At 38.9% G+C, this 121896-nt stretch overlaps 1 protein-coding gene and 1 long non-coding RNA gene across 4 annotated transcripts; one reads left to right on the top strand and one right to left on the bottom strand.

Moving 5' to 3' along the window:
* Window positions 1-49524: 49524 nt before the first annotated feature.
* LOC134507511 (uncharacterized) lies at window positions 49525-50250 on the bottom strand. Its single transcript, XR_010068920.1, has 2 exons — window positions 49802-50250; window positions 49525-49706 (listed from the first exon to the last, which is right to left on the bottom strand). It is a non-coding gene; the product is annotated as an uncharacterized LOC134507511 (long non-coding RNA).
* Window positions 50251-50807: 557 nt separating this feature from the next.
* Window positions 50808-121553, top strand: TLK1 (tousled like kinase 1). 3 transcript variants are annotated; one of them, XM_063318200.1, is made up of 21 exons: window positions 50808-50988; window positions 84165-84283; window positions 85333-85404; window positions 88671-88746; window positions 91824-91870; window positions 96025-96111; window positions 98730-98819; window positions 100350-100442; window positions 100774-100884; window positions 101857-101993; window positions 102497-102685; window positions 104158-104224; window positions 108905-109002; window positions 110961-111042; window positions 111970-112061; window positions 112147-112236; window positions 112386-112555; window positions 113987-114122; window positions 115444-115555; window positions 115802-115909; window positions 119756-121553. In XM_063318200.1, exons 1-21 carry the CDS (start codon window positions 50808-50810, stop codon window positions 119930-119932), a joined length of 2334 nt encoding a protein of 777 aa, XP_063174270.1. In that variant the 3' UTR covers window positions 119933-121553. The 3 variants fall into 3 exon arrangements, with proteins under 3 accessions (XP_063174270.1, XP_063174272.1, XP_063174271.1); XM_063318201.1 differs by lacking the exons at window positions 50808-50988; window positions 84165-84283; window positions 85333-85404 and adding an exon at window positions 87306-87387; XM_063318202.1 differs by lacking the exons at window positions 50808-50988; window positions 84165-84283; window positions 88671-88746.
* The last annotated feature ends 343 nt before the right edge of the window (window positions 121554-121896 follow it).

Raw genomic sequence — 121896 nt, forward strand, 5'->3', positions numbered from 1 at the left:
TTTAATTGTCTGAAAATGTGAATGAAGCTGGATAGGTTAATTTTTGCTTTTGCTTTTACTTCCAGGTTGGTCTTGAAGTTGGAAATAACTGTTTGGAAAGCTGTCTGGTAAAGTCATCTCATTTTAATCCAGCCAGAGAAGAAGTAACGTCTTACAATATAGGTGTGAGAACACTGAATGCCAGTGTTGATGAGAATGTTCACTTCAGATGATGAAAATTAATTCATGGATTAACCATCTGATCTTATAGGGTTTATCCCATTATTGAGATGAAAGGTACTGTAATTCTTCTAGTTGAGTTAACTGCTCTGTGTTGTGTGCTTAAAGCACATCACTCCAGATATATCAGCACCAAAAGATCTTCTGACCTTGATCACATATATCCATCATGTTATGGCTCCTCAGTTGTTAACATTTGAAGTAATTCCATTTAAAAGTATTATGTTTCTTAGATGATATGAGTTGATATGACAAACTTAGATGATTTGAGTAAGTATAAAAAACAGTATGGTGTTTGATACATAATGGCTAATCCAACTAATCACTTGATGTTTCAGTCCCCAAGTAATGAATATGCCACAGTCAATTTTCAGTGAGAATATAAATAGTGAATACCTGTCATTTGTGACTTGTCTTTTGAATCAGGCCAAAGTCCTTGAGAAAAACTGGCAGGGCTGTGAATAAATTCATAAAAGCAAAATTTGTATTCTTTGAACTATCTCGTGTGCCTTTCTAGTTTAAGATACCTGACTTTTGCCATGCAAAGATATGTACAGTATGTATGTATATGAATGAGTGTCTGTCTCTCTGTGTGTGTGTGTGTGTGTGTAGCCTTTGAGTGAGTTTCTGACTCCTGGCCACTGCCTGGACTAGTCCCTGCAGTTTTCGTGGCACGGTTTTTTGGAAGTGGTTTGCCCTTGCCTCCTTCCTAGGGCTGAGAGAGAGTGACTGGCCCAAGGTCACCTAGCTGGATTTTTGCCTAAAGTGGGACTAGAACTCACAATCTCCCTGTTTCTAGCCTGATGCCTTCACCACTACACCAAACTGGCCTTCTGTATATTTTAGGGATGTACAGTGTACTGACTAATGAAACATACATATGTAGTTTTCCTGCTCTTACGTGTTCCCAGTGATTTGAATGGGAAACAACAGCTGACAGCAGTTCTTGATCCTTATTTGAAAGTGGTATGTAGAGGAACTTGTGTGCATGTTGTAAACTTACATACCTCTGAAAAATTGGGGGCCAAAAGCAAATTTAAATTGGACTCTTGTAGATTGGGGTAAAACTATTGAATTATTTCCTTTATTATCCCATAATTTATAGTCACAGCCTTCCCAGGTTTATTTTCTTTTCATCTTACGTTTATGTGACTACCGAGCCACGAAATGATTTAAAGCTCTAATCCTCCAATTGCTTAAGAGCCATTTCCCTGCAGATGCTTCGCACTTGATGGAGCATTCCTGACCTCAGTGTCAGAACACATCCTTTGCTTGCTTCAGGTTGCAGATTCAGTCTGGAGAGCTTTGATTTGCCAGTCAAAGCTAACATTGGCCCCAGTGGTGTGATTCATGTAACCACTTCATATGTTCAGAGAGGAAACTTGCTTTCCCATGCTTTTAGACACATCATTTCTCCCTGGATTTAGTTCTAAATACTAGCAACAAATCATCAAGCAGTGAGGAAAGATACACATCAGATGCATCTATGACTCACCTCGCTGTCCATTGTACTTGCATTTATTTCCAAATAATTACTCTGGATCAAAAGTTGACATTAATATCACTAATAATTCTTAGCACAGTGAATGGCAAACTAGGTCAAGCTATCTTTATTTCCTGCTAAATATGACTGCTTATTCTGGAAACTGGCTTTCCCCCCCCCCAAAGTAGTGTTAATCGTGAGCGGTGGAGAGCACTGCCTTCTGTGCCTCAAGTTGATGAGAAATGTGGAGGGAGAATGTGGAACTGCTTCTGCAGCAGATGTGGGATGAAGAAGAGGGGAAAGCCACCACCATGTCAAAGCCAGGCTGGACACACCTAGGATCAGCCTCAAAGTTCCCGGGCTGGTCTTAAGCTAGTTTCCATTCTCCATGCTGCTTTTGCACTTCAGTCTGCCTTTCGACTTCCTGTTTCCCACTTCTCCCAAGAACTGATCTACATAATGGGTTTTATGTACATATTTATTGTCACTGAGAATTGGCTTTCCAAAAGCAATTAGGGAACAGATATTATTTTGGGATTTTTTTTCCCTATCCAGCTACAATCCTAAAATCTTTATTGCTATGATTTTGTTTCAGGAGCAGTGGGGCTGATATAGACACTTTATGAACAGGAGAAGTTTTAGAGAGAATACAGTATTCCCTCACTTGGGTTGGTGGTTTTCAAAGCAGACATAAATTCCAAAGACAGTATCTGCATGGAATGGGTTTCTTGATCTTGAAACAAAATTGCTTTAAAAAAATAAGGAAGGGGCTATAAAATTATGTCATTGGGACTGGTGCATGCAGTCTCTGTGATTGGGATTGCTATATATAGATTTTAATGGCTTTCTAGATGTAGTATCAACCTAAGAAGTCCACTTGGCCTCATTGTTAAGCATCTTCTGTGGCCTGAGCAAAACTTTAGCTTCACCTTGTCTTTAAAAATATAAAACCAGAGGATGAGGAAGGAGCTAGTACTGCTATTGCTATGGCCTTTATCTGGTGATGGTACTTAGTGAAGAAGGTGCAGCATGGATTTCCTGTGATGGATGATGAAGTATTATTAGCAATATGGGGCACTGATATTTCTGCTCTGCCCCTGCTTTTACTGGAGGCTGGTTGGAAAAAATGACTATTGTTTTTTGTTATTGTTTTTAAAGAAAAAAATAACAGCCTGGTCCACAGAAATAAAACATTTATTTGTTTTATTTATTTATTTATTTATTTTCTACCCGGGCTTTCTGCTCAGAAGGCATTTCCAAGCTAAACCACTGGAGGGAGGCAACTTAATCATTTCTGTGTGATTGGAAGCCTTCCAATCAGTTCAGATCTCTGTTTCTTCTTGTTTTTTTAATGGGTGGCTCTGTAATAGATATGCTCGTTCTTCAATTCTGCATGGTGCTTGATTTTTTTTTTTTTATCGTATGGCATAGAAATTCAGTGTTCATGCTGCTTTTCTTGCTGGGAAATCCTCGTGAGGTCCAGCAGCCAGATGTGTAGACTATTTAGCCGTGACAAGTCACGTTGCCCGGGGTGCACCACGAGGAGTTTACTCTACATTGCACTGAGTTGGGCTGAGAGAGAGGGACTGGCCCAAGGTCACCCAGCCGGCTTTCAGGCCTCAGGCAGAACTAGAACTCACAGCCTCCTGGTTTCTAGCCCAGCACCTTAACCACTAGACCAAACTGGCTCTAGCCTTCACATTAAGACATCCCCTTAGCAGGGGAATTACCTCCATATAGTTTTGAGGATTAACACTCAAGGGAATCTGCTAATATCTGCCAATGATTAAGTGCTTGTGAGAAAACATCAACTTCTGGCTATTAACAAGCATTTCTTCCAGCCAAAACTATAAACATTTTGCACATATTCTCCTGGTTTCTAGCCCAGAACCTTAACTACTAGACCAAACTGGCTCTCATGGTGCTTGATGATGTGTTGCTTTACCCTTTCTCAAATGGGAGCCTGGACATTGCCATGGTATTTGTTCTCTTTTCTATACATCCTAGGAGGTAAAGGATGACGGAAATGATGGGAGATCAGGTAAATAGGTACAGTAGATGCACTCATGGATAACTTTGGTGTTCAAGACTTTCTGAGAGAGAGGTTGCATTGTTAAATGAGCTTAAGCTCTCTTGCATCCAGGTCATTTACAATCCGTATCTCCTTCTCTTCCTAACGTGAGCTGATCAAAATAGTGCTTCGTTAGTTAGCCACTTTTGTGGCAAGGTATGTTTATTAAAAACGGTTGGTTTTTCAAACCAGCAACAGCCAGAACTTGCAATCAAAGGTCCAGTTGTTCCCACCATCATGCTCTGAGGAAATTGCCTGCTTTGTTCTCCAAACAGCTGGGGTAAATTCTGATTTTCTTGTTCAAAAAGAATGGATTTCCCATGTAGCCTATATCTTCTTCCTGTTTGTTCAGGGAGAGGCTTGTCACTCATGTATGAAAGAATTCTGTGCCAAACCAGAATGAGGCGGGTGAGCAAAATAAATATCTGAATCTTCTGGCACATCATGAATATTCAAGATTTCAATGGATATTTACATCATTATAATTTAAGGAAAGAATTGGAGTCTGGTGCCTTTGTATTGTTACTGGACTCTCAGTTCTCTTCAGCCCCAATTCAGGCCACTGAACATGCAATTTGGGGCTAACGGGGGTGGGGAGTAATGACAACTTGAAGACCAAGTAATGGCAACTTTCTGCTTTTAGAGTTTGTCCCTTCATCCTACTACTGATTAGCTAATTAAACCATGGATGGCCATTTTGCAGAGCACATCTTACTTCTAACCCCTTTATTATAGCTTCTTGACTACTCGTATAAGGATCATATTGCTGAAATTGGCTGCAAAACACCAAAGTTCATTAGTATGTTATTTCAGGGTTATTTACCAAAATAATAAGCAAAACAGTATACTAGGCCCCTCCCACCAAATAAGCTGAAAAATTCAGGCTTTTTACTGTTGTATCATAGCATTATTGCCACACCCCCTCCTCCTTCTGGAGGCCAACTAACATAGACTAACACAGCTTTCCTCCTACAACACACACACACACACACAAAATGACCTGGCCACAAAAGGCTTCCTCTCTCAGTTTCATATGCTGATCTAGAGTAAATTCTTCTACTGAACTCCATACGATTTCTGAATATATATGAATGGTCTGTGAATGGCTGTGATGAACATCTAGTTTTTAAATACATAATATGGTAGTACCTTCCATTGTCCCAAATAAATATGCCAAGCTTTGGAGGTGGATCGGGAAGCCTATGGCCATTTAGATGTTAGAATAAAACACCCATCGCAATACAATTATTAGCTGTGATAATTGGAACTGATAGAGCCTGAGAACTCCTAGAGAATGGTAGTTCTACTCTAGATTTACATTTTATTTGTACTTTGAGATCATTTGTTCCTCTGCATTCTACAGATTACATTATGAAAAAAATCTATTTAGTCATGACATTTTTTGGAAATTGTGTATCTAAAATAAAATTTCCTGAATGAGCCAGTGTTATTGCTAAAATGTATTTTCAGTTTTGAAAACTTTTATTTTTCTATAGAAACCAGTAATTGATGGCTACCAAAATATCCAGTTATTTATGTGTTAGATTTATAGTCTGCCTTTCCTCCACAAGCTTCAGGCAACATGTATTTTTTTCCCCTACAACAATAACCCCATGAAAATAGGTTGGGCTGAGAGAAAAGACTGGGCCAAAATTCCGTAGCAACCTTGAATTCCTTTAGGTATACTTGAAGCTTAACAACTATATCAAACAACTGTATATATTTAGAGACAATATTTTTGCAACTTGCAAACTCTGAATGATCTTATAGAATAGTTACTTTATTTTACCATCAAATCTTATACAATAGATAATAATTGGAGTTTCTGTAATTAACAGATACATTCTGTGGTTGAAAAATAAATAACCTTCCCATCTGGATGAATCATTTGTGTAGATTTGAGGGCTCTCCAGTAATGCAACACTTTTAGATAATGATCTGAAATCTAATTAATAAAATAGTACTATATTTAGTACAGCAAGACACTAAAAGTAGATTGTTATACTATTTCAGAATCAATAATACTGCCATTAAAATCACTATATATATATACTTGTGGTTTCTAAAATGTGTACTGCAGCTAATTAGTAGACATCTGCTTGAGTTTTTGTTTCAGAATGATTTGCTATAATCTGGAATGTTGAAACTGAGGGAAAAACACTGGCAAGTTTGTTAATTTTATTTGTAGTGTTTGGAAGAATACTTTCAGGATATATTCAAAAATACATTATGTATCTGTTGAAAATTTATTGTTTTCCTCCATGCATCTATATACAAACATGAATTGCAGATGTACAGTATATCCATAGAAACCCAGAGGCATATACATACTCATACTCCCCTCCTTAGTTTGTACACACAGATCACACACATTAAGTGTGTAGATGCACCTGGGAATGAAGATTAAATGGTAGGAAAGGTAGGAAATAGTATTATCTCCATCCCATTAATATTCAGAAGTTCCTTAAATATTTTACACATACATGGCGAGGACACATTGATCTTCCTCAGACAAGGACATACAACCTTTGTCCCCATCACATGGTAAGAAGATTTTGTGCACACTGTAGATGTTTCCACTATACTCTGGGCAGCGGGGAAAAAAACAATAAAAATAATACAAAAATACATATCTGAGAATAAAGCACCCATCATAATGACTAAATTAACCACGAAACAGGTCCCAAGCCATGAAGGGCCTTAAAGGTGACAACCAGCACCTTGAATTGCACCCGGAAGCACACCGGCAACCAATGCAGCTCCCGAAGCAGAGGTGTTACATGTGCCGAATAACTGGCACCATTTACTACCCGTGCTGCCACATTCTGCACCAGTTGACGCTTCTGAATGCTCTTCAAGGGCAGCCCCATTGCAGTGGTCCAGACAGGAGGTCACAAGGGCATGAGTGATAGTGAGCAGGGCCTCCTGGTCCAGGAATGGGCACAACTGGCGCACAACCTGAAGGTGTGCAAAGGGTCTCTGAGCCATGGCTGCCACCTACTCTTTGAGCAGGAGTTATGGTCCAGGAGGACCCCCAGATTGTGCACTGGGTCTGTCTGAGGCAGTGCCACCTTATCCAAGACCAACGATGGAAAGTCCCCAGCACCAGAAAGTCCAAACACCCAAAGCCACTCTGGCTTGGGTTGAGCTGAAGCCTGTTGTGCCCATCCAGGCCCCCAAAGCCTCCAGGCACCAGGACAGAACATGCATGGCATCACTCAGGAAGCCTGGGATAGAGGTATAACCCCAAACTGTTGGATGACCTCACCCAGTAGTGTCATGTAGATGTTAAACTTCTTTTATCTAAGTGTATATGAAGTAGACTTGATCTGATGCTCTCTTCTCCCCTACCCCCATTTCTTTATAATAGATTTTTTAAGTCACAGTGTACTAGCCCAGCTATTACAGAAACAGCAGTCTAGGTCTACCTTCTCCAAGCTTGGTTCCCTTCATCCTTGATTGTCTTTATATTTTAATAGACTTAATATAGTTTAAAATAAGTGGTAGACTTTTTGTTTCTTGGAAGTGTGTTTTAGTGATCAGTGGTAGTTTCTATGCTTTTCTTCTTTTGTAAGTTGCTTTGAATGGCTCTTCTTTTTGAGTGGAAAAAGGATATACATTCCATGAATGAATGAAAGAACTCTTGCTTGCTGGCATCTGACACTTTCAAATAATAGATAAAGGTCACTTATTGAGCTCTTTCCTTTCTTGATTGCTTTACAGAAGCAAATATTTTGTACACTGGTACACCGGGACATTAGAGATGCCCAAATACAACTTAGTGATTTGCCTGTAGAAAACTCTATGTTCAATCACCCGGAAGTTTCTGGTAGGGCTAGAAAAACACCTTCCTACCATCTTGGAAAGCAGCTGTCTAATGTGGTTTCATGAGTTAGTATACAGTACTCTAGTTTTTAAAAAAATGTTAATGTGATTTGTTTTAGCTAAGCTGTTGTGTTGAGTAGAGGTTCACTTTGTGGAATGGCTACGACAGCATTAGTGGCTGTTACTCTCCTGCTGTAGATTCCACAACATTTTAAAAACAGCACATGAGATTAACTTTAGGATTTTCTGGTAACCACAGTTCAAAGATTAGCAACTTTTTCTGATCATCATGTGAATTCTTCTATGGCCACAAGTGCCAACTCCACCCCCAACTCTAAAATCCTGTGAATCTCACAAGCTTGCCAAGATTAACAAATACATATTGGGAGGCAGGAGTCCTGCTTGTGGAAGTGTTGGACACTCTGCTGCCTCCATTTGCCACGTAACCAGCTCCAGAGGTAAAATATCTGTTGAGTATTATGGATCACATCATTTCAGAATAAGGTAATGTGCCTCCTATGGCCAAAGTAGCTTCATCATCTTCTTGTACTTGTTACTGTTATATTTCTAGTAATCGTAGCACTGTGACTATTGTGACTGGCTCAGGGGCAGAGAATTTGCTGGTACAGAACGTGCTGGCATAGCCCCTTCTGTCCTAGTCCGACATGCTGTCCATTAAGCAATGGTGGCCTTTGGTTCCAGGACGCAGGTGTCTCAGAAGGACAGTGAGTTGGAGGACTGAGAATCACTCTTTATAAATGTCAGAAGGGTTCTGGTAGCACCTTGTTGGACTAACATATTTTACTAAAAGATGTAAGCTTTCTTACATTTAATAAAATGTGTTAGTCTGAAAAGGTGGTCCCATACTCCTTCTGATTTTGGGCTAACATGGCTCCCCTACAATCTCTTTAAATGTGTTAATTATAATGAAGACTCCAGAAAAACTCGTTTGAGGGAGTGAAAATATGGCAGGACCCTTGACTTGGGGAAGAGGGGGCTAATCCATCTTAAATGCTGTGATCTGAAATTTAGAGGTGTGAATGGGGTTTGTGGGAGGGAGGCCATCTTCACTGCTGCCCTTGTCATTGCTTTTGTTGAAAGAAAATGTCGTTTCAGTTGCTACAGTACCCTGAGTGCTTTAGCAAGGGGATGAATTGAGAGAGGAAGAAAGTGAAACGCATATGCAAACCCACATGCTTTTTATAGAGACATTTCAAGACTCCTTGTTTAGTTAAAATAGGTGAAGTAGTACAGCTGGGGAGGGCTTCTATATACAGTAGAGACCAAGAGCTCCCCCAGCTGAAGCAGATATTAATGAATCATAAAAACAGATGTAATATGAGTACAGATTTACAATCTCACGAACTGGCATTTTGCAATAATTTGGACCACTTCTCATAGGTGGGGTTTAAATACTGTGTCTGACCTTGATGAAGCTCTACACATTTCCATCCATTCCCAGGACAACCAAAGGAGTCATTCTCTCTCCATGTCATGCGCTGCCTACCACTGAGTGAAACACAGACACTGATTCGGGGAAGAGCAGGTTCAGGTTTATTTCAGCGTAGTGCTAGACGAGAAAAAAGCTGAGAGTGAAGGGAGCGCGCCGGTGCGGGGTTTAAATAGCCCGCGCCGGTCAGCGCCCCCCCACTTTGGGTTGCGTCATCCCCCCCCAGTCCTGCATGCTTCCTTGCCGGTAGGTGAAGGGTTGCAGGGCCCCTGCTGGTGCCCCGGGCTTCGCCCATAATCGGTTTCTTTCTCCGGCCGGTGATTGCTGTCAGCTGGGCGATCTCCGTTGCGCTTTGCTGACAGCTTCAGGTGAGCCTCGTGATCCGCCCTGTCTTTGTCTTTCCTTCTTCCTCTTTTGTGTCCTGATGGCTGGTTCATCCGGCCGGGGTCATTCCCTTCTCCTCGGGGTCTGTGTCTGTTGTTGTGCGTGCTTTGCTTATCTTAAATCCCTTCCTCTGCTTCCTAGGTATTGTCATGTGTGCCGTTGTGCTGATGCCTTCAGCTCAACGGTACTCATGACACTCCAACTCATTGGTGGCATTTTGCTTTTGCTGTTCTTGTTGAGGAAGAAGAAAGTGAAAAGTGAATGTGCCATGGTCCAAGTCCCATTAAAAGGAGGAAGTCCTGAACAGAAGTTCAGTATTGATCTCTTACGATTTTCATGCATTCATATTACAGCATCCATAAGTAGCTTCCAAAGTAAACTCATATTTATGTGTTAACTCTTGTGCGTAACTTTGTTTTTTTATTTCATATGTACAGGTAAAATATATAGTGTGCTCCCTTTGGCTGGCTTAATTGAAGTGCCAAACTTGCTTGCTTGACATCTGCAAGTAAACAGGAAGAAAAATTTGATGATGAATCAGATCTGGATATAAAGGAACTACGAAAAATGTAACAGCTGACAACTGGGAGCACACAGATACTCCTCTTAAATACCATTCTTAGTGCATTTTTCCTCTCCAGATGTCCTGTGTCAATGACTGAAAAGCCTGGAAGACTTTTAAATAAAAATCTTTTTTCTTATAATTTTATCAGATGTTGGTAAAATCTGGCCATAATCTTATCATCATCACTATCCACATCATCTGTGCCTACCAATTTAAACCCCTCAAAGGTTTTAACTCTTTTTTAAATACTTAATAAAAAACAGTTGTTGTGCCATACACAACATTCTGGGCAACAGTACTTTCAAAATCTGATGTAGCTAATAAGGATGCCCCAATCTTTTGTCAGAAGTACTTGGCAATACGTGGGAGGATGTTCAAAGCACCGCTGTTCCGATCAGTAAATTAGCCCCATCCTTTTCCCAGGCTCACATGAGTGCTTTGGAGGCTCTGTCATCTGTCTCCCTGAACATGTACATGAACATACTTAGTTTTGCTGGGAAAAAAGCAACGTGAACTGGAATTTGGGTACATACTTAAGAAACGCCTGGGGGCAGCTATAGGACTGACTGGTCACGTTATTGTGATGCTGTTCCTGTCCTACAAAACACACAGCCATTTCAATACCCAACTATTTTAATTTGTTGTAAATCAATTTTTAATTAGTTTTATTTATTGGGGTATTGGTTTCTGCTTTGCCCTGAAATCTTAAAAAAGATGAAGGGCAAAATAAACACATTTAAATTAAAAAAAACAAAAAAACTCGAAGGCACATTAGATAAAATATCCTGAAAGTAGTAAGAAACAGGGTGTTTGGCTTGTTTGTTGCCTTTGCAAATATATTTAAATTAAAACATGTTTTGGATTTCTGACATTTGTAGGTTATAAGATGTATGGGTGTCTACTGTATGGATGGCTATTGTACATTAATAAAGAATAATTTATTAAGTGATATAAATAGCATTGTGTTCATGTGTTTTCCTGTAGACTGATACAAGTAAAAACAATTATCCTGAGAAATGTATTATTTATTTATTTATTTAATTTTATTTTTATCCTGCCTTTATTATTTTTATAAATAACTCAAGGCAGCGAACATATCTAATACTCCTTCCTCCTCCTATTTTCCCCACAACAACAACAACCCTGTGAGGTGAGCTGGGCTGAGGGAGAGGGACTGGCCTAAGGTCACCCAGCCGGCTTTCATGCCTAAGGCGGGACTAGAACTCTCGGTCTCCTGGTTTCTAGCCCGTTGCCTTAACCACTAGACCAAAAGTATATTTAAAGTATAAATACAATATTTCATCTGAGTAGCTGCAGTAATATGGGATATTGCAGCCTTATAACAATCATGCGAACTGGTCTGCCAAAAGTTAACTTGAGGATAGCAACTCTGGTTGCCCCAGCTATGTAGGGCCACCTTCAATCATTTCCCATGGTCAGGGCCAAGGGACCACAGAAATTGTAATCTGAAGCTTGTTTCTGAACTACTTAGTGAGTTTTGGATTTTAGTTAGTTATGTGACTGATGTATACTAAAGAGGAACCATATGCCGTAGACAGATATTTTTAATTCTTCCTTTGACACCAAGTTGTTGAATCTAACTTTGCAATGGCTGGACCTGGTACCCTTGCATTGCCTTGCCTTCTCCAGTCTAATGCCTTTGAGGTGTGTTTGGTTTCAGCGACCCTGATTCTCAGTCAACATGACCATGCTGGCTGGGAATTAAGAGAATTGGATGCACCTTAATTGCACTAGGTTAAGACAGTTGCTTCATCTCTTTGCATAATAATGGAAATACATTTACCTACAGTGTGAACCTTCTGCTGTAGAGATGTTATGAAGTAACAAAGGGAAATACAGCAAAAACGAAAATGGGAACAACCCTGTGGCTTCTAATGCATGATCGTGCTTGATATTGTTCAGGAAATGTGGTAGGGCAGAGAGATGACACCGTATATCCTGTGGTGGTTAAGGTTATTGTATACACCTTCCTTCAAACTCCCCAGCAAGATTTATAAAGCTTTCTTTTCTCTGAACCATGGCACCTGTTGCTGGATTGTAAACACTTCAGTTCCATTGAAAAGTTACTGCAATGATAAAATAAAACATCGAGGTTGCTATCTTTAAAAATTGGAGGAGAGGAGAGGCCCTTCAGTTTTAACCCTGAATGCAAATCCTGTTGTTGTTGTTGTTGTTGTTGTTGTTGTTGTTCAGGGATGCGGTCCATTTCATAGCTCTCAAGCAAATGTTAGAATTGTTTTCCTAATAATTCTAGGACATCATCTACTAGGCCTATATATACCTTGTCCACAAGATTATTAATTGAATCTGAGACATTTCCTCATAAGTTACAGTGTGCTTACAAACTCCATTTAAAATCTGTGCATATTCATACTGCTATTTATTCATACCAGAAAGAATGAACCAGTATGTTTTTGTGTTAAATGTTATCTATTATCATATTGGAGAATGCTTTTCTAAAAATGGAGTCCTTGTCTTTAAAACCTAAACAAAGTAAAATCTGATATTTAAATATATCTTTAAAACGTTTAGCTAACTAGAAAGCCTAGATAAAAGGGAATGCTGATTCAGGTACAGCTTTCCTGGAATTTGAAGAAAAAATAGATGTAGGAAACTGTCCTTTAGTTAACTGCTGAGGATTCTACTCTGTAATCATTGAATTAGAATTTGAATTAGATGACCTTAATTCAAAGTCTCAGCACTGCAAAATTATTTTGGTTATATTATGTAGGTTGTATAGTCTTAAAGAGAGAACACAGCTTCCCTTTATCATTTAATTATTATTTTGTTCTGCACCATTCCTAACTTTGAATAAACAAAGGTGTTTTGGGTTAGCTGAAAATGAAACATTGAAGCCATGGCTGGTCATACTTGCTGGCAGAGTGCTAGAAAGCATTTGGCCCAGGAGAGATCAGAAAAGTCACACACCAGGCATTTCTATAAAAATAAATTTATTTACAGAAAGCACAAAAACATATTTACAGGCTTTTTGCTGAGAGGAGAGATCTCTCTCGGCTGCATTCTCACAGGCTCTCAAAGAGAGCTGCTTACTCTCTACATGCCTAAGAGAGAAGGAAAATTGAAACTAAAACAAGTCCAGGAAAGGTTCCTCCCCTTCAGTGCAACTATTAACATCTGAAAAGAGGACAACTACATTCAACCACAATATACCAATAATACTTACTAGCTGACTCTTCATAAAAATAATACATCAATTACCTTGTATGGCTGATAAACCAACCTTCTTATATACAACCAAAATTTTGTGGACTGACCAAACTACAGCTATCCTTGTGTAAAATAATGTTTATTTTTTAACCAGAACTCTCACATACACAGATAGGATAACAATTCACACTGGCAACCAAATATGCCCTTAATTTTATATGACTCCATTAGAAATCAGTAGATTTTTTTTCAGCAGGCACCTTTCTCAAACTTTGATTTTTCTACTTGAGTGAAACTAATTTTTCTATTTGAGAGCCAGACTGGTGTAATGGTGAAGCATCAGGCTAGAAACCGGGAGACTGTGAGTTCTAGTCCTGCCTTAGGGCCAAAGCCAGCTGGGTGACCTGGGTCTGGTTCCTCCCTCTCAGCCCTAGGAAGGAGGCCATGGCAAACCACTTCAGAAAAACCTGCCAAGAAAACTGCAGGGACTTGTCCAGGCAGTCTCCAAGAGTCGGACATGACTGAACGGGTTAAAAAAAAGTATTAAAAGGAAATGAAAGCAGCTATTTTTCAAGAACATAGAATACAGCCTTGCAAGATAATATTAAAATATCCATCTTTTCAAGCATTTAACTGATTAGCTTGTTTTCTTATAAAAAGAAAACAGCCACTGGTCATGCTACCTTAAGCATGGTGGGAGTTGTAAATTATCAGCTGGCCCCTTGATTGGGACGGCTGGTTTAGCCTGGGGTAGCCTATGGGAGACCCTCCAAATGTTCTTGGACTGTGATGCCCACCATTTCTTATTGCTCATTCTGGATAGGCTGAGGGAGATCTTCAGCCTCTGAGGATTAATACTTTGCTCATCTTTGCTTTAGTGCAACAAAACAATTTTGCTTTAAAAAAGTAAAAAAAAAAACTATGAAAGTTTTTAATGGAAAAAATAGTACAGTCACCCAAAGGCTTCAAAGCTCCTTTAGTCCACCGTCTTCCTCCCTTAATTTTTAACAGGTTGATACTGGAGGGGAAAAGAAAATGTTGTGTCCTGGCTTCAACAGAGGCAGGCAGCAGGCAGGCAAGATGCAGGCGATTGTAGGCGAGGCTTGCAGAGGTGTTAGAGGTGAAGCACCTGCTGGGGAGAGGGCTCAGTAGAAGATGCGGCAGCAGGGGAGCCAGGGAGAGGTGCAAGGAGGGTGCTGGTGCTGGTTGTGTACCCAGCTGGTAACTGTGTACTCAGCTCCTGCAAGGCTTGCAGAAACAGGAGTACAGGCATAGGCAGGCAGGAGGAGGTAAAAGCAGGAGCAGAGTCAGGAACGAAGGGAGAGCATGCATGTGCATGACAGCTTATTGGTGGCTGAAGAGGACACATGAAGCCAGGTCAGACACTCCATTATCCTAAGACATACAAAGTCTTGAAAGTGCTGAGGGAAAAGCCATAGACTTGGTCAACAACACGCTGAGGTCAAGAACGTAGCAGAAGTTAGGAGCAATGAAGCAATGGGAGACAGTCCCTGCGGGGTTTAAATCCTCAGCCGCTGAGCGTGCACAGCTGAAGCTTTCCTTGCTCAACGGTTATCGATGAGGTGCCAGGCTTGCTTGAAGCATCAGCGGCTGCCACTTACAAGGTGCTGACTGATAGGGCACAGGACTCCCAGGCCGTGGGGGTCTTCTCTGCTTCCTGGCACCCGTTTGGGCTAAAGGGGCTTCAATGCTGGCCCAGAAAGGACCTGCTGTTGCTGAATCTGTGGACACAACGCCTGGTGGGGCCTGATCCACCCACGTCTTGGAGCCTGGCCCTGGGGCCATGACAGAAAAATTGAACATTATTAAACCAATTAAAGTTTGCTATTATTTAACTTGGAAGATATACTAATTGTGAATTATAAATATTCCAAGTATGAGTTCTTGTTGGCATCTGGGAAAACAAAAAGGAAGGTTGCTGGGTTTGGAATGGTGTTGTTTATGTAGTAACAAATATTTTCCTTGAGGGTAAATTTATAGCCTGCATTTTTAGCATCCATGTCCTAAAAATATAAAGCCTTATGGATGGCAGTGATATAATAAGTCGCAACCAGTAGCTGGCAATAACATTTATATTAATAAAAAGTGATTAAAACAAACAAGTAAAAAAATCGTCCTAATTTTTTTTAAATGACATTAACACTTAAAAAAACCAGATAGAAAAAGCACTTGCCAGCCCTTGCAGCCAAATGGGAGAAATGATTTTGGCTTCTGGCAGCAAAAATTGCCCTGTCTCAGCAGTGCACCGGCTGGACTTGAACACCAACTAGATCAGTGCCTGCGGGGCCACCTTGGCTTGAGAGTAGCAGCAGCCTTTCTCGGCCTAGTACCTGTAACATTTTTCAATAATTTTCTAAATTATTCAGCCAGAATGGTTGGCAAAAGAGGAGTTGCCATTTCAACGTATCTTGAGGACCAAAGATTGGGAAAAAGCTATATTGGAGATAAGTAATGATTATGTCGTGCTTAGTAGTTTAGAGAAAGAAGAATGTCTTCATCAGATGTGAGCCAACATGAGCTACTAAATCTGCAAAACATAAATAGCCACTAGACAGCAAGAAAGTGTTCTGGGTCTCATCACTATCTTGTAACGGTGGTTCAGATTTTTGCGGTCCAGGCCTGGTAGCTCCCTTTTGGTCTGATCTTGTGCTCTTTCCACTCTCTGAGACTGGATGCTCTGTTTCCCCTGAAGGAGCTTCTGATAGACACTTCGTTCTGATCAGCTGTCACTGTTGGCAGGAATGATGTCATCACAGGGCTGGCCAGAACATCACGGCTATTTCTTAGGACGACCACAGTTTTCATGCTCCTGCTCCAGTGTTTCCCTTCCGTACGAATCACACTACACTGAGGCCAGTGTAGAAGGCCTTCCCAACATTTTGGTTGTATGATCTCAGAAACAAAGCAACAGTTTACAATAGCTGGACCCAGAGTGGCATTTAGGGGAATTCTGCTCATGTGGGAGATGGGACAGTCTTTGAGATTCGTTATTCCCCTCCAACACTCCTTTACAGTTCCCCAAGCCCCTGATAAAGCTGTATAGATGGCTGCAGGACCATCTGGAGTAAATATATATTATATGTAAATATAATATATGTAGTATATTATATGTAACTATATGTAGTAAGTATTTAATACATGTCAGATAGCAAAATGCCTTCATCTGATGCTGGGTTAGGCTTATGAGGTTGTGTCTTCACAGAAAAAGATGCATTGGGAGGAACGATTTGAAGGTGATCAGGAATACTATTTAATTATATACTGTATCTATGATGCATTTACTCCATACATACAACCTCTACAGAATCCTAAGGAAGATGACCAGTAAGCTCTTCTCTCCACTATTACTATGAACAGCAAAATCAAGATTCCATACAGTGCATCTGACATTCTAAACAGTGATCTGTTTGCAGAAAAATCAGTTTGAATCTAAGGGCTTGTAATATTATAACAAAAGATATCCATGCAACTGCCTGGGTCATATATTTTGTAGTTGTGCACACACTGCAATCTTGTAAATCTTGCCTTCAATTTGCCAAAATCTTGAAGAAATGACAGTTTATATATTAATAGAGAATCTTTTTAATAGGAATTTTATTAAGTTTCAAACAAAGATAAAAACTACAGAAAAAGAAAAAACTACAAAGAAAAAGAAAAAAAACTGAAGTGTGAAAACACAAGATAATTTTTTTTTTTAGAGTTACATAGAGAGGTGACTTCCGACTTTTAACAGCAAGGATATACAATAATTTTCCATAATCAATCCCTTACTCTATATTAAACCAAAATCACATTATTTTTATAAATCATTCCATTGGCACATTATAAAAATCACTAAATACAATTGCTCCTTCCACTTATTTTAAAAGAAAAAAAAAGATACACACACACACACACACACACCCCTCCTAATCAATACCAAATAATATTTTTATACCTTAATCCAAATCATTAAAGATAAATGAAATCAGCCAAACCCTAAAAGCAATCCAAATAGATATTCTTAAACCTTTATCCCATTTCAAAATAGACCAAAGCATTTACATGTCTCCACAATGTGCACAGAGCTTTTTTCTTACAGAAATCAAACAGCCCAACTGCCCCCCTCAAAAACTCCGACTTCTCTTCAGGAAACCTCCTATACATAATAACCCCTTCTTTTCCATGGCATTCCATCAGAGGATCAATTTCACTTATGGCTTGCAACTTGATCTCTCCCTTTAATTTCTTCAACTCGACTATCCAATCTTCTCCAGCATTTCAACAGAGATCGAAGAGACATTTCTGTTGCTGTTAAATTCTTTAATTCCATCCACGACATCCCCATCCAAGTGACACATTTTAAAGCTCATATTTTCCACAATGTCCTGAATGCCTTCCATAAAAACTTGGTATGAATCGGAAAGAATCTGTTTGATATCTCGATAGAAGTCAGAGAAAGTTTAAGATCCTCCATGCCTCAGGCAGTAGATTATGGTGCTCCCTAGGAGCTTAACCAGTGAAGGTCGATATGAAGGAGTTACAGAATATGTTTACACAAGTGAGAGTGATAAGCAGACAGTTCCCCAGGAAAGTAGAAACAGAAAACTGAAAGTTCAAAGCTGATTCAATGTGTAGGGAAATGCTAATATCTTCAAAAACAGTACAAAAATAATAACAGGGAGACAATTATTCACTTTCAGTCCTTCTTAATATTTTGATGGAAAACAAGCCAAAACTTAATTATTATTTTTTAAATAATCCCAAAAATAATGATAAGCACCAAGAGAACTGCTTCTCCTTGCTGTAGAAAGCCTCTCTTAGGGTACATATACTTAATATATATGTATGTATGTATGTATGTATGTATATAAATTGGGTGATTTAGAAATGGGGTGGCTGGTCTTAATTACCCTTTAAGGCTACAGCGTGGCTTGGAAAATGGTGACATCCCAGCCTCCCGGCTACTCTTACCAATCAAGTGCAAACTCCATTTGTGATCTTTTGGCTGCGAGCCACCATCCAGAGGACAAATGGGGTGATTCCAAGTGTTTTCCTTTCCTGGAAAAACACTCCTGGGCTTCAGGAAAAACCTGCCTGAGCCCAAAAAGAAATGCCGCGTTGTTAGTTCTGCCCACTAAACCCGCAGGCACAGCAGTTCAGTCTGCCATATCCCCACCAGAAGTCAATCTATTAATAGAGAATCTTATGTATGTATTTATTTCTCACATTTCTTCATCGCCCATCTCGCCAAGCAACTCTTAGTTCAACTTCCATCTTAGTTGAATACCCACATGAAATAGTGACACTGTGGATTTAGAAATGACTAACCATCTTTTGCTATGGCCAAAATGGCATTAGCTCAACCCTGATTACAAATGGGTTAGGTTTCTAAAATTTAGATCAGTATCACCATGGCTAAGTAAACCAACTCTGTACTAGTGCACGATGGAAAACAAGGTGAGCATATGTTTGCTTGTCTTTGATATTCTTGTGTTTAGAAAGTTCACAAGCCATGCACTGACAATTGCCTGATTGATACAATTAAAAGCCCCCCTCCCCTCCCCCTTCACAAGGGCAAACACCTGTAGTCTTCTGGACTTCATAAAATGCTATGCCTACCAAGAATGGCACTAAATATATGCTTTCTTCTCTTCTGTGATGAACAATTAAAAATTCAGGCATGCCTCTAAAATGGAGCATTATTGTATTACATAACTGTACTTGTCACCAGACAAATCAGTAATGACAGTTCAGCAATGTATGATGAATCGTAGGCTGAACATACAGTACATCACCTTCAAAACCAAAACAACCAATACTGACAGCATTGTATATATAGGTGTAGAAAGCAGCTACTGTATAAGGGAAAGGGTTTACCACACCAATCATAAGTGAATTAGCATTGCTTAATGGAATGTTCCTAGCATGATAAAATACTGTATTTTATGCTCTAAATAAATGAAAGACTATTTTCCTCTGTGGGTGCTGGTCTTAACTGAGAACTAATCTGTTTCACTGTTAACACAACCACCATTCATGAAGGATTGTTGGTTGCACCAGCGAAGAAAAATCATTTGAAAGAAGTACAGAGCCATCTCCAGTAATCTTTTGCGAAAATCCTTAAGAAATCTCACTCTATCTATCTATCTATCTATCTATCTATCTATCTATCTATCTATCTATCTATCAGAATGAATGTATACAGGATCTCAAGGATAGACTTCGCAAGTATCAAAGGATTTTTTATGCAGACTGCCTTGAACTGACATGTCAGCTGATTTCTCCAGCTGAATTCCAAACTTTTTACTGCTGCACTGGATCTATGCAGCTCAGTGGAGATATTAATGTCTTGTTTAATGAAGTTTTGTACATGGCATATTTTACCCAGTATGCTGTCTTGAAATATCTCTGTGCCCAAAGAGTAGGAAGCAATGCCATTGGACAAAGAAAAGCAAAACCAATGTGGCTGATTGCTTTCTACTTCTAGAAACAGTGTGTCTTCTGTTGCCTGCGTGGGAAGTCTGGTATTGCTAAATCTGAGATGTACAAGCATAGAAAAGGAGGAATGGACAGATCCTGGCAAATGGAAAGCCCTTCTAGCTAACCCACCACAATATTGATCTACAACTTTTCTATCCTGCTTTTTTACCACAAGACATCCCAAGTTTACAAAATTGAAAGGCAAATCAGAAACTTCAGTTAAACCAGAGCGGCATAAGCAACAGAAAAGCCACAGTCTTCACTTACATTTAAAAATCAGTAGCATCAGGGACAGTCAAGAAGTCTGCAATATGGAATGGAAAATGTTGTCAGTATTGAAGCTTTACTTCCAGGAAGTGGGATACAGGAGCTTGTGCAACCTATCTGTAAGCAAAAAAATAAATTGGCCAGCCTTGGGTGCTATGAAGTTTGATGGGGAAGTCAGAAGGAGGGTCTTCTGGTATCCCCTCTCTAACTGCAAGCATGTTGAGAAGAGGATTCCTTCCCAGCATTTCATCTTATTCATTTCATCAGCTGATATACTCCTTGCTCTATCAAAAACATCTGATAAAGTGTGGTTTGGGCTATTACAGGACTGAACAAAAAGAAAAAGAACCACTGGGTTGAATCTAGACTTTTCTGATCAAGAGAGATCTTTCCAACCATGAAAAGTACAAAGCACCAGTATAGGATCCCAACTGGAAGAAAGGGTCAGATGGGCAATCCTGGCTGATTCTCTACTGCACACCTCAGGAATGCCTTTCCTATTGCTCTAGAGCAGTCTTTCCTAACCTGGCACCTTCCGCATGCTTTAGATGATAACTTTTGAGTCCCCTTGGCTATGATAACTATAATTAATTTCAATACCAAGTAATATATTTTCCAAAGAATCCCATTCACTAATAATAGCGATCATCTGGAACTTGAGTTAAGTAATAAAACAACAAAAGTGAATTATTTCATCCTGACATATACCAACTGAGGGGTCAGACTGGGCCAGATCCTAAGGCCTGAGAGAAGAACCTACTAACTGTTAAGTCATAAGATGGCTTGTTTGACTTGGCTTAGTATGTTGTATAATCCCAGTCATTGGAGTTTATAAATAATGGTCTATATCTTCCACATGCACCAAGTCATTATGCTTTAGACAGTGAACTACAGTGCAATTTAAATATGTGGCTTAGGATGATGTGCAAATTCAGCCACTGTACAGGGTGAAATTACTGTTGGGACTCTTATATCACACCCAGTTATAGTTTGTGTAATTGCAGTTTGCTTAACCCACAACTGGCTGGGATCACACATCATGGTAAGCCATAAACCAAGTGTTATAAACCACAAAGGCTGGGACAACACAATATGCTAATCTAAAACCAAACAAAACATATTATGGTTTAATGTGATGTGTGAACCAGATCACTGTGGGTATGAGCATCCATTGAAAAGTATAATCTGATGATGCAGTAGTATTTTAAGCTGTCCTTCCTTTTGTTTTTTCCTTTGCCAAGGAACAATCTGTGAAAAAAGGCCCATCACAGCTTATACAACTGCAGCTGATAAAAGTCTGGAATAATATAGCAACAGCAGGATGATCTAACACCCTCCCCCCCAGCCCTAGAAAACACAAATTCTGCACTTTTTCCATATTCCCATTAATCAGAGAGAAAAGGAATTCTAGAACTAATTTTAAAAGAGCTCAAATAAAGCCTGAATAATTTGCATTTAGAAAGAGTGGTCCTTTTGGTTTAATTGGGTTTACCGAATTCATTTTAGATGTCAGCGATTGCTGCATGGATTGAACATCCGCAGTCCTTTCCCCAAATGAAAGAGTAACCCTTGGAAACTAGTTGGCATGTAATACATTTCAATGCAGCATAATAGGGTAGTCGTGCAGGACTTTGAACTGAATGCGACACATTTCCTTAGTCATTTGCTTGTAGCTGTAATGACCATCTACCTTGGCTGTGATTCCAGGCGGGTTCAACATTTGATACAATATATATTAATTTATTTCTTCTCTACATAAGAAGTGGTCTGAATTTGGTGCTTGAAAATACAGAATAGTTAATTTTTATATTCTGCAGCTAAATGAAGCTGGGGAAAGAATTTATTTTTTCTTCTTGCGTATATACAGAGATCTTGTTTAATTAGGACCCTTGTCAGCAACTGTCACAAAAGACTAGAAGGACCAACCAGCCAGAAGCTTTATTGTTCTTCAGCAACCACAAACAGACACAGGAAGTACTTGACACCCCACTCTCCTGTGACAACTGAGTTCAGTGCCACCTAGTAGTAACTAAACTGTGTGATGCTGGGTGCTTGCAAGAGGGCAATTGCTTGTACTATCATTGTGCAGCTAGTCTTCGTGAGTTCGCCCAGGATGCTCTGGCACCTGCGGCAAAGGTTAAGATGGTGCGCTGCTCCCTTCCCCTTCCAGAAGCAGATTGGAATCAGATCATGCTCCAGCCATGGCTGCGAGTGAGGACACTCCTTCCCAACCCTTAGGCAGCTTAAGAAAAGCCAGACAGGCTGTGTGGTCTAAGTACAGTGAGGCTGGACCTTCTGTGTTTTCCTCCCTGATGGATCTCAATGGGTAAAGTGAGTGCTAGGAAAATGTGAGAGGTTAGAAACAGAAGATGTTATTGGGACCCCATTACCCCACCTCTTCAAATTCCATGTTGGAGGCAATATTTTTTAAACAGTTTTAATTTTTAAGTGTTTCCAATTTTTGATTCTATGTTTTATTGAAAACCTTTGAGAGACCTCATTAGTTGACAGTGTAATAAATTAGATTTAATTAGAAAGGAAGAAAGACTATTTATTTATTATTGAATATAGAGGCCACCCAACTCCCAGTGTCTCTGGATGGCTTACATCTCAAAAGTAGGAAGCAATAAATGACAGAGAAAAGACATGTACTGTACATCTGGAACAGACAACCCAACACATCAAAAGAAAACTAACAGAGGCTCAACAGCCACTCCAAGCCTGGGAGCAAAACCAGGTTTTCAAAGATTTGCAGAACAGCTGCAAGGCAGAAATTGCATGACTCTCTGGGGGATGGTGTTCCACAGGGCAGGCACCATGACAGAGAAGATGCACTTCTTAAGTTCTTACAGATTATAGTATTTAACTGAAGGGACCTGGAGCACAATGTTACTGGGCAGGCGGAGACTATTGGAGAAAAACAGTCTTTCAAATACCCAGGCCCTATGCCATGAAGGCTTTATAGGTGATAATCAACACCTTGAATTGCACCTGTAACCAGTGCAGCTTACAAAGCCATGATACCACATATGCGTTTAACATGGTGTGCCTATCACTGCCTGCTGTAGTTTCTGAGTGGTCTCCAAGGGCAGCCCCACGTAGAGTGTGTTGCAGTAGCCCATTCATGAGGTCACCAGGGCATGAGTGACTGAAGGATCTCTCACTTTAGGAATAGGTGCAACTAGTGCACCAGATGGACCTGTGCAAAACCCTCCTGGCCACAGCTGCCACCTGCTCATTAAAAAGACCCATCATATGTCCCATTGCTTTCTTTCCTTCTGTGAATGCAATCACCTTCTATCCTGCCCACCCTAAGGCTAAGAAGGACTAGAGACCAGGATTCTTCAAGACCCTTGACTTATTTTACATAATGAAAGATGTATACAGTACATGGTGACTTGATCACTTTCAACCAGAGATGGGGAATGACTGGCCCACAGGACATCAAGTGAGGCCCTCGCTCTCCCTCAAATGGACCCACATTTTCCCTTTTTCCCTTGAGGGAGAAAGCTGGGGCCTGGGTGAGGAAAACATAGCGCGGCTGCCAATTTCTTTCCTATACATCTGGGGGAAAGGCACATGCCAGACAGCCTGTTTTTCTACATCCAGAGGACACAGAGAGCAACGGTTCATTGTTTCCTCCAGCAAGGCAAAAGGAGTAGTGCTGGAGATGGGCTTAATAAATGCCACATGATGCTGTCCAATCTACTGGAGCTGCACTTATATCCCTAAGCCATTTAAAACCACTCTTCCAGGTATATCAATACTTCACTCTACAAGTCAAAGGTGAATTGCTATAATCCAGTTTCTTCCTATCTGTTTCTCTGCTCCTGCACAGGAATAGAATCTGCATGTTATACTAAGGGTTTCTGAAAATCTCAGATTCGGACAAACTAGCAATGAGGTCATCAGAATGAATTCAGCCAAACTCGTGAAATAGAGTGTTGCATTTACCACCCTTTCGGAAAGGAAATCACACGTGTACTTGTATTACAGAGAGAGGGACCAGATTTTGCTATTTTACTGTTCAGCTTGTAATCTCATGATAGTTACTGCAAGTAGTTGTTGGTGCAAGTGTTTTTCAAAAAAAAAAAAGAACTAACTTTGAAAGAGCAAAATCTCATGATATTGTCAAATCTTGAAAGATTTTTGGTGCTGTTGTCCAAGATCTTGCAAGTTTTTATAAAGGAAGAGCACACTTGGTGAGTTCCTTGTACCATGGTGCCCACAAGAGCTACACGGCCAACTCCTGCTTATTCGGTTGTTCTCTTTTAATGCTTTTAATGACAGTATACTGATCCACGTAGAAGAATAGGTTGGGAAGAGCTACTGTAGCTGACAGAACCAAGACAAAAGTGATTTCATCAAGATGTCTCAAATTACAGGTTGTTCTGTTAGCTTTTAAACTGGAAAGCTACAATTGTGATGAATGTGCAGGTCCCTTTATTTTCTTACTGCTTCATTCTTATTTCTACTATTATTTCCTTCCCCCCCAGCACTTTCACAACAAAAAGGAAAAAAAATATTCATGGGTTTCCACTAATAATATTTTAGACATGTCATGTGATTGGTATAAGCTATAGATATATTTTCCAAGGAGCTCTTTGCGCGCGCACGTGCACACACACACACACAGAGGATATAAATGGTTAAGTAGGCAACCGTTTGCAAGTAGATAACATTATACAGGTATAAGACTTAGGAGTCAGCTAAGGTGTACTGTGACCTTCCTTCATGTTTAGTGCTCATGCAGGAATATGTAACCTGATTATCTAACTTGTCACTTGTGTGATTTGTGAAAACACCCAGAATGTTTCTTAATTTTTACTCTGTTTCTGAAGTTTTTACAACCCTTTATGTACAAGATGTTTTCTCTTTCTTGGGCTTTGCATTTTATTATAAAACTGTTATTATATGTCAGGTGTTATTAACTCCTGACAAGGGTGTTTATGTGAACAAGGAGTAGAGTGCTTATTATCAATCCACTTATTATTATTCCCTTAAGACAGCATATTTGCTTCCTCGTGCACACAACAATAACTGGAGATTTAATTGCCACTCTGGGACGCAAAAAATAACTGGAAGCACCTACCTCATCAACAACGGAAAATGCCATCGGTATTTCTTTATCTACAGATTTTTTATTCAATTGAGGGCAGACATTGTACTGGAATATCAGTGTTTTAACAGAGTCCCAATCGTGTGAATGCTAATAGAAATCCTCCCTTTAAATTATGCCACTCAGCCTGACAATGATAAAGGCTGGTGTTTACATGCTCCCTTTGGGCTTGACACCCAAAATTCAATATCTCACTGAAGAATTCTAGATACGAAGGTGACCAACAGGACCCACATGGAAAGACGTCTGGAGGAAAAAGTTTTACATGAGTAAAAAATAGGAGTAAAAAAACTGGAATGAGCAGCCATGTTAGACTTTTAGGGGATAAAATAACCCCACTTTTCTTGCCAGCGATGCTGTGTTTTGGTGGTAAATATTGGATCAAAGTTTTACATGAGAAGAATGGCTGGTATGAGAAGTAGGCTGAAAACCAACAGTTTGCTGGTCAGAATTAGTAGTTATGTAAACACTCAACAACTGCTCAGCTTCAGAGCCACCAGGCTCCATGCAATGAATGAATCCATTAATTCAGGGGGAGCAGGGGAGTAAAAAAAGGCGAAATGGTGATGGCAATATTTACAAGCATGTTTTACAAGCATGCAGCACATGTACAAAAAGGGCAGGTCTTCTATCACAATGTCTCAATTGCCACCTTGCCCTTTTTATACACACCTCTGCAGACACCACCAAGGGGAAGACTGAAAAAATGCTTGTAGGTTTGAACCACTGTGGATGTAAGAGTCAGCTTACATAGGCAGTGGGCAATAAACTGTTTTGTTAGCTTCATTTTTGATTGTCATAAATTCTTACCTAGAATCTTATTACAGAAGCATATTTGTGGTATTTCTTCTGAATCCTAAACTAATAAACGAGTCCAGTTGTGTCACGTCAGAGCCATCTGCTGTTTCTATTCTCTTTCTTTTTAGTCTCCCCAGAGTGTCCAACCTCATGACTGTACAACACCTCAACAGGCCAAAACCAAAATAAATGATGTACCAAGAACACCACACAGAATTATGGAAGGTATATAAGTCTCTAACCAAGTTTTTAAACCATCATTAAAGCTACAATCCCATTATACACTAGCAATTATTAACAATTGTTTATGAGTTGGCAATCCAATATGTTACTAAATAAGTAATAATTAACATCAGAGTCAAATCTCCTTTCAGACAAGCTTTACTCCTGATGGCCGAATGGACACATCGCTGTTGGGTTTCTTGGCATCAATACAAAAGCCTCCAGCTTTGGGCTGCAAACATTTGGAGGCCCACTCAGTGGTAGTGAAGAGAGTTTTATGCCTCTTTGCTTCAGTCTAGTGTTTTGGGAGCCTTGTTTTGGTAGCGTAACAATATGGAAGTGGCTTGCCATTGCCTTTTTGCAGGATAGTTTTTGAATTATTTAGTTTAACCTACAGCCTTGGTTTTCCTTGGTGATTTCCCAATAAATAATGAAAAACAAATGTCCAGTGAAAGAATGCTAGCATAATTGTAGAGCAGAACCATTAACATAAAAACAAGTCAAGAGAAGGGCATACACACACACACACACACACACACACACACCCAGAGCTTTCTTATGTTCTTATGTTCATATTCCCTATAAAGATGAAACTTAACAGGCCCCAGTTGGCAACTAATTCCAGAGGGATGAGGCTATTGCAGGAAACGCCCTTAATGGAATATGAGATACTAGTCCCTTTCAATTATTTGACTGTATGGTCAAGTTGATACAGGTAAAGGATGCTAACCATTGAAGCCTCAAATACTTTAAAGGTTAAAAAAACACCTTTAGGTTGGCTAATTACATTGTTGCAAGATTTGCATTATAGATCTGAGAGGGTTCAATCCTACCATTTTATCTTCTTGACTTACTGAAATTGTTATGTATGAAAGGTTTGTAAAATTATTTTGTAGGGGAATATAAAACTATCAAAAGGATACTCCATGTCTGCACTGTGAAGCGGTTTAGCCAAGATGCAAATAAGTAGACCTTTATTTGTTTTGTTTGGTCTGAGTATACATAATCACTGCTCCCATTTGTATCTGGTTGCTTTTATAGAAACAGAATGCTGGTTTAGATACGCCTTTAATTTGATCCATCACAGTAAAGGTCTGTGTTCTTAGATACGACTCACAGTGCAATTCTTTATATGCTTACTAAGAGAAATCCGTCCAACTGATTCCAATTAAGCTTTTTCCTAGGTAAACAGAATCTCACTGAATTTTTTTCCCTATCAACACTGAAATATTATCCCATGGTCCAAATCCTAATCTGTTTACCTGAACAGAAAGGAGAAAAAAAAAAAGAATTCTCCAAATTTATTTATTTATTTTCTAAATCAAAGAATTATGGAAAAGTGAAGCTAGGATATTTCCCTCCCAAAGATGTTGAAAAAACCGTGGTCACAGCTTACTAGAAGATTTCAAATATTGTCTTATCTGGATCTAATCATGATCCTATTTAAGATTCTGCATTGTGTAGCTGGAATCCAAAAATGGGAAGTTACCAAGTTTGAATTGCTTCATCCACCTAATTTGTTTATGAAGCTTTCTTTTATGTATTATCCTACCTTTTCAAACATGATCTTAAATTTTTATTTGCTTTCCTATACAGAATTTTAAAAAGTAAATAGAACACAAAAAATAAAAATGTAAGGGAGAAAAGAAAACAAATGCATATTGTAATAGATACAGAAAGTTATTCAGTTATAAAACATATGCCCTTGTCTATCACAGGTTACTCTGACTGTGGTGGCCATATGTCCCATTTTACTGGAAATTGTCTTTTATTTGAATGACTATCAGAGAATAGTCTTCTGCTTGAAGGCATCCTATATTTGAAGGGCTGCCCAGGGCAAATGGGATTTTACAATAAAATACTGTCAGGAGGGAAATCTAGCTCCTTGGAATTTCTATCAAGCCATACAACCTAGGTAGCCAGTTAACCAAGCACACAGGTCACCCATCTTACCCAACATAGATGGATGACTTATTTCTTTTCTAACTGCTAACTGCACTAATTATTTCTAATTGTTTATCTAGGCGTATTGGTATAAACGAACATATACGAACACATTTAAGCCAGTCTACTCCCCATTCTTTTTTACTGATGCATTTCCTTTTCTTTGGCAGTGTATAAGTTGTTGTAGGAGGACAGCTGTGCTAGTCTGTGGTGGCAAGAAATCAAGAGTCTGGTAGTACTTTTTCTAACCAATTGTATTAAAAGACATTGATAAGGCACTTGTAATCTGTCTCACATGTCCCCTGCATCTGTAATAACCAACCTGTCTTCCCCTCCCTTTCCTCCCCCCATCTCCCCCCAATTTAAATCCTACATCAGTCTCTAGCCACTCTGTGCATCTGATGATGTCTGCCTTTAGTTGGAAAAAGTGCTACCAGATGTCTTCTGAATTCTTGCAATGCATAGAGGCTCACCCTATGCATCTCCTTATTCTCTTTTCAACTAATATCTTTCAATTTACATAGTAAATTTCCCTTTTGATAGAATTTTTTCCTCCTATCATATTTTGGCTATTAAATGAATACTTCAAAAAGATGTTGCTCTTTATTATGGAAACTTCCCTGAGTTTACCAAAGTAAGATAATATCTAACAGGTATTTACTGACAGACTATATCCTTGTACTTCCATAATGCATCCAAGACAGTGACATTGGTGCAGGGATCTGGCTTGACCTACTGGCATCCTGTGTTTGGTTTTTTTAAAATTTTGTATCTTATTCCAGTAAAGTACCTTAAATAATATATGGAATGAGGTATTTTCCAGTCTTTATATAAATGATTCCACAATTTAATTAAAATGAAAAGAATGCATCCGTATTTTTTTTTAGTTATTCTACACTGCCATGGACTCTTCTAGAACCTCATTTCTGGAAGGGAAATAAGAGCAAAATCACAGAATGAACCAAATTTAGTTCAAAGCTAGCATGAAGAAGCAAGAGACAAATTAATCCCAAAATAGATACTTCTTGCTTGAATTTGAGGATGTTTTTAGATTAGTCCTGCTGGCAGAGAGGAATCAGGTTGGGCTGAAGCCATTTGTAGAATTTAAGTGTGCCAATTTCCAAAGCTGACCAGAATTCTTATTCATATAAAGTTTCTATTACACAAATAATTAAAAGCAGATTTTTATTTCCCCTCTGGAAAAATGTACTTTTATGGCCACAGATCTTTTGTTTTGAGTTAGAATCTCTCTCTTTTACTGTCATCTTGACTATGAATCCAGTAAGTACAAAACCATGATAAATGCCTGGTGTACATATACATATGTGTATTTATGTGCATGCAGTTCTCAGTATGCATGCAAAATCGTACCCTTTTTATAGGCTTCCCATTTTCGGCAGCAAGCTGAATTAGAATTTAATTGTTAGTTGGAATACTTGGAAAGCATTTAGCAATATTTTACAGACAATAAAACACTTGACATTCCAAAGCACAGCTATTTGGGATTTATAAGAACAAATGTTATGAAATATTCATGGAATGGATTGCCTGGATAAAGAACAGTGCCAAATTAAGTTGATGAATTCATTCAACATTTGATATCTGGGGGAAGAAGGAAAAGGGTTGGGACCTAGACTGAACACTAAACCATCTCTGTGTTCATTTTTTTCTGTATATGGAAGAGTGAGCTTCAGACCACATTCTAGATCAAGATAATACAACACTCAAAGAAGGGATGTTTAGGGATCGAATGACCCTAATTCAGCTTGAACAAGCCTTTCCTGGTTCCCTTTCTGCAGATTCATTTCCAAACTCAGATAAGGCACGGCTCCATCTGTTTTATTTTATAGAATTCTATTATCCATCTTTTTATAATTGTTATATATTATCCTCCAGATAGAATTATTCTCCCAAAATAAAGGTTCCTGAAATTTAGAAGGTGGAGGGGGGTTTGTCTGCATCAGATTATACTAGTGTTTTATCTTATAGAATATAAAAGATTGTCTCTAGGCTCAGACTCTGCACTAAATAATTGTTTAAGAAACCACAGCTAGATGAGTTCATATATCATAGGTAAAGGTAAAGGTTTCCCTTGACATTAAGTCCAGTCATGTCCGACTCTAGGGGGCGGTGCTCATCTCCATTTCAAAGCCGAAGAGCCGGCGTTTGTCCATAGAGACTTCTGTGGTCATGTGGCCGGCATGACTAAATGGAACGCCGTTACCTGCCCACCGAAGCAGTGCCTATTAATCTACTCACATTTACATGTTTTCGAACTGCTAGGTAGGCAGGAGCTGGGACTAGCAGCGGGAGCTCACCCTGTCACACAGATTCGAACCGCCGACCTTCCAATCAGCAGGCTCAGCAGCTCAGTGGTTTAACCACCGCGTCCCTTCACATATCATACTAAGCCATAATCTCTGATAACAGCTGACAATAGAATTCACACTACATGTTAAAACCAAACAAACTATATTATGGCTTAATGTGATATGTGAAGAACCCTACTCATATGTCTAGCATTTATCCATATTCTATTCCTTTATATCCTTTTCTAGAATTCTCATCCAAGATGTATGCATTTAAGATGGCATACATGAAATTATACATGAAATTATCAACAGTCACGGACCAGATCTGACCCTACTTAGCTTCAGAAAGATTCCTATACTCTGTTTCCTTGAGAAGTGGAACTGCTTAATGGCTTAATCTTGTCTGCCCACCACAAGTCAGTCAAAAGAGCCACACCCATGGCCAAAGAGAACAAAACAAATGAGGTGGCTAATTGAAGGTGGTCCTTCCCCCATTTGCTCATATAGTATATATAATTCCATGGATGAAGATATCAGAACATAAAATAAACTTGTTTCTGCAAATCTGCGCTGTTAGATGAGAAAGTAAGACCAAATATGTAAAAGCAGCAGATTTTTTTTTCAGCAATTACAAATCCTTAACTGTGTTTAAAGTCTATTTAGGAATTAGATTGAGGAGTTTTATAATGACCATCACTTGTGATTTATTTCCTGGAAGGGGGGGGAGGGTAAGTTAATGTATCTTCTTTTTAATTTTTCCCCCTGTTCACTCACTATTGGCATAAAAGTGGCTATGTTTGTATAAAGAAATAAGCCCTAAAGCCCAGTTAACAAGCACATACACACTGCCATTTTAACTCTTTTTGTAATTCAGAGGGGTGTATGGGGTGCCCAGGGAGAGGTAGCTCCTCTGGTAGAGGGGCCTGCCGTGCCCTTTTTAGGGCTGCTTGTTCACCTTTGGTCCCCACCTGGTGCTCAGCTCTCACCGGTGGCTCCAAGTAGCTGTAACATGCACAGCGGCCACACTCCGGTAAACCGTCTAGACAGACGGGCCAAACCAGGTTAGGGTAGCCGATGGGTCTGCGACCCTGGATGAGATAGGGGATTTGTCTGTTCCAGCGGGTGAAGTCTGGCCCCGGCAGATTGAGCGGAGGAGACCAATCAATGGTCCAATGGTCAAGAAGGCAGGCCCTGCAGGTGTTGTGGAGCACTAAGAGAACAAGAAGACACTTAGACGTCCTGGTCATCTGCTGCAGCAGGTCTCCAGCCGTAACAGTTGTCTGTGCCACTGGATTAAGGTCCCTTATGCTGAAAGAGTGGGACTGTCCCTGGGCAATGGCTGCTCCACTTAAAATTCCATCACACACAGGTTTCTGTTATGTAATTCGTCTTCATCTACAACCTGTCATGAGTGCCGTTGAGCTAAAGTCATCAGCGCAATGGCACTCATGACAATGACAAGGAAATAGGTGAAGGGGTACAAGTTAAGTAGCCATCAACCTACAACGACTAACGGCCAACAAACAATAGCCAAATGAATCACGGAGCCACCCAAACCATCAGCGGCAATACAACGGGGATCGCCCAGCTGAAAGCAATCAGCAGAAGAATGGAAACCTGATGATGGGTGATCCCGGAAACCCTCACCCACCGGCAGGGCAACGCATGGGACAAAGGGGGGTGACGTGACCGTGAGCGAGGGGGCGCTGACCGGCGCGGGGTATTTAAACCCCGCACCGGCGCGCTCCTGTCACTCTCAGCTTTTTTCTACCAACGCTGTACCTGCCCTGCAATAAACCAGAGCCTGATTCGCAAACCAGTGTCTGATTGTTATTCAGGGGGAGGCAGCGCATGACATAAAGCTGAGAGTCATAAACTCAGCCTCGCCGAGCCCCACCGGACGACAACGAGCCGCGGGAGGAGTAGACGGCGAGAAGACCAGCAAGATGAGGCCGGAACGGCGCGGGCAAGGAGGGCGAGCCTCGCGGCAAGAGACAGAGGAGGACCGACCAAGGCCAGAGGCACCGCGGACTCCCGGAGCCATGGACGCCCACCCAACCCGACCCGAGCCTCAGCTCCAACCCCAAGGGGAGATGGCGACGGAGGCAACCCGACCGCGGGAGGGAGCAGCACGACTTCCGAAACCAGCGGAGGACCCCGCGCCCCACATCGCACCCCAGCAACGGGCGTGGAGCGACAGCCCCACGGCGCTCGACACGGAGGAGGACGACGGAGACACCCATCAGACGGCGGAGGAAGCGGACCCGCGGCAGAGGGACGATGAACCCCGCCGGCAACCCACCCCCGAGGACGCGCCAACGGAACCGGCCCCAGCGGCGGCGCGGGCTGTGGACGAGGAGGCACGAGCTGAACTCGCGGCCATGCGGGCTCAGCTGACGGAACTCCGGACCATGCTCCAGGCGCTTATGCCCCCCGCGCCACCCAACGACGTCCCCGCACAAGCCCACACCCCGAGCGAAGCATCGAACCCACACGGGCCAGCGGAGGGCCAGCAGACGGCACAGGCGGCCGACACCACACCCCGAGAAGCGAGAGGCGGGGCCGCACAAAACGCCCGGGCCCCAAAGGACTTCCCCATCTTCTTCGATGGGACCCCCACAAAACTCTCGTTTTTTGTGACCAACGCTAGGGAGTTCATGGGGAGGCACGGACACTCCTATGACTCCGAGGCCGACAAGATCGCCGCCGTGGCGATCAAACTCCAAGACAGGGCGGCGGACTGGTACGTCCAACTGTACGAGTCCAGCTCCCCCGCCCTCGCCACCTTCCCTGCTTTCATCAAAGAGATGAAAGACTACTTCGAAGACCCCCTAGCCAAAGTGCGGGCGAAAAGCGCACTCCAAAGACTTAAACAGGGCACCCGCACGGTCCCTGACTACGCCCTGGAGTTCAAAGCCCTCGCGGGGAAGGTCAGCGACTGGTCCGAGACCACCCTGCTGGAAATCTTCAAAAGGGGGCTCAACCGCGACGTTCTCCAATGGGCCCTCTACCGCGACGACCCAGAAACGTTACACGGGTGGATCCACCTCGCGGGGAAAGCCGAACACGCGCACCGCACCTTCCTCATGACAACCACGGAAGACACAAACGATGCCGGGGAAAAGGTACCCGCACCACACGGGGGGATGGCCGGCCCCATATACCCTAAAAAGAAGTTCAACCGGGAGCCCTGCGGGAGGTGTGGCAAATTAGGGCACAAGACGGCGGATTGCTTTGCCAACCGACCGCCGACCAGCGCGCCCAAGCCCACCCCGAAAATTAGCCCCAAACCACCCAACCCGGGGCCGCCGCCTCACCGCCGAATGACCGTGGCCACAGCGACACCGAAAGAGAGCTGGGACGCTTACTGGGGGGAAGAGGACAATACCGACCCCGACCAGCCGGCGGGAAATGCTCCCCGCCTGCTCTGAGACGCGTGGCGAGGCAGGCGGTGGGACAGCAACGCGGACCACCTCAACGAAACGACAAAAGCTCCGTAATATTGGCAGCAATTCAACTCTCCACCGGAAACGGAGCCACCACGGCCGCGGCACTAGTGGACTCGGGGTGCTCAAAAAACCTCATCCACCCCGACCTAGTCGCCAAACTCGACCTCCGCTGCTTCCCCCTCCCCACGCCGCTGGCATTCCACCAGCTGGACGGCTCTACAGCGGGAGGGAAACCAGCCACGCTACAAACCGAGCCGGTCACCCTGCAAATGGGCACTCACACTGAGCGCACATCGTTCGTAGTCACGCACATCGGACGGCCCATTGCAGTCCTGGGGATGCCATGGCTCGCGAAAAACAACCCGCGGATCAACTGGGCGACCCGCACCTTCACATTCGGCGACGGCGAGTATCGAGCACCAGTTCCAGCCGGCAAAAGCAACCCCACGGTAGGACGAGCGGAGGCGACCACACAAGACAACGCCGCTAACCCAGCAGACCTACCAGAACAATACGCCGACTTCTCCGAGGTCTTCGGAGAGGCAGAGGCTGACCAACTACCCCCCCACCGCAAGACGGATTGCCGGATCGACCTACTGCCCGACGTCCCCTTACCTCGACCAAAAATCTATTCGATGACCCCGAAGGAGATGGCAACCCTCCGGGAGTTCATCGATAAAAACCTAGACAGGGGATTCATAGAGCCAGCATGCTCACCGGTCGGAGCCCCCGTCTTATTCCGGGAGAAGAAAGACGGGACCCTACGGCTCTGTACCGACTACCGGGGCCTAAACGCGGCTTCCCTGTCCAACAAATATCCCTTACCCCTGGTGAAGGACATGCTCGCCCACCTGTCCACGGGCAAAGTCTTTTCCAAATTGGACCTTCGCGAGGCGTACTATCGCATCCGAATCAGGGAGGGGGACGAATGGAAGATGGCGTTTAACTGCCCCCTAGGCGCTTTCCAGTACAAGGTACTGCCCTTCGGACTCGCGGGGGCCCCTGGGGTGTTCATGCAGCTCATCAATGAGGTACTGCATGAACATCTGTTTAAAGGGGTCCTGGTCTACATCGACGACGTCCTTATTTACACAAAAACACACGAGGAACACGTAACCTTAGTCAGGCAAGTCCTCGACAAGCTCAGAAGGGCGCAGCTCTATGCGAAGCCTACAAAGTGCGAGTTTCACAAAGAGCGCCTAGACTATTTGGGGTATCGAATCTCCGGGGACGGCATCGAAATGGACCCCGCAAAAGTCGAAGCGGTGCTAAACTGGGAGCGGCCCCGCAACAGACGGCAACTACAGAGCTTCCTGGGATTCGCGAATTTCTACAGGTCATTCGCCCGGGGGTTCGCTGAGATAGCCCTCCCCTTAACGGACCTCCTCAAAACCAAAGGGGTGGGGGACACCCGACGCGCCAAGAACCCAGGCACAGTGCTGAATTGGACTCCCGCGTGCCAGACCGCATTCGACAAGCTGAAAGCGCTGTTCACTACGGAGCCAATCCTCGCGCACCCGGACCCAGAACGGCCGTTCGTGGTCCAAGCCGACGCCTCAGACTTCTCCCTGGGAGCCAGCCTACTACAGAAAGACTCCACGGGGCTCCTGAAACCATGCGCCTACCTGTCAAGGAAGTTCTCCGAGACAGAGAGGCGATGGCACGTCTGGGAGAAAGAAGCCTTCGCGGTGAAATCGGCACTAGAGACATGGCGACACCTACTCGAGGGAGCCACCCAACCATTCGAGGTCTGGACGGACCACCGGAACCTCGAGGCCCTACGAACGCCTAGACGCCTTAGCCCAAAACAGGTCCGATGGGCCCAATTCTTCAGCCGCTTTGATTTCCAGCTGAAGTTCATGCCGGGCAAGAAGAACTTCCTGGCCGACGCCCTCTCCCGACTGCCCCAAGACGAAGAGCCCGCCCCAGACACCATTGGGACGGTCCTATCCGCCTCGCAACTGGGGATGGCCGTGACCACCCGAAGCGGCGCACGGAGGCAGCTCGACGCTACGGCGCAGCCGACGGCGGGACAACCGGCGACGGAAAGAAGCCAACCGCAACTACCAGGGGGAATGCGCACGGACCTCGCCGCCGCCCTCAAAACCGACCCCTGGTTCCTGGCGAACCCCGACAAGGTAACGATGGCGCAAGACCTGGCATGGGGGGAAGGCAGAATCTACGTCCCGGACTCGCAACGCCAGGCGATCTTGCATAGGTCACACGACGCCAAGCAAGCGGGACACTTTGGGTTCCTCAAGACCCTACACCTAACACGGCGTCAATTCTGGTGGCCCGCGCTCAGGCGAGACGTGAAAGCATACGTAGCGTCCTGCCCAACGTGCGCTAGGGCCAAACGGGCACCAGGCAAACCCGCGGGGCTACTACAACGGGTGGCAGAACCCTCCCGCCCATGGGAGGAAATCTCTATGGATTTTATAGTGGACCTCCCACCCAGCCAGAAGAAAACGGCCATTTGGGTGGTGAAGGACTACTTCTCAAAGCAGGCCCACTTCATCCCCTGCACGTCGGTCCCATCCTCACAACAACTAGCCAAACTCTTCCTCATCCACGTGTACAGGCTACACAGATGTCCCGCACGTGTGGTGACCGACAGGGGCACACAGTTCACCTCCAAATTCTGGCGGGCCTTCCTGAAGCTGACGGGGACCCAACAGGCCCTATCTACGGCTTGGCATCCGCAGACGGACGGAGCCACTGAGGTTCTTAATGCCACCTTAGAGCAATTTATACGATCATATACGAACTACCACCAAGACGACTGGGCTGAACTGCTCCCGTTCGCCGAAGTCGCATACAACAACGCCGTCCACACGAGCACGGGGAAAACTCCGTTCGAAGTAGTCTCGGGGCGCGACTTCGTCCCCATACCGGAGCTACCTCAACCCCCGGAACCACAGGTGGACGCCAGCGACTGGGGACGGAAGATCGCGGAAGCATGGCCAGTAATCACGGTGGCGCTGAAGGAGGCACAGGCTGCTTACAAAGAGCAGGCCGACAAGCACCGGCGCCAACAACCGACGTTCCAGGCGGGGGATATGGCCTATCTATCCACCAAGTTCCTAAAGTCAACCCAACCCTCGAAAAAACTGGGGCCTAAGTACATCGGGCCGTTCCGAGTCACGCAAATAGTGAACCCGGTAGCAATACGCCTGGACCTGCCACACAACCTCCGGAGGCTCCACCCGGTGTTCCACACCAGCCTCCTAAAACCGGCAACCACCTCCCGATGGCACCCAAGCACGCCACAGCCCGCACCACTTATGATCGACGGGCAACACCACTTCGAGATAAGGGACATCCTCGACTCCCGCAAGCAACGAGGAACTCTACACTATCTGGTCAGGTGGAAACACTTCCCCCACCCGGAATGGGTGGCGGCGCACAACGTTAACGCGCCTGACCTGACCAGAGCATTTCACCGGGCATACCCCGACAAACCGCAACCAAGGTCAGCAAAACCAAACCCCCCCCCCCGCAGGCCTCCCCCCGCCTCCCGTGCCCCAAGGGAAAGGGCCCCCCCCAAGCCCGCGACTTGGGTGGACCTTCCCCCCCCCGGGACTCACTCCCCCCGCCCCGGGCCCACGGGGTGGTGACAAACGATCGCCAGCACCCTCCCCCCGCCCCCCGGCCGCGGGGGAGTGGCAAGCAAGTCAACAGGGCAACCTGGGGGCAACGCCCAGGAGACACAACAAAGGCGACGCACTCTAAATAAGAAAAGAAGGGCCCTACCTGGAGCTGAGAAGCACCCGACCAGCCACGCCTCTCGCCTCGCCGAACTGAGCCAAACAAACAGGGTGTGGTTGGAGCATGCGCACGCCAGGTCAGAACCCGAGCATGCGCACCATGGACACACCCTGGGAAGGCACGTGGTAGAGGGAGGAGCAAAGGGAGGGGCGACAACTACTCCGGCGGGAACTTTGAAAAAAAAAAAAAAAATGTGGCGTTTTGACAGCTCCACGGGGAAAACCCAGAAACCCGAGGGAGAACACTATTCGGAAAGGGGGCAGTATGTCATGAGTGCCGTTGAGCTAAAGTCATCAGCGCAATGGCACTCATGACAATGACAAGGAAATAGGTGAAGGGGTACAAGTTAAGTAGCCATCAACCTACAACGACTAACGGCCAACAAACAATAGCCAAATGAATCACGGAGCCACCCAAACCATCAGCGGCAATACAACGGGGATCGCCCAGCTGAAAGCAATCAGCAGAAGAATGGAAACCTGATGATGGGTGATCCCGGAAACCCTCACCCACCGGCAGGGCAACGCATGGGACAAAGGGGGGTGACGTGACCGTGAGCGAGGGGGCGCTGACCGGCGCGGGGTATTTAAACCCCGCACCGGCGCGCTCCTGTCACTCTCAGCTTTTTTCTACCAACGCTGTACCTGCCCTGCAATAAACCAGAGCCTGATTCGCAAACCAGTGTCTGATTGTTATTCAGGGGGAGGCAGCGCATGACACAACCCATCTGCAATTCATCTCAGTTTATTGCAACTTCTTCGAACCCAAAGGACTACCTATATATGTACAGTATTTCAGAGTTTTAGGACTATTACTTTAGCAAAATCAAGAGCAACTGCTATTTTGAGTTTTCAGAAAACCAGAATTTAAATCTTCTACAAGCCTTGATTCCAAATTCCACTTCCCAAAAAGCAAAAAATTGTAGTTACTCCAGATTTTAATAACATGGTAACTTTAGCCTTACCATGTTATCAAAAACTGAAGCAACTACAATTTACAATGAAATGGTAGTAAAATGGCAGTATACACACTGTTTAACTGAGCCTTTTGGCTTAGTGTGTGATGAAAACACAGCTAGTGTGAATGTATTAGACTCTAATTCCAACTCAGATTACAAACTCTAGAGAATTCAAGACATTATTATCTTCCTTCAAGGCTTGCAATTTAGGACTAACTGCTGCAGCAGTTAAAATACAACCAGCATTTCTAAAGTAACTGTTTCTCCTTTCATATTAAAAGTAATCTGGTGGTTAGAGTTTACCAATGACATAAGACATTATTTTGCAGATAAGTTATTCCATAAAGCCTTCTATACATCTTGGTAATAATGCTTATGATCATAAGCTTTTTTTGTTTGTTTCCTGAAAAATCTTTTCATTTGTAACCATTTTGAACCGTTGGGAGACAATGATTCATCTAGTATGAGGAAATTGCTCAAAAGTAACCTGGAATGACAAGAACAAGAACAACTCTATATCCAAATAAGGCTATATTCAGGCTTGAATGCCTACAGAAGATCCATTAATGTGATTTGGACTTATGAGTCAATCATATCACCGCCAAAGAGCATAAAGGGGGGGAGGGGTTGGTGCCTTCAAATCAGTCTTGACCCCTGGCGACTGCCTGGACATGTCCCTGCAGTATTCTTGGTAAGATTTTTGGAAGTGGTTTGCCACTGCCTCCTTCCTAGGGCTGAGAGAGAGGGACTGGCTCAAAGTCACCCAGCTGGCTTTGTGCCTAAGGCAGGACTAGAACTCCCCATCTCCCAATTTCTAACCTGGTACCTTAACACACCAAACGTGCTCTCATAAGGGTAGTACTTACACAGATTTTTTTAAAAATTACCCATGAATCGTGGAAGGTCCTCTTACACTTTTTGATAATAAAAGAATCTACTGAAACAAAGAATGGGAAGACATCATTGCTGAAAAACTTGGACGCTTTGAAAAACAGCTTAATTTGTTGCTTATGTAATTCTATGTTTTTGTCTGTGAAATCAGTTTGTGTAGGAAATAGTTGTCTAAAATTACATTATTAACAATTCAAATAGATCTTCAGCATGCAAAATGGTTGGTGTAGTATGATAACTTACTGTATACCTACACTAATGCACATGCCAAGATGCTACCAAGATGAGTTAAAAAAATCTTTCTTACAGGCTTGAGGAGGTAACTAACTGTTGAAGACTAACATCAGTTCCTGTAACTTATGCGAAAAAAAAAGTCAAAAGCTAAAAAATACATCTTACTTGCTTCCAATTTATATCTTATATATATCTTCTTGCATGATCATCCACATAAATTAAACACTAGATCAATAATCTACAAGGATTGAATGAAAAGTAATGCCTGTGATGTTATACATTGCCAACTGATGCACTGGATGCTTTGATGGGTTCCTTAGCATCTGTTCTTTACTTCAGTTGGCAGAAAGCTGCTATGAGAAAACATTGTGTTGCTATTGCTCATGAAATGGAAGCTTGCAGTGAGTGCTTGTCAGTGCACTTTAAGCAACATACTGCGATTAAATTGATAACCAAAGGAATCCCTCCAATTGAAATTCTCCACTGAATGCAAGTTATTTATGGGAGTGACTGTGATGTCATCAGTATTGTGTCTTCCTGGGCCCAAAAATGTAAAGATGGCAAACTGGGAAGGGCTGATTTGCATGATCAAGAACAAAGTAGATAACTTGTGACAGCAACCAACAAGTTTCACATGAAGAAGTTTGACGAATTAAGGACAGTTGGTGGCTCACTCAGAAGGAAAGTGCTGTGAAGTGTGGCATTTTACAGGAATTTGTGGATTATGTCACTGATGTTCTTTGATAGTGGAAGGTTTGTGTGAGATATAGGTTCCTTGAATGCAGATAGCAGAGGTAAAAGCTTCAAGAGTTGAAATTTGTCAGCAATTGTTTTCACACTACAAGAATAAAGTTGAGGAATTTCTTCACTGCATTTTGATAGCCAACAAAACATGGGCTTGTCATTATGACTCAGAAATAAAGTATCAGTCTATGGAATATCATCACTATGCTTAACCTGCAGGAGAAAAAAAAATCAAAATCCAGGCTTTGGCAGTTACTTTGTTTTGGGACACAGATGGTGTTATTCACATGGATTTCCTTGAACCTGGCACCACTATAAACTTGGAGAGCTACATTGCAACCCTCAAAACTCTGAATCAAAGATTAAACATTATTCAGAGGCACAAGAAGGAAATTTTGCTGCAATATGACAACCTAGGCCTCATACCTCATTAGCCACCCAAGAGGCAACTGCAAAATTGGATCTCGCCATCTTACCTCATCCACCATACCAGACTAGGCACCATGCAACTTCCACCCTTTCTCAAAATTGAAGGAATATCTTGACTCAGATAAAGAGGTGGAAAGGACTGTCAGGACCTGGTTGAAGAGACAAAGTGTGGAGTTCTTTTGTGATGGCTTTAAGTAGCTTGTCCATCGCTGGCACAAGTGTGTAGTGAATGAGGGTTTAGATGAGTACAGAGATGGTTTTGAAGAAAATTATGTGGCAATAATTTAGGTTAGGAAAGTTGTTAGGAAAACAGCCTGGAAAAATGGGAAGGGCTGAGAAAGAAACTTATGATAGCCCTGCCTTAGCTCTCTTTGACTTACAGGGAGAGAAGAGAAATACTGTCAGGTCTCCAAGATTCTTTTATTATAGCCTATATCAGTAAAGTAGAGTTCTAGTATTTCTTGTGGTATGTGTTTCCTGACCAGGTCTATGATGATTGTATGGAGAAGTAAATACAAGTAACAAAAAACTAATTTCAAGGATTGCTTTCCTGTTTCATTTATCACACTATCCCTATTTAGACTAAAATTATGGAGGTGGAGGCATTACTTTTCATCCAACCCTCATATAAAACAATAGTAATTCCTACCAGCTTTGTGGGTAAAGATAGTTCTGAATTAAATTGTGTGACAAAGTAGGGTATCTTTTGATTGAGCCATGCAAGGGGCTACATTTCAGGCTGGGTTTTCCTATTTACTCCAATAATAGGGAGGTTTCTATAAAGGCACCTACACTGCACTTGCAGACTTCTGCCTGACAATGACATAAAAAGGCAGTCTGCTTAGGGCTGCATAAATATCTATAATATCTACCTAAAAGGAAGGCAACTCTGAATTTTTTTAAAAAGTCACCTCTCAAAGGAAAAAAGATAGATATAAGCACAAACAAAACTCTATGCAAAATGCCCAGTCTCACCACCTCGTCAACCTAGAATTGCCAAATCCAGCTGAACTCACTCCTAGGGGTTTCTCTCTCCCCATAAATGTGTGTCTGAATAACTGTGTGTGTGAAGCTAGTTTAAAAAAGGGGAGAGTGAGAAAAAAAACTATTGATTAAAATGACTTGCCTATAAAAATCTGCATACATACAATTAATCTCCCCTCTGCATATACCAATCACTGTATTGCCTGCAAACTATTATCACACACAGAACACACAAATGTACATGTACATTTTCCTCTCCCTCCTTCTATCAATCTATTAACATATATAACACATCTCACATATTTCAGCAAGAGCTCTTTCCAACTCTTGATGGTAGCAATCCCAGAGCCAACCTTGTACACCAATACCTCACTACATCTGGGGTCAGAAGCTAAGTAGGCTCAGGCCTGGTTAACACTTGAATGGGAGGCTGTCAGAAAATGGCAAACCATAACCTAGAGTAGGAAGTCAAACATTTGGATGAAGGCAATGACAAATTATTCCTGTACTGTTTTCAAGAAAGCTACCTAGATAAGTCCATGAAGTCACCAGGAGTCAAGCCCAACAGTTAGGAGACTGTACATTTGCCTTTTCCTACTATCCAAGCTCTCCTCTATCCCAGGTAGGATGCATTTCTTCAACTCTCAGGAGACAACCAACTAAACTGCAGCCTCTCTGGTCTATGATTACTCACCTTACTTCCTTTCTTTCTGCATTTAAACCTTGAATGTGCAGCTTTAGCAGATGAAACAAGAAGGGTGTGAAGGCTAAAGCTGTCAAGACTGGAATGAAAAGCCTGAGAGCAGATAGGACCCTTTCAAAGCACAATGCAGGTGCCTTCGATATGAAGGTCAAGAAGGAAGTCCATTACTACATAAGGGCAGGAAAAAGAGTCCAGGATTAAAATCCTAGGACTGTTATACATACTGAGCTAGATTTGGCAGTAGCTGAATTGCTTTGTTATTAGGGCTTCTTGTCACTGTGGTAAAAACAAGTGTTTCATTTGAGCCTTGTCCTTGATGTTCCTGCTGCTACCTCAAGAAAAAAAAATGCCCACCTTTGTTGTAACAGAACTTAGTTTCTGAGAATATGTGCAAAATGTTTATAGTTTTGGCTGGAAAAAATGCTTGTTAATAGCCAGAAGCTGATGTTTTCTCACAAGCACTTAATCATTGGCAGATATTAGCAGGTTCCCTTGAGTGTTAATTCTCAAAACTATATGGAGATAATTCCCCTGCTAAGGGGATGTCTTAATGTGAAGGCCAGAGCCGGTTTGGTCTAGTGGTTAAGGTGCTGGGCTAGAAACCAGGAGGCTGTGAGTTCTAGTCCTGCCTTAGGCATGAAAGCTGACTGGGTGACCTTGGGCCAGTCCCTCTCTCTCAGCCCAACTCAGTGCAATGTAGAGTAGCCTCCTTGTGGTGCACCCCAGGCAACGTGACTTGTCACGGCTAAATAGTCTACACATCTGGCTGCTGGACCTCACGAGGATTTCCCAGCAAGAAAAGCAGCATGAACACTGAACTTCTATGCCATACGATAAAAAAAAATGTGAAGGCTTTTGTGAAGTTAAAAAAAAACACTATGGGGAAAATGAGAGAAAGAAACTGAGTTCATGCAAAAGCCATAATGTGGTTTATCTGGCATAAGCTTAGCAAAATGTGTGAACCCAGTCAGAGATAGTGATCCCTGGCAGCTGGCCAATTAGTCTCTGCTTAAACATCTCAAGTAAAGGAAAACTTTGCACTTTCTAGAGGCAGTCTGTTCCACTGTCAAACAGTGCTTAATATTAATATGCTTCTCCTAATGTTTAGTTAGTATCTGCTTCCTTGCCATCTTCACTGCAACTCTGGTATCTCTTTTGTATGGTGTATTGTTTTCCTAGAAATCAGAAGAAATCAGAAGACTTTAATTCTTGGGAGGAGAGCAATGACAAATCTTGATAAAATAGTCAAGAGCAGAGACATCACACTGACAGCAAAGGTCCACATAGTTAAAGCAATGGTGTTCCCCGTAGTAACATATGGCTGCGAGAGCTGGACCATAAGGAAGGCTGAGAGAAGGAAGATAGATGCTTTGGAACTGTGGTGTTGGAGGAAAATTCTGAGAGTGCCTTGGACTGCCAGAAGATCAAACCAGTCCATCCTCCAGGAAATAAAGCCAGACTGCTCACTTGAGGGAATGATATTAAAGGCAAAACTGAAATACTTTGGCCACACAATGAGAAGACAGGACACCCCGGAGAAGATGCTGATGCTAGGGAGAGTGGAAGGCAAAAGGAAGAGGGGCCGACCAAGGGTAAAATGGATGGATGATATTCTAGAGGTGACAGACTCGTCCCTGGGGGAGCTGGGGGTGTTGACGACTGACAGGAAGCTCTGGCGTGGGCTGGTCCATGAAGTCACGAAGAGTCGGAAGCGACTGAATGAATAAACAACAACAATTGTTTTCCTAAGAAGCAACAGCAATATGTATGGGTTTTGAAAAGCAACAACCTTATTTATTAAAAAGTTTACATTGCATTTACTGTGGTATGTTGAATTATCTCCCCAACACTATCTCACAAGAACAAACTGGCTAGATTCTAGTACCAGTCTCAAGCAATTCTCATTAATATACTCATGCACAAGTTTTAAAGGGACAGGTACTATTCTTTTATCTTCCCTTTAAAAGAAACAGACATTAATAGTACTCAGTAATTGGTATTCTGCTCTGCATATTGAGCTTGATCTCCGTGGAACCATCCAAAGGTCCTTTGTAACCACAGCAGTGTTAAACCTTTTCACCTTCTGTCTTTTTTAAAGTCTTTCTTCTCATACACTTTGTTGCTTCCTCTGGTCTCTCATTCCTCAAGAATAAGTTACAAATACTTTTTGTTGTATCAACAAGAGAATCCATTCTAAATTAGTACTTTGTAAGTTTAAGGAACAATCTTATTAAAAAACATATGCTTTCTGAATCCAAGAATTACCCCTGAAAATGTGAACATGACTGAGTTTTCAATGCCTGAAAATGCCTCAGAACTATTACCAAAGGATAATTTTTGTTTAACCTAATTTATTATCCTACGCCTGTATGGATAATTTTATCCATTATCCGTTTCTGTCCACCCTGTGACTGCTGTTTTTTTGTTAAACGACATTTCAACAGGTTTTGAACTATATACCATTGCAACTCTCTCTCTCTCTCTCTCAAGCTAAAGAAGGTTCTTCCTTCAAGGCAGTTGCTTTTTGCAGTATTTTTAAAAAGGATTTTGTCTCAATTTTTCATAAGCCCATTAGGCTACAGATAGCACTCAATGGTTCTTCCCCATGACACAATGATCCAGCCACTCCTTTCCCAATTACTGTAGCTGACTCACCTTTATAAACCAGCATCATAAGTACAGGTACCTAGGTTCTGAATGCTGGCTAGTTTTATAGTCCTCCTAGATAACATAAGGTATGCTAGGAGGCTGCTGCATTCTGGGTCACTTCCCTTTGATCTGATCTGATTGTACTTTCTTTTGCTAGAGGAACATAAAAACACTGTATCATAATTGTGGATTCTTTCTAATTCTACCCATTGCTGTCCATTTTCTACCCTCCCGCCAGAGGAGTTATAGGGAGATAGAAATTGCAATGGCAGTAGAGATTATGTTCCTATTGCCCATTTTTATGGGGCCTCTCTAGGACACTGCCTTGATTTCCAAAGCAGTAAGAACTAGTTAATTCCCTAAATACAAATCTATATGATAGCTATTCCATGGGGTGGGGAATTACTTTAACCTCAAACAAGCTGTGTCTATTTGGAGCCAAATCTAACTCCTGTGGGGTTAATTGGATGGGTCAATTAAACCCATTTTCTTGTTTGTACATGTTAACCTCCCAATTGAGTGGGTCATGTGAAGAGGAACATTGTGACATCCTGAATTTATAGAGTTTGTCTAGAGCAATTTTGTAAGGTATCCCAGGTTTGGAAAAAAATGCCTGAATATTTTCTATAACGTGTAATTAAAATCTCATTGTCCTGGATTAATAGGTGATCTTAAAAGTAGTAAGAAAAATAATCTAGAACAATATTTTCCTGCTAGAGTAAATATATCAATTCTTATTATATGAAATGGTTCTTATACTGTATCACCTACTAATAGTTTTTTCATTGTTCTAGGGTTGATATATCTGGCATGTTTTACCTTTATGAACATGTTCAGTTTCAGAAATCACGGTTGGCCAGTATAAGGCTTTCTGAGCCTGCCTTTTGTACTTTTCAAGGCCTAGATGCCCCTCATTAATCTTGTCATCTAGTTTTTCTTAGCAATTTGGGATGTATTATCCAGTAATGTTTTGAAACCCACCCACCCCACCTTCTGTTACTAAAGGTTCTACCAATAATGCATAAACCAGAACATAGAGACAATACACAGGCCAGCTATAGTGGTGGCTCTATTTTATTTTATTTTATTTTAATTAATGAATTTTAATATTTTTATTTATTTATTTTAATTTGAGCAACACAAATTGCCTAAACCAATTTAAACCTACTTCAAATATGACTGAGTAGTTTGGTCTTATCTCATGGATATTGTATGTAAGAGTCAATTAATTTGGTCAACTGCACTAGGCAAAGTTCCACAGTCATCAAGCTTTACCAGGCTTAGAGCTCAGCTCCTGAAACTGCAACTGAGAAGAACATTCTCTGAAATCTGAGATAGATTTTAGCTAGCCATTTTCTAACCATAGTCACCAAAGGCTTGCTGTGGCCATTTTCAAACCAGAATATATCAATAGTTGACTACACAAATGTAACACTTTTTCCATCCATAGGTTGAGCTTGAACACTTTTGTCCATATTTCCATATTTGTGACAGTTCTGGATGTGCATGTTACAGGCTTCCAATAATCACTGTATTTATGCATGAGTGTTCTGCCAAAACTATTTTTAAAGGACAATTTGGTCTATCCGTTGTTGCTATCAAAATGCCTAAGAATGATATGTTTCAAATAACTTTTTTAGCTTTGCATAAGCCTTGCCTGCATCCACTTTTTTGTTTGTTTCTTTAAATGAGAATTCTAAGGTTATTCATGTGCTTTGCCAGGATTTTCAATATATCTGCTTACATGGGTTCTATTCCTAAAATTCTTTGCATCCCTTTCCTTGTCTTGCTGGGGATGACATGTTCAAGATTACTCTTATTCTCACTAGATCAATTTGCATCCCATTTTCCAGATATTATTTCCCCCATGTAGGTGAGTCTTTTTCATTCTGAATGTACATTACTGCTTTTTAAATTTCAGACTGTCTGCCCAGGCCCTCTCTAGAGTTTGTTATAACATCTGATCACATTCTTCTTTTACTTTAGCTTCTACCAGAATATATTTATCCTCACAGCTGGAACCTCATCATATATTGTACTTTTCTATGAAATACTTCTGGAACAAATTTTAGAGCAAACAGAACCGTAAGAAAATAGTGTCTAACAAACGGTGTATTAAAGATCATGGCTTTGACCCATTTTGATATTCAGGAATCTACGCAAATCCTAAGGTTGTATCCAGAACTGAAAAAACACTTTCCATGAATATTTCCATAAAACCACCCTTGTGGGCAGTGAGAAATGCTATCTTTCTGCATATTAAATTCATTTAGTTCTAGACATAATATGAATGGTGTTCTTTTTACCTGTTATGACAAATGAATGTATTCTGTCAGTGAATTCTTCACCTTGTCAATACTTTTCCAAGTAACTATTTAGTTCCAGCTTTGCTTAATCTGCACATTTAATAAGAATCACCTCTATGCCCACATCTGTCATTTATGAAAATGACAGAAATCTATTCCACTTGAGATCTTTTGGCAGGTTGATCCAAAGCCACCTAAAACTAATTTTGTTTTGCCCACATTTTACCATGTTGTCAATAAGGATTTTATGGGAGAACTTGTTGAAGGCCTTATAGAAAGCTCTGAGTGTAGCAGACAGGACTGTATTGGAAATCAATAGGAGTTAGCAGTTTAGCAAGTTGTGGAAATCCTTAGAATGGATTCATTTAGTGGGTCATCCAAATACCTGGAAAAGTAGCTATTTCTACATCAACATGGGAGACTGGGCTATTTGTCTGGGAGTATGGGCACTCGTTCATGCTGGCTGTACAAAAAGAAAGGGCAAGTCTATCTGAAAGTGAACATATGTGGCAGTATCAAAAAGTAAATTGTGGACAACAAATCATAAACATGTCATAGAGTCTACAGGTTTACACTCAAAGTAATTTTACAGGTTGTGTGCCCTATAATTTGTTTTAACAGCTGTTATTATCAGGGTGATAATGGTGGCAAAACTTTGCTCTGGATACTCAAGTAGTATCAGTAGTTTGTAGAATCTGCTGTCATCTGGGCTTGTATATCAACTGGGTCTCCTCTTATTTTATTCATCTATACACTAGTAATATCCAAGCTAGTTTATTGCTATATTATTATTATTATTATTTTAAAACTGTTCAGAAACTGCAGTTGATCCAAAATGTGGCAGTAATACTAATGGGACTTGTTTGCATTAGAGCTTCTAGTCTGGGCTGCAAAAATCTGGATGACAGTTAGATGGTAGCAAAGAAAATAGTCATCCAGATTTTTGCAGCACAGATCAGGTAGCCCTAGTTTCACGGATTGTAAGTATACCAATACTTCAAATATCTTTGTTGCCGTCTACTCTGCTTTTAAACCCAAGTAAACTGTTTCTAACAGTATAATGGATTTCACTGGTAGAACAATTCTTTTTTTTTCTCCTCTTTCCTGAAGACACACATGTCTTCAGGGGACCCTTGGGAGCTTATTTGGAGTATATGTTGAGATTGCACAGGGAATGAGAGGAATTGTATTTCCAGATTTGTGAATTTAAGCCCAACATGTAATGTTGGATGGAATCTAATCTCCTATTTAAATATCTAAATGAGATACGATGATTTGTAGCCACTAGAATTTTTTGAGCTTGCCCTAGCCAGCATGTCCAGTGAAAAGGTATGATCAGGAATGCAGTTCAAGGACATTTTTGCACTAAATGGTTTGGGAACAGAAGGCACTTACCCACATTACATTACTTACATTACTTACCCTTCTTTGGATAGTTCTGCCATTTGAGGCTTGGCAGACTAGCAGAGCATTAGAGAAAGAGTATTTTGTATAGTGGTCCCAAATTATATATATGTAATGTTCACCAGGAATATTTGTTTCTTAAGTCACTCAGCAAAATCTTTCCTGTTATCATGAGCATTTAATGATTTTTATGATTCTGTCAAAGAATCCCTCTGAAATATAAGTGAATGTTCTCAACTGCTTTTGTTTCACTTTCTATTGTATTCAATGGTTTTAATAGGTGCAGGAAAAATCAGTTTTTGCACTTAAAAAAATCCTTCCATTTTATCATATGCATAGAAGTAAGTGAAAATTTGAATCATGCAAATGCAAAAGATGCCTGTTATTCTAAGTTAATTACTGCAGAATAATGTAATTTCAGATATGCAGCTGAGAATCACATCTTAGCAATGGGATTATTCATAGCCAATAGGCAGTGATTTCTAAAGTGTCAGATGAAGAATTGGTTGAGTAATGTCCATACATATAAATAACTATGAAGATCAGTAGTTTTTTAAAAAAACCTAGTGTGTGTCAAGATGAGCATTAAGTGTTGCCCAACTGCATAAGACCCAAAGTCTAATTTAGCATGTTGTTCCTAGCTGTTGTCATTCAGATCCCTAGGAGGTCAGAAATCAAAGAAACTGGCAACCTGCCTTTATTGATCATATCATTTGGCATTCAGAGGTATATTGCTCTTGAACATAGCTGCTCCTCTTATGATCGATCTTCTATTAATTTGTACAATCCATTTTAGTCTGCGGCCCTCCAGAGATTGCTGGACATCAACTCCCATCAAGCAGTCAGGCAATCCAACCTCAGTGGTTCACACTGAAGATGTTGTGTAGTCTGGCAATGAAACGTCTGCCAGAGAACAAGGTTCAGAGAGCACCAAGGACTCCACAATCTAACCTCTGGAAAGACAGATTCCCCATCCCTGCTTCTATGTTTATTTTTAAAGCAATTTCAAAAAATGATTTCTGTTCTCTTCCCTGGAACGTACTTTCTCGTCCATGTGGACAGCACGGCAACTTTGAACACTCTCGCGGGGGCGGCCGCATTTTATGGGAAGCGACTTGCCAAAGTTGCCCGCGGGTGAGCCGCGCGGGTAATACCGTGACCGACTCCTTCGGTGGGTCCAGCAGGAGGAGGCTTCAGCTCCGGGCGCGGAGCCTGTAACGGAGGGCGTGCAACGCGCGCCGGGAGCGAGGCGAGCCAGGCAGGCTCTGCGGGACCGTCTCAGCAGTCGAGCCGCCCTCTACCAGGCCAAAGAGGGCGCGTCGCAGGCGGCGCGACGGCCTGCTGTATGGAGGAGCAGGGGGAGGAGCAGGTGCCCCAGCCGACGGCATGCGCCGTCCTTCTCCCAGGCGAGCTGGGGGCGGGGGGGCCGCCGGCGCTACCGCCGAGATGCACAGCAGCAGCAGCAGCAGCAGCACCAGCGAGAGCGGCACGCCGGCGTCGCCGTTCCCTCACCATTTGCCAGCCCGCGATCGTGTCTGCGCATGACCCCTCCCCGCCGCCCGCTCCCTAGCAGGGGAGAAGGTTAGGCGGAGAGAGGATTTCCTCCGTCTTCCACATTGGCGGCTGCTCTGAGGCGACGCAGTGCAGAGGTGTGGGCAGGTTGCTCCGGCCTGAGCCGCCGCGGCGCCTCCTCGGTCGCCTGTCGGAGGGCGCGGGAGCCCCTGCCCGTTTTCCCGGACCCCGCGGCGGCGTCCCCCGCAGCCCGGCCGTCGTGTTCCCGCGTCCGGGGGTCCCCGCTCCCCGCTTCCTCCGTCCCACTCCCGGCCATGACCGCGGCGGCGGCGGCGACAGCGGCGGCCGGGTTGCTGGTCGTGTCTCCGCCGCCGCGCCGCCTCTTCCTCTCCCCCAAGTGCTGCTGCCCCCGGCGGCTGCCGCCGGGCTCCAAGAAAGTAGCTTGATGAGTGTCCAAAGTAGCAGTGGAAGTTTGGAGGGGCCGCCATCTTGGTCCCGGCTCTCCACGTCCCCACCGAGCCTGCAGGGCTGCTCCGCGGCGGCGGCGGCGGCAGCGGCGGCGGCAGCGGCCGTGGCGGCCTCAGCGGCGGCCTCCCTGCTCCATAACAACACGCCGCTCAAGGAAGGTAAATAGCGAGGGAGGGAGAAGCGCTCAGGCTCTGCTTCCGCGGCCGGGAAGGGGAGGTGAGGAGGAGGAAGATGACTGACTGACTGATGTGGGGAATGGGCCCTTAGGGAGGGAGGGGCACGGCGGTGTCAGTAGCATCAGCAGCCTCGGCAGCTGCCGCCGCCGCCTAAGGCCAGTCCCTGGCTTGCGGGGCCGAGTGCGCGATGAGGGCAGGCGAGAAATGTCTTCCTTCTGCATCCGACTGTGGAAGGTCTAGACTGTGCCCCCCTCCTCAAGGCAGGCACCTCAGAAAAACTCCAGCCCTAATCTAACCATTTATTCCAGACCCCCACCCCTCAGGGTCGACTTAATTCCTTCCACCCTCTCACTTTTCAGTGGTGTTGGAGAGGGTAGATTTTAATGCCTCTACAGTTCCTTGACAAATCCCCGGTATAAGGGTCGTAAATTAATACCTTTCTCCTCTTTGTTTTTAAACTGATTTTTTTTTTTACAAAAGGAAAATATTTTGCAGATTTCTCTTTTCCGGGTAGTTGATTATTTCTTGTTACAAATGAAAAAAAAGGGGGACTCTTTTTTTCCCTCCGTTGATGGTGATAATGGTGATGAACGTGGCTGTTGCTTAAATGAAAAAGGGTCGAATCGTTCTGGCATCATGGAGGTGCAGGATGGTGGAAAAGAGACAAAGATCGGCGCACTTATTGATACAAGGAAGACACTTTCTTCAGCCATAGGTTTCTCACAGAAGTGAGGGAGATGTGTTAAAAACCAGGACAGAATAACTGCAACTTTCTCCTTTTTCTCCATTGCATCTTATACGATTTTCCCCCCTTTCTTCCCTCCCTCTTTTCCTTCCCCCACCCCTCTGGTATCAGAACGACAGTGAGAGAGCAGGGTGTTGTGGGTGTTTGCAGGGAATATCTGTATGAAGGTTATGTGCAAACAAGTCTTTTTTATTGTTTGTCCATTCCCCCCCCTTCTTTCTTGCATTAAACTGTGTTGCCACAAGATGTAGCAATTATACTGCATATGAAATGATTAATTTTACTTAAAATGTTGGTTAGTAATGGATGGAAAGGAACTTTGATTCAACAACATATGGTATACTGGAAGAATGAATACTGCATATTCATGATTTTGGAATTTGATAGCTCTCTGACCATGGTGCTTACTCCAGTGAATTCAGTGGCTTTTGCCTTTTGTTTGTGTTGTATGTGTGTGTGTCTTAAATAAGCAGTTCCTGGGAAGTACATAAACTTTAAATCTGAGAAATATTGTATTGTTTTTGAGAAACTAGGTATTTCCAGTTCAAAGTACATTTACATAAAAGATTTGATCTGAACATTATTAGAATCCTGGTCATACAAGGTGGAAGTATGTGCTCTCTTTCTCCATTCCAGTGATCAGACTTGCATCACTCATGTCACTTTTGCACACGTTCCTAGATAAGAAACTGAAAATGGTAAGCCCTGTTTGAAATGAAGGAACTATAGAAAATACCTGAAATTGTTTGGTTTATGTCATGTATTAATACACTGAATGGTAGGCATTTGGTTCTTTGTGGTTTCTTTAGCTTTTCAAAGTTTAATTTCCCCAAAGTTGTTGGATGTATCAGTTTGAACTAGGTTTATTAAGCTGCTAACTCACAGTTGGCTAACTGGTTGTCATCAGTAGTATGTACTTTAATATCTTTAATATTGGGTCAATCTTTATTTTTAGACCAAATAAAATAAACCTGTCAAACTACTTGTTTACATTGTTTGAAATACATAAATAGACCGTATCCATTTTCTGGCTGCATTTCCTATTTGCAGTACTTGCTGTACCTAATATTTATCTACTGTGCTGAGATGTTGGTTTTCTCATTTTGTTAATTCAACTTGCAAGGCCATCATGGATAGTAATTGCTTCAGTAACTCTTTCAGAATACAATTTACTGGCATTAAAGTTTATCTTCTAGCATTGGGAGCTAGAAATATTACTTCAGTGATACAAAGATAATTTCCATGTCACATGAGAAGTTTAATCCACCCTCATGCAACCTTCAGTACTTGTTATAAACCTATGAGTTCCCCTTGCATCTTTCATTTAAATAATAAACCTTATGAAGAAAAAGTGACACTGTAGAGCATGGTGAACAATCAACAGAACTAAGGCCGTTTGTGGGTCTCAGATTAATTTAATGAAGGCCTTGTCCTAGAAGAAGGGAAAAAAAATATTTACTGTGGTCAATGACCAGTACATAATAAAACTCAGTAACATAAAACAGGTTACATGCATATGCATAAGTATAATTTATTGGCTTAAATTCAAAAGTTCTCTACAAGCAGTGATTCCATACTTTGGCAATAAAAAGAACAGCCTGTCCTAACTTGCAGATTGGGTAGGGGATGCAGAGAAAATCAGAAGAAAATATTGAAAAGAAAAAATGGGACATCAGAAACATAAAAAGCATTTAGAAAGAGCAAATAGATAACCCCAACTTTTGTCTCAGGCCCTGCCCACTGCTTGCTTAGGCCTCACCCACTGTTGACATGCTGTCCTCAATAGAGCACTTCCAGAGGAATGTGGTCATTGAACAAAAAGAATTGCCTGCCCTTACTGTGCCACTTTTAGAGTTGGGAGCATAATTTTAAACTGTAATTCTTTCTAGGTGCTCACTAGTCATGGACAATAAGTCTCCACACTCTGCATTCACTTTTCAAGCATTTAAAGGAATGCACTTAAAACATGTACAGGTAGTCCTCACTTAACGACCATAATTTAGACCAGCATTTTGGTTGCTAAGTGAAGCGGTCAGTAAGCGAATCCAACCCAATTTTACAACCTTTTTCATGGCAGTCGTTAAGTGAATTGCTGCGGGTGTTAAGTGAACCATGTAGTCATTAAGTGAATCATTCGGTTCCCCATTGATTTTGCTTGCCAGAACCTGGCTGGGAAGGTTGAAAATGGCAACCACGTGACCACAGGACACTGTGATGGTCATAAATGCGAACCTGTTGCCAAACGCCCAAATCGTGATCACTTGACTGCGGGGACACTGCGACTGTCATAAGTGTGACAACGGGTTGTAAGGTTTTTTTCCCAACACCATTGTAAGTCTGAACTGTCACTAAATGAATGGTTGTTAAGTGAGGACTATCTGTAACATACAGATGAACATACAGTAGTTTTATAAACCATAGCTTTTATTTAGGGATTTCGAAAAATATTTAAATACTTGTAATTTTCTGGAGTGCACATGATGTCTCTAGTTTGGAAGATGCAGCTCCCTAAGAAAAAATTTTTGTCTTAAATATGAAATGTTTCACAAACAGTAGAAGTAAAGATTTGCAGTACTATAAAATCTCAGATTTTGAGAAAGAGACAGTATTTTAGAAAGCGATATAATTGTTCACTAATTTAAACATACAATTTTATGAGCGCAGTCCATTTTCGACTAGGGCCTGCAACTCAGACCTCAATCAATTGTAAGGTCACAGTATGCCTTTCAGTGATATGGTAATATACTTCTTTGTTTTGGTCTGATTTTTGAGGGGGGGCTTCTTGTGGATGGTATTTAGAGGTGGGAATGGGAAGTGGGTGGTAAACTGCTTCTTTCCCCACCCTTAAAATCATGATGCGTTTTGGTTTGGATATGTTTTGCGGGCCAAGTTAATGGAAGACATATGAGTGGTTTGCCTTTCAGAGACCTTCATTCCCACACCAGTTTCTTGATTTGCAAAGAAAATGAAATCATGCTACCCAAAATGGACCATTTTGTCATTGAATATCAGAATTGGATAAGGGGCCATCCATGAGTTGCCCACCCTTATCATATACTAATTCCATGCATGATTACTCAAAAGTAAATGCCACTATTTTTAATGGGGTGTGATTTCTATTGATTAAGGCTATGTACTATGCGTGGCCAAGAATATCAGACGTATTTGTAACCTGTAAGTCATAGTAAAACTACTGTATCTTATATTGGCAATAACATTCCAAAATCATAGGATGCATGAGTTTAAAGAGTCTTCATGGCTCATCTAGTCCAGTGCAGGAATCGATTAAAACATCTCTACTGTTCATCCATCCCCTGTTGGAAAACCTCCTGCAAGGGGGAATTATTTTCTATGGGCATTTGTGTGGGGGAGGACAAATGGCAAAACTTAAGTGACAATTCAGACATCAGGATGTAAGTACATAAGATTGGCTTTACATGATGTCACCATGTGCGTGCCATTTTGGCATCATTACTGTGTGTGTAGATGCTGCTATTCATTGTTCTAGGTAGTGTGCGCCAGTGTTTAACATCTCTTACCATCAGAAAATTCCTTTTAATGCCCATTAGTGATAGTATTTCTTTTGTCATCTATCTGTATTTATATAAAATTAGATAAGGGTATTGTATTGTTATTATTGGGAATCTTCTGATTCAGTGATACCCATTGCACCATGAAGAGACTGAGACAGAATATTATGGGTGTCTGTATCTATCTATCTATCTATCTATCTATCTATCTATCTATCTATCTATCAAATTTTATCACCGCCCATCTACCCCCCAAAAGGAGGGACTCTGGGTGGTTTACAATAAAAGCATAATATAAAATTCAATATGATTATAAATACCATAAATATAAATAGACAATAAAAATATAAAATGTGCTAAAATCCAGATGGCTAAAGATTCTGTATCAATCCATGAGTGAAGGGCCATTCTAGGGGGCAAGCCACTCCCAGGAATAACTTTCCCTTCCTGCTCCAGGCATGCTGGCAAAAACAGGTTTTTAGTTGTCTTCGAAAGTCCAGGAGTGAAGGGGCTTCTCTCACCTCGGGGGGAAGGATGTTCCAAAGGGTGGGAGCTACTGCAGAGAAGGCCCGCTTCCTGGACCCCGCTAGATGGAATTCTTTTACAGATGGGGTCCGTAACATGCCCTCCCTGCATGACCGGGTGGGGCAGGTCAATGTTATAGGGATGAGACAGTCCCTCAGGTAACCTGGTCCCATGCCATGTAGGGCTTTAAAGGTAATAACCGACACCTTGAATTGGGCCCGGAAGCAAACTGCAACCCAGTGAAGCTCGTGTAGCGAAGGTGTTAATGTGCCAACCTTGGGGCACCTAGAATTGCCTGTGTGGCTGCATTCTGAACCAGCTGTAGTTTCTGGATACACTTCAAGGGTAGCCCCATGTAGAGCGCATTACAGTAGTCTATATGGGAGATGATCAGGGCATGAGTGACTGTTGGAAGGGCCTCTTGGTCCAGGAAAGGGCGTAACTGGCACAGGACATGAAGTTGAGCAAAGGCCCTCCTGGCCATGACTGCCACCTGCTCTTTGAGCAGGAGTCGTGAGTCCAGGAGGACCCCCAAATTATGCACCGGGGTTTGTCTGGGGCAGTGCAACCCCATCCAGGACCAAAGATGACAGTTTCCCAGATACTGAGGAGCCATTAATCCACAGCCGCTCCATCTTACCAGGGTTCAGCCAGAGCCTATAGTTCCCCATCCAGGCCTCCACAGCCTCCAGGCACCTGGAGAGGGTGGTCACAGCATCACTTACTTCACCCAGGATGGAGATGTATAATTGGGTATCATCAGCATACTGATGATACCTCACCCCATGGTGACAGATGATCTCGCCCAGCAGTTTCACGTAGATGTTAAAAAGGAGCGGAGAGAATACCGAGCCCTGCGGCACCCAACAAAGAAGGGCCGTGGGCTGGATCTCTCGTTCCCTATCAACACCGATTGGGACCGGTCCTGGAGGAAGGAAGTGAACCAGCTCAGCTGCCCACCCCCAACTCCCTGAGCCTCCCCAAAAGGATACCATGGTTGAGAGGTCAAGAAGAGCAAGGATGGATGCACTGCCCCCCATCCCGCTCCTGCCAAAGACAATCCATTAGTGTGACCAATGCTGTTTCCATCCCATAACTGGGCCTGAAACCTGACTGAAAGAGGGCTAGATAATCTGTTTCATCCAGAATCCTCTCGAGCTGCAATGCCACCACTTTCTCTACCACCTTCCCCAAAAAGGGGAGGTGGGAGACTGGATTAACATTGTCCAGTACAGTAGGGTTCAGCAATGGTTTCTTGAGGAGGGGGCGCACCAGCGCCTCCCTAAAGGCTGCCGGAAACACCCCCTCTCCCAAGGATGTATTTACCATCACTTGGACCCAACCACAGGTCACGTCCCGAGCTGCCTTCACCAGCCAGGAGGGACATGGATCTAATTGGCAAGTGGTGGCATTTACAGTCCAGAGGATCCTGTCCACTTCCTCAGGCCCAACAGGATCAAACTAACATATAAATATGTTAAATAAATAAATATTTACATTCTGCATGGAAGTCTGCTGGTTGTGTATTGGTAACTTCCTATCTAGATTATTGTATAATAGAGTTGTGTGATACTCCAAATTTAATTCAGAAAGATAGTTCAGACCTATCTGCAGCCTTTAAAACAGTCATATCATTTCCAGGTATTAGGCTGCTGCTTTCTGTAGCTGCCACATGATTCTAGGGGAAAAGGTGGCTGCTTTAAACCACTGTAGACTTGTGCTGTGTTTTTGTTCTATGTACTTTGAAGCACCTTTTTGGAATCATAGCTGAAACAGTATATAATCTTACTGTATATTATTGTATATAAGGGGTAGCTGCAGCTGAGGCAGACTATAACAGCTAGATTGCTTTTCAGAACATCCTTTAAAATATATGTAACACTGACTTTAAGGAAGTCATTCCTAATTTAGCTGCCCTTGATATGTGCAAACCAACTCCTGGAATCCTGGCCATTGCTGAGAATTCTGGCAGTTGAAATCTGCACATCATGAGGGAGTATCAGATTGGAGAATGGTATCAATTCCCTCAACAGATTGGAGAATGGTGGAAAGTGGGGTGCTCAATTCTGGGTAATCTACTTTTGATTATTTTCATTAATGAATTGAATGATGAGGTAGAAGGAACGCTTATCAGATTTGCAGATGACATAAAATTGGATAGGATAGCTAATACCCTAGGTAAAGGTAAAGGTAAAGGTTTCCCTTGACGTAAAGTCCAGTTGTGTCCGACTCTAGGGGGCGGTGCTCATCTCCGTTTCTAAGCCTTGGAGCCGGCGTTGTCCCTAAGGACCCGTCCGTGGTCATGTGGCCGGCATGACTCACGGAACGCCGTTACCTTCCCGCCAAAGCGGTACCAATTAATCTACTCACATTTGCATGTTTTCGAACTGCTTGGTGTGCAGGAGCTGGGACGAGCAACGGGAGCTCACCCCGCCGCGCGGTTTCAAACCGCCGACCTTCCGATCGGCAGCTCAGCAGTTTAACCCGCAGCGCCACCGCGTCCCTACAGCTAATACCCTAGAAGGCACTAAAATTCAAAATTGTGATAGGTTATAGAAATGACCAAAAATAACGGAATAAAATTAAAAAAAAGACACATGCATAGTTCTTCACTTAAGAAACAAAAATCAAATGCATAAGTATAAAATGGGAGATAATCTTGGTAATGATATGTGTGAAAAATACCTTGGAATAATAGTTGATTGCAAAGTAAGTGTAAGCCAGCAGTGTGAAGGGGCTGCAAAAAAGAGAAAATCAATTTAAGTTTGCATCAAAAGAAGAACTTCCAAATCATAAGAAGTAATTGTTCCTCTGTATTGTGTTTCAGTCAGATGTTTGTATCAGTTCTGTTTTGGGCATCACATTTTAAGGACTCAGATTGGAATAGATGCAGAGAAGGGCAGCAAGGATGATTACAGGGCTAAATTATACATCTTATGAAGAGAGATTGAATGAGCTGAGCATGTTTAAACTTGAGAAACAATGACTGAGCAGAACGTGATAGCACTCTTCAGACACCTGAAAGAGTGTCACATAGAAGACCTGCTTTCTCTTGTTCTGGAGTGCAGAATATGAAATAATTGATTTAAGTTACAGAAAGGGCAGTTCAGTAGTAGAACCAATTATCAAGAGAGATGGTAGATGCCCCTTCATTGGATGTGTTCAAGTGGAGACTAGACAGCATCTGTCTGGAATGCTTTATTTGGGTTCCAGCACTGAGCAGAGTTTGGACTAGATGACCTAGTGGCCTCTTTCAACACAATTTTATTTCAATTTTTTAATATTTTCAGGATATTTTTATGAAATGAGAATTGAAACTAGTTATGATCAGGATTAAGAATTAGTGTCTGCTTTTAAGTGTCTGCAGACAAAATACTGGAATTGCAAAGGATTAGTTGTGATGCTAAGAGGGATGCTATCATCTAGCTGAAAGTGATCATTTCTGTAGGGACATCTATTGCCTTTGATCTGTGAGCCATAAACTGTTGAGGTAGGTGAGTGATGCAAACATGTCTTTTCTTCAGTCATTGGCATTTTGGGATGATGATGATGATGATGATGATGATAGTTGATTCTCATTGCTAGGGAATGTCTAATTGTAAAATCTGTAAAAAATTATTGTTTGGCAGCTACTGATACTGAATATTTCTTTAAATAAAAGAGTATACTTCCAAATTTACAGAAATATGTTTTTCAGAAAGAAGGACATTTAAATATATGAAGGAAGCTTGGCTGTTTGAAAATTAGAAACTGAAATTAAAAAGATTCCAGAGTGTGGATAAAAATGCTGCACTAAAACCAAGTGGATCAATTTCATGACTTACACAAACTTTGACACATCAAATTCTGGAAGATAATTTATATGATTAATTCGTAATGTGATTTATTTGATTTTGGCTTAGTAGGCTGTATGTACCCAATCATTGGGTAGTTCACTAGATTCACTAGGTAGTTCAATAGATTTAGTTCACTAAAATGTAACCCTGTTAATGGTTTGGGAAAATAAAAAAGATGTGTGTTTTCCTGGTTGTGTGTGTGATATGTTAAGCCAAAAATCCAAGTTAATAATTATGCACCATCACCTTATACTCTGTTGTTGTATCCACAACACCATTTCAAGTTTACTGGAATGAGAATCTGAAAGCAAGGTTAGTCATAGTAACGAATTTTGATTTTGTTGTTGTTGATAACTATTCACAGAAAATAAAATGTTGGTGTGTGCCATTAGCTGGAGTTTTTGACCTCATATTTCTCAAAGGCTACTTCTTGCCCCGTATTTCCCATCTGGTTTGGAGGCTGGAAGCAAGCCACAGGTTGTAGTACTAGAACCACAGATTTGTTATTCACAGATACATTGCCAATGGTATAACCGCAGGGTCCTTTTGAATGACTAGGATGTGATATCTGAATTGTATCCTGTAACCAGAGGTCACATGATGAGCTAGGCCATGTTTTAGTTAGCCTCAACATGGCATATAAACTTAAACCACAGGTTAGATTGTGATTGACATGCTCTTTCTTAACCACAGCGTATAACCTTATTTTATGTTGATCATTCTGGTGCATCATCTGAATCTGGATTAATAGTAATTTGTGGTTAAACAATCACTAGTCCACTGGGAGATCCACATAAAATGCATGAGTATCTGTGAAATCTTTGCTGTTCCCACTTTATTTTCATTCCCCATAGACATGCAAGGGTTTTGTTTTGCAAACAAAGGAGCTCGAGGGAACAATAAGCCTTTCCTTACCCCAGTTGTCATGGTTGTGGCTTCAGTCCCAACCAGGCCATCACAGGTTATATTTGTTGTTGTTTTTTTTGCAAAAGAAGGATATTTGCACAGAGAAAGTGCAGGCAGTGCAAAGGTTTTTGGACTACTGATCAGAAAGGAGGGGGATTAATGAATTGTGGTAGGCTGTGGTTTGCTTTGGAATCTGGTATATGTTTACTGGGTGAATGACTTAACTATTGTTATTGCTAGACTATTACTTGTTGTTTATTTATTCAGTTGCTTCTGACTCTTTGTGACTCCATGGACCAGCCCACGCCAGAGCTTCCTGTCGGTCATTGCCACCCCCAGCTCCCCAAGGACGAGTCTGTCACCTCTAGAATATCATCCATCCATCTGGCCCTTGGTCGGCCCTTCTTCCTTTTGCCTTCCACTCTCCCTAGCATCAGCATCTTCTCCAGGGTGTCCTGTCTTCTCATTGTGTGGCCAAAGTATTTCAGTTTTGCCTTTAATATCATTCCCTCAAGTGAGCAGTCTGGCTTTATTTCCTGGAGGATGGACTGGTTTGATCTTCTTGCAGTCCAAAGGACTCTCAGAATTTTCCTCCAACACCACAGTTCCAAAGCATCTATCTTCCTTCGCTCACCCTTCCTTATGGTCCAGCTCTCGCAGCCATATGTTACTACGGGGAATACCATTGCTTTAACTATGCGGACCTTTGCTGTCAGTGTGATGTCTCTGCTCTTAACTATTTTATCGAAATTTGTCATTGCTCTCCTCCCAAGAATTAAAGTCTTCTGATTTCCTGGCTGCAGTCAGCGTCTGCAGTAATCTTTGTGCCTAGAAACACAAAGTCTTTCACTGCCTCTAAGTTTTCTCCCTCTATTTGCCAGTTATCAGTCAAGCTCGTTGCCATAATCTTGGTTTTTTTGAGGTTTAGCTGCAAGCCAGCTTTTGCACTTTCTTCTTTCACCTTCATTATAAGACTCCTCAGTTCCTCCTTGCTTTCAGCCATCCAAGTGGTATCATCTGCATATCTGAGATTGTTAATGTTTCTTCCAGCGATTTTAACCCCAGCCTTGGATTCTTCAAGCCCAGCATGTTGCATGATGTGTTCTGTATAGAAGTTGAATAGGTAGGGTGAGAGTATACAGCCCTGCCGTACTCCTTTCCCAATCTTAAACCAGTCTATTTCCCAATCTTAAACCAGTCTATAAACCAGACTATTACTATGACGTTCAAAAGTGTATAACAGAAAGCGATCAGTGTATCTTAGAAATTTGTAAGTATCTTTTTATCACGATTCAAACTTTGACATTTTTATTGTGTTGTTGTGATTACTAGACAAGCATCTTTCCTAAACTTTATATTGCAGTAGTCATCACACAGTTCATGTAGGGAGTCAGAGAAATTTAATTTAATTTCTTACCAGAAATTGGTAAAATCTGTTTAAACAAGATGTTGGCTGAATCACACAGTGCACTAAGCTGAAATGCAGCTTGGTTAGTTTTGGCTTAAGAGTCTTGGTGAACCTGACCATTGTGATTTGTAAATAATGTTTTAGAACTTTTTTATGTTGTGTGATCTCAGCCCTTTGTTATTCAGCTTGAAAACCAAGTTGTGCAGTACAATGTGTGAATCTATTTGCATAATCACTTAAGTGGAAAAACCTTGCTATATGTTGCAGTATATTGTATTATCTTTAAAATATTACTATTTCACTAAATCATATAAATTGTTATTGTGTTTGTGTTTGAGTTGTGTTTTGAGATGCTACTTGTATAGCATTCAAACTATATAGATTTCCTGTCAAATAAAGGTTATAGAATACATCAGGATGACTAGTCTGTTTGCCTGTTCTTAAATCTGAATCAAATCCACTGATGTGATGCTACATAATTTGAATTATGAACAATTATAATGAAATTGGAACTGAGAATGGGCTCTCAAAACTGTTTTGGCTAACTGTTGTGTACAGGGTTTGAATCTACAGCATAGTATACTACTATTTTAATATTTTTTTCTTAATGAAAAACAAAGATATAGCCATTCCCATTTAAAATGTATCCTGTGATAACTTCTTTTCATAGAAATATGCACATTGTTTTAGTCACTGTACTCTCCATTGCTACAATTCTTACATTTGATTTTAGCACTATGGTTAGCCTCCCCAGACCAGGTATTTGGCAGTAATTCATAGATCTCCAGATGTTACATGGCTGAACTAGGCTCCTGAATTAGGACTCAGCTGTAGTCTCTCAGACATAGCTTGGTTTATAAGTAGCTTTGTTGCAAACAAGCATAAAGTCAAAGCAGACAATTGAGTGCCCATTGCCTGTATGAATGTGCAGGTACCTCTTGTACTTCCAGTATGAACTGCTATGGTCTTACACAGTAGTTCAAACTGTAGCTTTTTCTTCCGATTCTTATCACAAATTAATGGACTTTTATGATGTACTTGGTGGTCATGATGCTGAGCAGTTGCTGAGTGTTAGATAGGTGCCAGCCTTGACCTGAGAATCACTGGCTCTCTGCTTACTTATCTACAATTGTGAACAAACCATAGGTTGTTTATATTCTTGATTATTGCCCTCCTAAACTTGATTCCAAGTGATGAAGGCTTGCTAGGTTTGTTGATGATCTTTGCCTAATTAAGAGAACACAATTGGGACTACTACATTTTTTGTTTCAGTGGTTGCCATGTATAGAGGGGAAATATACAGACCTTTTCAATCTTCATGGATAAAATATAATGTGCTGAACTTAAGCGTTTTTTGTCCTGGGAGAATTCAGTTCCTCAAAATGCTGTAGAATTAGTTTACAAGGATGATAATAGTCACTAGTATTATTACACATGAGGTCTAAAATGTTTCATCTGGTTGGGGATGTCATGGAAGAAATTGAAGAGCTTGTTTGACTTCATTCATCTTTAATGATTTGGATTAAGATTAATAAGGTATAATAATAAATGCTTGGTTTTAGGCTTAATATGATTAAGATTATTATAATTGTTGTATTATTAATTATAATGGCAGATAATCTATATACTTTTTAGTTTGATCTTTATTATAGTAGACAAATGTAAAGAATAGTAGCAGGAAGAAAATAATTAGATGTTATCTTTGGGGAAGTTGATTAGGAGGGGTGTGTGTGTGTGTGTGTGTGTATTAAAATAAGGGGAAGGAGCAATTTTATTTAGTGATTTTTATATTGTGTCAATGGAGTGATTTATAGAAATAATGTGATTTTGGTTTAATATAAAGTAAGGGATTGATTATGGAAGATATATTATATATATCCTTGCTGTTAAAAGTTGGAAGTTATCTCTTTATGTAACTTCTAAAAAAATATTTTTTCTCTTGTGTTTTCACACTTTTTTAGTTTTCTTTTTTACTTTTTCTAGTTTTTTGCTTTTCTATAGTTTTTATCTTTGTCTTAAATCTAATAAAATTCTTATAAAAATGTAATTAGGCCATATGTTTTCTTATATTCTTATTTTATGCCTTATAAAACTCAGATAGTCTCTTTTCAATTAATATGTTTAATTTAAATTAAATGTATTTTAATTTATAAGGATATAGTTTCCTATTATGGAAAAATATTAATTTTACCCAATAATTAGCATTTCTTGATTCTTGAAAATCTTAACAACTTAAGCTATATGTGTGTATGTGTGGGTGTTGAAATTTCATTTTATTCATGGGGGACTGTTTAGAAATAAACATGGATAAAACTAGTGTTAGATTTCAGATAGGAGATTTTGCTTAATGTTTTTGCATAACTTCATATTATTATAAGATACTAATATCTCTTAATATCTCTGCATGTGTACAACATTTATTTATGGTCCAAGACCAAACACAGTAAAAGATCAGTATACAATAAAATAACTATAAAAGGAAATTTTAAAATTGCAAGAAAACTAAAGCAATTAGCAGCTAACAGTTAATAGCATGAATGAGGATGCAGATGATTTCTAACAGCCATAGCTATTGATAAGAATTTTGCAATCTTCTTAGAGGCTTCTGAAGAGTGGTCACTCAGGAGAAGTGTAACAGCCTGCTGGTCACAATGGCGATTAGAGTTATTAACAATAGGAAGTATTACATTTGATCGCCATTGGGTGTGTACAATGGACATTTTAATACCACGTCTGAGACAGATTCTAGCTTCAAGCAGACTTGAAACAAGTTCAGCTTTCATTTGGGATGCTTATATACCTGCCAATTGTTGCCCTTATAGTTAGTGCTCCAATTAGGGCCAAAGTAAATAGTCTCCTATGTGGAACATATAAGATGTTACAGAAATACCTAGGGACAGACCATGAGGGAGGAGCTATTGTGCTCTAAAAGGGATGGGAGATTTTGGCTCTGTCATTTGGATATTTAGATCACGTGTACTTCAAGATAAACAAATATTTTTAAGCAGCTGTATTTTTTGCAGTACAGTAGATACTTGGGCTGCATGGCCACAGTTCTTGTGTTATAGGTACAAACCAATATGTTTGATTGTTGTAGAAACTAGTGCATTGTAAATACCAATATTTAAAACAATGTTTTTTTCCTTCCTAATTGTAATTGTCCTATTTGAGTCAATACATGTTTGCAGTTCATAAGATTTTATTATTTTCAGTATACCTGATCTATTGAATTCTGTTTTATTTGAAATGCTAATATGGCTCCATTTTCCAGCATGTCAGTGAGTTGAACCTTGCCAATCTTTGCCAAACTTTCTAGTCCATTATTTGCTTGCATTGCACATCCAGAATGTATAAGTTCCTGCTTGCTGAACATCACTACCGAGGAAGAACCAGTCTTTATTTGTTCCAGGATTGACTGATTGGTTCTACTTGTAGTCCATTGTACTCATAGTAATTATAATAATCTCAAGATTCATAATTTAAAGGTGTCTATCCTCTTTCTCTTGCTCTTTCTCAGTGTTCAGTTTTGACAATGGAAAGACCATTGCTGCTGCTGCTGCTTTTAATAGAATTATCTGTATCCTTCATGACAGATCTTGTGGCTGTCTTCCAGATATGTTAGATTATAGCTTTCATCATGATTTGGAGATGATGGGAGTTGTGACCCAAAACACTTGTAGGCTTCCAGATACTGATGTAGAGTAGCAGAGGACTCATAGACAAAAAAGAAAAAGCCATGTCAGATATAGGGAACAATTTGAGGACCTTTAAGTATTTACTAAATATTAGTTAAGGTGATTAGGAAACTTTCTCACCTGAAATATTTAGTCTTGATTCATAAGCCAAACAAGCTATATTTTGATTTAACATGTTGTAAGAAACTCAATTAATTGTGGGTTATACAGTAAATCGGGATTAAATATCTAATGTTTTAGCATCTTATTAGGCCTATGACTTTTGTATATCTGATAATGATCTTTTCTATTTTAACATATGTTTAATACACTGGAAAGAGATGCATCATGCAGTACAGATAATGGTGCTATCAGATTAAAACAAATTATGACATGACCAGCTACTGTTCTGTTCTGGAGGCAGGCACTAATGTGAAAAGTGTTGAATTGGAATTAATCATTATATCTGACTTTGTGGAATTTAGTCTTCAGATTCTGAATATAACTAGCACCCTGACTCAACAGAAAGTTATTGTACTCCTCTAAAGTTGCAGTTATATTACTGATCTTGCTCTGTCTGTTTATCATCAATGGCTCCTAATCAAAGAAAGATCATACTCTCAGATGGACATTTCACTCATCTAATGCAATTGTACTGTAGTCTAAAAATGTATGCCATAATAAGAGCTTTATTACTATTAGCTTTTTAGTTAATGATACAGTTTGTATGATTGTGTCCTGAATTGTTTAATAGACCTAGTTCTGACTACTGCAAATATTTGGTGTATCCTGAAAGAGCAAAAGGATATGAATGTCATAAAAGAACATTGTGATGTCAGCACATTAAACTCTGTTACCCAATGTAAATTTCAGTGAAGGGAATTTATCACCTTTATGGTAGTTGGCTACAGGCATGCTATTTTAATACACAATGTTAAGTTTTTCATGATTTGCATGATTTTTAGAACAATAGAACAATATGCATGGTGAATGCCATCAGACACTGAGGTTAGTGTACAGCATTTCTGAAGTTTTGTATGTTGCTTACTTATATTCTTAAAGTCAGTATTTTATCATGTATTCCTAGATCATTTGAAGTTATATTTTACAAGCTGATGGCTTCGATGCTGCTGTACTGTACAGTACCAGCATGTTTACAGAATCAGTAAAAATACAGGCTTGTCCTGAGGAACTTAAAATTTAAAATTCAACATTGGAAAGCAACAGGAAGAAGATAAAAACACAGGAATAAATGTAGTAGGATAAGGCTGTACAGCAGAACTATATATATGCAGAATGTTTACATTAAATTCTGCCTGTAGGAATAGAAATGTTACGATACCAGATTATGGTTTCTTCAGGATGCTTCCCTGGATTATGGGTTTCTTTCTTCCTTTTTTTGAGTTAAGATTAGGTTTAGTTTTTGCTGTCCATATTTAAAATGAGTATATGAAGTGTCATTTGAAAACTGAGAAGCTGTGGCTAGTACTAATCTTAATATTTCAGCAAATCATGATGAATGAAAACCAGAAGCTAAGAAAGGAGGGGATATACCTACTAGGACACTTTAGAGGACCATACCATGGATCTAAGTTGGGTCTCAGTTGAGCCATATTTAAGGTGCCAGAATTTGCTTTTTTGTAATGGCTTGCATAAACTTTATATTGCTGAACTGGAGATTTGACATCTTAGTGCTCTTTTTTTATTCTAAACATCATTTTAGAAACTTTGCTTCTTGTAAACAGTTGAAAAATTCAGAAAGAATACTGCTAGTGTAATTTTCACAGTTTTTTTTAATTTAATTCAATTCTGGGAAGTGGATGAGCAGGTCACGAGAACAGGAAGAAAATTGCAGTCAGGCATCCAAAATGTATATAACATGCATGATTTACCTCCTACTTGATTCTGTTTCTTTCCAGTTGGATCCCACTCAAAATGGTAATTGTGTTTCATATTTGTATAAAATGTGGTCAAATAATAAAATTCCAGGTAGAAAGACAGCAAAATTGACCTGGCATCTAAGAAAACTAACTGCTGAGTCTTTTGCATGAGATGTTGCCATGGACCTTTTTCCCCAATCAGAATGTAAAAGTAATTTTCTGAAATGTTAACTATGCTTCCAATTTCAGTTTAAAGCTGTCTTTCCATTAAGGAAACATTGGGAAACATTGAGGGTGGTAATAGGACTTTGAAGGAGTCATAGTATCTACTTTGAGGTAAACAAAATAATTGACTATATTTATTTTATTTTTATTTTTATTTATAAATTTATTCACCGCCCATCTCTCCCCAACAGGGGGACTCTGGGCGGCTTACAATAAAACAAAATTAAAATATAAAACCATTACAATTAAAAATACAATAAAAATATAAATATAATAACATCTGCATGGCGAAGAGATCTTAATCAGACCTTCAGTGTGGTAGGTCCTTCCGGATCACTTCATGGCGCTAGCCATTCCCAGGTGTAATTATTTGCCCTCCTATTCCAAGCCTGCCTACAAAACCAGCTCTTTAATCTTTTGCGGAAGTCCAGGAGCGAGGGGGCTTGTCTCACCTCTGGGGGAAGGATGTTCCAAAGGGCAGGAGCTACAGCAGAGAAGGCACGCTTCCAAGACCCCGCTAGATGGAATTCTTTTATAGATGGGGCCCATAACATGCCCTCCCTGCATGACAGGATGGGGTGGGTCGATGTAATAAGGATGAGACGGTCCCTCAGATATCCTGGTCCCATGCCATGTAGGGCTTTAAAGCTGATAACCAACACCTTGAATTGGACCCGAAGCGGTGCCCCACAAAGGATCCGTGGAGCCGATCTCTCCTCCCCTATCAACACCGACTGGGACCAGCCCTGGCGGAAGGAGGAGAACCAGCGCAAGACTACGCCACCCACCCCCAACTCCCTGAGCCGCCCCAAAAGGATACCATGGTCGATATAGCAGCCATGTTAACTTGGAACTTGTTATACTGAATTGACCAGTACTTAAATATCATAATTGGCTCTTAAAATTGTTTTTACTTACAATAAGTTTTGACCTATAAATCTCTGTTTTTACAAACTTGCCCAACAGCTGAGATGACCATGGATGACTTCCTTTAGGTACTCCAATATTTGGCATTAGTGGATTTTTCATTGGATAATAGGACCTTTTCAGTGGGTATACCCAGACATACATATCTTATGTTCATTAATGCAATTCAAATATACAGTTATGCATTTTTGGTTCTCTTACAAACGTAGATGAAGTTTACCTGTAATCATGAGCCCAGATGAAAATCAGGTGCTTGATAATCACCTGCATGAAGAAACAAATAGCATTTATCTGTTACTCATAATAAAATTATTAACTATAATGATCTCACTTCAGTTCGAAATTTGGATTAATGCAGAAATAGATAATACTCAAATATCAGCATATTCTCTATGAATTAACATTTAGGAGTGAAACTTACAAATCTTGATTTTATAAGAATACTTTAATATACTAATATTGTCCTAACAGTCAGGAATCACGCTGAGACGAGGAGTAGGTCTCTAGTGTTTATTACTGCTACATAAGACAGAAAATCCTAACAAACTGAAGAAGCGTGGGAAAAACCCAGACAGGTAAACCCCAAAAGTTAAGGCGGGTCTGATCTCTGTCTCTTTGAATGGCTGCTTAATTCCTCAGTGCTACGCATGCGTTTTCCCCCTTGGATAGATGCCCCCTCCTGCTCGCCATCAGTACTCATGACAAATATGTTGCTACTACTCCTTCATTCACAAATTCCCAAAATAGCCATTATGAAAATTTTCTAACAATTTAAAAAATTAATTATGAAAACAATCTTCCATATCAAGGGCAAAGTCATCTGTGTCTTCATCAATATGAAATACTTGATATATTTTATGCACATTAAACCAAAACAGTAGAACTTGTTCAGTACTGATATTAGTGATATCATTAGATCTGAGTGACCTTTAAAATGCAAAGAAATTTGGAGTAAAAGTTTATTGCAAATTTCAGATTGAAAGACTGTCAAGGAGACACAAACATAAATGAAATGAGAGAATTCTTAGCCAAAATCATGGTCAACTGTCAACACTAGGAATTCTGATTGAGAGAAAGGAACTTACATTAAAAACCAGTAGAACTATATTTGGACAGGTGGTTTATTTGATGGTGTGGTCATCATATGAAAACCTATTTTCATATTTTGTGATTCAGCAGAAGTGTTTAGAGGTCTTTGGTTATAAAGTAGCCAAAGCAAGACAATTGTTCATCAATATAGAATTTAGAAGCAATATATAGTAGATGTATTGATGTTCTACAATGTAAGAACATGTAGGAGCTTAAAAGGTATTAGCTAATTTTTTTTAATGTGGAATCCTCTAATCAAATAAATCTTTCTGTTTTGAAAGAGAAATAAAAAAAATACAGGGAAAAACTTCAGAGGGTAATCTCATTAGTTATATATGATAATTGCTGCAGTATTGAAGATGTCACTGAACTGTTATATCAGGAAGAAGCCAATATTAGATTGCTGCTCTTTGCCTGACACACAGCCAAGAAAAGTTATAAAGGAATTAGTAGTAACTTTGAGGGTATGTAACAGTCTTAACCATTGTTATCCTGTGTTTCAATTATTTCCTTTGGAAATATGTATTTCAAAGATCAAAGAACATACATATTAATCAGTGGCTTCTGCCACAAGACACAGTGTATGAAATATATTGCCCAGGCTACATTGCTTTCAAAAGCTGCAAAGTAGTAAGTGCTTTTGCAGATTGTGGTAAACCTGTTATAGTCAAGCTTCTACTGGCTTGCCCAGAATTCCAGATAAAATTTTCACAACTTGGAGAAATAACAACTATAGTGATTCGATTTCACCATATTATCTGTGTATCTCTAAGAAAACAGCAGCTCTAAATTAGTTATTTTCTTTGTCCCAAAAGATGTGATAGAATCACAGCCCTCTTGTTATGGTTATATACAACAGCATATTCATCATGCAAATCTTTGTTTGGAAAAATTACCTGTCCCAGCAGAGATGTCTGTGGGTGAAAGAGGTACTTTTCATAGAATGGATAACTGGAAGAAACAGCATCTCCGTGCTTCTGGAATTGTTGTCCAGTTAGTGTAAACAGTCTTCAGAATACTAAAGAAATTGAAATTATTCCATAATTGATTTGTTATATGCTCTATCTCGGATATATTTCCATTATAGAGTAAATTTAGGAGTAAGTGAAGGGAGCCTGGAGTCAGAACTAAATAAAATGTTAACCCTGAATGCTTTTTATAAATGAGAGAACTTGCTCTCTTTTGGGACAATTGGTCTCTGTGGTCTTACTATTTGATCAGAATAGCATGCAATTACATTGCTATCAAAGTGCTTAGGATCCATTAAAATTACATGAAAATATAAATAAAATAATACAAAAACATTAAAAAGCAGACATAAGTAATAGTGATAATTAGTCCAACTGCATCATGCAAGGGTTTCAGGTAGATGCCAAGGTGAATAAAATTATTTTGGAATGTGTTTAAATTTTAGCACAGCCAATGCATACTTTATTTTAAGGGGAGGGTATTCCAGAAAGTGAGTGCAGCAGCAGAAATGACAGTCTTCTAGGTTATTTGCAAGTGGAAGTTAACTGGAGTGGCACAGCCAAGAAGCCTTCTGATTGCTGTTGTACTTGTTTGGCAGATCTATATGGCAAAAGGTACTTTCTCAGGTTTCTGGATCTCAGGCTATTTAGGACTTTTTATAACTATTTTGGTTTCTAAGGTTTGTACTTGTTCCTTCAGTGGCAGTGAACTAAAACCCTATTCAGGAAAGCTGTTTATTTATTTGTTCATTTAGCTGTTTTTCCCTTTAACTATCAGCTGTATGCCCTTTGATTTCCTTCACAGCTGTTAATGAACATTAACAATCCAATCCAATAATAAAATAAAATATAGTAAGTTTGTATAAAGTAAGAAAATACTGTTTAAGGAAAATAGTAATAATTTGAAGGAAAATCTAGATACGAGAACTTCTCGACCTTCATCTAATCAAGGTGATTGTTACTGCAAGTCAACCGAGGAAAGACCTACTTTCAGTAGGGGATATATTTATGTTTTTTGGAAAGAGATGCATCCTATGCTCTGGATGGAATCCTAGTTTGATGTTGTTAAACTGTTTTGTCTATGCTTTGGTACTGATTTAGACTTCATAGGCTCCCTGCCCCCTTTAGGGGAACTTAGTTTTGAAGCAGTACATCAGAGATAAATTTTTTGAATGGTATACCTGTAGAGATGCTAGGTAAAGGTAAAGGTTTCCCTTGACATTAAGTCCAGTCGTGTCCGACTCTAGGGAGCGGTGCTCATCTCCATTTCAAAGCCGAAGAGCCGGCGTTTGTCCGTAGACACTTCCCTGGTCATGTGGCCGGCATGACTACACGGAACGCCGTTACCTGCCCGCTGAAGCGGTACCCATTAATCTACTCACATTTGCATGTTTTCGAACTGCTAGGTTGGCAGGAGCTAGGACTAGCAACGGGAGCTCACCCCGTCACGCTGATTCTACTGTGGTACAATTTCAAAGTTTTCATCTTGGTACTACTGTTATAAGAAACATGGAAACCTCTCCCAGTATTTGGTCAACATCACCAGCACTTCGCTGAGGAAAGCTTTTACTTTTCTCCACTTTCAGACCATGCCACCACATACTTTGAAGGGAGATTTTGCAAATATTCAGTGGAATCGCCTCTGCCCTGTGGTGTCAGCCATGTGGAGGACATTATTGTACTGTCCTGTCTATGATGAAATCAGAGGGGAAATATTGATGATAAACAAACTTAAGGGCTCAGTGCTGAATGACTGAACTACATCTTGCAAATGCTATTCTAGCTGCTAGCAGTCAGGTTATCTTTGCCATGCTTTCTTTTAAAGTTGGAAAGAAATATAAATGCTCACGATGTTAGTATTTATTCCATCTTAATTTTCTTACATGCTTTCCCCCCTTGTTTTCTTCCCTTTCTCTTTTTCTTCTTCTTATTAATTTCATTCTTTTTTTAATCTTATGTGATGTTGTTATGACCCTTAGTCACTACAATAAACTTATTATATCTGTGTGAATATAGTTTTATCATGGTTAGGTTACTACAACTCAGTCTGTAAGGATTTCCTTAAAAGATTATCTAGAAGCTTTAATTGGTTCAAAATATGAGGTAATCTGTTAACCGTGCCCAAGAATATGACTATACATGTCCTCACAAAAGACTGATATTGGTTGCTAATTGTTTTCTGGGATTAATTCTAACTGTTGTTTTTAATCTTTAAAACACTAAATATCTTAAAGTCTGATTATTTGAAGGTTTGCCTTTGTCAACCTGTCCAAAGAGATTCTGTTTGCAGAAATTCCCTGCTGGGGACTTGGAAAAGGGCTTTCCCTTGAATCACTCCCAAATCCTAATACACACACTCTGCATTTAAGAAGAGCCACTAAATAGCTTTTTAAACTATTTATTTATTTACGGTATTTATATGTGCCTCCAGTCTGAGACTCAGGGTGAGTCACTGTTAATTAACCCACTAATTTATAGTGTCTGATTCCAGACTTGTAATCTACTTGCCTGTTGGGGAGAGGCAGGCGGGTGGGTAGACCCATACCATACCCTCTTCTATCCCACCCATAAAAGGCCTCTTGACAACCAATGATGCATTCTCCGTAATTGTGGTAAAATGTCTCTTACCTGTCATAAATAAATGGTTGTATTCTGTCCCAGTTACAGTTTCTGAGGAGTCTTCGGTGACAGCCTCAAGTAGAGGACTTTATATAATCCAAACATAAGTTGGTAAGGGTATACGTCAGTTTCACCAAGTCTGCCATTAGTAATTAGCCTCTTGAATTGTTTTAATACAGAAGTTTTATTATACAACTATTTGTAAGTATATATGTAATTATTATCTTAATTGCATTTTTGGTTTGCTTGGTTTCCATTTTATTTTAGTTTTGCCTGTCTTAATGGAAAGAAGCGATAAATAATAAATCCATTTCTAATCTGAAATCGTAGAAACAATAGAAGGACTGATAAAAACATGTATAAAATTAGGAAAAACAGATAAATGAAAACTGGATGCTGGTATAGGACATAATATTCTAAATATGATTGGAGGGAGGGCAAATATAAATTTGATTCTACCAATTTAAAGCTAGCAACTCAGAATTTAAAATCTACATTGATTTTTAAAAATATTTAATCCTTCCTTACCTTGGAATACTGCTGAGCATAAGGGGACTCACTTCTAAACAAATGAGAAGGATTAGACAGCATGGCTCTGCAGTTTTTGCCAGCATGGCCATTGTATGTCCACCATCTGAAAAAGGTTCTAATGATCAGCCTTTGAGAACCTTGAGTTAAAGTGCTCTAGTTATATGTGTAAGTTCTTACTGTTACGTCCTGAGGGCTCAGATTTCAAGGTATCAATTTATTAAAGGAAAATGTAGTAGCATCCATTTTCCATTTTTGTTACTGTTTAAATTTGTATGCATTGTGCAAATATGCTATCAGGATAATTTATCGTAAAATATTAAACATTTCATTGAAGACTTCATGTGTATCAGCATGACTGAATCAGATCTGTTCTTTGTGTTTATTATTAATTTATTCAATTTATATAGACGCCTATCCTACATAGGTGACTCTGGGCAGCTCATATAATTAAAAACAACAGCAAGAAACAGTAAACAAAATACAAATAAAATAACAAAAAACAAAAAAAACAAAAACCAGATTAGAAAGCAAATTAAAACCATAAAAAAAAAATCAGCGGCAGAGTTACAATCCATGCATCACTAGCAATACAACCATCTTAACATTCTCCACACTACTGTACTGCCAGATCCCCAAGCACTATGGCAAAACCACATCTTCAGAGCCTTCCGAAAGGCCAGTACAGTCATAGCCAATCTAATGTCTGTGGGGGATGATGTTCCAGTGGGAAGGCACCACAGTAGAAAAGGCTCTCTTCCTGGGCCCTATCAGATGACACTCCTTAATAGATGGGACCCGTAACATGTGTTTCCTGCCAGACCTAATGGGACGGATAGATGTTACCAAGGAGAGGCAGGCCCTCAAATAACTGGGTCCCGTGCCATGTACTGTTTGGTATTTGAAGCACTATACTTTGTTTCAGGAAAGAATATACTCTTTCGTATTCCAAGAATGGAATTACATTTCTTTTCTTGTAAGTTAATGTAGTAGTAATTATTTACAGTCTGTATGATAATTGTTGCACTTCTATCATGCCTGACATAACCAGCTGTGAAGACCAAAATGTGCAAGGAACCAAATCTTACATACAGAAATAATGGCAAAGGTCATGGACTGAACGTTGGTCAGTATTTAGCTTTGAGAAGCGTGCAGGATATTGTTTTTTTCTGTGAAAATATTAGTAGCTTTCTTTTCTTCAATCCCAATAGCAGTCGCCTTAGGACATTATCATCTCAGCTGTATTTTGAGAGGCAGCACCTTAGGGCTTATTTAGCTGTTATTATGAAAAAAGTATTTTTCTGAACAGTGAAAATTGTTTGAATATCATTGGATTAATGTGTAAGTTCAGGCATCAGGATAGATACCGCTGAGTACATGTCTTCTTCCTGACCTGAGCACTCTGTGTATGCCTTCTGCAAGTTGCTCTGACAGAAACTGCACAAGATAGTCATGCAGTTGTTTTGTTGTCTGGAGGGAAGCTCACTCTGATGCACTAAAAATGCTTTCTGGCCAGCATAGTTGAAAGAAAAGTAATCTACATCCTATTTTGCTACGGCTCATCTAATGGATCTTGGAAAGCTAAGCAGAGTTAGGGTTAGAGACTTTTCCTTTACTCTTTTATTTACTAACAGGAAATGCATTGATTCTTGCCTTTTATTCTGAAATTAGCAAGGAACTTCAAGAACATAACTGTATAAAGCTGATAGGATAGATTACCCTTGAGAAAAAAAGAATTCTGTGGATTTAAGTGAAGATCATTGTCTTGCCTGTTATTTGACCTGGAAAACAAAGTGTGTCAATAAAATTGTGACTAGAATAAATGCAGAATTGGCAGAAATCCTGAAAGTTTGATCTATCTAGCAGTACCCTCATCAGTTTTTGCTTAAAACATGTAATGCTCAGAAAACATTTTCTGAATGGACAATTTATATATTTATTTAGAAAATTTATATAGCTGCCCATCTTAAGTAACTTTGGATGGCAAACATTACATACAAATCAGTATAACACCCCTAGCCCTTTAAATATTACAGTACAAAAAAATAAATAAATGATTGAGGCACCACAAAACAATTCAATAAAACACCCGCCCACATATATTGGGCTCCCCTAGCATCGTGGCCCTAACATTTGGGGCAGGGGGAAGCCACGTATTAACCTTCCAGAAGGCCAAGAGGGTTAGGCCCACCTGAGTGTCAGAAGAAGGCCATTCCATAGGGCAGGCACTGTGATAGAGAAGGCACACCTCCTTGGTCCCATAAGATCATATTATTTAAGAGACGGGACCTGGTGTGCGCCCACCCTGTTGGATTTGAAGGAATGTGCAGGCACCCTCAGAGATAGACCTGCAAGTAGCCAGGTCCATGCCACATAGGGCTTTCAAGGTAATAACCAGCATCTTGAACTGCACCCAGAAGCATGCTGAAAGCCACTGCAACTCACACAGCAGTAGTGTTACATGGGCAAACTTCAGTGTATCCAAGACTGTACAAGCTGCCACATTTTGCACCAATTGAAGTTTCTAAGTACTCTTCAAGGCTATGTAGAGTATATTGCAGTAATTGAATTGGGAAGTAACTAAGGCGTGAGTGACAGTGAGCAGAACCTCATGGTCCAGGAATAGGAACAACTAGCACACAAGATGAGTCCATGGAAAGGCCTCATTGGGCACCAGTTCTGGTCTGGGGCCCATCAGTTCTATCTGGTATTTCATCAAGAGTTAAAGATGAAACATCACCAGATCTAGGGGGCCCCAAACCCCAAAGCCACTTGGTCTTGCCAAGGTTGAGTTGCAACCAGTTGTCCCTTATCCAGACCCTCACAGCCTCCAGGCACTGGGTAAGAACCTCAATAGCATCACTTGTATGGCCAAGAGTGGAAATGTAAAGATGAGGATTATCAGCATATTGGTGGTATTGCCCTCCATGTTAAAGGAAGACCTCATCCAGCAGTTTTACGTAGATATTAAATAGAAACAGGGAAAGAATCAAGCCCTAAGACACCCCACATAAGAAAGGCCAGACATTCCTCCCCCCCAACATTGAGTGGAACCAACCCCAGAAAAAGGAGGAGAACCATTGCAGAACAGTGTCCCCCACTCCCAATGTTCGAAGCTGGTCCAGAAGAATACCATGGTTGATGGTATCAAAGAGATCTAGAAGGGCAAGGATGGATGTACCATCCCTGTCTAGAGCCCTTTAGAGGTCATCCATAAGCATGACCAATGCTCAGTATTATAAACCCACCTGAATCTTGACTGGAAAAGGTCCAGATCCACTTCCTCCTGGGCCCCAGAAGCTGTGCACTACTACTTTCTCCACAACCCTCCCTAAAAAGGAAAGGTTGGAAACTGGACAAAGTCGTTTAGTATTGTTGGGTCCAAGGATGGCTTCTTAAGGAAGGGGAAGACCACCATTTCTTTCAAAGCAGATGGAACCACCTGCTCCCACGGAGATGCATTCACCAGGTATGACAGGTTCTTTGGGTTCATTTATGATCAGGTATGACAGGTTCTTTGGGGAAAATTGTTCCAACCTCAGAGAAGGAGAATGATTTTTTCTTCTCTTTGTTACAAGGGAGGTTCTGTTTCACCTCTCAGCTTTTCAGCTGTTGGTTCATTGGAATTCACATCTGCTCTTCCTTCACTGCCAGTTCCCCACTGCATTTTGTCCTGGCCTCATCACTCTCACCTGAATCTATAAGACAACCTCCTCTTGACATAAACCCACATTCACATGTTGAAGGGTTCTCCTTTTATAGATGGAGCACAGGTGTGGTGCATAGCTACTCACGCTGCTTTAAAGTCCCAAAGGAGGAAAAATCAAAGGGAAAGAAGAACACAGGCTGACTTCTGTGAGGCTGTTCTTCCACACCAGGATATGCATAGGGCAGAGTATGGATGAGAGATGTGAAGTATCTTAAATATCCTACCAGAGACAAATTATTTGAACAGGGTTGAATATATACGGTATATTTATAAGATTATTTTCCTAAGCAAGCTATTCGTTGATGCGTTATGTCCCATCAAGTTGAGGCTGACTGTTAGTGACCACATAGATAGATTTTCTCCAGGAAGATCTGCTCCCATCCTGGTTCCTCCAGTCTTCCTGTGGTGCATCCTTTGCTGTGGGTCATCTTCTTGCTCTCTTTCCTTCCTTACCTTTCCCAGCATTATAGATTTCTCAAGAGAGCTAGGTCTTCACATAATGTGTCTGAAGTAAGATAATTCACATCTGGTCATGTGTGCCTCGAATGAGTGCTCTGGATTGATTTGTTCTATCATCCATTTGTTTGTGTTTGTGGTGTTGGTTTTTTTTTATTTTTTTGGCTATCCATACTATTCTCAGGAGTCTTGTCCAACACCAAAGTTCAAAAGTGTCAATACTCTTTCTATTCAGCTTCTTCAGGGTCCAACTTTCACTTTCATACAGTGTCACAGGAAAAACCATTACCTGCATGATTCTGATCTTTGTAGTTATACATACATTGTGGCATCTGAATATATTTTTCAAGATCTTCATTGCTACTCTGCCAAGTGCTAGTTTGTGGCCTATTTCGCTGGTTCCTTTATTGTTGATAGTTTATTGTAAAAGGCAGAAGCTATCTACCACTTCAGGATCTTCCCTATCAATTCTAAGGCTGGTTGGTGTATCTGGTTGGTGGTGGTGTTCTGTGTTCTTTATATTGAATCTTAATCCCATTTTTTTCACCGTACTCCTTTGCTTTCATTCCGAGAGTTTGGAGATCATTTGCATTTTCAGCTATCAAAGCAAAGCAAACTGTCAGGAGGATTAATCCAAGAGAGAGAGAGAGAATGAGAGAGAGAGAGAGAGAGAGAGAGTCATACAGCTGATATTTTGTGCTATACCTGGAAGTTGTACATTAAAACTATTAATGTTGCAAATCCTGACAGGCAAAACCACAATGCATTGTGTGTATTAGTAGTTTGTTGTCAAGACTGAAACAATATCCACTTATAGTATATAGCAGCTGTAACAGCTTTATGTTTCAGAGGGAGAGAAATCACTTGGGAAGGGAAAGATTTCTTCAGTCTTGCAGATACAGCACCTCCCTCAGGCTTGTCCTCTCCCTGAACTATAAACAGCTGGCTATTATTTAAGAACAACCATTTCCCTTTGTAACCTGAATTTGTTATTTTTCTCTTTCTCTCTCATTGCTTTTCTTTTTTGTGTCATGTTTCTTAAAATAATATCCCTGTTGGTAGGAATTAGTTTTTTTCATTGATTTTTATATAAGCATCTTTGAGAGCACTTTTGCCTAAAGAGCAGGATAAAAATGCCATAAATAAGTTGCTTTTTCAGAGAGACAATTTACTATTTAAGGTCCTATGGATATAAAGCATAATGATAAAATACTCTGACACCTTTTGATTTGGATGTAGCTGATCTGGCTACATCCTGGTACTTCTGTCTGATCTGTACTATAGTCCATAGGTTTCTGAGATCAGTTATGCAGAAGGACGAGAGATTGTTGAGGATATAGGTAAGCAGTAACTACTATCCTTGTTCTTTTTCTAATGAAATTGTGATTGCACATAAACACCACAGAATGAACATCTAAATTAAGAATTTTTGAATTGGAGTTCAGTAAACTAATAGGTTTGTGCATGGAAAATATGTTTGTGTACAGAACAAACACATTGTGAGGCAGAGGCTTGGCCCAGACCATTCCAGGTGGGTCACAGACCAGCAGATTAAAAGCCAGAGCATTTGGTTGCCAAGACAAAATCCAGACGAGTCTTACGGGGCAAGTAGCACAAGGCTGATGCACATCTCCCTTTCTCCCTGCCTCATTTACATGTCCTTTGTACCACCCCATTTGTTCATGTTCCTAGTGCCTTTTTTTCCATTACCTCTGCTTAGCTTCCATGCTTGAATTCCAATGCAGCATATCTGACTGTCCCACCTGTTCCTCTCCTCAGTCCTCCCAGCACCTTCCTTCTACTGAGCCACCATTGCAGGGCTTGAATTCAAGCATAGCATATCTGACCCACATCCTTCCCAGTGCTTTCTTTTCCTTTATGTCCCTTCAGGTGTGTGTTGTCACTGTTGATAATAACTTTTTCCACTGGCTGTTGTGTGTGTGCTTGGTTCAAGCCAGGACAACACACACATTTTAGGCCATGTCGAGACAAAACATATTTTTTTGTTCTGAGTGTGGACCACCTAAAACTAGCTATTCCATGTGTTGAATGATCTGTGCACAGAACGTTTGCACAGCCTAGTAAAATACCTTTGAGTAGCTGCATAGCATCTTGTGGAAATTGATATGATTCTCAACTATACTTCTTCAGACTGCTGGGACAGTGTTAAAAGGAAGAGTTTAACATTTTTGAATGTGTCATGCATGTATTAATTTTTATATAGATATGATATATAGATATATAAGTATATATTTGTGCCTTTGAGTTGGTTTTGACTCCCTAGTCCCTGCAGTTTTCTTGGCAAGATTTCGGAAGTGGTTTGCCATTGCCTGCTTCCTAGGGCTGAGAGAGTGACTGTCTCAGATCACCCTGCTGTCTTCATGCCTAAGGCGGGACTAGAACTCATGGTCTCCCAGTTTCTAGCCTGATGCCTTAACCACTACACCAGAGTGGCTCTATGTGTTTTAATTTAGCACATTTGTAATAAAACTTACGTTCTGCAATCTTACTGTAGCAAGTGAATATTTCAGGGGAGCTCATTAAAAATATTCTAATATTGTACTCAGAGAACTCTAATACCCTGTTATGTTTCGTGTTCATGATGACTCCTGTTTGATTAATAAGAGATGTTTCATATTTATGTTTAGTAGTATTACGTCTTGAAAGAAGCCATACTGTTTGGAAAATTTTGTACTTGGAACACTGAAATTTAGGTGAAGATCTGCAAATAAATAAGTGGAAACAGTCATTAAAAGTAGGAATCTGGAATATGTAGGAGGCATTCTGCGCAATATTACTTCTTTTTGACTTGCAAAGATAAGAGGACTTCAGAAGAGGAAAGGGTACATATGAAGTTTCATTCCGATACGTTAAAATAATTAAAGCTGTATTGATCTATTTATTAGAGCCTTGCTCTTATAAATGGTTGTGGACCTCTGAAATGAGAAGAAATCCTGATTGGAAGAAAATTGATTGAGGGAAGACAGTTCTCAAGGGTCTATTTGGATTCCTGAGTTGTTTCTGCCATATCATCTGATTCAAGAATTATTTCTTCTATGCCTGTGAAAATGATACAGAATGCAATGCTGTCCTTCAAATACATTTTGGTAACATTTAAAATTATTTAAATAAAGATAAGGTAATATAATTGGTATTTGAATTACAGAAAATGAGAAGACAGATCATTGAGACTCAGCTGATTTAGTGTTTACATTTATTTACATATTTATTCAATCAATTTATATAGCCACCCATCTTGATGACGACTTTGGGCAGCAAATATCATGAGTACTGATGGCGAGCAGGAGGGGGCCTCTATCCAGGGGGGAAAACGCATGCGTAGTACTGAGGAGTTAAGCAGCCATTCAAAGAGACACAGATCAGACCCGCCTTAACTTTTGGGATTTATCTGTCTGGGTTTTTCCCACGCTGCTTCAGTTTGTTAGGATTTTCTGTCTTATGTAGCAGTAATAAACACTAGAGACCTATTCCTCGTCTCAGCGTGATTCCTGATTGTTAGGACAGCAAACAATAATAAAAAATAAACAACTACTGTACATATACAAAAATTAAAATACACAGCAGCTGAGAAAACCAACCATCATCCATATAGCCAGGAGACAGGTCCCTTCACCCACTTGGGGCCCCAGGCCTGAGCACAGAACAGCTCTTTAAGGCCTTACAAAAGACCAGCAGGGTTGGGGCCAACCTAATCTCCAAATGGAGAATGTTCCAAATTGTGGGCACTATGGTAGAAAAGTGTTGTCTTCTGGGCCCTGCCAGTATGCATTCCTTATAGCTGATGGGATTGGAGCATGCCTAGCCTGCCAGGATGGGATGTTGGACTATGGCTGGTGAGACCTAGGTTTAAGTCCCTTGGGAAGTCGATAATGCTGGGAAAGGTGGAAGGAAAGAGAAGGACAACCAGCAGCAAGGTGGATGGGCTCTTTTACAGTGGCAATGAGTGCACCATTGGACAACTTGAAGGTCCAGACTGGGGACAAATCTGTGATTGCTATCTGTGTGATTACTAAGAGTTAACATCAGCTTGGTGGCACATAATCAGTTGGCTGTGGAAGCACATAGAGTGTGAGAGATGGTGGGAAGCAGGCATGAGAGAACAAGTTCAATAAGTGTGTGAAGAGGCAGCACAACCGAGAGGTGGGCTGTGAGGAGGAAACATTTCAGCAAGATTCAGCCTTAATTGGCTTGCTATAAGTTTGCCTGGGAAAGTTTTCAATATTACGGTTTTTCCCCTTAAGTAGCAGTAAAGATGCTTTTCTGAAATCCATGTGGTTCTTGTTTCTTGAGTTGGCCAGCTATGATTGAGTTTTGACTGGTCACTTACTTTTGGACCAACCTTACTCAGAATAGTAGGAGGAAAAAAAATAGAATACTGTGTACATTGCCTTGAGCTCATGGGAGAAAGTCAAGATATAATTCTAACATACATAAAAACAAATAAATAAAATTGTTCAAATAGCTATTGACTACAGGGATATTTATTTAAATCCCTTTTGTCATAGATACAGGTGAGATAGGAAAAGGTTTGTGTATTTTAATCTTGGTTTTGTCTGTATAGTCAAAGTCAAAGACTGAAAACATAAACTTTTTTTAATCAAGATGTTGGGGAGTCCAAATTTGGTACAGATGACATTGAGTGTTCCAGTACAGATCTGTGGTCTTAAGGCAATAATTAGATATTGAGATACTTAAAGCAGCCTTGTGTAAAACAAATATATTCATACTAATTTATTCTGGATATTAAATAACAATTCAACAGTTGCAGGAGAATGAATAATAAACGTTTTAGAAACTTCTCAGATGTCTAGTGAAAGTAGAGTAACACTAATATAAAGTTATTGGTGTTTTAAATGACTATAAACTCTCCTGAGTGCTTCAAATGCAATGATACTTCTATAGTGGGACACTGATATTTATGTATGCTCTTTTCTGAAACAGAAATTGATGGCTTTGAACAGATTTTAACAGATTAAAATTAAGATATATGGAAGCATTTAGCTTAAGGAGGGTATACAGTTGTCAATAAAAGCCAAGTTTGTATTACAGCTTGAGAATGGCAGTTGTGGATCTTGTTAGCTTGCTAAATTAAAAACCAGCAAATTGATTATATTTATGTGACAATATATTAGACAATCTGTGGTCTAACTGAAGTTGTAAGTTTTTAAAACTGTAGGTAAGATTGCTGTGTTGAGGTATAGATCTAAATTGTACAGAGATATAAGACATTACATTAATTAAATATAGCTAGTGTTTAATTGTTTCCCATGTTCTTATTAATTTTTCTTTTTGTTCACATTAAAAATTACACTTGGGACTTAGGGATGTGTTCCAAGATTTTTGGGAAGTTCATTAACTTGTTGTAGGGCCTCAGGTTGTAGATCTTTGTTCTAAACTATGCTCAGATTCGTACATGTGTCAGTGCATAGTGGACCCACTCAGTGAACCACAATTAAAAAGCTATTTTTAAGCTAACCAGCCTGTAATTTCCTGGATTCCTTTTTAAAAATTGGCATATTAATCATTTTCTAGTTCTCAAGAACATATTTAGAACAAATTTGTTAGATTAGCAATTTTATGTTTGAATTCTTTTAGAATTATGAAATAGCTTCCATCTGGACCCACTTTGTTTTCAATTTGTCAGTAAGTTCTAGAATTTATAAACATTATTTACCTCAAGTCCTCAGAATCCTTTGATGAAAAAAGTTGTGTGACTAGAGATCTCTACTACATCTTTTGCAGAGAAGGCAAATACAAATAATTTATTTCACTTTTCTACAGTCTTGCCTTTCTTGGTTCAACTGCTTACATGGCTGTTTGCCATCTGCTGATATATTTGGAATTTGTAAATTACTGAGTTTCATATTATTAGCAATAACCTCATGAATTCCCTTCTCCCCACTTCTTTGCATCCTATATTACTTGTTTGCATTTCTTTTCTGCTACTTTGTGTTGTACATTGAACACAGGTGCCTTTTACTGCAAAAAGGATATCTCTGGAGGAGGACAACATAATGCAAACTTTAATTTAAATTTTGGGGGAAATAGTAGAATTGTTCATAGTTACGTAAAATCATTTGGAGTTATGTAACAAATTAAAAATATTTTATAGGTGCAATGGATGAGCTTCATAGCCTGGATCCAAGAAGGCAAGAACTGTTAGAGGCTAGATTTACCGGAGTTGTGAGTGGCAGTACTGGAAGTACGGGAAGCTGTAGCGTTGGAGCAAAGGTAAAAGGAAAGCGAACTGTACAAAATAAAGTCAAGGGGTTGATTATTTGTTTCAGTGAATATGGATTATATGCAGTCTTGAATTCATTCGGTCTTATTGTCATATAGCTGGACTTAGGAGCACTTTTAGTGTTTATCAAGCAAAATGATACAATGAACAACAACCCCTCTTTTTTAGTGGGAGAGGGAAAGAAGATGGTAGCCCTACTGTTAATTTTAATTTTTCAGCAGCTTTTAATACTATCAATCATGGCATCTTGCATCAGCTGTATGATGTTGATATGGGAAGCACTTCCAGACTTATATTTCCTCTACAGGAAATAGGTGCTATCTGGTGACGTTCACTGGTTTCTGTCGGACAGCAGCAAAGGGAGCAAATGATGAAATCATTTGAGCGTCATGACACAAATACCACACTTTCATACTTGTGTCAGACAATGGGATACAAGTATATAAGTGTGGGATTTCTGTCAAGACATTATTGCATGTGCCCTCATTTTTGCACCATTTTGGCATGTTGTGTCTCCACTGCTGACCAAACCATGGGTTGCTGAGGAGAGGGCATTCTCTTTACTGTTGCCCAACATATTGGATAACATTCCAGTGAGATTAGGGTGGCCTTTATTGTGGAGTGTTTTCACAAGAAACTGAAAACAAATTTTTTTTTGCCTAGGCCTTAACGTGATTGTATCAGCTGCTCCAGTTGCTTGCTTATTTGTAATTGTTGGTTTTAAACTGTTAGTTTTACTGTTATTAACCAGTATTTCATTGCATCTTTTATCATTATTGTAAACCATTTTCCATCTTCAATGAAAAATAGTATAAAATGTAAATGTAAATATATTTGACATGTAGAATCTCATTTCTCACATAATGCTGTATAATTAGTTTTAATTGTTACTGCTTGATCCACAACTCTCTTTCTACATATGCGATGACCAGAGCATGTGTGTATAATCATTGATTTTTCAAACCATGAAACCTACTAGTATTGCATTATTTGATATATAATCAGCAATTTCATACATTTTATGCCTTTATTTCTTTAGGCCTCAACAAATAATGAGAGTTCTAACCACAGTTTTGGCAGCTTGGGATCTCTAAGTGACAAAGAATCCGAGGTATGGAATAGTTAATATTTAAGTGAGCAGTTCTGACATGAATTTGTCATTTGTATAACTGAGCTCAGTAAAAGATATACAGGAGGGTTTCCTGTACAGGAAGTAGAATATATAATTAGAATATTTGCATTAAAGATATGGAGAAAACTGGTGCACTTCCTGTCAGAATTGATGTACTTACAGGAAGATTATTTCTAAATAATGTATTGTTTCATTGTGAATTAACTGATTATTTTTTAAGCAAATTAAGTTTTACAGAGTATCCTGTAAAAGTGTATGCTTGGATAAAATTATGAGCCATTCAAAATTTCTTAATATAATAGTTATGTAGGAAAGAATACACACCCACACACGTCATGTGGGAGAGAATAATGTGAATAAGCTGTGTATCTTAAGCTTATTTTAACCCATGGGTGAATAAAGGTATATATTTTGTTTACAAGATTACTGGTTTATTATTCAGGGTACTGTTATGGATACAATCCAGTCTGATCAAATACCTGAAAGTTTTATTTTTAGATTAGAGGTAAGAGATAACATTTTTATCTTTAAGTATTGTAAATAAGAAAAGTCTGCCTTTCTGTATACTATTTCTGCTGTTGTGGTGATTTAACACCTTTTGAATCTATTATCTATGAGGAACTATATTTTCACATTTCTAGAACTGTGAAAACAAGACATTATATCATACATCTTCAGGATTTAGAAAATATTGAAAAATGCTCTGGTTAAGCATTCAGTTTAGTAAATAGTTCCGATTTATTTAGGTACCAGATCTGTTCTGAAAGATTCCCAAATCCTGTAGGAATAGATTTTGATGGTGGTTGTGAGGTAGTAGGAAAAAGGCAACTACCTTGTCTCCTCTCTCCCAGTTAATCTGATAGAAACAGTTCTATCAGTTGAAGCACTGGGATTCAAACCACAGTAGTAATTTGAAAATGGCAAGAACATTAGTTTCTGATGACTTGTGATTTTGTTCAAACTATTTGAATACTAGATGTAGATAATGGCTGCATTTGAAGAATGAACCAGTTTTACTTGCCTTGAGAGAGCATAGATTTCTTTTAAACAACTCCTATGTTCCAGTGGGCACTTGGGGATTTTCCTAGCAATATGGCAGGCAGTTCTGTTGTGAACAATTGTTGACCTCTGAAATGTGGAGACAGTGAGGGCATTGGACCTGGTTCTTCCCACATGCACTGGCCAGGATGGGAGTTGAGCTCAGGTCAGGTAAACCAGACCAGGAAATCAACTGTACTGGAAGGCTAAAAGTCCTTTTATTGAGATTGGCTATAATAATAGAATCTTAATAGAATCTTGCCAGTCTAAAAAATGTTTTAGCCATTTTGCCTAGGTAATGGTTCTTGTTTAGTTCCATCGAGATCATCTGCCTTAACTCTCTGCAACTCTCTAAAGCATCGGATTGCTGTGATGTCTTGATTGTGTGTGATGGTTTTAATTCTGAGCGATTCTTGCTTTATTTTTCTGTGATGCTGTTGTTAGCCACCCAGGGTTATATTGAATAAAATGGGCAACCATATAAAACTTTTAAATAAATAAATAAAATCTGACAGACACACACACACACACACACACACACACACCCCTCCAGCTGTGCCCTCTCTAACTGAAGATCCTGGAGGATTCCATCGTAAACCATGAACTTAGTGACCCGTGGGCTGGAAACTTGCCACCTGTCTCTGTCAAGCAGTGAAAGTTGAGAGAATGGTTGGATCTGGGGCATGAGTAATGATTCCTTAAGAGAGGGATGTTATAGCCTTGAAAGATACGATGGTGCACTCCTGTCTGAAGAGACTATCTATAGATCTGACTGGGCTGGGCAACTTATGCTATGTTTTGAATCTTCCCTTTTTAGGGAAGATTTTGCAAAAGGTGGTTGGAATACAGATACAAGAATGCTGGATGAGATGGATTACCCTGACCTATTGCATTCTGATCTCAGACCTGGATGTGGGATGGAAGGTGCATTGCTCACTTTTGTTGATGCCCTCTGTCAAGACCTAAATAAACAGCTATCTTGGTGTTAGATTTCTCAGTGGCATTCAGTGCCATTGATCATAGTATCCTTCTGGATCACCTGCAAGGGCTGGGATTGGCATAATTTTCTAGTGATTCCACTCTTGCCTGAGTGGGCTGTTCAGACAGTGGTAATGATGGATAAATGATCAAAGCCTTGGCTGCTCCTATATGGGCTGCTATAGAGTTGCATTTTTTCTCCATGTTTTTAAATAGCTATATTGAAATGTTGAGATAGGTCATCCATCAGTTTAGGATGAGATATTATTAGCATGCTGATGATACCCTGTATTGTATCTCTAATCTGGGCCAGGCAGGAGATACAGTAGATCTCTTGATCTGTTATGTAGAGGCTATGAAATACTGGATGAGACAAAAGAAGCTGTAACTAAATCCCAGAAAGTTGGAGCTGCTGTTCATCCAGTAACATTTGAGTTTGCTTGTATCCTATATGCTGGCTCTAGAGGGATTGTACCTTCCTTCTCAAAGGGGTAGGTCTGTAACTTGAGGGTTCTCATGGATTCATGGCTCCTATTGGAGCACCAGATTGAGGCTGTGGCTATAGGACACTTTGCTTATCTCCAGCTGGTCTGCCTGTTATGTCCCCTTTTAGAGCAGGAGTCCTCAGTGACAGTTATTCATGCCCTCATTACCTTGTGATTGGATTTCTGCAGTGCAGTCTACTTAGGGCTGCCCTTGAAGACTATCCAGAAACTTTAGTTGGTACAAAATGCAGCAGCCCATATGCTGGTAGGCAAGAGCCACTAATACAGTTTATACTCCTATTGTGGGTACTGCATTATTTGCCAGTACAGTATGTTTCCATTTTTTCTTTCTTTTGTCAAAATTAATGTATAATTCCATTAATGAATGGAAAGGACTTTAAATGAGCTGTGTGGAAAGGCCCTTAATTTTTTTGCTTATAACAAAATAGATGTATTTGTTTAGAGACAATATTTAAGGATATTTTCAGTATTTCTATACAAACCTTTTATTTTTAATTAAAATATCTGAGATAAATTCTGTGTGCCAATACAATGATGTGATCTTGGTAATTATATAATTACTCACATATGGTAAATAGGTAATTACTCATATAGTTTGTGTTACAAAAGTAATATGTGAGTTATTGAAGTAAATTATGCTTTTTTGGTTCTTTTTGATACAGATATATGTAGACTAGTTGCTAGCTCTTATTTATTGAAAAACATTTTTTAATTTTTTGGCAGACTCCTGAGAAAAAACAATTGGAGTCTTCTAGGGGTAGAAAAAGGAAAGCAGAAAACCAGAGTGAAAGCAGTCAAGGTATGATATATACAGTATTGAATCAGTTTGATAGTATGAATAGAAGTTGTGAGCTGATCAAAATGCAATATTCAGTAAAGCTTCAGCTTTTTGAAGTATTAGGCATTGTTGTGAGCCACATCATCTCTTTCTGTTTCATGGTTCCTTTCATTATTCACATCTACGTTTCATAGCTGGGCTATGAAATAAAACAAACACCCCCCCCATAATTAATCTTATAGAAGAATTGATGTCTATCAGAGTTGTCATTAAGTTATTGATTGTAACAGTACTTTGAACAAGATAGTTCTTGGAGGTTTTTTCCCCCTGGAAATCATTTGAGTGGCTCTTTACTTTTATGATTGCCCAGGTAAATTACCAACATTATGCTCATATTTTTCCTTCAAAAATTTTAAATATTTTGTGGGACACAATAAAATGTTAACTTAAGAAAAAAGCTTCTCATGATGGCATTAAGTGAAGATTGTTCTTACTCTATAGACCTTTTAAATAAACTCCTTTTGGAAGAGAATGGATTACATGGTTGGGTTTTTTGTTGTTTTGTTGTTTTGGTACACTTCTTTTAATAGGCATTTATGGCATGCTTATTGGCATCTATAAAGAGTCACACATTCTCATTTATTCTTTTGTAATAGCAAAAACACATGAAGTAGCAGAAGAAAATGTTTTCAAGTTAAGGATTTTGATTGGACATTTTAAATTCTATAATTGGTAAACAGTATTTTGTATGAATACAAAATTTCAGAACTAGAAATTTGATCTGGTTGCTTCATTGTTAATTTAGTTCATAATATGCAGAGTAAATATGCTTTCTATGTCATTAACTTGGGAAATGTGATGTTTTAGATGAAATGTAACTGCACATACTTAACAAATTTTTCAAAAGCAACTTGTGTGTTTAAATATAGCACAAGCCTTAAAATGTACTGTATGTGTAACCATAACAATGCAGTTACATGTTTTTCACTATCTGAAAAAGAACACATTTTCATAGCAAATTTGAAGTTTCAGTGCTGAGTACAAATTAGCTTTAAGAAAATGTTCGTGGCTGAGTTGCTGTAATTTTAGACTGCCAAAACCTAAATTGAAGATCAGGTATATAAATAAATAAGCCATATAAATAAATAATTCTAATGTGACAATATCAAAAAGAAGATAGTTAACCATTTGAGCAAAATCATAGTGGTATCAATAGTTTTACAGAACTTGAAACTGAAATATCTTTGAAGATTAAAAGTTCTAGAAAATTCTAGATTGTAGATTATAAGATATGTGGTATGCAATCTGATGTGGGAAGGGTATCCTATAACAAAATGGTCCACTTCTAAGTACCCTCCCAGCACATCATTTGCCATGTTCACCCAGAATAAGGGTTTAAGATGTTAATTTAAATCCAGAAAGATATATATGAAAAATTGAGAATTTTCAGGTAATCTGTTGCCAAATGATTTAGAATGTTAAAGTTTAAGACCAGAACATCATATTGGACTGAAGGCCAATGCAACTGATGAACTACTGTCATACTGTGATCCTATGGAGCAGTCCAAATTAAAAATCTTAATCTTATTATCAACCAGATATTTCTGGAACATTTTCAGAGACAGCTATAGATATAACATGTTGCAGCAACTCAAGTGTAAGTTTATCAGTCTATAAGTAAACGCAGCAGGGTTATTTCTATCAGGATAGGTTTGCGATTTGTATATTGGGTTAAGCTTCAAAAACTGGGAATGGACAGTGCTGGACCTATTCAAAGAACACCTCTTATTGCAAACCTATTTAGTTGCATGGTGAACCTGTCCAAAAGACAGTAAGCCCATTCACCAATAACTCTTAAACAATACAAGCATTTTGTCTTGATTGAATTATTGGTCAGTGCTCATGCCTGGGCACTGATCCAGCCTACTTACTACCTCATATGGATTTGATGAGCTGGAATATCCTCATATTGGTAGCATCTCATTTTGGGTTTCCAGAGTAATTTATTTTCCAAGATACCCATACCACACAGGTTCATGTAATGTTGAATAGTATGGGAACTAAAATAAATCCTGTGGAGCCCAACACATGGCTTCACCATACTACACTAGTTTCTGGAGTCAGCTGTCCAGATTAGAACAGAACTTTTGAACTATAGTGTTTCTAACCTTCAGTTCAGTTAACCTGTCCAGAATAATACCATATTGATGCTGTCAGAGACCACCATTATTTTCAAAAGAAATAATAAAGCTGTTCTCTCTCTGTCTGTCTCCTGGGCAAAGATTGTCCCTTAGGATAACCAATTCAGTTTTGTTTCCAGAGCCAGGCCTGAAATATTAATGGAATCTCATAATGTTTAACTTCAGAGGGACTCTCAGCAAATATTCACAACAAATAACTGGTTGAACATCTAAGCCAGGATTGAGTGCTAGTTACTGGTCTCTAAGTATTATTTTGGAGGAGTTTGGAACTTTATGTTAAGATCTGCCATGAGCTCTCAGGTTCAAGCAAATCATAACATTTGATAGAAGTAAAAATTACTATGCTTTAGTCTTGTAAGAACCATAACTAATAAATAACTAATCCATTGCTTTCATGCTGCTAGTTTCCTCAGATACTAAAATGTTGATACAACTGCTGACATTTTTTTTGCTCCCTAAATTGATTCTACTAAGTATATTTAGAATTTGGAAAGGTAGTATGAACAAAAGAAGCTAATTACAGTTATTAGAATAAGAACATGATTGGCCAAACATATGGAAGCAGTAAGCTACTCCATATAAAAACTCATGCTATTATAAAACTGTTAGTCAAGAATTGCAGTTTTGTTTTCTACAGCGAACTAATTGGTGCTATCTTACAAACTTCAGCTAAACTTCATTATAAGACTTTAGTCAGTAGCAAGAATAAATCTGGAAAAACTAGACTGTTCCTCAGACTTCCCTTTCTCAAGTAGGTATGTTTAGGCAAATTTTATTTAAATACTTGCCAAGTTAAAAGGAATATGCTGCAAGGAAAATCTTAGGAAATATAATCTACATTGTTTGTGGTTTTTTATTTTTCCCACTGTCTTTTTGTTAATCTTGATTTTGTTTCAGGGAAAAGCATTGGGGCACGTGGACATAAAATTAGTGACTATTTTGAGGTAAGTTCAATTTTGATATAAATTATTTTGATGTGATTTGTAAACATAAATCCTACACTAGTCCCTTTCAGCAGTACCAATTTGCATATCTTTTTCCAAAATTATTTTTAATCCTGTTAATGGCAAGATTTTATGCTCCAGATCATATTAAGTCTCATTTGGTGTATCAATATCTAAAATTAATTTTTCAAATTTAGTAAGCTTTGATAGGATGGAAATTTTGTTGAGAAGAGAAAAAAAAGAACTGAAGTATCCAGACACAATCCAGGGAAAGGTCTTCCTAAGTGGTCAGATTCTGAATTTAAGGATTATGGTTTAATAACACATTCATGTCTTTAAAACTTAATCTCCTCCCCAAAAATCTTGGTTCAGCTAAACAGAAAGAAATTACCAATGGGTGTGACAAAGCACATACACTAAATTACCTTGAAGTTCTCAAACATGGAAAGGACAATAAAGCAGCCTTTTTGGATATATTGCCCAAATTTATTTTTTCTACACTGCATCTTAATTACAAGGGAAATTATCCTATTTTAATTAGCAGAGCAGAAGGATTAAAATAAAGCTCTCCTTATATTTTTTTAAACCACTCAGTGGGGTCTTTCTTCTATAGTATCAAGTATCTCCTACAAACTTAGCAGTGCAACTAGATCTCTCAAATGGCCATAACAAAATTGGTCAACTTTCGGCATGAACTGGTCAACTATCAACTGTCGGCATGAACTGCAGTATCATCAGGATGCTGATGATACTCAATGGTATATCTTCAGACATGGCAAAGGACCAGCTTACTTGCAGGACTGCTTCTTTCCAGTGATACCTGTCCCACGCACTGCAACAGAGTGAGCATTCTTTAGTTCCTTTCCTTAAATCACTGCCATCTGGTAGGACCTAACAGGTGTGTCCTTTCTGTTGAGGCACCTGCCCTCTGGAACAGTCTCCTCCTCCAACATAAAATTGGTCCCAACTCTTTTGACCTTTAGAAAGGAACTTTAAGCCTGCCTTTTCCCTGTGCATTGAAGTCAGGGTGATTGGATTTCCTGTCGGAAGATAGGAATTGTAAGTTCCTGATTGCCAATTAAGGGCTGTTTATTGTTTTATATTGTTTACCTTATTTTTGTTTGTTTTTGGTTTATTGAAGGTGCCTAGAGTCACAGTCTTTGAGTTTAAATAACAACTTACATATTCCCCCCGTTCCAGTATATCTGCTTGGTACACTTTAATGAGTATTCCATAATTAAGCATATAATTGATTGAGCTCCATTATTGTTTATATTAGCAATGGAGCCTTTGGCGCAAATAATTGTTTCAGGTTCTTTCAATTAATTTATCTTCATTCACAATCCAAAATTGCAAACTTATTTTTATCCTTCAAACAGGCAAGCTAAGCTTTCTTACAAATAATGTGTACTAAAACAGATGAGGGTGGATTGGGTATCCCTAACCTCAAGTTGTTATTAAGCTGCACAGTTGAGACGTATTGTGGGAATTGTAACCAATTTAGAACCTGACTTGTGATTTGTTTTGGTCTGAAGGGCAGATTTCAAAAGGATTAAAAGTGTGTTTTATGCTGATCTTATTAAAAAAACTATGAATCCCACTTCTACTCCATTCTTTAAGTCAACTATGGCGATTTGGAAAAGATAACAAACTTGCCTATCTGTCTTCATTTCACCACTTAATTTAATTATAGATAATCTTTTTGGCATGGAAATATTTGGACAATAGGATAGTACAAAGATGACTGGGTTAGAATGAGAGATACGTATTTCAAGGCCCTCTTTGGCCCCTTGGAACAGATTAAACATTTCAGATTTCAATCTTAAATTGTTACTACTGCTACAATAGTCATCTACTTTTAAATCAGTATAATAATAATAATAATCATAATCATAAATAAAGCAAGCCAGTAATACAATTAATTTTCTGGTAGATATATGCTATATCAGTTTAGTTTGTTTGCTGATATGTGTCTTGGGCCCTGCAGAAAGCAAGAAACATAGAGAAGCCAAACTATTGAAACTTGTTTATTACTATTAGTTTTGTGTTCTTTCTCCTTCAGTCATCCCAGTGTGCAAACAGTAACCAAGGATTCTATAAGTCTTAATGACCTTATATAATGAATTTCTTTGACTTGGCTTAGATGTCATGCTAGAATAACCGTTTAAGGGCTTGTGTATTGTACCTGGAGATCATTGGTGCCTTCCCTTTCACTTTATGTTCTCCATTTTCCCTCTCTATAGTTGGTATTTTCTGTTTAAAACTATGTCGTTATAGCAATTTAGGGATCAAGTTGTGTTAGTTTTTTCCTCACCTGAGAATGTTATGGCTCCTGGTGATAAAATCCTGACTTCTCTTACCTCTCAATTGGTTCTTTGACTTAACTATGGCATAACGTTTTCCAGAGAGATAGAACTCACTTTGCATTTAACCAGCTCTGTTACCCTAGGCTTTGAATGACTGAGGCTGAAAAAAGTCTGAGATCATACTAAGCAGCCAGCCTGTGAATGATTGGTGGAGAAGCTGGCTAAATTAACATGGCTGTCTGCATGAACTTAATTAGAAATCCCCACCTTCACCAAGACTAATACACAAATAGTTTGGCAAAGAAGTATTAGCATAGCTAAATGTCCTTGTTGACTTCCTGTGCCCACATTAAGAGAGGTGTGTGCATTAAAAATGTATAGGTCATTTTCCCATTCAGTCATTGATAGATAGATGGGCTGAATCCAACAGTACATAACCAGACTTCCCCTTGCACTATGTGATTTTCCTTTAATCTCTCTCCCCCCCTGCCCCTTCCTCTGTATAGGCCTTGAAATCTGCTCTGTAAAGTTTCCTAACATTCTAGTACAGATCTGGGGATGCACAGGGAATACATTTCCACTGATGGATGCTATTCACCTTGTAGAATTATATTATTGGTAATTAAAGTTCAGCTTGGTTTTCATTGTGGTTGCTATATCTAGTACTTGATATCAGAAATTACTTTAAAACTATGGATGTTGATTTACTCACTAGCATTAAAGAACATTTAATTGGGACATTTAATATTAATGTTAATGAGGTTTTCTTGAGCTACATCAAGCTTCATAAAGGCAAGTTTGTGTTCAGTTTTTTTAACGACGCAGTTTTTGATCTGTGCAACTGATGCCCTTTCAATATACACGAACTGAAGAGTCACATAGAACCAAAAGGGTGTTCATTTGATAGCCCAGATGTGTTAGCAGCGATAAAGTTAAAAGCCAGTAGAAGGTTTAACAAGCCACTTTGAGTATTATTTTAAACTATAAATGTGAGATAAAGTATTCTGAATATTTAAATTAAATTTTGTAACAAGAATATTTATGAAGAAGCTACAGATATACAATACCATATTTGTACAGTCCCCCTGGAGAACTTGGGGGAAAAAACTGTTCTACTTCAATCTTATGCATTATGAAGCTATTGACCTATGGCAATTTCTTCAGTTTTAGTTCTGTGTGTATAAACTTGAGGCAGTTGTTTCAGTTTATATATGGGGGTATGGTGGCTTTCTCCTTTCTATTATTTAATAGATGTTACATGATGCAAGGATCTGGCTGTTCTCCCAGGCCTAGGCTGGGGTGGCTGGAACCCCTTGTGGGACATGTTTGTATATATTTTTATGTCAGTGTATAATTAGTTCTTCGTTTATCTTGTTCCTGGTTATCTATATTGTACTTTATATTGTCTGATATATTGTGAACTGGTCAGAGTCACTCTGGAGTGAGGCAGCACCTAAATCAAACAATCAAACAATGCAAAAATCTTATAATAGGGTTATTTGCATTTCTTGGGAAGATGTCTTTTTCAAAACAATTTCTTTTAATACTTTCCATTATGTAGAGTTTAAGTATGTCTAGAAGTTCACAGCATTCAGAATTAAACAGAAGTGAAGTTAAAAAATTAAAAAATTAAAATCATTGTAAGAAGCTTTCAGTTCATGTCGCTGTTAGTGTTACTTTTTGTTGCATTTAAAATAATACTAATATAATAATCAAGTTTTTTTAATGATCTTACTAAAATACATAGAAGGAATTTTGCCTTTTATAGTAAATTATAATGGAGAGACGAGAGGTGATTATTTTCTGTCAACTGATGCTTGAGTAAATATACATCATTTTTTTTCCTAGTATCAAGGTGGAAATGGGTCTAGTCCAGTAAGAGGAATGCCTCCTGCAATTCGTTCTCCTCAAAATTCACATTCCGCCCCTTCTTCTGTAAGTTTAATTTACAGATATCATTGTCATCAGCATCCAATGTAGAATTTCTTGTGCACCTTAGAAACTAACATTACATAGGCTGTGGGTTTTTATATTATGTTGTTTGAGTGAAATTGTTTATCCTGTTGTTTTATGTCTTTACTGACCAATTACTTGGCAATAAACTTGTACAGAAATAGAATTAATTTTCTTTGTTTGTGATGTTAGCATGAAGTACTTGCAAGTCAATGCTTATACAAAATGCCAGAAATCATATTATAAAGGGCCATTGCAAGGAAATGTAAAGAAAGGAGACTAAAAATAAACTAAAATGTTAGAAGTTGTTACATAGCCTAAATAAATTTAAAGTCCTGAACTTTCAAATGTGGTCCACTTTATCCTATTGCTACTTTACAGTGGCATAATCTTGGAGGATGAAAGCAGTTTCTTACTGAGGAGTTTTGTGGTTGCTTTTTGCCTCATCTCCAAGAGGAAAACATGTGCAAACTATTAAAAAATAAAGACTGAAAATTCAGGAAGAGAAGCTGCAATATCTAAGGGAGATAAATAGTCTTTACAATTACATCACTTATATATGAAAGAAAATACCCATTAAAAAAAATAAGTGATTGTAGTTGTCAGTTCTACCTGGGAAAAATAGAGATTTCACTGAGAAGAATACCCATCTCCTTTTTTTCCCCTGTCCTGGTCATAGTCATTCAGTGCTGATAAAAGGTTTCCACTTTCATTGTTATCATAAAAGAAAACTATGGGTCTTTCACTGTATATTTTACCAATTCCTTACAGCAACATTATCTTTCTTTCAGACTCATCCAGAAGCCTGAAATTAGACAGGCGGCTTTAATGAATAGCAGAGATATTCATTGTAGAGATGCTGAGTCATTTCAATATGTTTTGCCATACAAATTGTTACCACCTATAACTGTATCCATGGATTGTGCATCCTTTCTAGCCAAAAAACTAGCATAGTGACCAGCACTTACTCTTTGATGAATTCTTCTGGATGTCCTTATCTGTGTGGGAATGTTCCTTTGGCTGTGGTTTCATAAACTAGGTTCAGACAGCTAAAAGTGGACAAATCAACTTTGTTCATCAACAGCAATAATGTTTCCTGATTATTTGTGTGGTAAATGCATTTCATCCCACATCCATTTTTAGTTACTTGAAGTTGCTGTGTTACTTACTGAAACACGATTTCTGCTTGCTATAATGCACAGTAGTTGCTACTGATAGAATTTAAAGCTAGCAAATGCTCCCAGTGGTTTTCCCATTGTGTTTCTCTATAGTAGGGGAAATGTAAGCCAACTAGCTATTCTACAAAAAAGATAATACCATGGGAAAATTTCTGCAACAATGTTTGGAACTCTCAGCATGCTCATAGTATTTATATACTGATTTATAAAGTGATTCTTTCTTCAATGTGAAGTGATTATATGCAATGCAAGAAGAATCCATTTTCTTGATCTTCTGTAGTGTTAGGTAGAGCCATTTCTTAGATGCTTTATTTTTATTGATTAAAAAAAAACACTTGATGTACTTTTCCAGTGGTATCTCATAGTTTTTATAGATCACTGGATAGCTTTAAGTTTAGAGAATGAAAAATAATGTGCTTGCATGTTGTGTAACTGTCACCCATTGATCCATTGAAAACCCTAATGCAAATATGTAACCCTCACAATTAAAAGGGGGGATAGTTTTAGCCCCAAACAGCTCAAGGTCTGATGGGTATTGGAGGAGGTGGTTTTATTATTATTATTACTATTATTATTATTATACACAAGCAACGTGAAATCACAGCTGCCAGTTCTTTAGCTGGTGTTGGCTTTCATTTGTATCGAGTTCTTCCCAAGAACCGAGGATGTCGTAATATATCAGTGTAGTATATGTGCAGATCCAAGCAGTGTGGACATTTGTAATTGACAGATGGAAATTTTGTCAATGTGCCAATTTTCTAAGTGCCATCTAAGGTTTTTTGGAATGGCACCCAGTGTGCCGATAACCACTGGGACCACCACTACCGGTTTATGCCATAATCTTTCAGCTTAGGTTTTCAGATCTTGATACTTTGTGATCTTCTCTAATTCCTTACCTTCTATTCTACCATTTCCTGGTATTGCAACATCAATTATCCTCACTTCCTTCTTTTGAGCCACAGTTAAATCTGGTGTGTTGTTGTTGTTTCTTCTCCTGGTCAGCTATGTTCTCTCCACCCAGTCTTTGTTGGCAGTAGTGCCAATTTGATTGGACCAGTGTAGGTTCTCTCCTCCCTTTTTTTCTGTCCTGTGAAAAATATCACAAGGTGGAAGCCTCCAAATCTCCCTTGGAGAAACGGGGAACTTCGAAAATGTCTCCTATAAAATTGACTCATCATTGATTGTGTGTTGCTTGCATATGAGTTAATTGACTAACTAACAGGAAGTACATGACTCAGTTATGTCACTGAAACAGAGCCATTCAATAGAGAAAAGTGATGGTGGGTTTTATTAGCTGTTCCAAACCCTGATGGTGGAAGGGGCTAACTTCTGTCCAAGCAGCCTGCCCTTTCAAATGAAAGCTTTTTTATATAGACATCTTCCGGTTTTCTGATGAATGATAAATACTGTTTGAATATATAGGTTCGGCAAAACAGCCCTTCTCCTACGGCATTGTCTTTTGGGGACCACCCTGTTACGCAACCCAAACAGTTGTCATTTAAAATTACTCAGGTAAGTATCCTGAATCGTCAGTGTCTGCTTAGTATTAAATATAAATGAAAGTATTCTGTTTCATTAATCTCTTTCTCTCCATTCCACCTCCATGTTTCTGGAAGCACCATTACAATGAATCTGTATGTATCTAAAATTAAACTAAAGCACTTGTTGCATTGAAATGCTAGGGGTAACTAGAAACAAACCATTCTTACTGACTGTTCATTTTCAACCATCTCCATTGTAATATCAGGTGATCTGCCAGGAGACATTTATTTAAAAAATACTGAAAACATTCCAAAACATTTGCTTTGGAATTTATTTGTTTTCATGACCTTGATAGTTGAGCTGGAAAATCAGGCAGTGACTGAAATGGAAGAAAAGGAGATGCTGGTCCTTACTATCAGGATTATTTACTCACAATAAAAATAATACATAGGAAAGTGCTTTATCCTAAGTCAAGCTTTGGCTCTTGAAATTTGGAATTCCTTTTATTACTACAGTCCACTGGAGTTGGGCAGCCAGTAAATTTGAATGAATGAATGAAAGCAGCTGTCCTTGGGGTTAGACAGTGATGTTTTTGACACTTCCTAGTTATGCCAGGGATTAAATCTGGACCTTCTCTGTGAAAACCATGATGCTGAACTACAGAACTATAGTTTCCCTACTTCTAGATAGATAGATAGATAGATAGATAGATAGATAGATAGATAGATAGATAGATAGATAGATAAGTTTAATTTTTTTTGTCCTTAAATTCAGGTGCAATGATGGAGGCAAGAACTGAGGCAAGAATCTCAATGTTTCCTTTAATACTGGAAATTTTTACTTGGCCATCTTTCTGTTTTTTTTAAATTTCCACAGATATTCCCTATCCTATATAAGGATAGAAACTTTTTTAAAATAATAAAATTCTCAGAAAGCAGCGTTGAGTATCTGCTTTCACATTCTGCACAGCATACACAGCTGTGATTATAAGGGTGTTTCATTTTCTGGTAAAGATTAGACCTAAAAATCTAGGTCAGTGGACATTTTATCTTGGGTCCTCTTCATTAGTACATCTCTGTTTTTGTTTTTTGTTTTTTTTAATCTCTAGGATTTCTGTTAAAGTTAAATTTTTGACTGGACCTTGAGCTGACTTTTTTGTTGACACAAATCACTTATGGTGCATTAACTTGTTTCTTGGTTGTTAGAGTCAAATAACAAAAGCCATTAAGATAGATTTGCACTAAAGGGGGTGTGGTGGCGATTGCCCTTTATTTTCCTTGGATTTGGAAGATTTTGGACTTTCTGTTATAAATTGTAGAGGCTTGTAGTTTTTAATGCAGAGGGATAACATAGACATCAGTCAGTGCTCTCTGAATAAAACGTAGGAATTTATATAGTGCTCTTTTTTTTTTCTCTCTCTTCCTAGGAGGAATTGTTACTTTGCTTGGGTGAAAGAGACCAGCAGTAAATTAGAGGGCTTGGTTATGATATGCATTGAATTTGCTGGGTTTTTACATTCTCATCTCTCTTCCCCTCCCACCCTCCATTTTTTTTATACAGACTGATCTCACGATGTTGAAATTAACTGCACTTGAAAGTAATAAAAATCAAGACTTGGAAAAAAAAGAAGGTCGTATAGATGATTTGCTCAGGGTAAATGTGATAATAAGATTAATAGAAATATTGGGTTATCTGTGCTAAATTATGGAGCAGAAGAAAACACATGCTGTTTTAAAATGGTAACTGATATAGTTGTATTTGACTCAAAATACGAAAACAAAATGGCATAAAATTTGCTTATGTTCTAAATATAATGTCCTCCCACATTTCCATATGCTTAAAATGAATTCTTTAGCCTCACTTCTGCTGGGAATTATTTTGTAAATAAATGCCAAGGTTTTAAAGAGAAGATATAACTGTACTTTTATTTATATGCAATTTATAATCGGTATCCATAATACGTATACTTTTCTTTAATGCTTAGGCTAATTGTGATCTACGACGGCAAATAGATGAACAACAAAAGCTACTTGAAAAATACAAAGAAAGATTAAATAAATGCATTTCAATGAGCAAGAAACTTTTAATTGAAAAAGTAAGCTGGATTGTATTTTATTTGTGTTTAGCATGTTGCGGAAAGGACACTTTGCTTTGACCCTGTAAATCCGAGGATGGGACAGGAAGTAGTACAACCAAAACTGAGTTAGTAAGAGAATCCTTAGGATGAAAAAGCCTACAGAACTGCTGTGATAGATACCTTGTGGCAGCTGTCTCCTGACTTATCTGTAGTGTCATTTGCTCTAGTATCAAAGCAGCTTATAGGTGCAAAGAGATGGGGCAGTTTCCAACAACTGAATAAAATGGATGGTTTGTGGCTACTTTGACTGAATAAATGGGTACCCTGTGGCAGCCATCTTTTGGTGAAGTCCATAATTATTTTTCAACATTTCAGATTTTGAAGTTTTTCAGATTTCAAAACATTTGTGACCCTGTAGTATATTCTATTTAGCTTTGGTAATTTCATCTGATATGCTGAATAGTGGAAGCAATCTGCTGTTTCTAACCTGAGAAAATCCAAACCTTGAATGAAGATGGCTGGGTCCTAGACAATAAATAAAAGCAATAAAAATAAATAAGTAGAAGTACAGTTATCCTTCAGGACCCTAAAACTAATAGTAATATTTTTGTTTCCTCTTTTATTTAATTTTTTTTCTTTTAAAAAAATATTATTTATTTGTTAAGAAATTTTTACAGAAAGGAATGAAAAAATTACATAAAGCAAAAAAAAATCTGAAAAGAAATACATGAAAAACTGTAAAAACAAAATGAACAAGCAACCCACCCCCTCAACCCAAACCATAATATATCACATATTAGATATCAAACATATGTCTAAATCTATCTTAGGAATAATAATAATAATAATAATAATAGATAATTGTCTAACGCTACAAAATACCATAAAATAAATGTCACAGAGGAACTTAATTAGTTCATTTTTTGATTGGTAGATAAAATTGCCTTTTCAAAAACAAGTCACACCTCTTGAATATTTTGGTTTCCCTAGAGCACACAAGAAAAGCTGGCAAGCAGAGAAAAAAGTATGCAAGACAGATTACGCCTTGGGCATTTTACAACTGTTCGACATGGTGCTTCGTTTACTGAACAGTGGACAGATGGCTTCGCATTTCAGAATCTTGTAAAGTTAGTCATTGTTTTGTTTTTAAATTGCTAGTAATCATCAGTTCCCTGGAGTGGTTGCTTTATATTAGTTCAAACAGCTAGAGCTGGGACTGGTTTTACACACAACATAGTAATTCTGTTTTGAAAATCAGAGAAACAGTAGAGAACTTGCCTTAATCAACTGCCTGCCTGCCTGCCTGCCTGCCTGCCTGCCTGCCTGCCTGCCTGCCTATGTATTTTAGAAAAAAACTAGTTGAGTCTAATTCAAAAGGAGAATATTGTCTACTATCTATAGATACAATTATAAATATAGTCCACCGATTTCAAATTGGTCATTGTCTATAAAGAGCTTGCTTGTCTTTTGTTAAAGGTCTCAAATCCACAAAATAGTCGTTCTGTAAGTAATTAGTATGCATGGTTGCAATAAACCAAAAGCAACAAGTAAGATATAAGTTAATGGAATATATAACTTGTTTTTAAAAAGTACAATTTCTGCGGTTTAAAGACAATATTTTGATTTGCAGGCAACAGGAGTGGGTAAACCAACAAAGAGAAGATATTGAAAGACAGAGAAAACTTCTGGCAAAACGGAAACCTCCATCTACAAATAATTCTCAAGCACCCTCTGCCAATTCAGAACCTAAACAGAGGAAAAACAAAGCTGTCAATGGAGCAGAAAATGATCCATTTGTTAGGCCCAATTTACCACAACTGTAAGCTCAGAACATTTACTTGGTAGTTAAAGACAAATGGATATATACAGGGGCATCTGCGGCAGGGTCAGCAATGTCAAAATGGCAGGCATGAGCAAGTGATCAAAGCCCCTTTCTTTCCTTTAACAAGCTTTAGAAAGGGAAAGGTCTTTGATCTCCTGGTCATGTCCATCTTTTTGATATTGTTAACAACCCCCCCTGAGGACACCATGTGTATGTGTTAATACATACAATATAAATAGACAAAACACCTCTCATGACTCACTGCTACAGTCTTCTCTCTGTGGGAATTCATTAGTATTAAGTGAATGGGGCATGTATAAGTACACTGGGAGAAGGGAATTATCATTTTCTCCCAATTTTCACTGTGCGGTGAGCACTTAGGTTATTTTTGTTTGTGAGCCAACATTTTTTTTTAATTGCTTGGTCTCTCCCATAAAACTCAATGAGGCTAGGGAGGATCCTGCACTCTATAGAGTCCTTCTGATCATGCTAATTATAGCTTCTCCCACCCCTCTAAAAAAGAACTTGTTTCTTATATGATCATTTTGGTTGCAGAGAAGTGATAAAATTTGTTTTCTATAAATACCCATATTTAAGGAAATGTATAGCTTAGATTAGACTAGATTTTAATGGTTGATTTCAAGATTATGCTGATTTCTGGAGTTAAATATAACATCTGAATATAGTTGTTTTTTTTAAAGAAATTCATAGAAGGATTTTATTCTGGATGATTCTTAAAATCTTGTCTATGAACTATAGTTTGAGTTCTTTGAAAATACTATTTTTAGTGTAATCAGTGGTTTAGTGTTAAAATAAAATAAAGCATGGTTGTTAATGGGTAATCCCACATAATTAGATCTCCAGTATCACTTCTCTTTTCCTAATGTCTGAAGCTATTCAGACCAAAAATAGTGGAGATACCCAGATTGGTATTTGGTTCTAGAGAGAAGAGAAAGAAGAGGGGGAGGGGATGTAACTTGGATCATAGAATGCTTTATTTGACATCCAACTCTTGGTTATCCAGAAGGCAGTTGTTTCTGGAAAGTGCTGCAAAAGAGGGCTGGGTACACTTCAAAAATGATTTGGGGAAAATCACTTCTGACTTTTCAGAAGCATAGCTGTTTCTCAGGTTCATTAAAGCAGACTGATTTTTTTCAGGGTTCTGTGTGAACCTGAAAAAAAATGTGGCTGCTATAAAAATTCCTTGAACTTCAGTAAGTAGATTTCTTAAAACAATTGCAGGACCTCGCAAAAGTCTGAAAAATGTCAGACCATTTTAGTGAATAGCAGGGGGTGCTACACTTTTGTCAAAGCACAAGCTTTGTTGCATATCGTTTTCAAAGCATGCTCAGATGTACTATAGAAGGTAGCCTTCTATGTATGTAGAATAGCGATGTGTTTTTTTTAAAAATATGCAATTATTTTCCATTTGATTTTTAATACTTTATTACTTGTACTTACCCTTGTAGGCTAACACTAGCAGAATATCATGAACAAGAAGAAATTTTCAAGCTTAGATTAGGACATCTCAAAAAGGTATGTTTAATACTTAAATGTAATCTCTTTTTCCTAATCCAATCTTAAATTTGATTAATTTGACATAATATGACCACACAAGAAAGCTGCCCTACTAAACTTAGTCTCATATGAATAGTAATGTCTTTGTGCTATTTCATTTTGAATGTTTTTAAAAATATCATTATGTATCAATGAAATACAATTATCCATAGCGCTGTGTACAGTGAACATACACAAGCAAAAATAAATGTCAATAAAACCAACCTGCAGTCTTTGGTAGATTAATTTCATTTATTTCATGAAATACCAGAAATTGAGCTAAATTTGAAAGGACTTGGCTTTACAGAAGTAGTAATCTTTTTCTTTCTTATTCCTGCCATTAAAGCATGCTTCTAAATCATAATGATCTTGTTCAGGGTTTTCTCCTTGAGAACAAATCAAGAGCCATTTTAAGAGTCCCACTGTCTATACTGCTAAACTATACTGTGTTTGTTTGTGTGTGTGTGTGTGTGTGTGTGTGTGTGCATACACACACTTTTATATTAATTTCTAACATCCATTTTACTTATATTAGTGTACTAGAACATATTCATTTGTTGTTCAAATTATACCAGTTTTCTTTTAAATAAAAATCTCATTTGTATTCATTGGTTTTTAGTCTGTGGTTAGTGCCGTATTTTTCAAAAATTCAGAATGATAGCTGCTGGTATAGTTAATCAGTTTGAATTATAGTAAACAAAAAAACCCCAAAACAGTCTGATTTTGGATTTTTGTGCATTTTCCTTTGTGTCCACTGTTTTATATTATTCCACCTGGATAAGCATGGTTAAATTGCCTTCAATATGTAAAACAAATTGCAGACTTTTGCAGAATTTGACCAATCATGCTAGATACATTTGATATCTTGTCAACCAGTGATACAGTGTTTGTATATCTGTGTCCAAAGTGCCTGATATACAACTATATACTAAATTATTTTAATGAACTTCAGTTTGCACATTTTCTTTTGGTTTCCTATCCTACAACTTGTATGTGTATCCCAAATGTGCTGTACATGGCCTCCAAAGCGTATTTGAAGTTTGGATACAGGTAGAGAAGAATAAGATACCCATTTTAATGTTGGCTGAAGTGTTCCATGAACTGGCAGACAGATTGATGCAATCACCTAGGACAGTGGTTCTTAAACTGTTAGACCCAATTACCCCTTTTCCTGGTCTCAGATAATGTCAAAACAGACTCTTTTGTTTTACACAAGAGTCTTGGCAGCAGCAGCAGTCCCATACTGGATCCTCGACTCTCAAGCAATTACAGATTGTTCCATTACTTCCAGGATATGCCAAAATTACCCTTGGGGGTAATTTCCCCCAGTTTAAGAATACTGATCTTTAATGTTAGAATAACATCTTAGAATATTCAGAACTGAGTAACACAAATCATCCTTAATATGAATATTCTCAAATATAAGAATTTGTGCCTGAATATATGGGGTTAAATAAACAAAGGATAGATCTGAAGATAATACAGTATTGAAAAATACAATACAGCTTGTTCCTGTAGGTTCTCAGGATTTGATACAAAAGACCCAGAAAAGCAAGAATTTGTTCAGCATTTATCTTCAATTCCCAATGACATTTCTTAGCAGAGCTGGCATGGTTATTTACAGTTGGAGATACCAAGCTTGGGTTCTTCTACTTCCTTCCCATTTCTAGATAAGGCATAGCTGCTTAAGATTCTAAATTGCAGAGTAACTGAACCCTTTTCCTCTACTTAATACTATGGTTCATAAATGTTTTCTGTCTAGATACTGACACACACTATAGTGTTGACAATACATATGTCCGTTGCTCTACAGGTAGTCCTCAGTTAACGACCACTTGTTCAGTGACTGTTGGAGTTACAACGATGCTGAACAAGTGGTACTAACAACCAGTCCTCGAAGTTGTGGCCATTGCAGCACCCCTGCTTGTGGAAAGAATAAAAGAATGCCTACCTGGGTTACATTTTTATATTATCTGAGCTCTTTAAGATCAGTAATACCCAAAAAGAAGGTAGAGCAAAATAATTAAAAGAGATACAATTACTTTTTTCATTGTTTAAAATTGTGAATTTTTAGTTTCTCAAAGAATACCGTGACTAATTTTAAGTAATATGAGTGGTCTGCCTCCAGTATTATCTGAGTTGATGTCCAGACTAGATTCTGCTTATCACTTGTGTCATACCAAGATTGTAAATGAAAAACATGTTGGAGAAATTGACACATACAGCAACATACTTGCTTGCTTGTCATCTTCAGTGAGTAGGACTAATTCTGATTGATCAGTCAGGAGAGCTTTACTTATAGGTTACTTAGCTTTGAAACTGGCTGCATTTCAGTTTGATTTATATTCCTGTGCTATGAAAAAAGCCATAGAATTGGAAAGAATAATTTAGGCTACTGAGTACAACCTCCTGTTCAATGCAGCTATCCAAATTAAAATATTCCTGACAGATGCTGTCTGACATCTGCTTGAACACATCCAGTGAACAAGAGCCTACTCTTCCTCTGTAATTGGTTCAAAAGTTAAACTGCTCTTATTGTTAGAAAGTTTTTTCTAACAATCTGTTGCAATTAAGCTTCCTGTAGATAATTCCATTATTCCATGTTCTGCAAGTTTTCACCTTCTTTGATATAACATCCTATCAGGTATTTAAAAAGTACTATCATATCCTCTCTCATTCTTTACTTCTCAACATCCTCAGTTTCTTCAGTCTCTCATCATATAGTTTAGTTTCTAGATCGCTGATTGTCTTTATTGCCCTTTGCTGATCCTGTTCCAGTTGTTTGAATCCTTTTGCAAGTGAGGTCCCCAGAACTGGACAGAATATTCGGAGGTGCTGGGGGAGGAGAGGAATGACCAAGATAGAATAAAGTAGAATGCTTCCTTCACTTCCCAGAATTTATGCTTCTATTGATAACAGCTAAAATTGCATTTGCATTTTTAATAATCATATCTCTCTTTACTCATTTTTTTTGTAATTTACTGTTATGATTAAATTAGGCATCCCCCATTCTATGCCCATGCATTTGATTTCTGTTTCCTAAATGAATTTTGCACTAGCTACTATTTACATTTTTTTTGTTTTATTTTATTTTTAACCCATTTCTTTAACCCATTTTTAACCCATGTTACAGTTTTGAATTTTGTTTCTGTCTTCTAGGAAATTAGCTATTCCACCAAAAGTTGTGCCATCTGTAAGTCAGACAGGCAGTTGTTCAGCCACCTCATCCAAATAAGTAATAAAAATGTTAAAGGGTGCTGGACCTAGGTTTGAATCTTGTGGCACTTCATTCAATTTTTGCTCCAGTTTAATGTGAATATGTGGCATGTGTGTGTGTGTGTGTGTAAAAAATAATGTATGGATTTTTCCAAGACTTATGTAATTTTTTTTATATATATATAAATATATAAATTTATATATTTTTTAATTTATTCATCAAATTTTGCCACCGCCCATCTCCCCCCAGAGGAGGGACTCTGGGCAGTTTACAACAAAGGTAAAAGATCTAAAATATAATAAAACCATAAATAATGCATAAAATACAAATATAAATACAGGATATAAATATAAAATAAAATAAAATCCAGATGGCAATGAAAGTTCTAATTCAGTTTGTATGTATATGAGGGCCATTTTAGGGTGCCAGCCATCCCCAAGAATGACTACTCCCCTTCCCATCCTAAGCGAGATGACAGAGCCAGGTCTTCAGCTTTTTATGAAAGGTCAGGAGAGAGAGGGCTTGCCTCACTTTTTGGGGGAAGAATGTTCCAAAGGGTGGGAGCCGCTGCAGAGAAGGCCCGCTTCTTGGACCCTGCCAGATGAATTCTCTTACAGACGGGGTCTGTAACATGCCCTTTCTGCATGACTGGGTGGGACGGGTTGACGTAATGGGGATGAGACGGTCCCTCAGGTAGCCTGGACCCATGCCATGTAGGGTTTTAAAGGTGATAACCAACACCTTGAATTGGACCCAGAAGCAAACTGGCATCCAATACAGCTCGTGCAGCATAGGTGTTACTTGTGCTGATCTTGGGGCACCTAGAATTGCCCGCGTGGCCGCACTCTGGACCAGCTGTAACTTTCGGATACTCTTCAAGGGTAGGCCCATGTAGAGCGCATTGCAGTAGTCTATATGGGAAATGACCAGGGCATGAGTGACTGTTCAAAGGACCATTTAATCTGATGCCATCCAGCTTCATTAGCTTGCTAATTGGAATGTCATAAGGCATTTGACAAACGTTTGGCTAAAAGCAGAATATATTATGTCTACAGCACTTCCACAATGAACTAAGGAATTTACTTGATCAAAAACAAGATAAGGCAGGGTTTTGTTCTTGACAGAACCATGCTTATTTTTGGTATTATCTACTCTAGAATCTTCCCAGGTATCAATGTCAGACAGATTTGTCTATTGTTCCCATGTCCTACTTTCCCTCACTTTTTTTTGAAGACATGGACAACATTAGCTCTCCTCTAGTCCATATGGCCATTCATTTGTTCTCAGATTGCTTAAAAGTTGTTAATTGGGATCTGTAAAAAAAACTGGGTTCAACAAATGAAAGTACTAACTTGCTCCTTACCTTTTATCACCACTGCAGTTGAGATCTTGGTAAAATAATTGTTTTTTCCTTGTTCATTTTTGTAACCTATATTCTGCAGGAAGAAGCTGAAATACAAGCAGAACTTGAACGTTTGGAAAGAGTTAGAAATCTTCATATACGAGAACTCAAAAGAATAAACAATGAAGATAATTCTCAGTAAGTGTCTAGATTTTAATCTTATGCATTTATTCTCAGGCTTTACTGACTTTGGAAAAAAAATGTCACAAAAATAAGTAAAACATACTGTTACTCAGTCAGTTTCTGGCTTTCTTTTTCTCTCTTGTTTTCCTAGAAGTAAACATAAAATAACACAAAGTATATTTTAATTTTCTAAAGTAATTCTGAGATTTTTTGGGTTGAAGAAGCAAGATATAAATTGAAGAATTTGAAAAATGGAAAATGTGCTTTTGTTCATTTTCATTCTTACCATCTTAAAACATCTCTAAATAATGCAGGGAGCAGAAGCTTTTTACCTTGCATCCACCACCACCCCTTCAAGATACTGGAAAATCCACTATTAGAAGATTTAACAAGCCAATCCATTCCTTTTCCCTTTCCAGTACCCCTACCCCATTAAATACTTTATGTTTGAAGTTTGTGGGATAGTTAATAATAATTAAAAAATACTTCCAATTTCTTTTTATTCATCTGAAGAGTCCTCTGAAGTAGTAGAAACTAATGTCTTAGTTTCAGATAGTCCTTGTTTGCTGCCAAACTGGTTTGGCATTTGACTACTCCTGATATCTGATGACATACAGGAGTGTTGCACATGAAATTGGTGGAAATGGCTCCTTCTTTCATGTAAGAATTGGATTAAGTTTCTCCAATTTCATGTGCAGCGCTCCTGTATGTCATCAGATATCAGGGGTTGCAAAGAGCTGGAAAGGAGACTGTGGAAAAACTATGTTCCACAAACATGCATTCTGTTACTTTTATAGAAGGGAAGACCCAAGGCAATGATTATCTGAGTATTTTTAGAATGAAGAGCTAAACCTACAGCTATGGTACATCTTGGTAAACCTTGTGTTATTCTATGGTGTGAATATTGTCATTCGTGGGTCCCCAAGTTTACTGCTTATTCTATAAGTAAAAGCAATTCATGAAGCAGTTATATGGAATCCCTTCCATGGTGTCTTAAATGTTTGCATTAAAATCCCATTAGAAATCTCATTGGCCTGGAAACAAGTCTGAACTGACTGCTCATTTTAAAAATCTGTTTTTAAAAGTACCAAGTACACAATCAATAAAGCAATACAATCTTGGGAGGTAGTGAACTCTACTTCATTCAAAGTGTTTAAATGGAGGCTGGATAGTCATTTGTCAGAGTCCTTCTTAAGTTGAAGATAGTCCTCTTTCATCCCACTGCACTTGCTTGGTGGGGGGTGTACCACTTACTGTCTCCTCAGTTCCCTTCAACTTCCACAGTAGTAGTAACTTTGCATCTATTTTCTGAATGAACCTTTCAAGCAGTAGTTGGATTTCTCTGTTACTTTCATTTTGTTTATGCTTGTTTCATTTTACTTCATTTATTCATTAACATTAATTCATTTTGACTTTTTTCCCCCTCTGAGATGAGTTGCCTGAGCTATTGGGGGGTTCAGTAGTTCAAATATGCATGCTCTTGAGGGCCCCATTTTAGAAGTGTGTAAGTGTGGCAGCAGATTAACCCTCTTAGGTGGAAATTTTGTGTGCTTGAGGGAATAGGCGCAACGTGGATATGCATCTTACCAATAGTCCTTTACTAGCTGGAATAGAAATAGAGAAGAGGAATTCAATGATGCCAGTCTTCTGGCTGAGCTAATAGAATAATGGTTCTGATTCCCATCTGCCTCTGCAGTAGCCAGATCCAGTGACTACTGGCAGATGCCATTTGATGATTAACTTATGATTTCTTCCTATTTTTAAACACAGGGACACGTGCAGGTGCATATTAATGTGTTCCATATTGGACTCCCCTGCGTTAATCAGAGATGAAAATAAGTGCTTACACCTGTAATAACTAGCTTTCTTCTTCTTTTCTTTTTCCCCCTTGCTTGTTTGAACATTTATTATAGATAGCACTAACTTTAAAGCCCTGGTTGTTCATAAACCACATTTGTGCTTAATTTTTGAAGGTTCAAAGATCATCCAACATTAAATGAGAGATATTTGTTGCTTCATTTACTTGGTCGAGGTGGATTTAGTGAAGTATATAAGGTAATATCTCCCTTTTCTGTTATGAGTATGCATTGATTGCCAGCACACTTCTAAAGAAATTCACTTAAGACATTATTAGTATAAAGCAATATACTACTTCCAGCACCATTATGAGAAGTGTTTACTTTCGTTTATGTTAACAACAGCATGCTGTTTCTTCTACACTTACCAGTGACATAGAACTATGGTTTGTTAACAAGACGAATCTTACATCATAGATTATGAAGTTACATTGTTTCAGCTAATTATAGTTAAGATTAAGCATAATCTCGGATGAAATGCTACATCGATGATGATTAAAAAAAACCCTTTTTAATCGTATAGTTTCAAAGCAGTTTACAAAACCAGGCTTATAATAACAAAAATCAAACTGTAAACATGATTAAGTATATCCGTGGTAGACAACTCCCAGGGTGTCCACTGAAACTCTGGATTCTCCTTATGCCTGATTCTCCTTAATTTTTTTTTTAAATCACATTATTTTCAAACCTAGGAGTAGTCATCCTGCAAAGTAAACTGGTTGCCCTTAGCATGGTTCCCAGAATATTTATAGACCACCTGTGGAAGTAAAAATGTTTTTTTCAAACTCACTTTTGTGCTGTATTTCATTTTTTTTTTAGCCCCATCAATTTTCTTTCAGAAGAATGGGTGCTTTATGATGAGTTGGCATAGAACAGAAAAAAAGTCAAATTCTCAACCTCCTCCCCATTTATCCCAAAAGCTTTGCATTCTACTTGACCTCTCAAGCTTTATTTATCTCTGTTTTGCATGTTTCAAATAGTCCATAGTCTCATGTAGTAAAGGGAGGCGTTAACAAATTCTTTACTTGAAACTTTAGTTAAATCTGTATTTTCAACTATATATATGTGTATGTATGTATGTACGTATATATATATATTTACTATTATCATCTAATGGGTCTTGCAGGCATTTGATCTTTATGAACAAAGATATGCTGCTGTGAAGATACATCAACTTAACAAAAGCTGGAGAGATGAAAAAAAGGAAAACTACCACAAGTAAGCATTTTTTAAAAATACTTGTTCTGGTGGCAAGTTAAAATGATACTCCAGTGGTAATGATTAATGGGTTTTTTTTCAAAAGGCATGCCTGCAGGGAGTACAGAATACACAAAGAGCTGGATCATCCAAGGATAGTAAAACTTTATGACTACTTCTCCCTGGACACAGATACGTAAGTATATAAAATACTTTTTTGTTTTTAGAACAACTTGAATTATATTAATACTTCTAATATCTAATCCATTTCATATTTTTCTTTTACGCTTGAACAATTAAATGGTTTTTATTACCTGGACTATCTTTGTTTCTCTACTTTTTCAGGTTTTGTACAGTATTAGAATATTGTGAAGGCAATGATTTGGATTTCTATCTCAAACAACATAAACTAATGACAGAGAAGGAAGCTAGGTCCATTGTAATGCAGATAGTAAATGCACTGCGATATCTCAATGAAATTAAACCACCCATTATACACTATGATCTTAAACCAGGTAAGTCAGAAATATTAATACAACTTTCCTTGTTATATATCATTTCTCAAAAACATATCATTCTCTTCATGCTTATTAATGAGCCAATTTGATGTTTTTTCTTTATTAAATCCATCAGGTTTGAATTGCTTAAAAGAGAGGTAGTGTGGGGTAGTGTTTAAGGTGTTAGATTAGGACAAGGAAAGCCAGATTCAAGTCCAATCTCAACTATGGAAGCACACTTGGTCCTGTCGTTCTCTCCCAACCCAACTTACCTTACAGGGTAGTTGTAGTAGGGAAAAATTGGAAGGGAGTACTAAGTACACCATATTGCTCAAATTATGACCTAACCTGAATTACTTAATGTACGTATAGATTTAATGTGCTTATCTTATTGTGTTATATGTTCAGCATTACAGTTTTTATTCTGCATTGTAAAATAACAGTAGCCTAATCTGCTTTCACTGCACAGAAACTTGTTAATTTCTTTGTTTTTGAATAGGCAGGAAATAATTTTATTTTGCTGGTTTATTTTTGGATTGCTCCTCTCTCAGTGGGTGCTCAAGATGATGTACAAATAGAAATAACAAAATGCAGCATCTACAGAGCTTAGTCAAACAGTCAAGAAAAACTGAAGTACAACAGAATTACAGTGCAGATATCACTGCAGGCTTTATTTTTCAGTTATTGAAGCTTTTGTTCTTCTATAAAGTATTTAGTAAATGAACACTATAAAATTTAGTACAAATAGCATGACATTATTCCAATACCCAAAAGTGCATTATTTGTTTAAAAATCCATCATTTGGATTTGAATTTGTGAAATGTATAGCAATCATTATGATGTAAAGTTTTTGAAGACTTAGTTGTAAATAACTAGGTTTGCGTGCATTCTGAGACTTTAAAGATGTTTGAGATATAGGAACTGCCTCTCACAGGTTTCAAGTGCTACATGGGATAGTTCCATGAATAGTCAATTTATATGTGACTTATAACATGCCTGTATTTAAGATATTTCAGTTCTGTAAAATTATTAGGGCTGTGCAAAGCATTTGAAAGAGGAGCATATCAGAACAAACAAAGCACCACTCTTTGAATCATTAAAGCTGTAAAGTTTGTTGGTTGCTTTGAAAGCTATGCCCTGTTAACTCTGTGTGTATGTGTAAGCATAGACAATACTTTCCCTGGGGCCACGAACGAAGCAGAGTAGCTAAGCAAGCGTGTACTTGCATTGAGAGTTGAACAGCTTTTGAAGCAGCCACATGAACCTTACAAAAGATGTGGGTGTTTGAATGATTCAAAGAGAGATGCTTTATTCACACTCCTACAAATCACAAAACACATATGTAAATGCCCTAAAAATGATTACACTCTCATCATCTGAATGAAATATTGTTGAGACACTATAATGGGCTAGACTTGTTTTTTCTAATGAGATTTTTTCTTTTGATAGGAAACATCCTTTTGGTTGATGGAACAGCATGTGGCGAAATAAAAATCACAGATTTTGGTCTGTCTAAAATAATGGATGATGATAGCTATGGTGTTGATGGAATGGACCTAACTTCACAAGGAGCTGGGACTTACTGGTATATGGTTTTCCATTTCACAAACTTTTGTTTCTTGATTTATTAAACAAAAATAATGAAATTAAAAATTAAAAATAGTGTTTTAATTATTTTCATGGAATAAAAAAATTATGTACAGTACAGTAGTACCTTGCTTAATTCAGTTTATATTTTAATGGTACAGAATTTATCTTCCATCATACTGAGATTAATAAAAAGCTGAAATGCAAATACAAACTGAGAAATATTCACTGAAGTTATTCCAAGATTCAAGATACACATTTAGGCTGAGAAACAACCATTTTCCTTTTATGAAAAGTGTGATGTAGTTTTTAAATGTAAAACATTGGTTGTATTGAAAAGGGGAATTGCTGAAGATTTGGAGTACCATGCTTCTTTTTGGTTAAAGTTAAATCTAGTCTTATAGATTTGGTTCTTCATTACTGGCTGATTCCTCCATGGTGCCACCATTAAAAGTTAAGCTCTGTTCATATGGCTTTTCATTAAGATCACTCTAGGCTTGAGTTAGTGATTGAGAACATCAGATAGATATCTTTGGTTCCAAGTTGCCTTGGAAGAAATAAATTGCTGACATAAACCAACTTAGTATCGTTATGTCTTAACAACTCCTACACATAGAAGAGCACACTCATTAGTAAGATGAAATGCCTGACCCTCTGCAATATTCTGTAGAAAACAGGAAAATTCCATTCAATTAGAGAGTCTGCCCTTGTGGATCTGGAGCAGTTGAGTTGGTAAACCATGTGCTCCAAAGCTGTGCACTTTGTTGAGATATTCACCATACTAATTGCCACATATCTTACCTTATTTGGCTGATTGTGAAAAATCGCTTGCTTCACTTTTACTTTCCAGCCTGGATATTGAGATATGTATAAAAGTAGCAAAATTTTGTGTAGTAGTTTGCAGAGTCCGAGAAGAAAAATATAACTGATCCAAGGTGTAAACTCTGAATGTTTTTATTTTAAGGCAGGTTTTTTCTTACTATTATGACAAGCTTATGAGGCAACAATTTTGCATTTTATATATATTTATGACTGTGTTTATGTTCTGTTCTATATTCTGACTGAAATAATAATATTTCTATTCCTAATAATAATTGAAATAGATAAAAACTTAGGTCTACAATATTGGGTCCTGAAAGTTTCTAATAGCTATTTCAGTGCTATTGTGATTTGCATGAACTTAACATTGGCAACATACATGCCATTTTAATTATGTTTGTGCTTAACCATTTTTGACTGGGTTTTTAAACATTAGTCTTCTAGTAGGGAGCGTGCCTGTTTACACTGAATGAATCTTTTCCTTCCTTCTGTTCATTCAGGTATTTGCCTCCAGAGTGCTTTGTTGTAGGAAAAGAACCACCAAAGATTTCTAACAAGGTGGATGTGTGGTCAGTTGGAGTAATCTTTTTCCAGTGTCTATATGGCCGAAAGGTAAGCACACACAGTTAACTTGGTGATTTTCCAGCACAGGAAAGTTTGACTAGCGTAGTTCCCTTGAACAAGAATACGTACAGGCAGATACAACTATTCAACTTATACCTGACTGCATTTCCCTTTGCTCAGAAATACTTTAACATAGCATAATTTTAGATGTTAAGAAACGTGTTTTTTTAAACAAATATATGAGTATTTGGATATTTAGTATAATGAACTCTGAACGTTTTTATCTCTTTCCAGCCATTTGGCCATAACCAGTCACAACAAGATATACTTCAAGAAAATACAATATTAAAAGCCACTGAAGTACAATTCCCAGTAAAGCCTGTTGTGAGCAATGAAGCCAAGGTAATGTTAAGAATCTGACCATCCATTCTGACAGAATGCAATACATTCTAACACAAGAGATTCAGTGAGAGAAAACATTTAAAGCCAACTGCAAACAAAATACATGTAATTTTTTGTAAGATTTTTAAAAAAATTCACATGGAAATTCATACCTTTAAAAGTAAATGCAAAATAGTTTTTTACAAACTATTTCTGTGTTTCACAAATTTATGTAAATCTTTTATCAGATACTGAAGATTATTCTCTGGAATCTTGAAATGTTGATATGTTGAATAGAAAAAAGTGTAACTAAATGTTTATACCAGATTGCAACATCTTATTGTCTTTCATTAAAATACTTTGAACATCAATAATTACAGAAGTCTTAACTAGATAAGCCAATTCATTTTGTCCTATAATCTTCAATGCTAGAAGAAAATCCTGCAGTACAGTTACGCTGCCCTCAGTGTCACCTGTTTTAAAATTATATTTGCTGTTGTGAACTAGACATCATGTAATGCTAAACCAGAGTGTGTGGTTTAAAATGAACACTACTCATTTTCCAACAAGCCAGCTTCAAATGATGAATCATAAAGCTGTATTATTACAGTTTAAATCTTAGTTTAATTTAAAATTTAATCATAGATTATTTTAAAACATCTCTGATTTACAGGAAATGGCAAATCACTTGAGAGAGAAAGAAGGGAGTACACAACCTAGGTCTTTGCTTGGGCTCATTGATGTGCTTATGTAATTAGTTCTAAACAAGTTTTACCTATTTCACCCAAGCTAGCCCAATGAAGTGGCTTGTTTTAATGTTGTTTATGTTGTTAAAAAACATATTAGCCATGGGATTGGGCACAGTTGATTTCTGATCAGTTTAGCCATAATTTCTGACAGAAATAGTTTTTTTCTTGCTTGTTTAACCACTAGTGCTTGTGTGGAATCAAGTGGAAGTTTGTTCATGGAGCCAGAATTCCCCCAAATTTAGCTTAATTGTCCATGTTAATGGCCTCTTTATCCTCTTCACAAGAAGGGAGAACATTGCATTTTCTCTCTACTTCTTTCCACAGAAGAGTGTGTTCAGTAAATGCAGGTGTGCTATTTTTGTGAATAGTGTAGGTTTTTCAGTTTGAGTCCCACCCAGGTTAAACAGGTTCTGTGAGCTTAGCAAGACTGGGCTTGCCTGGCATTCTGGGCTTGGATTAAACGTTTTTATATTATACAGTGTTGCTTTTATCCAACTGTCTCATCCTTGTCAATGTAGCCTATTACCTACCCTAATCCATACTTCCATTCTTTCCTTCTGTAGTTTCTTTGCCCCTAACAAAATTTCTAGTTGGTAATATTCTAACTATTACCAACAACTTTTCACATCTAAGAACACATAATGTATTGTAAATGCTAAATCTGGAAACTTATTAGTACAAAATGGTCATAATGTTAAGTAAAGGCAATAGAAGTAGGATGGAAGGGCAACCTGTCTGCGACATCTGCCATCCCATTGATCACCAGGGTTGATTCAGCTGATCTGGCTGGCTAGGTGGGTGTTCCCTTCTTCCCTCACAGCTCCATGTGTGTCCCTCCTGAAGCTATGTGCTCAGTGGAAGAGGACAGCCATCCCAGATAGGAGTGTACCGATCTTTGGTCAAGGGTGTACGATAGCTGCGCTCCCCTGCTATAACCTCCAAACAATGGAAGTAAATGGAAAGCAATATGAAAATTATGTCAGTAAGGCTTCAACTCATGAAGGTATAAAAATGGATATTAAATTATGGGAATAAAAATGTACTTTTCTGATTATTCCATCTTTTTAACATTGAAAATAAGTCTTTACTTTTTAAAAAGGTAGAACATTGCACATGGTTGATAAAGAGAATTGTATATCTATATACATAAAAGAGCCTTCTGGTTTTAACTTATAACTTCAAGCTATCATATAAAAGGCTTGTGTGCATCCTACATATGGGACTATACTAGAATGGGCAAGCAGGCTAGTATCTGGAGTTGTGTTTACTACACACTTAGATTACCTCAGCTCAACAAGAAAACTGTTGTATGTGTGTTACAAGTGTGCAAATCACTGAATAATTCTACTTATTGGATAGATTTTTAGCGTTGAGAACTTCTGAAGATAATATTATGTGTACATATTTTATTTATTTATTTATTTTTATCCTGCCTTTATTGTTTTTATAAATAACTCAAGTAACTGAGAACTTCTTAATGAATCAACCTTTTCAGTTTTTTTGTTCCAAGAAGATACAGTTCTTAGTCAATCACTACAGGAGACTTGCATCCATTGGAGACAGTCTGCTGATGGAAAATAGGGACTTTTCTAAAAAATAGTTTTTATTAAAAGATTTTACATAGATAATAAGAAATACATTCAAAGAAAACTAAATATAGTAAAGTAAATATGAAAAAGAAAAAAAAAGGAAAGAACAAAGAAAAAAGGAGATAGAAAAAAGAAAATAAAAGAACAGAAAACATGAGAAATATATATATAAAGAATTAGCTTCCAGTCTTCCTCTTGGCAGTTATACATACAAATCTAATCAAACCTCCCTAAGATTACATCATAATCCCCTTCTTTCTATAACTTATTCTTTCTAATCATCAAACACATAAGTCACAGAATCATTTTCTTTCTTACTCAAAAAGTCCATAAGGAGTTTCCATTCATCGATGAATGTCAGTAATGACCTTTCTCTAATCAAACAAGTCAGTTTGTCCATCTCAGCAGGTTCTGTCGATTTCATGAACCATTCCTCCATGGTGGATAATGACAGATCTTTCCACCTTTGTGCATATAGTAATGTCGCCACAGTAAACATCTACTGAAATAATCTTCCATGACTCTTTTCTAACTGTGTATCCATCAGTCCTAAAAGGAAAAGTTCTGGCTTCAATTGAAGATTAATCTTGAAAATCCTCTGTATCAATGTGTATATTTGAATCCAATTTTTTTTAGCTTTTTTACATGTCTCTTCATGTTGTTCACATGCCTCTCCTGAATCAAAGAGATTTCTGTCAGTGGAGGGATCATTAGATACAACCTAGAATAAACATTTTTTCTACAATTCTTATGTATTACTTTTTATTCTGAATTTGCTTTCTATATTTTTGTTGAAGATTATTATATAAGTGATGATTGGGAGAAGTAAGTAATTTCTGCTTTATTTGGCATTATCTGTATATTTCCAGTAATAGGATTACAATGTAAAAGTGAGAAGCAGGGAGAAATGGCACAGACCTGAAAGTTTTAAAAAAATAATAAATGGCAATATAATACTGCATTGGCCAATAACTTATTTTGATTTTCCATCCTTTACAAAGATGTACTCTTAAATTAGAATTCAGTAGATTTTAGAACAGTGTTACTCCCACCATTATAATGTGGCTGTTAGAAATACCTAATGCTCACAACTATTTATTTATGGCCTGTTTGTGTTTGCTTAATAATACTTAGTGGGAAAATGTTATTTTTAATTAGCATCTCTGTGTAGTTAACATATTATAGTTGACAACTCTGTAAATTAAACACAATTTCTGTATTTCTTAGGAGGTGACTGAACAAATTTAGCCAAACATGGCTTATTGAAAGCCATCTGCTAAATTCAGTGCAAACTGAAATTTGAATCAGAGACTTCAAATTTGGTATTATGCTACATCAAAATTTACATGAATGGGTTTCCATTAGAATAGTGGAGCTTTCACCTACATGTCCTTCAAAGTGAGGTCATCCAGCTTCTAGGGCACATTTGGGAGACAGAAGGAAAAGGAAGAATACGTTCTGTTGGTTGATATTCCATCAGCAAACTGCACTCGATTCAGTGCCATTCTGTCTGTTTTCCTCCCTTCCAGGCTTTTATCAGGCGTTGCTTGGCATACCGTAAAGAGGATCGGTTTGATGTCCATCAGCTGGCTAATGATGCTTACCTACTTCCACACATGAGAAGATCAAACTCTTCAGGAAACTTGCATATGACTGGACTGGCAGCCTCTCCCACGCCACCTATATCAAGCATTATTCCTTACTGAAGCATCTTTGCAAAGAAGGTTTGCATGACATGACACCTTCATGTAACTTTGCTGCAGTGGACTTTCATTTGAAAGCATTCTGTTAGCGTTGTTTACACAGCAGGACAAATTTAACAATGGTGTCTTTGTACTGTGGCCCTTCAAAGAAAAGTCATTTCCGTGATGAGACTGGATCATGATCTGAGAAGGGTACGTTTATTTCAGATGTTCACGTTGAAAACTTTGAAGGACAGCATTGCCTGTTGCCTCCAAACCAGATGTACTGTGTTATTGAGACTGAAGAAAATGTGTGTTTGGACTTCTAGGGAGGGAATACTGTAAATAATCTTTTTACTTTAAAAAACTTTTGGTTGATACTGGAGAGTTCTAATAAAGAGGGGTAGTTTTCATTATTTCAATAAAGAAGAAAACGGAGCACAGAACAACAACTCAGTGCCTGGACAAAATAAGGAAAAAAGCTAAATAAAAGAATCTTTCTTCCCAAGAAGTCAACATTTCAAAAACCAAAGTAAAGTTGAATGATACAGCTTTGTTTATTAATTTCTATGGATAGAAGGGATTTAACATGGGGTGGGGTGGGGGAGCTGGTGAGAAGTTTTTTAAAATGTGTTTGTTGGTTGAATGACTGTATTTTCAAAGGGATAAAAATAGCAGTTCCAGTGAGGGAGCAAAATCTAGTTTGAAATAAGTGGCATTTTGATACTTAGCAGAGTTGTCAACTGATACCTGCTGCCCAGGCTTTTTGTGGAGGATTTACAGGCCATGTATGTAACCAAAAGCAAATTGGTCATGTTTAATGTTTCTATGCAGGATAATGACAAATTCCCTTCTAACTTTATTGTAAATTTATTGTACAGATGTCATATTTTCAGTTTAAAAAATTCAGCAACTTATTTCTGTACAAATGTTTAAAAGTATGGCTTTTTCTAATTGGATATTGTATTTTTTTTAAGTCTCATTGAAGGCGCTTTTAATTGCTGCTAAATGATGTTGCTTTTGCTTTTGCAAAAAAAACAAAACAAAAAAAATCAAAACAACCTCCTTAAGGTGCAAGTCAGCTGAACGTCCGAGAGAGACTGAAAGTAGGTAATTCATTAACAATCAAGGCATGTCAAACCGATCTGTGTTGGAACTATACAGTACAGTTCAAGTCAGTTTCCTGAACTGGAGCACGTGGATACTAGATGTAGAAGTTGTTTATGGTTATTCTCGGTTTCTGGAAGTACTGTCTACAAGGTGGGAAGATGTTCCTCTGAAGAGATGTCTCTTGTGGCTTGTACAGATATTTTAAAATGTGAAACATTTTCTAACTGCCTTGTATGGTAGGTTTTTTTTCCCCAGAATGCAGTATCTCTCTTCCATACAAGATTCCTCTTACTGTCATATTCATAATGCTGAATACTTGTATGTAACTTTGTCCATGTTGCAGAAAGGGAGGCTGTATTACCACAGGTTTTTCATTTAATATTGTACAGTTAAACTGTGGCTCTTGTTTCTGATGTTGCAAACCATTTTGTTTTTGTTGTACATAAGGATACATTAACTGTCTCTTCAAAATGCTGCTGAAATTGTAGAGAATGTAGCCCAAACAGTAATAAAATAATGAGAGTTGAAATTTAAACTATTTTTCAAGGTCTTATTTTGGAATATAAAAGACAGTTAAATGCTTTTCATTCATAATGCAAGGAGTGGTTTCCCTGTGTTTCTCAGTATAAAACCCGTTGTTTCTGCCAAATTGTGTTTGATCGGACTACTACATTCTATCTTGGAGCCAGTCCATATATCATGCAAGATAATGCATTACAATGAGAAGTGCCTAGTAATCACAAACTGAAGGATTCTTTCTGTTGATGGAGGGAAAAATCAATTAGTAAAAGCATCCCATTGGATGAGAGGGCAATCTGGTATGTTTTATACATTTATTTCCTTACCTCTGCAGCCCCACGCAGTATTTTAGAGGGCAC

This window comes from Candoia aspera, chromosome 1 (genome assembly GCF_035149785.1).
Source record: "Candoia aspera isolate rCanAsp1 chromosome 1, rCanAsp1.hap2, whole genome shotgun sequence".
NCBI classification, from domain to species: domain Eukaryota; kingdom Metazoa; phylum Chordata; class Lepidosauria; order Squamata; family Boidae; genus Candoia; species Candoia aspera.

What these genes read in the sequence shown, in the direction of transcription:
- TLK1 (XM_063318200.1), top strand. Translation starts at nt 50,808, where the DNA reads ATGAGTGTCCAAAGTAGCAGTGGAAGTTTGGAGGGGCCGCCATCTTGG. An exon ending in TGTCATTTAAAATTACTCAG is followed by an intron (nt 98,820 to 100,349) that starts GTAAGTATCCTG and finishes TTTTTTATACAG; the next exon opens with ACTGATCTCACGATGTTGAA. An exon ending in CAAGGAGCTGGGACTTACTG is followed by an intron (nt 114,123 to 115,443) that starts GTATATGGTTTT and finishes CTGTTCATTCAG; the next exon opens with GTATTTGCCTCCAGAGTGCT.